Source organism: Cryptomeria japonica, chromosome 3 (assembly GCF_030272615.1).
Source record: "Cryptomeria japonica chromosome 3, Sugi_1.0, whole genome shotgun sequence".
Lineage (NCBI taxonomy): Eukaryota > Viridiplantae > Streptophyta > Pinopsida > Cupressales > Cupressaceae > Cryptomeria > Cryptomeria japonica.
In genome coordinates this window covers 938871949-939016127 of record NC_081407.1, presented here as the reverse complement: position 1 = coordinate 939016127, position 144179 = coordinate 938871949, and positions in this window count along the sequence as shown.

Genomic DNA, 144179 nt, shown 5'->3' with positions numbered 1-144179 from the left:
AGGGTCACTGTCATCTCCCCTTGTGCCAGATGGAAGGTGCACATCTTGCTGTGCCACCGCTCGGCTAACGTTGTGATCAAACCGTGATTTATCCGAGTCACGAGCATGTGCATCACCTCATACAATCCGGTCATGGCAATACAATCAATCTCTGCCTATGTCAATCGATCCTGCAACCCCTGTGTCGCAGGATGTCGCTCGCGTAACTGCAACACACCCAACTCCTCCTGCACATGGACATTCATCAATCATCATCAGTTGTTTTGTTTTCAAACTTTCTTAAGTTTAAACCTAGACTATCAACAGATACTTTGATCAAGTATCTTCGGGTCTCAATAGGTAAACAATCATGGCAACCTAGACTTCAATAGGCATTTATCCTAATGACCTAAGTCTCATCGGGCTGCTATGGTTCAAAACAACTCCCACTCCACATCGCCCTCCATCCATCATTGGCATCGAGAGATTTTCTTCATCCAAACTGGGGCATCTCTTTATCCTAAAACAAAAGCGCTATTATACCAACAAAAGCATTAGTTTCTCAACAATAGCGCTACAACCCTAACAAAAATGCTTAATCAGCTATCCAATAGCGCTCAAACTACAAATGCGCTAAAACCACTACATAGTAGCGCTAATTAAGATCAATAGCACTTCTTTATCAATAGTGCCTAAACTTGCATACAATAGCGCTAAAACATTTCAAAAGTGCTCAAACAATGGAGCAATAGTGCCATTGCTGTACAGTAGCACTAGTTCATGGAGCAAAAGTCCCAAAACCATAGTTCCAACGCTCTTGCTCCGACTCAACTTAGACTCAGTAAAAAGCCTATCAAAAATGCGTAAAAATTCAAATTTCCAATTTATGTATCGCTGGTCCATAGTCGTCTGGCCGCAAGAATTGTCGGACTCGCTCAAGTTTGTGCTTGGTAATCGGTATCAGCATCTTGACTGTTGCTCGCTCCTCCAAAAGGTCACTATCAGAGCTCTGGTTTCACACTGGTCGTGGTCACAAATGATCCTGTTTTCACCCCTTTCACCCCATTTATACCCTTTGCCATCATCGTAACTTCCCCCCGCTCACCGTCGTGGTCCCCATGAACTTCCCGAGCCCCCATTTCTCCATTTAACTCCCATTTTCTTCTATTTTTCACCTGTCTTGTTCACTTCTTCTCTTCTAACACCCTGCCAATTTTCATTCTTTTTCGAGAGATTGCCCGATTTTTTGAAATTTTTTGGTCCATCTCTCGAGGGGGCATACCACCCATTAAATTTACATTTCATGGGGCATTTCTTTACACCGGTTTTTCTTTCTTTGAAACGACGCAATAAACTGCACCGTCTCAAAGAGGGGCAAATGTAGTCACACAACTCTGTCCAGCTTAATTAAATAAATATTCGCTATTTATTTGATTAAAAATCCACTAGCTATTAGTTAATTAAATTAATATTTAATTAATTTATTCCCAAACATTCTTCTATTAATTAAATAAATTATTCAGTTTATTTTAATTAATTCATTAAATCAAATTCACAATCAATTAAATAAATAAAATCTATTTAATTAAAATCCCCTTTTCCTCTTTTAAATAAATTAAATAAAAACATTTATTTAAATCATTATCCCCCCCCCACTTGCATTTTCGTACAAATGCAACTTGCACACATTTATTGAAATAAATGAATTTTTATTTTTAATAAAATCCTATTTTCCCTCACCCACCAAATTCACTTGCAAAATCTAATCCCCTTTAAGATTCTTCTAACCCCTTCCTAATTAGCCTAATCCATCCCCTAATTATTGTCGCATTCCTAAGCAAAATGGAGTCACTTCTCAAAGACTTCAAAAGTCTTTGAAAAGCATTTAATGCTTTGTGTGTTCAACAAATTAACCCCCAAAGTCTTCAAAAACCACTAATGGTTCTTACATGACCATTTATGGCTCTTACATAACCATTTATGGTTATTTCAAACTTGTCCCCCCAAGCATTTATTGCTTTGACCATAGTTATCCTTCTTGCCTTTGCACAAGAGTTTATCCATTGGATAAAAGCTTTATTCTTTGAATAAAGAGTTTATTCATTCAACTAACCTTGACTCTAACTCCCAAAGTCATATCAGGCATTTAATGCTTATTCCCTCTCCTTTCAACCTATCTCACATTGACACTTGTCATCCTGGGATTGGGTTGAAAGCCCTCACATGGATTTGAAATCATTCAATCCTGACCCTTGTTGAGATTACTCAATCTCAACCATCCATTGCTCCATTTTTCCTATAAATAGAGCCCATTTCTTCATAATCCAGATCCTAAAAACTTGTATGCATTTAACCTATAGGCATTTTAGAGAACATTTAGCATAACAAACTAAAATCTTGTTATTTTGGTTAAAATCAATCATTTTAATAGCATCTAGTATTTTAGCTTTTCATTTTACATTTTGAGCAAAATACCCAAATCTCAATCCTCCATAAGCATCCATAGTGCAAAAAGCTGCTAAGAGCTACACTATTTTGGAACTTGGAGATGAGAGGAACAAGGGAGAAGGAGCTAAGAGCATGCTAGGAGGTATTTGGAGATGCCTCATCATATTTACTTCTTTAGTTAAATATGCTTTCGTATTTTTAGTATCTCTCTTGATATGCCTGTTTAGATTAGTTTTTGATTGATTAACACTAACGGTTTCTTGCTTGTGTGTTATTTATCTCAGACTAACCTCAAACCATTTAGCAGAGCATCACAATGTATGAGAAAAGTATAGTACAAAGGAGTGGTGTGGGTTCCCCCCTCTTAAGATGTCAACATAGGTTGATGTTGATATCTTAAGGAAAGTAGAACAAGGATGCCTAGCTTCATCACAAAGAAGATATTCATTATGAGACAATGTCATAAATCAAAGAAATAGAGGGAATACTCTTCAAGCTAGGATAAGATAGTTGAAAAGAGATATATTGGTGTAAGTGTAAAGGAGATCTTTGGAGGAGAAGAGATCTTTGTTCTTTTGGCATTGCATAAAGATTGCATTAATGAAGTATAGTGTTGTCATTGATGTCAATAGTAACCGGTAATGAAGATGTATTACATTCAGTAGTGATGCACTAAAGCAATCGATATTAAAGCAATGAAGGAAACCAGTAGTATTATTGAAGCAAAGAGATCAACTAGTAGGCCTAACTAGTTGATAAGCAAAACCCTAACCGATGGAGCTTGGTGAATCAGTTGTGATGATATATGACTGAATGATGATAAGAGATGAAGATGCCACGTAAGAATGGTGCACGTGATGAGTTTCAAAATGGATTTGGCATGTAGAGATAACCACTTATCTTGGGAATGATCAATTGCATAGCATGAAGTGAAAAACACGTGATGAGATACAAGATCCAATGTGCGGTGATCCAAGAGCGGTTGAAGTTGTCTAGAACAATGTGTAGTTGATTGCTATGTAATCTAACGGTTAATATTGAACCAATATGTTTGTAATCTCTATGAGATTTGTAGGTTTTGTGTTGTGTTACCGACCTAATGTATTTTCTTATAAGGTCAATGATTTGTTTGAATAGTGTGCTGGCAAATTTGGTTAAGTGTGCTTGTTGCCAAACTAGAAGGTGTATCTGCAGAATGTTGTGAAGGCAGATAGGAGCAATAAAAGATCCGATTAAGCAAGGAAGTGCTATTACCAGATCAACAAAGAACTCGTTGTTGTCTAACCATTACAATAGTTAAATCCCTTAACTGGGTAAGCTTTTACATGCTTCTTGTTTAAATCCTCTAACCAGGTGATCTATTAGCTTAGATTTGAAATCCTCCACCGAGGTTACCTCTAAAAGGGTATTACCTTTAATAAGGTATTGTAGTCAATCCCTTAATCGGGCAGTCCTTAACCGGATCTGTTCTTAATAGGACATTATTGTATAAGCTTCTAACAAGACATGGCTCCTAATAGGGCGAACTTCAAAAGAGTTCAGAATACTTAAGGGTATTCATCTCCACTGTGGTTTTTCCCATTTGGGTTTCCACGTGCAAAATCATTATGTCAAGTGGTGAATGATTTTGTGGATGTGTTTTTGATATGGTTGATATGAATGACTGGTAAATCCACTTAGATATGTTTAGATGGCTGCAAATGATCTAAAATGATCTATTACTGATATTAGTGAAGTGGTTTAATGTTTTGGTTAAATGGTATTTGAGTTTAAGATTTGTTGCATTTTATCATTGATGTTTTGGTCAACCGATAAAGTTTGACAGTGCAACTGTAGTTTTTGATATAATGAATAAACCATTTAGTTTAGTGAATGGATTCTGAGTTGAAAGTTTGTTTGGTGAAAGTTTAGTTTATTTTCTATCTACTGATTCACCCCCCCTCTCAATAGTTGACCGGATCCTTATAGTTTCATCATATTATCAATTGGTATCAGAGCATTTTAGGTCCTCTTGTGTTTAAGCCTAACAGCTTGAGGAAAAGATCTAGGAGAACATGATGAAGAAAGAAGGTCTGAAGTTCAATAGGGAAAACTACAAAATCTGGAGTGATAGGATGAAGATCTATATCAAGATCTTAGGAAGTCAATATTGGAAAGATGTTTTTACTAAGTATAACTTGCCTAGTGGGATTCTGACAAATGATCAAAACAAGGAGAAATAGGAGAACAATCAAGCATTGGAGGCCATTATCAGTTCCTTGTCTGATTCAAAATATGTTGATGTTCATGGATTGGAGACTGCATATGAAGTATGGAAGAAATTGGAAGATATCTATAGCGGTGATGAGCATGTTAAGATTGCCAAAGAAGAGAGTCTTAGAGGAAAAATTGATGATATGCGGATGGTTGAAGGAGAAAACATTCAATAGTATGGTCAGAGGATCAAGCAGATAGTCAAAGAAATCAAAAGTGCTAGAGGTACAGTGGAGGATACCACTGTGGTTAGCAAGGTGTTGAGAACCCTTCTACTAGTCTACGCTATCCGAGTTGCAGCCATTCAAGAACTCAAATTAATTGATAAAAAAAAGGTAACTCTTGACTCTATCATTGGTAAATTGACTGTATTTGAATTAAATGGTTTTGATGGAAGTGTTCAGAGATTATAATCTGCATTTAAAGCCTCAGCCTCAACCCCACTAGTAAGGAAAAGTAGAGAAGTGAGTTACAGCCATGAGTCTAGATTCAACACAGAGGTAGATGATGAAGATAGTCTGATTGAGCTTGAAGCATTGTTGGCCAAGCGGTTACCCAGAGGTACCGATAAGTATAGAGGTAAATTACCACTAAAGTATTTTGCATGTAACTGGATTGGACATATTGCTGCTAACTGTCCAAATGGAGATAATGAGGAAAAATGTGAGAAGTATAGGAAGTATAAAGGGAAAGGTAAAATAAATTGTCTCATTGTAGTGGATGGAGGAATTATAGATGAAGAATCTAAGGAAGATACAAATGAGGACATTGTCTTTGTTGCTATCAAAGAAGAGATGTCAGATCAGAAGGCATTGGTCTCTCACATGGATAGTTCAGATGACTGGATTATAGATAGTGGTTGTTCACACGACATAACCGGTGACTGAAGTAAGTTTTTACTTTGAGGGAATTTGATGGAGGTGTTGTCAAATTTGGGAATGACTCTCCCTGCATGGTGAAAGGAAAGGGATCTATCTCCCTAAATGGTAAAAGAAATGCAGATGATCTCTACTGGGTTGAAGGACTGAAACACAACCTTTTGAGTGTTGCTCAACTCAATGACAAAGGTTACCCACTAGAATTCAACAATATAGTGTGCAAGATTTATGGAAGCAAAGGTGAAATGATTACAACCGACAAACAGAGCAGAGGTAACTTGTTTCATTTAAACTCTAAAGTCAACAGTTGTTTAATTGCAAAAGTAGAAGATAGTTGGCTTTGGCATCAGAGATTATGTCATATAAATTTTGATAACATTGTAAGAGCTAGTAAGTCCAAATAAGTAAGAGGTTTGCCATAGTTGGACAAACCGGTGAATGCTTTGTGCAAGGAATGTCAGTTAGGGAAAATGAGATCCTCAACCTTCAAGAGAAAATCTTTCTCAGTTGAACATTTGCTAGATTTCGTTCATATCGATCTTTGTGGACAGATGAGGACTAGGAGTATTCAAGGTGATTGGTACTTCATGATATTTATCGATGATTGATCAAGGATGATGTGGGTCACATTCTTGAAAGACAAGACAAAATCATTTAGCAAGTTTAAGGCATTCAGTGTTAGGAACCGAGAAGGACAACTAAGAGGGGGGGTTGTGAATCAGTTGTGAACGAGTTGTCAATAAATTATAACCCAAATATGAATTATTCCAACATAAAATTAGTGTCGGTAAACCAAACTTAAATGCCGGTAAATAGATTAACAGTTATATGTTAGGATTAATGATAGTCCCAAAGATACTGAGAGGGGGGCAGTATCTAACCAGTGAACAAAATATTTGACCTTATTATGTATTTTGCATTCCAAAATAGTGTACCGGTAAATAAGAATTAATGCAGTAAATAGGAACAATAAAGACCTCATAGAAAACACATCATAACATAAGATGTTTAATGAGGAAACCCGGTGTGGGAAAACCCTCGGTGGGATTTGTGACCCACAATATTCACTCACTGGCCAATGAATGGATATTACTTACAATATGGTGCCTGCACATGCAGGAAGGCCAACTGCCTAGAGCTCACTACTCAATCTACAAAATGGAAGTCTCACTGAATTACAAAATGGATTATGAGAATCCAATATAATGTACTACTATAATTCAACATCTGCTATGCCAGGTTCAGTACTGGTTTAAGCTCATACTATGACCATAAACCTTATACAAAATTTGCCTTAATATTCACTCATCACTTCTACCATCTCCATCATATATCCATATCATAATGATTTACAAGATCTCATACATATATGAGTCTATTACAATATGCCATGTCGAATTTACAAAAGATATTTACAATTAAATATAATAAACTAAAATTTATTCCTGTCGGTTGGAGTGTTGGTATGTATTGTTGCCGCTGCCGGTGAAGTGTCTACCGGTGCCGGTGCCTGCCGGTGGTTTACCAGATGAATGTCGGGTGGGTGCCTGAAGGTTGCCAGTAGGTTGCCGGTAGTTTACCATCAATGACAACACCAACATTTCTCACTAGAGTGTAGAATGCCAACAATCTCCCCCTTTGGCATTGATGACAACACTCATGAGAAAAATCCAAAAATTGTTTCCAAAAATGAAGTCGAAAAAGTTACCAAAAAATATGTGCTCCCCCTGAGCAGATGATCTCCTCTGATTGGCCATTTTTCTCTATCCACTACTCGCCCTTTGACATCAATGAAAAGGGTTGTCAAATTTTGTCAAATGAGTGTAGAATTTCACCTTGAAGTTTGTAACCGGTTGGTTACAATCTGAAATATGTCGACCAAAACCAAGTTTAAACTTTATATGAATCTATTGTTGTCCTTCATGGTTGCCCCAGTTCTTTGGATTGTACCGATGAGATGATGCATATGCTCCTCTGGTGACTTTTTCCCTTGAATTAATGCCTCAAAGATCTATTTCCTTAGAGAGATAAGGTTGTCTAACTTAGGACTGAGTTTGTGCTTAAGCTCTCTGGCATTTGCCTTGATCCTTTCTTTCTCTTTCTCTAATTTGTCCATCTTTTCCTCAATTCTTGCTATCTCTTTCTCAATAATTGATATAGGTTCAGATGAACCAATGATATTATCAGCTATATCATCTATCTCTTTTTGTACTTTTCTTATTTTCTTTTCAATATCCTATGTTAACAGATGTGGCTTGCATGTGTCCCTATACAGTTCCTTGTACTCCAAAGTTGTTTTATTCAGTGCCAGTAAAAGTGTGTCAATGTGTTCCATGCACTTCTTTATTGTTTCCTCAAATAATTTTTCTTTTTTCTTTTCCATTTTCTCTTTGAATGTTTCCTCATTTATTTGATCAACTATTAAAATATTTCCAGCAATGGATTTAGACAATGTGTCTATCTAACTTAAAGAATCTTTTACTTGATCTAAATTGCATTTTGGTGCAATCATCTTAAGAATAGGAATAGTGTCATCAATTGCCTTACAGGCCAATACATTATAATTTGTTATCTTCTTTATTGAGTCCAGAAGTACCTCTATCACATTTGTAGGTCTGAATTCGCTTAGTGAAGTACCAGATGTCTGACCAACTACCTTTACTATCTCAGTGCTTGCAGTACTAGGAACCAATTTTCTTGAATCAACCTCCGATGGATCAGTCTGAGTTTTCATTTCTACTAGAAATGGTTTGGGCTTCTCAGTGATTTCCATTTGTACTATCTCAATGTGTACTTGTGTATCTACCAGTTTCTCTATTGGTTTCTCTATGTTATCCACTGTTGGTATCTCTGTCTCTACACGTTTCTCAATTTGTATTCCAACCTCAATATTTTTTGCCAATTTTTTCAGTGTTGGCAATATTATTTTTCACCTTAGTGCTATCCTTGTCCACTACAATGTTCACTTCCTGAGTATAAATGTTCATGGTGAATAAAATTTCTGACTCAAGGTTAGTGTCCTCATGTGTTGTGTCAACATTTTTCAATAGACGGTATGTCCTCAGTATTTTCCGATGTAGTAACCAAAGGTGGTGGTAGGTTGTTAGTTACTTTTATGTTTGGTAATCCACCAACTTTACCTTTTCCTTTGTCTCTGTCATTTTGATAAACCTTGAGAGTTTTCTTAGGTCTGTTCAACTCTTCCTGTTTTTCCTTCCCTACAAAAAAGATAGCCCACTTGTCTATTATTTCCTCTGCAATTTCATTGAATCTACTAGCCATTAGGCTCACATGCCGATGACCACTTGCAAAAGCTAATCTATTAGCTTCACTAATTAGTTCATCAATCTCCTCTCCAGAGTTAACCAGATGTACTACTATAAGTTTTTCAATCTTGAGTTTCTTATCTAGCTCCATAACTACAATCCTCTTTGCATCTAACCTTTTGTACAATTCATTAGGCAAATCATCTACAACTTCTATTAACAATTTCTTGTAAATGTCAAGATGTAGAATAATGTCTTTCTCAATACTTTCCTTCTCAAAATTAGAGAATGTTTTATACAGTTTGATCACATTTGATAAATTTCCATCATTAGTGATTTCACTCAATAAGTTATCCAAAGGTGGTATAACCTATTTTTGTTTCTTCTTTGGTGTCAACTTCTTTGTCGGTGGTTTTATTGCCTATTGCTTCTGCCTTGTTTTCTTTGGTGAAGGAGAGGGTATTGGTGAAGGTTTTCTCTTCCTATCAACTCTCTTAAACTCAATAGGTATTTCATTTTTAGATGATGTACCAACCGGTGAGATGTGTGCCTTCGGTTTTAATCCTTCTAGGTCACTTTCCTTTATTCCAGTTTTGTTCATGATGTTTTCTTTTATTTCCTTTACTTGCTTTGTTGCACTCCTTATGTACTTTTCTCTTTTCTTTCTTTGTTTCAATGTTTGTACACCAGTTTCAATTGTTTCTACATTACCAAAAACCTTTTATGTGGGTTCTCTAAGTGCTTCTAATAGAGCTTTATCATAAGTCTCAATAATGTTTTCATCTACTTCATACCCCATTTCAGTTACCCATATAGTTCTCGGAAGAACTGCTTCCATCCATATTTCATCATTTTTGAAGGATTTTGCCAAGATCAAGGGCACAATGAAAAGCATAAAAAGAGAGACAATAGAATGATAAGAACAAACTGTATTCTCATCAATATGCAAAATGATCAACTGGATTAACCAATACAATGAATATAGGCCTGCTTATATGGGCAAGGCCATATGGATGTATGAGCACACAAATATGACATGTGGTTCAATGAGAAACAAGGGTAGGTAAGAAATACTAGGGGTAGGTAGGAGAAATAATATAATATTCCACAAGAGGTGGATGACCCACCGAATGTGGAGTGTAACAGCAAAATAAGACCACAAAAGGTGGAATTTCTCCTACAAGCTCTATCCCTATGTGCACACCTCCCTAAGTGTCTCAAATCCAAACTATGAAGAGATGCATTATCCTAAGTTAACTTAAGTAAAGTGTAATAATATCCATAATGAATATTTATTTACACCAACACCCCCCATTAAGTGCAACTTAGGGGAATGAAGACTCAAGTCAACAATGCAAGATGGGTCCTAGCTACTAGGCCAAGATAGGTACCCATGTACAATATGCAAATGCAAGCAAAACCATGCAATGCAATCTCTCACAAACGGAGAAAGGGAGAAAAACCAGTGGGAAAAAAAACTCCCCCTCAAAAGAGAGATGAATGTACAAAAGACTCTCAAAGAAGAAGGACAAAACCTCAAAGAGGAAAAAGTCCCCCCCATAAGAGAGGAAGGAGAAGTCAGCTGACCCCCCCTAATGACACATCCTACACCCCCAAGAGAGCTCGCAACTGCTGGAACTTACTCTCGATGAAAGGTTTGGTGAATATGTCAGCAACCTGTTCTATTGTAGGACAATACTACAAATCAATGACCTGCTCCTAGATGAGCTCTCGAATAGAGTGCATATGAATCTCAATGTGTTTGGTCCGGTGGTGCTAGACCAGGTTCTTCGAGATTGCAATAGCACTCTAATTGTCACAATGTAGAACTGTCAGCCGTGGAGTGGTGAATCCAAACTCTGTGAGAATCTACTGGAGCCAAATGGTCTCAGTCACTGCGTTAACAATTCCTCGATACTCAGCCTCAGTCGAAGAGAGAGCAATAGCATGTTGCTTCTTGCTCTGCCAACAAATGGGGCCCGAACCAAGGTGAAAACTATAACCATAAGTAGACTTACGATCATCAAGATCGCCAGCCCAATCAGAGTCTATGTAACCAACCAAGCAAAGTCCTGTGCCTGCTACATAGTGAATCCCATAGTGATGTGTACCCTGGATGTAATGAAGGATGCATTTGGCAGCTTTCCAATGAAGCTCATGTGGTTCCTGCATGAAGCAGGAAACCATGCCAACTGCAAATGAAATATCAGGGTGTGTATGAGTCAAGTAGATGAGACTACCCACAAGCTAACGATACAAAGTGGCATCAACTGGTGGAGAAGAACACTGAGCCTCAAGCTTGACTCCTGAAAGAAAGGGAGTCGGGGCAGGCTTACAATCAACCATATGAAAGCGTGCAAGTAGATCAAGAGCATACTTGGGCTGTGATAGTGTAATCTTGGAAGGTGACTATGAAATCTCTATTGCGAGAAAGTAGTGTAAAAGACCCAAGTCAGTCATAGCAACTCAGTCATGCAAAGCAGATTTGACCCTGCTAATGATGGATGAAGTACTCCCTGTAATGATCAAGTCATCAACATAGGGCACAAGTATCAAGTGAGAGTCATCCTATTGCAAAAGGTAGACATTCGGATCGGAATGACACCTGGTGAACCCTGTGGAGAGAAGAAAGGAATCCATCTTGGCGTACCAAGCCCTGGGGGCCTTCTTAAGGCCATAGAGAGATTTCCTTAGTCTGCAAACCAAGGAAGTATCCTGGATGAAGCCCTATGGCTACTCCATATAAATCTCCTCATCAAGATCACCATGAAGAAAAGCACTCTTCACATCCATCTGATGTACAACCCAACCATGAGGTACAACAATAGCAAGTGTTAAATGAATGGAGTTCATCTTGGTTATGGGTGCAAAGGTCTCAGTATAGTCAACACCTGCAACCTGCGAGAAACCTTTCGCAACAAGCCGAGCCTTATACTTATCCACACTACCATCTGCTACAAACTTGGTCTAATAGATCCACTACCATCTTTCTCCCCTTAGGGAGATGGACTAAATCCCATGTGTTGTTCCTCATCAAGGAACTATACTCTTCCTCCATAGCTTGGTCCCACTCAGGAACCCTTGATGCTTCCCTAAATGTTTGTGGATCGGAAGCGGTAGCAATGAATGCATGTGGAAGATCCTGATGTTGTGATCGAGTTCTCCGTGTATCTGAAGGATCCCCAACAAGAGAACCCACAGACTCAAGTGTCTGTCGAGCCCAATGAGGTCTAGGTGGAGGTGGAGAATGAGGCTCCTCAATTGCAAGTGGACCCTACGAAGGTGTTACCCTACGAGTCAGAGTTGAAGGAGTCTCATCATCTGAATCACTAACATCACTATCCACAATGGAGGAAGGTGGAGGAGGTAGAGAGACTAAGCTAGGAGAGCTTTCCTCAAAGTGAACACTCCTCTCAATGAACACCTCATGTGTCTCTGGATCCATCAATCTATATGCCTTAACACCCTCAGGATATATAACAAATATGCAAGGCCGACTCTGAGGTTCCAATGCCTTGCATTTTTGTGGAGGTATGCAAGCCCATGTTGGACACCCAAAGACTTTGAAATGTCTCATAATCGGTTTCCTACCAGTCCAAGCCTCAAAAGGAGTAATACCTTGCAAAGCATTGTGAGGAACCTGATTCTGGATGTGTGTGGCACAACTGATAGCCTCTTCCTAAAAGGCGGGATCAAGAGAACTTGCATGTATCATACAGCTAGCCATTTCTTTGAGAGTTCTATTCTTGCGTTCTACGACCCTGTTTTGCTGTGGAGTGTATGCAACAGAATGCTGAAGATCAATCCCCTCAAATGTACAAAAATCCTCAAGTCTTTTGTTCACATATTCCCTTCCATTATCTGTGCGAAGAATCTTGACCACTTTCCCTAATTGCTTCTCCACACGAGTCTTGAAGTCCTGAAATCTATCAAATACTTCACTCTTATGAGTGAGAAAGTAGACCCAAGTGAAGCGGGAGTAGTCATCAATGAAGGCGAGGACATAGCGGGCCTTACTAAATGAAGATGCTAGAAATGGACCTGCTACATTGTTGTGAACAAGTTGAAGAACTTCCAAAGCTCTCCAAGCTTTCCCCTTATCAAAATTCTCTTCGGGATGCTTGCCCATGGAACAACCTGAACATACACCCTCTGAAAAACTAATTTGAGGTAGACCTGTGACCATGTCTTTAGTGCTGAGCTGCTGAAGATAGCAGTAGTTGAGGTGACCAAACCGCTCATGCCATAGCTTACTTTTTGAATTTGAATGAGTAAGAAAGGCCCTAGAAGGTGAAATTGGCACAAAGTGGGAGAATGAATAAAGCCTTGAGTTGTCATTGACTTGTCCCACTACTACCAAGGCATCATCATCAAGTTCCTTTACCACAATTGAATTTGGTGTAAACTCAACCTTTTTCCCATTCCCATAGTGAGTGATTTGGTAGATAGAGAGAAGGTTGGTAGACAAGTTAGGAACATAGAGAACATTTTCAAATGTTCCATCATCCATGTCAGCTCAACCTTTCCCTTCAACCTCTACTTGTGTATCATCACCTATGTAAATGTGAGGTACCTTAGATGGCTCCAATGAAGAAAACTGCTCCTTTGTAGAACCCATGTGATATGAGGCACCCGAGTCAAGTATCCATTGCTGTGAAGAACCTGTTGTAGCCACAAATGCTTGCCCTTTTCCCTTAGAATGAGAGGAAGAGGAAGGAGATGAATCCTTCTTTGTGTAAGCGGATGGCAAGTTGATGTTGTTTTTCTTGAGAAGATTAGTTAACTCATCAACTTGCTTTGTGTGGCATCGATGCTCATCATGACCATACTTCTTGCAATATGCACAAGTTGGTTTATCCTTCTTAGGTGGTGTCCCCTTCTTGGAAGAGGAGGAAAAATCGCCTTGTGATGGAGAGGATGATTGTCCTTTTTCCTGGTGTGGCTTAGACTTAGGGTGCTTCTTCTTCTTGTTGGAATCTTTGCCTTGACTTCCTTTATTCCCTTGATTTGCCACCAAAGCCTTGGACTTTGAAGACATGAGAAGCCCAATGTTCAACAACTTAGATTGTTCCAATATTAACATTTCTGTGAAAGCATCAAATGAAGGCATAACATAGGAACTCCCCACTGTCAAACGATGAGTTTGGAAGCTAGATACAAATGTTGCATATTCTGGTGCAAGCTTGTCCAGCAAGTTGAATATCAACTGAGCATCCTTTTTGTCAATTCCACAATCCTTAAGCTTTGCTCTTAGCTCATTTGCTTTGGTGACATAATCTTGGATTGTATCAAAACTCTTGGGATCCAAGTTGGTGAGCTCATTGTCAATCTGATAGCTTCTGATTTCATCAACTTGACCATACAATTTCTGAAACATATCCCAAGCCTCTTTGATTGTTTTACACTTCTCAATGTGAAAAATGAGGTCATCTGATACATACTTGCACAAATTTCCAAGAGCCATGCAATCATTTGTGAGCCATTCTAATTGAGCATTTGGATCAGCCTTAGGATCAGGTGGTGCTGTTATTGTTCCATCTATGTAATGTGTGAGACCCTTTTCCATTAATTTACTCCACACTTTAATTTTCCATGATGCATAATTATGTGGAGTTAAAGGTGGAAATTTATTAGGACTCATTGCAACAAAAATGGAAACAGCACAAAGAGAGGCACAATCACACAAGACACCCCCCCAAATTCACTCAATCAAAGAACCCCCCCCAAAAGTGATGATTTGGAACTTTATAAGTAGTGCATATACAATGGGCCACTTGCAAAAAATGGCAAAGTGGACTTTTGATTACAATTTTACAACTACCTCAATAAGGCCAAAAGAGTCTCAAACTAATAATGCAAGAGATCTAAACTAAGATCCAAGCACTTTACAAGTACCTAATAGGCCAAATAAGACCAATATATGAAAGTACAATTTCCACTCAAAATCTCTGAAATCTGATCATAGATTATGAAATTAGACGAAAAAACATGCACTTTTAAAAAAACGGCACCTAAAAAGGAGGTCGTATGAGCTCAAACGAGGCCTTTGAAGTTGTAGAATTGAGGATTGGACAGGTACAGCTGAGAGAATTCAAAAATTCCGAAAAACCTATGCACCAAAATCAGAAAATAACCACACCACTGTGAAGCTCATGAAATTTTAGCCCATTTCAAAAAAAATTGCACAAAAAAAGGAGCAAAAATGAGCAAGATATGGCCCTTCAATGTTGGACTGCAAAACTGAAAAGCTCACTGGAGAGGGGTCAAAAAATTTGAAAAAGCTGTTGATGTGGTGCTGACATCAGCAATTAACAAGCTTAAATTTGATGGTCGTATGACCATCATGCAAACTTCACCTCCTTGCTGACTGGGCATCTGTACCGTACGGACTGCTAACTAGGCACTGTGACTGGGCTGTTGAATGGGCGTATGGATAGATGATGTGGCACAGTGACAGAGTGTAGGGTTGTTGATCGTGGGCTAGTGGCCGCTTGCCATGTGGCGGGCATGGGCCCATCAGTTTTGTAGTCGTTGATGGAAGAAAGGCGTTGCCGGAGAGGGATATTCTGGTGGGCCAGTAGCCGAGGTCGCCGGAGGTGGCGGCGGTAGCGTGTGGAGCAAGGCGGCCAAGGAGAGTACACGGCAGCGGGACCTACTCGGGCAGTGATAGGGCGATTGGTTGATGTGTGGTGGGGAGGAGAGGTGCCGTCGGTGGGATGTTGACCGGTGGCAGGGCCCAGCCAGCAGACGGACTGGCGGGAGTACCACAGGGTACACGGCCGGAGCGGGCACAGAGATCGAGAAGTACGGGCGGCGCAGCCTGTAAAAAGATGCAAAACAATGATAGAGTATGGAAAGCCCAGGTTGGGGGTCTGCGGACCCCCAAAAATTTTTTTTGATTTGATCGCTTTTTTCGAAAAAAAAATTTTAAGAAAAAAAAAATTTCGAAATCCATACGATAATAGCCAAAATGGGAAAAAAAAATTTCTCACCAAAATAGGTCGACTTTATAGTCAAAATTCATGGAAACGGCCTCCCAGATTCAACGGTGATGTCCAAATCGCTGTATGACGCCCCCCAAAAATGAAGATCCCCAAATCTGAAAATTGAAGCCTCCAAAATGTCTCCAAAAAACTAATCAATGAAGCCCCAATGGCTCTGATACCATGTAGGATTTTGCCAAGATCAAGGGCACAATGAAAAGCATAAAAAGAGAGACAATAGAATGATAAGAATAAACTGTATTCTCATCAATATGCAAAATGATCAACTAGATTAACCAATACAATGAATATAGGCCTGCTTATATAGGCAAGGCCATATGGATGTATGAGCACACAAATATGACATGTGGCTCAATGAGAAACAAGGGTAGGTAAGAAATACTAGGGGTAGGTAGGAGAAATAATATAATATTCCACAAGAGGTGGATGACCCACCGAATGTGGAGTGTAACAGCAAACTAAGACCACAAAAGGTGGAATTTCTCCTACAAGCTCTATCCCTATGTGCACACTTCCCTAAGTGTCTCAAATCCAAACTACGAAGAGATGCATTATCCTAAGTTAACTTAAGTAAAGTGTAATAATATCCATAATGAATATTTATTTACACCAATAATTTTTAATCACAAAACATATTTCTTTGTTGCACTTGTCTACTACACTCTGTGGTAGTCTTTCCTTGGTTTTCATTTTTGCTTGGAAGGTTTTAAAATACTTAGTTATTTTTTTTTCTTTATTAGTGCCCATGTCAGTGAATATTTATAGCAATTGTTTGCCTACCAGTATATCATATCCAAAATCTTTCTTTCCAATACCAGGAACTTCTTTTGTGAAATATAACATAAGACATACCAAAAGATTTCCAAAATGAAATGTTCCTTCTCCTTTTATCTTTTTCAGGTTGTCTATTAATTCATCCTTTAGCCACTCACACACATCTATTTTTGCATTATTATTCACCATATCATAAGCACTTTTAATGCAAAGACTAGAAACTAAATTGAGTCAGTTTGCATGTGTGGTCTTGTAGCTTAAGATCATGCCTATGAATTTGACATTTACATCCTTGATGTCATTTACTCTCAGTGATCTACTATCATATGTTGCTCCTATTAAGGTCATGACTATGTTATTAGGTACCTTCTTAGTCTTATCTAGCCTGCTACTAGTGGAGGGTAAACCTGTCATTGCCCTAATTGCTTCATTAGGATTTTGCAAACTGAATCTAGCCAAAGAAATTCTCCATGAACCCCGCTAAGGACAATTCTCACTACCTCCTTAGGAAATTTAGGGATGTCCAAGATTTCCACAAAACCTAAAGTTTCAATTACCTTGTGTTTAGGTTTGACATTTCCATTTTCATCATAGATAACAGTTTTAAACATCTTCAACACTTCCTCATAACCTAATTCCTCAATATTGTAGTGAATATAAATTCTAGGGTCTTCAGCATAAGCAGCACCTTTAGGAATTTTTGAAAATGTGCCTATGGAATCATCTTGCTTGGCTATTTTGGGGATAATCTTAAAAACGGGCCTAGGGCGTTTCACAACTTCCACAACAGTAGTGTTTGCAATAAATTCTAGAGTAGAGGAGGAAGCCATTGAAAAATACCTTAAGCTGCTTGATAATGGTTGAGTGCTTGAGAGAAATCACTTCACTTCTTTGCCTTGGATGCCTTCACTCAGATTTCATGCTCTTTGAAAGTTTGAATGCTCAATGAATTGAAAAAGAGGGAAAACTAATGATTTATAATGTCTTTTCTTCCAACAACTGCATTAAATGCTTGCCGGTTAAGTGAAACTTAACGCATCCGCTAGTAGAGAAGAAACCCATCTTCTCACCATTAACCGAGGGTAAACTAGATGATATTCAACTTGTTGCAATACCCCCAAAGGGTTAGTTTTGAGTTGGATAAAGAATCTCCTGCTGGTGGAGTAATACTCTGTTCTACTAGTGAAGGAATAGTCTCATCAACATTCTGATCTATCTTTCTAATCCATTGTCTTGAAAATTCTTGCTCTACCTCATCAACCTTTTCTTTCCCTTTCAAACTGGGTCCTTTATTGTTTGTTGTTGAAGTCTTGCTTCTACAAAATTTTGCAATGTGTCCAATCTTGTTACAAGCATAACAAGTCACATTATTCTTTTGAATAGCCTTTCCATATCCTATGCCAGTTTGTGTTCTGTATTGATTAGATAAGTGCCCAAAACTTCCACAAACATAACATCTTACATTCATTCTGTAGTTTTCTGAATTGTGACCAATTTTGTAGCATTTGGAACATTGACCGGTGGGTGCATTAATGTTATGATTGTTTTTAGATCTACACTGATTTTCTCTATGACCATACTTGTTACAGTTAAAGCATTTCCCATTAAATTTGTAAGCATTAGGCTGTCTTATCGGTTTACTGTGATCATGATTGTTCCCAGTACCGAAACTTTCTCCAACTTCAAATCCAAGTCCATTAGTATCTCCATTAGGTTTCTGACATTTCAACATATCATCAAGTTTTTCTAAACTTTTTTTGAATTTCTCCTTATGTTGATTTGTAGTAGCCAACTCATTTTCCAAAATTTCCTTTTGTTTCATAAGTTCAGTTTTATCATGTTGCATGTGAATCAAATCTGTCTTCAACATATCATTTTCATGACTGAGTCTTATATTTTTATTTCTAGCATCATTGGGTCTCCTAGTCAAGTCATCTTCATTCTTCTTTCTATCTTCAATGTCTTTACAAAATCTCATAGTCATGTCTTGCATTTCATTCCTCATAGTATTGTTTTCTTGCCTCAATTTGTTCACGAGATTGAATTAAGAGTTTCATTTTCATCATCATCATTCTGCATCTTCTCATGAAGTTCTTTTCTCTTATTTCTAGCAATAGTAATATTCTCCTGAAGTCCTTGAATTAATTCTTGTGTAGTCCTCAGATCATCTTCAAGTTTGATATTCTTTAACTTCTCTGAATCATAGTATACAAGAGCTCCTTCCAATTGCTTTCTTAAGTTCTCCATCTATACCCATGTCAGAATCTTCCTCAAGCAGTTAGACTTTTGAAAATAGAGGACTAGGCTCTGATACCAATTGTTAGAATTAATGATAGTCCCAAAGATACTAAGAGGGGGGGTGAATAAGCATCTAACCGGTTAACAAAATATTTGACCTTATTAGGTATTTTGCATTCCAACATAGTGTATCGATAAATAAGAATTAATGCAGTAAATAGGAACAATAAAGACAACATAGAAAACACACCATAACACAAGATGTTTAACGAGGAAACCTGGTGTGGGAAAAACCTCGGTGGGACTTGTGACCCACAATATTCACTCACTGGCCAATGAATGGATATTACTTACAATGTAGTGTCTGCACATGCAGGAAGGCCAACTGCCTAGAGCTCACTCCTCAATCTACAAAATGGAAGTCTCACTGACTTACCAAATGGACTACAAGAATCCAATATAATGTTGTAAAGCGGAAAAATCGAACCCTAGTCATTCTCCCCTCCCCAACTCCGAGGAGAGAGAAGGGAGAGTCACTAGGGTTGATGGTTTTCACTTAGGAGAGACTTTACATTCAAAAGAGGGGTTGAAACCCACAAGATCCAATCCCACGCAATGCAAGATTGGATTCTAAATGAGTTTCAAGGGTTGTGACATCAAGGATACCCTCTTTTGTAAAGAATGTAGATAGAAAGATTGAACTAGGAATGCATGTAAAGTAGGAAAGATTCACTTATAAACAGAGATAGGGATATGGGATGAAGCTACAGACCTGGAATTAGCAGTAAAATGTTGAGACGGTGTTGTTCTGCAAATTTGAGCGAAAGTTGACAGGATGATGGCGCCCGACATGCACACGGTCCTCCGAAAAATCCGCGAAACGAAGGGGGATCTGTTCGTCTCAGCACAAGGATTCCGAATCTTCAATTACAGCCGCGTACCTGCAATCTACACACAGAAAAGAGAGGACAATTGGGGGGGTTAGGGATGAGGAGTTTGCCTTTAGGTCAAACCCCGGTTTTGGAATTAACCAAGAAATGAGAATGCTGTAAATGTAAATGTTTGTAATGTAAACAAGTACTGATACCTTGTTGTAAGAATGTTTGTATTCTTACATGCGAAGGTGTAATGTATGTAGTATGTTGTATGTTGTATGTGATCTCCTCTTCAATGGTTGAATCCTTGTCTTGAATGCAACACTTAGCCTTGAATGGAGACTTAGAATGCTCAATTGCTTGAAGGAATGCTTGAATGCTTGAATGTTTAAATGTCATTTCCACGTCTTGCTCTTGCTTATTTCCTATCTACCAAAATGGGAGAGGAAATGTAGTTTATATACTTGTCAATTAGGGCTGATAGATTGATTTTCCTGACCTTAGGCCGACCAGGAAATATTATTTTTCAATTTGCAAACTTAAAGACCTGAAGCCCCATAAGAGACCGGGCCCAAAATAGGGCCAGGGACCAGGGCGCCATGGTCCTGGGGGACCAGGGCGCTAGGTGCCCTAGTCTTGAAGGACCAGGGCACTGGGCGCCATGGTCCCACCTCCAGGGACAGCAGGGTGCAAGGAGGATCAAACCAAGGTGCTGAAAAATGCAGTTTTTGATGTCATGAACAAGTTTCGGGGTCTCCATTCAGGTTCCGTGTTGCATCGCCATCGTGAAGACCCAAATGCAGTCAAAATTGCAAGTGTCACAATTTTAGGATGCTACATTTAGCCCCCACTTTAGCAGGAGTATAAGCGTACGCCCATACTTCCGGTAAAGTACAAGGAAACAACATTGAAAAACTTTCACCACGTCAAGGAGGCAAGATACACCAAGCCCCCAGTGGACTAAGGATCTTTCAACTTCGATTGACAAAGTAAAAGGGAAGATCACGAGGGAGAACCATGACTGTCAGTAGTAAGGTTCCCTCACTATGAGTCATGCAAGAAAGATATCAAAAATTTTCAAGGCAAAGCTAAATTTGTGAAGAAATTTTTAAGTATCTTGAAAAGATATGAACGGGATGTATGCCCCCCTATGTTAAAGCGATCGTACACGCCTCACCGGGGGTGATTGCTTTAAGGTAGTGATACATATAAGAAATGAGAAAGGAGCACGTTATCACAAGGATTTAGCCCCCAAGTGTGAGATAAGCCCAAGGATAATAGAGACAAAACACAAAGCACAAGGTGACTTTGCTTTCCTCGGGGTCAGTATGCTGTATGATAATTCATGTATATCATATGTATGTATGCATAATTGTTCTTCATTCCCCAATCAAGGAAGGTCACCTAGAAGAAGGGAACACATGTGTCTTTTGAGTCAACATGAGAGAGACCAAAAGAGATCTCAATGTTTTGCATTGTCCTCAAGTAGACAACACTAAGGACAACAAATAGAAGAATGAGAATAACACATAGAAGAAGTAACAAAAGAGAGGAGGAGAGAGTCTGCTATGCTAATGAACTAGTCTAGCACGTCATCTACCCCCTGATCTTGCTTATCAATATTTCAGGAAGGTAGGGAACACGCTAGAGGAGGAACATCCAACACAACAGATGGAGCTATCACAAGATCCAAACAAGGGCTATGTTCATACCCCAAGCCACGGTGTTCTTGTCTAGGAGCTAGGATAAGTGCTTTAGAAAATTTGTTAGATAAATGGTTATCAACATCAACATATTCATATTCACTATCAGAATGAACAGGAGTAACATTTTCATCATGAATAACATTTTCATCTATATCATCATCAAGATTTATAAAAATAGGATCTTTAACTCGCACCGGATCAAGACCATCATGCACCTTATGTTTAGGAGATTTCGGCTCAATTGTCAGCTGAGGAGAAAATGGAATAATGTTGGCTGAAGGTGTTTTTGGGGATTGCAAAGTTTGAGAAGTAGCTGCCTGAGCTCTAAGACGACGCTTTCGTCGGCATTCACATGCAGAACGATTTCATGTAGTCTTAGTATGAAGTTGCGAAGATTGAGGAGGAGGAATGTTCTCATCCTTATCACTTGGGTGTTTAGGTTGTGGTCTCTTAGGTTGAATGATAGGAGAAGAGGAAGGCCTCTTCTCTCCATAAGAGGAAGGAGGAGGAACTGCTCCATACAAAGGAGGAATATTCGGTTTAGGAAGGAGACCAAGTCCGTCATGACGAGGAGGTATAGGTCTACTTTTAGGAAGTTTATTAGATATAGGCATAGTCACATTCATAGGAATGGGTTGGGAATCTTCTTGAGGAAAGACATTAGTTTTATCTTTCAAAGGAAGAACTTCCTTCTCAAGAACGATAGGAATATCAAGTTTGGGTGTTCTAGGTTCACTTAGAGATAGGATCATATCTTTCTTCCACTTTTGATAAGATTTGAAAAGATGATCACTTCGCGGAGGAAGAGATTGGAATTGTTTAGGCCAAAAGTAATCAATAGGAACGCTAGAAGTTCTTTCAGCTGGTTTAAAGAGACTATGATTGACAGTAACAACTTCACCATTGTGGGGAAATTTCAAACACTTATGAATAGGAGAAGCAATAGCTTTCATGGAAGATAGCCAAGGATAGCCTAGCTTCACATGAAATTGTTCGGATGATGGAATAATAGCAAAGTCCACATCAAGGGATTTGTTATGGACATCAATAGGTAATGTAATAGAACAAATTGCAGGAGAAGAAAACGCATCAAATAGTTTCACAACCACATTTGTTTCATCATAGATCACTTGATTCAATTGCAAAGTAAAAAGAAATTCTTCAGTAATGATATTAACCATACAAGAAGGATCAATAAGCACCCCATGACAAGGTGTATTCTTGACTTTTGCAACTATATATAAAGGACCATCAGGTGCCCTGATAGTTTCACTAGAATCAAAGGTGATGGAAGGTTCTTTAGGGATTTTTGGCTGCTCTACAAAGTTAATCACATTCGGAGTCATGGACACAAGATCATTAGGTGAGACAGAGGAATCATTAGTATCAATCGCATTAGAGGTATGAGAAGGTAATGGATCAGTAAAAATATGAAGATTTTGGTTAGGAGGAGCTACATATGTGTTGCCTTTATCATTCACTCTAGAAACATAAATAGTATTATTATCAATCAAATCTTGAATTTTACCCTTTAAAGCAAAACATTTTTCAGTATCATGCCCAGGATGACGATGAAATTGACAAAAAGATTTGTTATCAAAATAGGGTGAGTTAATCTTTGTAGGATCTATTTGCCTTATAGGAGGAAGAGTAAGCACATTTTGTTCCAATAACTTATTCATAATACTATGCAATGATTCATTCAAAGGAGTAAACTTTCTTTCTTTCTTGAAAAACTTAGAAATAGGAGGCACACTTGATGTTGCATTCACATTGTAGTTGATGATGTTTTCATTGAATTTAATGGACTCTCTATTCGGTTTAAACTTCCCAAGTGGTTGTTGACTACTATCACCCTTATCACTCGGAGCCATAGGATTTGCTTGTTCCATTTGACTCACAGTCAGTTGATAATTGTGAAGAGTTGCGCACAACTGTTGGAAAGAAGTAAACTTAGAAAACAGAAGTTTTTCTCTAATATCCTTTTGTAAATTAGAAATAAAGATTCTTTGAATATCATTGTCAGGTACTGGAAAAGAAATTGAGCATACAAATGCTTATATCTACAAATGAAATTAGTCACTTTTTCTTTAAGACCTTGTTTACAATGCATTAAATCAATCAAAGTAACTTTAGGACTTATATTGTTTTGAAATTGTTGAATAAAAGCATTTGCAAGTTGTTCGAAAGAAGTAATAGAATAGGAAGGCAACGAGCAATACCATTGTAGGGCTTTATCTCTTAATGTTCTAGTAAACAGTTTTGCAAGCAACCTTTGGTCATAAGCAAAATCAGTACATATGGTTTGAAAGGTCTTAACATGTGTCAGAGGATCATCCTTACCATTATAAAGCTCCAAATGCGGAATTTCAACATGTTTAGGGGCGATAGCTCGAACAATGTCAAGAGAAAGTGGGCTCGCAACATCAAATGTGGGCACACTAAACTTAGATTGATTCATAGAGGCAATTTGTTGCTGTAAAGAAGAGACAGTTTGTGCAAGATTTTTAATGGTTGCTTCAGTCGAAGAGTTCATATTAGATGTGTTAGATTGTGATGGAGGTGTTATGTTATTGAAAGAAGGTTAATTGAAGAAGAGGGATTGCCCCCATGACTAGTGATCATAGGAGGAATGTCTTGTATTGAAGTAGTCATTATGTTTGAAAAAGTAGGCATACTAGCAATAGGAGTTGTCAAAGGAATAGAATGATTAACTTGAGTAGGAGGTTGTGTGTAACCTAAGGTTTCGACACAACTTTTCATAGGCATCACATTCAAATCCACAATGTGTGCAATACCACGCAAAATATCAATTCCATTCTTATCACTTTGAACCATACGTTTTAGACCCTCAATTAATGAAAGAGCTTCACTATCAGGGTATTCTTGAGACATCCATTGTCGAAAATCATCAAATTGGTTATCCAATTTTGAAAGTTGTTCTATAGAAACCTCATGGAGAGCTTCTTCATCATTAAGAGGATTAGAGGAATTACCCATGTCCTCGTTAAAAAGGCCATTCAAATTAGGTTCCATCTCCTCGGTAATTACACCTTGGAAAGACTTAATTCTAAGGCTTCGTCTAACGGGAATAGTGTAAGTAGGGTTTATTGTTGTAAAACTCATGCACTAAAGAGAGAGAGTTTTTGAATTTTAGAGGTAGCAAATTTCAATAAAACCAGCCAATCTCCTAGATTTAAGCTGTTAAATGCAATCAGGACAATCTCCCGAAATTTCAGAAAAAATGTCCGGGACCGTGGCGAACGGAGTGCACATGGTCCTCACAACTTTTTTCAAAATTTTCAGGGATGAAAGTTATGATGATTTTAAAGCTAATCTGAAAAAATTGAGTGATTTTATGATCTGTAGATAGGCCAAATTAAAGTTGCAATCTCGAAATTGAACCCTACCAAGATTGTTGAAAAATGTAAAATTAGAATTTTGAAAAAGAGAGGGAAACTGAAATTTTGAATTTTATGATTTTAGAAGGAATACTGAAAGCAATGCAGGCTTTGAAATTTAAAAGTTGACTCAATTTCATGCAAAATTCAATTTTGAAAGTGGATATCAAAGTTGTTGCAATTAAACACTTAATTTCAGAAGTCACAAATTGTAAAAATTTGAATAAAACACTGAAATTTCGAATGAATGGTAACACACTTTTCAGATTTAGGACTGTAAGAAACACAATTTTGATACAAATTTCAATTTCAACAATTTTTGAATGATTAGAAGCCTCAATCCAAGCAATCGCTAGATCAACTTTGACTTTAATTTTGAAAGTGTTAAAATTGATAAAATCAGCCAAAATTCTGGATTTTAGCAGAAAAATACAGTAAGATCTAGCTCCCGAAATTTTGAAAAAAATGTCGGGGACGATGGCGGTCGGGGTGCACACGGTCCTCGCAACTTTTTTCCAAATTTTCAGGGATGAAAGATATTGTGATTTTATTGCGGAATCCAAAGTTACAGCCGATTTGGAAGTGTTTTGATTAGTGAAATTATCAGTCAAAGGTTGAATCAAGAAGGTCTTAAAAATTAGGGTTTTGACATTTAACCACTTAATTTTCAGAATTAAAGCACAAATATGAATTGACAATTTGCAATAGAAGGGTAGATCTGAAACAAGCATTAACAATTAAACATTTCACAAGTTTAATTACTAAAAAGAAAACTTTAGGGTTTTTATGCAATCAACCTCTAAAATTTGCAAAAGATCAAACATGGAAATTTAGGAAGGCAAAATTTTCAGATCTAATCATGAATAATCAGAATGAAGATGTTCACGTCGGGTTCACCAAAATGTAAAGCGGAAAAATTGAACCCTAGTCATTCTCCCCTCCCCAACTTCGAGGAGAGAGAAGGGAGAGTCACTAGGGTTGATGGTTTTCACTTAGGAGAGACTTTACATTCAAAAGAGGGGTCGAAACCCACAAGATCCAATCCCACGCAATGCAAGATTGGATTCTAAATGAGTTTCAAGGGTTGTGACATCAAGGATACCCTCTTTTGTAAAGAATGTAGATAGAAAGATTGAACTAGGAATGCATGTAAAGTAGGAAAGATTCGCTTATAAATAGAGATAGGGATATGGGATGAAGCTGCGGACCTGGAATTAGCAGTAAAATGTCGAGACGGTGCTGTTCTGCAAATTTGAGTGAAAGTTGACAGGACGATGGTGCCCGGCATGCACACGGTCCTCCGAAAAATCCGTGAAACAAAGGGGGATCTGTTCATCTCGGCACAAGGATTCCGGATCTTCAATTACAGCCGCGTACCTGCAATCTACACACAGAAAAGAGAGGATGATTGGGGGGTTAGGGATGAGGGGTTTGCCTTTAGGTCAAACCTCGGTTTTGGAATTAACCAAGAAATGAGAATGTTGTAAATGTAAATGTTTGTAATGTAAACAAGTACTGATACCTTGTTGTAAGAATGTTTGTATTCTTACATGCGAAGGTGTAATGTATGTAGTATGTTGTATGTTGTATGTGATATCCTCTTCAATGGTTGAATCCTTGTCTTGAATGCAACACTTAGCCTTGAATGGAGACTTAGAATGCTCAATTGCTTGAAGGAATGCTTGAATGCTTGAATGTTTAAATGTCATTTCCGCGTCTTGCTCTTGCTTATTTCCTATCTACCAAAATGGGAGAGGAAATGTAGTTTATATACTTGTCAATTAGGGCTGATAGACTGATTTTCCCAACCTTAGGCCGACCAGGAAATATTATTTTCCAATTTGCAAACTTAAAGAGCTGAAGCCCCATAAGAGACCGGGCCCAAAATAGGGCCAGGGACAGGGCGCTGGGCACCATGGTCCTGGGGGACCAGGGCACTAGGCACCCTAGTCCTGAAGGACCAGGGCGCTGGGCGCCATGGTCCCACCTCCAGGGATAGCAGGGTGCAAGGAGGATCAGGCCAGGGTGCTGAAAAATGCAGTTTTTGATGTCATGAACAAGTTTTGGGGTCTCCATTCAGGTTCCATGTTGCATCGCCATCGTGAAGACCCAAATGTAGTCAAAATTGCAAGTGTTGCAATTTTAGGACGCTACAAATGTACTACTATAATTCAGCGTCTGCTATGCCAGGTTCGGTACTGGTTTAATCTCATACTATAACCATAAACCTTATACAAAATTTGCCTTAATATTCGCTCGTCACTTCTACCATCTCCATCATATGTCCATATCAAAATGATTTACAAGATCTCATACATATATGAGTCTATTAGAATATGCCATGTCGGCTTTACAAAATATATTTACAATTAAATACAATAAACAAAAGTTTATTCTTGTTGGCTAAAGTGCTGGTATGTATTATTGCCGCAGCCAGTGAAGTGTCCGCTGGTGTTGGTGCCTGTCGGTGGTTTACCAGATGAATGCTGGGTGGCTATCCGAAGGTTGCCACTAGGTTGCCAGTAGGTTGCCATCAATGACAATACCATAATTTCTCACTAGAGTGTAGAATTCCAATGTTATAGCAGTACCGATGTAACTTAATGCATGAAACGGAAGGAGAAACAACATCCACAGCACATGACACAAAGATTTTGACATGGAAACTTGGTAAGGGGAAAAACCACTATGGGAAAACTTACCCACAATCAGATGATATTATTGTAGATAGTGTGTGTATACAAATGGGGTCTGCACATGCAGAAAGGCCAACTGGCTAGAGCTCACTGCTCAATCATAAAATAGGAGTCACACTGACTATATTTGGATGGTTAGATCCAATAACAATGTACTGCTCAAAATAGCATCTGTAATGCTGGATTCACTATCGGTTTAAGCTCTGAACATGAGTGCCAAACACCTTCATAACCTTCGTTCAATCTTCAAATAATGTCTGTGTGATTCGCACAAGGATCTACTTATTTCCACTCTTCAATATTCACACACACTCATACCATATCTTATATCTTGATCTTGAATAAGATCTTACAATCATATATACAAAATCTAAGACCACATGATGAGGTCGGCTCACTAAAGACATTACAATTAAAATCAATTACAAATAAGTCTTGATGCAATATAATATGTCGACTCAATACATTTACATATTATCCAATCAATAAACCATTTCCAAAATGTGCTGTGCTGATCTGGAACGTGATAACCTGTACCAGTCCATAACCTAGACCTACCTGCTGGTAAAGGCAAATCTGTCAACCCGATTAGACTAATAAGCAAAACACCAAATCCAAACTTCCAATCCATGTATTCAACATAAACAAATGATCTCTAGATGATAACAAGTCATCATCACTACTGGTGAATAATATATCCTATTGGTGAACATATACCAGTGATTGTGCATAAGCCAATATCCATGTCGGGACCACAATGTGTCGGTTCAACAATAAACCATATAATCATAGTGCCAAATCAACAATGTAGACCTCCATAAAGATAAGTATTGACATCAATGATAAAACCAATGCAACACATGACAAAGTCATCCATAATACCAACAATCTCCCCCTTTGGCATTGATGAGAACACTAGATGGAAAAACATCTAAGTGCCAAAAACTAATAAACCAACAATCTCCCAAAGATAGATCAATACAAAGTTTGATACAGAACCAAAACCAAAATACATGTCTCCAAAGAATATATCTCTCCCCCAAGGTATAATTCTTTTCCATAGATATCTCTTCCCCTTTGACATCAAATGCCAAAGCAGTTAATAATTAAAATATAACATATAGCTAGCTACTTCCCCTGAGCAGTAGCTCTCCTTCATCAAAGGCGGAAAAAGATTTTTTCTATTAGTCCATGCCAGTTTGATGCCAATCTTCATCATCTAAGTCTTTGTCGGTGGGGAAATTACCCCAAGCTACTCTCTAAGATATTCAAATGTTTCCTTAGGTAAAGGCTTTGTAAAGATATCTGCAATTTGCTCTTTAGTATTGACATAAATCAATCTTACTTCATTTGCTTCAACATTTTCTTTCAGAAAATTGTACTTAATAGAAACATGCTTTGTCTTAGAGTGAAATACTAGATTCTTTGATATATCAATTGTTGTTGAATTATCACAATAAATAATTATTGGTTCTTTGCATTTTACCTTTATATCCTTCAACATTTGCTTGATCCATAATACTTGATTACAATTAGTTGCTAGTGCAACATATTCTGATTCTGTTGTAGATAATTATGTATAGGCCGGCTTCTTACTGATCCATAAAATCAATCTTCTACCAAGAAAGAATACACCACCAGTGGTACTCTTTCTATCATCTACATCTCCTCCCCAATTTGCATTTGTATATGCACATAAATCAAAATTGTCATCCTTAGGATACCATAAACCAAGATTTGGTGTGCCTTGTAGGTACCAGAAAATCCTTTTAACTGTTGATTCATAATTTTATTTAGGATTGCTTTGAAATCTAGATACAATACACATTGCATTCATTATATCAGGTCTAGTTTATGTCAAATACAATAAACCTCCAATCATAGATTGTACCTTGTCAGATTAATAGGAGCTAAATCATCCTTCAATGTCAATTTATCAGTTGTAGTCATAGGAGTACTTACCGGTTTGGAATTTTCCATACCAAATTTCTTCAAAAGTTCCTTCAAGTACTTTGTTTGACATATGAATATACCTTTAATAGTTTCTGAAATCTGCAAACCTAGAATTTTTTTTATCTCTCCAATCATAGACATTTCAAAGATATTTATCCAATCTAGCATACCAAGCTCTGGGAGCTTGCTTCAATCCATATAAAGATTTCCTTAACTTGCAAACCATATCCTTATCTTCTGTTAATGAAAATCCATCGGGTTGTTCAATGTAAACTTCCTCTTCAAGATCTCCATTAAAAATGCACATTTTACATCCATATGATAAACTTTATAGTTCTTATGAGCTGCAAATGCAAGAAAAAGTCTAACTGCCTCAATTTTGGATACCGGTACAAAAGTTTCATTATAATCAATTCCTTCTTTATGTGAATAACCTTTACAAACTAATATTTCTTTGTTTATGATTACTTCGCCATCTTCATTAAGTTTATTTCTAAATACCCATTTAGTTCCAATTACAATTTTGTCTTTAGGCCGGGGAACCAATGTCCAAGTATTATTCTTTTCGTTTTGTTCTAATTCATCTTCCATTGCTTTTATCCAATATTTATCTTCACATGCTTCAATAACAGATGTCGGTTCAACAATAAACCAATATAACCATAGTGCCAAATCAATAATGTAGACCTCAATAAAGATAAGTGTTGACATCAATGACAAAACCAATGCAACACATCACAAAGTCATCCATAATACCAACATTCAGAGCCTTAGTTGAAAATGAAAGTGGAAAGAAGATAAAGTTCTTAAGAACTGATCAAGGTGGTGAATTTACTTTAGAGGAATTCACTAGATACTATGAAAACAATGGAATTAAGAGGCAACTTTCTGTACCTAGAACACCACAACAAAATGGTATTGTAGAAAGGAACAACCGGTCAGTAGTTGAAGTTGCTAAGACTATGTTAATTCAAGGAGGTGTAGCTAAGACATTCTGGAGAGAAGTTGTCAGCACAATTGTTTATACAATGAACTAGATACTGGTTAAAATAGGTAAGGACAAAACACCCTATGCGTACTAGTATGGTAGATCACCAAATGTCAGTTACTTCAAAAATTTTGGTAGCATATATTTTATTAAAAGAGGTGATTATATTGGTAAGTTTGATGCCAAGAGTGATGAACCCATATTTCTTGGCTACTCCACCAAGAGCAAAGCTTACAAGTGTTACAACAACTGGACTAAGAAGATCATTGAAAGTATAAATGTTCGAGTAGATGAGTTTGCTAAAAGTTTAGGTGAAACTAGCAAGGAGAAGGAAGAAGAAGAACCTTACACATTGTTTTTGGAACTGGAACCGATAAAGCTAGAAGTTGGTGAACTGAATAGAGAAGCCCCAGTTCAACTAGAACATGAAGGTCCAATAGAAGACGAAGAAAGTGAAGAAGAAAAAGAACCTAAAAAACCATGATCATGTTATTCCAAGGTATGTTAGACTTAATCATACCCCCGATCAGATTATTGGAGACATGAATGCAGGTGTGTTAACTAGAACAAGGCCAAGAGAGAACTCATGTATTATTTCTTCCGTTGAGCCTAGAACTACAAAAGAAGCATTTGGAGATGAACACTGGATGAAGGCAATGGAAGAAGAACTTGATCCAATAGAAAAGAACAATACTTGGTCATTGGTTCCCAGAGCGGTGAACAAGAATGTAATAGGTACAAAGTGGGTATTCAAAAATAAATTGAATGAAGATGGAGTAGTGGTCAGGAATAAAGCCAGACTGGTATGCAAAGGATATGCACAAGAAGAAGGTGAAGATTATGGTGAGATATTTGCACCAGTTGCAAGATTGGAAGGAGTAAGGACTTTACTTGCATTTGTAGCATACAAAGGATTCAAAGTATATCAGATGGATGTGAAATCAATATTCCTTAATGGAATATTCGAAGAGGAAGTCTACATTGAACAACCAAATGGTTATGCTTTAACTGTAAAAAAGGATATGGTGTGCAAGCTACATAAAACATTATATGGATTGAAGAAAGCACCAAGAGCATGGTATGAAAGACTGCACTCTCACTTAGTGAAGATAGGTTTTCAAAGAACCAGTGAAGACATTAACATATATCTCAAGATAGAAGGAGATAAGATACTGGTAAGTGAGGTATTTGTTGATGATATCATTTTTGGAGGAAATGATGATATGTGTCATGATTTTGCTAATGAAATGAAGAGTGAATTTGAGATATCACTGGTAGGTGAGATAATTTTTTTCATAGGTTTGCAAATCCAACAGATTAAGGAAGGTATTTTTATCACACAGTCCAAATATGTGAAAGAAGTGTTGAAAACTTTTGGAATGGGAGACTGCAAACCAGTTGGAACACCAATGGTTATAGGTTGTAAATCAATTGATGAAAAGGAGTATAGGTCCATGATAGGTAAACTACATTAGGTTGTCCATAGTAGACCGAACATTGCTCATGCAGTAGGATTGGTTGCCAGATTTTAGAAAATCCCAAAGGAGTCGCACATGGTTCCAACCAAAAGAATTTTTAGATACCTGAAAGGCACAATTGATTATGGATTATGGTATCCATATGCAGGTAACTTTGACTTAAAGGTCTATACAGATGCAGATTGGACAAGCAATATTGATGACATGAAGAGTACAACCGAAGGAGCATTTTTTCTTGGAGGTAGACTAGTGTCTTGAAGCAGCAAGAAACAAAGTTGTATCTCTCAACCAATAACATAAGCTAAATATGTTGCAACATATTTGAATTATACCCAGGAAATTTGGATGAAACACATTTTGTAAGGTTTCAAGTTGAAGATATTAGAACCGGTAAGAATTTTTTGTGATAACACAAGTGCTATAAACATTTCTAAAAACCTGATGTTGCATGCTAGGACAAAGCACATTGAGTTGAAGTATCATTTCCTGAGAGAGAAAGTGCAAAGTAAAGATGTGTCTCTGGAGCATGTATCTACTAAAGAACAACTAGCATATATCTATACTAAACTTCTACCTAAGGCTACATTTCAATATCTTAGAGGTAAATTAGGGGTTGTACCCCTACATGAAGTTAATTAAGAAGATGTGGAAGACATAAATCCCAGAGCCTATTGCAAATCTTGAAGAAGGATTGGTGTAGAGTGGAGATACTCTACAGGGGGAGCAACTAGTTGCAAATTGGTGAAGCATGAAACTGTATGGTTTACTTTCACTTTGGCATTACTGTCAAAGGGGGAGAAGAAGTGTATATGTATATGATTGATAGCTAATTACTAGTTGAAGACATGACTGAAGACATAAAGATGTAGTTGAAGGAGAGCATATGGGAAAATTGTAAACCAGGATTCTTATACTTGTGTATATTCTTTACTCTCAATCATCACAATCAATGGGTATTGATATTTGTATTACCATCAATGCCAAAGGGGGAGAATGCTAGCATTGTATGAAGATTGCATTGATGAAGTATAGTGTTGTCATTGATGTCAATAGTAACCGGTAATGAAGATTGATTGCAACTGGTAGTGATGTAGTAAAGCAATCGGTAGTAAAGCAGTGAAGGCAATCAGTAGTATTATTGAAGCAGAGAGATCAATTGGTAACCCTAACCAATTGATAAGAAGAACCCTAACTAATGGAGCTTGGTGAATCAGTTGTGATGATCTATGATTGAATGATGATTGAAGATGAAGATGCCACGTAAACATGGTACACGTGATGAGTTTCAAAATGGATTTGGTGCGTAGAGATAACCGTTTATCTTTGGAATGATCAATTGGATAGCATGAAGTGAAAAATGCGTGATGAGCTATAGGATCCAATGTGCGGTGATCCAGGAGCGGTTGAAGTTGTCTAGAACAATGTGTAGTTGATTGCTATGTAATCTAACGGTCAAGATTGAATTGATATGTTTGTAATCTCTATGAGATTTATAGGTTTTGTTTTGTGTTACCGACCTAATGTATTTTCTTATAAGGTCGATGATTTGTTTCAATAGTGTGTTGGCAAATTTGGTTAAGTGTGATTGTTTCCGAACTAGAAGGTGTATCTGCAGAATGTTGTGAAGGTAGATAGGAGCGATAAAGGATCTGATTAAGCAAGGAAGTGCTATTACCAGTTCAGCAAAGAACCTGTTGTTCTCTAGCCATTACAATAGTTAAATCCCTTAACCGGGTAAGATTTAACATGCTTCTTGTTTAAATCCTATAACCCAGTGATCCATTAGCTTGGATTTGAAATCCTCCACCGAGGTTACCTCTAACAGGGTATTACCTTTAATAGGGTATTATAGTCAATCCCTTAACCTGGTGGTCCTTAACCAGATCTGATCTTGTACGTTAGGAAACAGGAAATCATCACAAACATATCAAAATACTAATCATTAGCCCAATCACAAAACTAACATGCAATGATCTATCCTAAACAACACTCAATAGAGACATGAAATAAAAACATTCAAAAGTAGAAATTAAGCAAACCAAAGGTATGATTTGAATGCTCCTTCATGCGGCTCCATTTTTCTTCTTTCCTCTTCAAATAGTTTGGTTGTGGATCTCACCTACAAGTGCACATACATGATTGAAAGCAAGTAGATAAGAAAATTGTTCAAAAGTACTCGAAGCGTGATTGATTAGAAATTCGATAATGTGATTAGGGGATTAAGAATCAAGGGATTTGATTGAAGAAATTCATCCAATTTATAGAGAAATTGGAGAAAAAGATCAAATTAGCATGAAATTGATTCGAATAGAAATTCAAATCAAGAATAGCAAAATTATGACATGTGTATGACAAATTGCTATGCAAGGATTTATGACAATTTATGACAATTTATGACAAATTGCTATGCAAGGATTTATGACAAGATTTTGGAATAGAAATAGACATTTAGGAATTTAGGAAATTAAGTTGGAAATAATGACTTGGAAATTAGAAAATTGATGAAAATTAGGTAAATTAATTAATAATTTGTCATTTATTAATTAATTTACAAAAATAGGAGGAATTAATTAGCCAATTAAATAAACATTTAATTGTGACAAGAAGACTTAGGATAAATAAATAAATTATTTAACCTAAAGGGAGAAATGACAAACAAGGTTAAATGATTAAATCATAAAACCTTGGAAGATGAATTAGAAATGCAAAGATGACAATTAGGTCTTGACAAAGGATAATTGATATCGATTCGATCATGATTTTGGATTGATAAATGATTTGATTGATAAATGCACCGAGGAACAATGACAAATTGATCCAAATTGACATGATTGAAAAGGACAAGGATCGATGACGAATCGATCACAATATGACAAGATTGACAAGGACAAAGATCGACCAAAATCATGACTGAACATTGTTGTCAACAAGACCAAATTCGAAAGCGAAACAGATGAAGAATGCAGAAGAATGACTCGATGCTTGCAAATGATAAAGACCAAGTGCATGACATAGGAGAAATGTTAATGCGATGCAAAAACCTAAAATGAGGCAATGCGTAAATGTTAAAGTATGATCCCACAAGCGTTGACCATTTTTAGGTGTCTACATTTTGCCCCTCTTTGAGACAATGCGATTTTAAGCATTGTTTCAAAGAACAATAATGAAAATGCCCCAGACAATGACAATGACATATGCATGCCCCCTCGAGGAATTGGCCGGAAACATGCAGAAAATAGGCCAATTGATTGATAAGAATGATAGGAGATGATAGGATCGAACGGACTGCCAAGACTGATGGAAGATATGTTAGTAAGAAGAAATTAGACAGAGGATAGTTAGAGACGAAGAAAAACTTGCTTTCACTAATGCACTTTGTAGGTGAGAACCTTTATTTAATGTAGCAAAATGGATGCGTAGCATCATGGCATTGAAGGCCAGAGCTGAAATGCAACCCTTTTTGCAAAAGACAGACACATCATAAACAAACAACAATCACAACAAAAAAGAAAGAGATCATGAACCATCCCGATCACTCTAAATCACTCAGTGACATCATCGAGCAACATAGGAACATGATTGAAGCCAAAGATAAATCAATAAAAAGATAAGATGCACAAATTCCAACAAATCAAACAAACACCTTGATCTTCATTGTCAAAAGTTGAAAGTGCTGATAGGACGATCATGCTGTCTAGTTTCAGGGAATGCGGTACCCCGTCTAAGACAGGACACAGTCTGGTTTCGAGTATACCACACCCTGTATAAGACCCATGATAGTGTGCCAAGGACAAATAAATTTGTGGTTGATTGACATGACAAGTGTGATCAGTTTGAATGTCTGGTTTGAGTAAAAAGTTCAGCTATTTAAGCGTGATTTCATTAAAGCACGAGTGTTGGATTGTGAGTAGTTGGATGTATGCTCAGTGATTTGTCTTATGCACAAAAGGGGATATTTATTGACAAAATGCTTGTTTTTTTGGATTTTAATGTTTTGAAATGTTTTTGTGTTCATTTTTTCAGGACTTTATATGACTTTTTTTGGATTATTTCAGGACATTTTTCAATTTTTATGAGATTTTGTCAGGACATTTTTCAAATGTTTTTGAGATTTTTTCAGGACATTTTTAAATGTCTTTTTGGTTTTATTATGATTTTGCCCCCAATGTCTAGCAAGGCAAGGAATAGGCTTGCTGAAATGATGGTGGATAGAGGGAAGACAAAGGCCTTTGATTATGGAGACAATGCGGATGCAATTTTCAAGGGCTATTGCGTGATGGGACAAGAGACTGGATATGACAATGTAAAGCAGTGACATGGCATGAGGGACATGTCAAGAGGTTTTTGAAACCATGTTTAAATTTTGCGTCCTTATGTCAGATCAAGGAATAAAATAGAGTGTATGGATAGTGATAAGATATGGATAGGATAAGCAAGACCAAGAATGGATAAGGGACATGGACTAAAGGTCGGGGTAGGATAAGGGATAATGGCAGAAAGTTGCAATAAGACAGGGAATATGGATGAAAGGCTGTAATAAGCAAATGGAGAAATGACCAAAAGCTACGATGGACTAAAAGCTGTAAATAAGATGCATGATGCTCATGAAGATCCTCAACCTTGTCAAGATCAAAGGTGGACAGAGAAAATGGACATGAGGGATGATAGGACAAGGAAGGGTAATAGGACATGAAGGAGTATGACATGGTATGATAGGATAATGAAGGGCAATAGGATATGAAGGAGGAAACCTGCCCCCAAGTGTGGTATGCAAGAAGTTTATAGATTACGCATGACGCCTATTTGCCAAGTTTTCATCATGGTACTTGCCCAAGGCGCCTGTTTGCCAGGTTTTCACCAGTGAATGAATTATTTTTGCTTTACTTTTTTTTTTCTTTTCTTTTTTTTTTTACTTTTTTTTTTTTTGCATTTTTTACTTTTTCAATAGAAGATGGACACATGATAGGGGATGGAAGAAGGACTCAAGCATCTTATTGTTTGGATAGTAGCCTTGAAAAAAAAATGGACCATGACCTTTAAAAGTATGCTCAAAGACATTGGTAGGATAAGGACATGGAAAAAGAGATGAAACTAAGGCGAGGATTTATGCAAAGGATTGGATCAAAGGGATGGAAGGATGGAAAATATGCATTGGATAATAGGTAGGGTATTGGAAGAATTGTGCTTGAGTGGATGGAAATGTTGGCAAGATTGACATTGGCACACACCTTGAGGGGTGATGGACTGATGGAGGAAAAATGTATTTTGGATATTGAGATTTTGACGGAGGAAAGGCTATGGATTTTGGGACATAAGGGCCCAAAATGGATGAAGAAGGTGATGGAGGGACAAATTTGAGAGGTTTGGATGGAGGAATAGCAATTTTGGATGCCAAGTTGGATGTTTCTTTAGGCTTTTGTGCTTCAAGGAGCCGCTTAGGGATCCACATGGTTTTTGATTTTTCATGCTTTTGTGGTTCCTTGGAGTGCATTGCTTGCACAAGGGATTTAGGACCCCATATATATTTTGACTTTGCTTTATTTTTCTCAGTGGGCCTTTGTGGCCTTTTGGATATTTCTTTTTCTCTATAGATCATATTTTGCTTTCTTTCAACATGTCGATTATATTGGACATGTTGATCCTTGAATACATGTGGATTGCTAGACTTATGGCATTTATACTTGGCATCCAAATTGCTTGGAGGGGGAAAGGAATGCATGGATGGGTATGAATGAAATGGAGTTCTTTTGGATGGATGGAATTTACTCAAGGATGTGTGCCTTTGCTGACCTTGCATAGAGGACGAAGGGATATAAGGACCTAAGATGGATGGAAGATATGATGGGGAAGGTGTATGTTTGGATTTTGATGGAGGGATATCAACATCTTGAGAGTGAGTTGTGTACACATGACCCTTAAGATCTTCTTTGATATGGAGGAGTTCTTTCTCATGAATGTCTACTCCTTTGCCTTTATGAATATCTTGACTTGTAGGATACTCTTTTCTTTGGGAAGAAGACGCGAGTCCATTATGAGGTGGATATGATATGAGAGAAATAATGAGATCTTGAAGTGGATTGGATTTCACCAAAGTGGAAGAACCCATTATGCATGTCGAGGGTTCATGAACATCTTGCACTGACATGTTAGAATCATGAAGGGGATTAGGATCATGAGAGGGACTAGGATTGTGTAGTGGACATGGTTCAATGATAGGCTCTTCAAGAGATGGAATGGGAGAAATTATGGGATCATCAAAAGAAATGTGAACTTGGTGTGGATATGCTGGATTAGGACAAGGAGATCGAGGAACAAGTGGATCTTGTGGAGGATTTAAAGGAATAATTTGATCTTGACAAGGAGGAAGATCATTGGAATCCTCTTTAAAGGTGCTTTGCTCTTGACTTTTAATGGGATCATTGGAAAGGATGGAAGGGATATCTTGATCTTTCTCAGGAAGTGGAATGTCAATGGGATTTGAAAGGACATTTTTTTCATGAAATGGAAGGGAATCATTTGGGATTGGATGGACTGGGATATCTTGATCTTGCTCGGGGAATGGAGTGTCAATAGGATCTTGGATAGGATGGACAAGAATAGGGGAATCATCATGAGTGTCTGGGAACATGGGGTCCTGGTCAACAATTGGATGGGATGATAAGGTTTCGGGATCTTGATCTTGATATGTTTTAAGACACGTTTTTCATGCTCTAAATTATCCTCTTGACATGAGGTTGGACTTTGGATATGTATGAGGGATTCTGATAAGGGATCAATGTTTTGGCATGAAGGAAATGCACTTTGAACATTTGTGATGGATTCTGGCAAGGAATCAATGCTTGAACATGAGGAAGAGGGACTTCGAATGGGGACCTCTAAAACAGGTAATGGCAATAAAGTGCATGGTGGCATTGGGTCTTGTATTTCTGAAACATGACAAGGATGTGCATCATGAATTGGATTATCTTGGCAATCAATTATGGATAGCTCTTGGATAATTGCATCCTTGGGTGTATTGTTTGATGAGGACAATATGGAAGGTTCTTGTGAAACTTCTAGAGGTGTAGGGGTAGATGCCACTGGAGAGTCAATTTGCTTGCGAGGGGATGAGGTATTGCTAGACATAAGTGTATTATCTTTATCTTCCTCAAAGAACTCACTTGGTAGTTTCCTTAAGAGCATTGCAATAAAGCCACCTTTCTTTCGAGGTTTTGACATAGTTGTATTTGGAATTTGAACTTGTTTGGCAAGCAGTTGGTTTTGATCTAATGTCATGTTTTGATTTTGAACTAGATGTTGATCAAATTGGTTTGACATGTTCAAAATTTGGCTTGGTGCATGTTGCAAGTTTTGTTTTTGAATTTGTGATTGTGGTTGTTGAAATTGATATTCCACCATTGGTTGAACCATTTGTGGACATTGTATAGTTGTTTGGACATATTGTTGAAATTGGACCATTGGTTATATTGGTTGTATATGTTGAACAATTGGTCGAACCATTGGTTGTATTGGTTGAAAATCTGATTGATAGTAAACACCTTCTTGTTCTTGTTGTGGAGGCACATAATGTTGAAATTGATGTTGTCTCTTTTCTTGAAATTGTTTCATCATCTCTATTTGGGAGAGGAGAGCTGGTATGTCTGATTGTTCAAGAAGAGATCTTACATCAATTGGCTCAACCTTTGGATTTCGACCTAGAAATTTTTGAAACACTTTGGACATTTGTGATCTATTCTTCTCAATGTTTTTCACTCTTTGTTCCAATATCTCTTCTTCTTGAGCTAGTTTCTCCTCTAGTTTTTGTATTTGGAGACTTGTTTCATCATAAAAAGTTTGATCAATATTGCCTTGTTGTTGGGTTGGATAGAATTGTGATTGCATTGTCGGTTGATATGTCAAACTTTGTTGCATCATTGGTGCTTGGAACCTTGTTTCAATAGACACGTCACTATGCAAATGCAATATTTTTGGAATTTTTCAAGGGCAATATATGCTATGCAACTAAATGCAAACTTGAATAGATGAAAATGCAATCTATGTTTTTGGTTGTTTTTCAATATTTTGACAAACTTATGAATGCAAATCTAAAAGAGACCCTTAGGAAATTGAAATGATGTCTAGACCTCAAAGGACAAAAGGACCAAGTGACAAAAGGACAAATGACAAAGTCTCCCCTATATGCTTGGATACTAAGCTAGGTTTGACCAAATGACAATAATGACAAAAAGACAAAAGTTTGATAAGGTCTAGACTTCTTAACAATGACTTAGGGTTTATCAAAGATTTGGATTACTCAAGTATGACAAAACCTAGTTTTGACACTATATGCAAAGGGACAATTAATATGCAAGTGACCCTAATATGATATGATAATGACCCAAGCTTAATGAAGAGACCTAGGGTATGCAATGTATGACAATGGTATGACTTTAATGCAAGAGGACATATGCAAATGGATGACCCTTATTGATATGCAAAGGAGTATGACCTAGGTAAAACCTAACCTTGGTACTTGACAATGAACTTTGCAAAATGCAACCTAGGATGAACCTAAACGTAAGTGACATGAATGTGAAGACAAGATTTTGAACAATGTTTGACAACCATGTTTGAAAGTGTTTTGAACTTTGTTGGATGAAATGTTCTTATGTTTAACCTTGTTTTGAATCAATTTGTCTTGTTCTTGAAATGAGATATAATTCAACTTTTGGCAAGCAAAGAAGACAAGATATTTTAACATAGACTCAAGACAATCATACTCATTCACACATTTCTTATGGTAGGCAAGGACAGTAGGTACTTGAGAGGTAGACTTGTTATGGGATTCAAGGAGAATACATAGATGCTTGACCCCACGGGCTCCCCTCCATGGCACTCACTTCTCAGGGTAGCCAAGCATCAGTCCCCATGGAAATCTCCCCATGGCGAACTTAGTATCTCTTCCAAGTATTCGAACTTGTCCTCCTCAAGCAACTAGAAGGGTTTTTGGCCTCTAAAAACAAGGTGTTTAGTAAGGATTTCTGTTAAGCGTTACTCCTTGATGTCACGCAAGCGTGATTGAGACATTAAGCCCATCAAGATACCAAACAAATGTAGTTGTGCAAGCACAATTTAGACCAAGAGGCCCTACTTAGATGTTGAAATGAGAAAGAGTTCAAGGGTCATCACTTCCCAAGTAACTGCAATTCCCACGTAACACTTCCTTCAAAGCTTTCACTCATCGGGTATTTTTTTATAGTGAGTTAGAATGCCAAGGAATTCTAGCCGTACTCACTTAGGGTCATTCCCTTCTCACGATTATCACTTGCTTGCAAAAGCAAAGTGGTCGGGAAGGCGGGCCCTCTAAAGGTGACAAACAATCAAAGACACGAGCATGGTATCGAAGATCTGGATTTCTGATCACCCTAAGAAGGATGAGAGCATACTCTCCTACTCCAATGTCACACTCAACAATCAAAGCAAAAACATATTCATTCCAACCTATTTAAAAATCACTAGGTGCCTAAAACATTAATGACAAATACCAAGTTTAGTTGTTTCTCCAAGGCAACTTGCAAAACCCAAGTTAGAAGTTTGAGGTGTTTATTCTTTGACTATCAATTCTGCATAACACATGTTAGTAGTTTCATTTGTTGTCTTTGCCATGCGTATGCCAAGATTCTGCACAGATAATTAGTACAAAAAGCCAAAAAATAGAAACCAGAATGCAAAAACCAAACAAATTTTTAAGCAAAACATTGCATTTTTACCTCTGTTCTAGACTTTACACAGGCGCAGAAGTCATGACACAGGCACAGAAGTCATGACACAAGCACAGGATTACACAGGCGCAGGATACCTTACACAAGCGCAGAAGTTATGACACAAGTGCAGAAGTCATGACACAAGCGCAAAAGTCATGACATAGGCGCAAAAGTCTTAACACAAGTGCAGAAGTCATGACACAGGTGCAGAAGTCATGACACAGGCGCAGGTTGCTTGACACAGGCGCAAGTTGTCTTACACAGGCGCAGAATGTCCCAGAAAACCCTACACGACCCTGTTTTTGGGTTTTTGGCCTGCAAATTAACTTGAAAGCACTCAAAAACACCATAAAGAGGTTAGATGGTTAGTGTTCACGTCGGCTTCACCAATTAATGTACATTAGGAAAAAGGAAATCATCACAAACATATCAAAATACTAATCATTAGCCCAATCATAAAACTAACATGCAATGATCTATCCTAAACAACACTCAATAGAGACATGAAATAAAAACATTCAAAAGTAGAAATTATGCAAACCAAAGGTATGATTTGAATGCTCCTTCATGCGGCTCCATTTTTCTTCTTTCCTCTTCAAATAGTTTGGTTGTGGATCTCACCTACAAGTGTACATACATGATTGAAAGCAAGTAGATAAGAAAATTGTTCAAAAGTACTCGAAGCGTGATTGATTAGAAATTCGATAATGTGATTAGGGGATTAAGGATCAAGGGATTTGATTGAAGAAATTCATCCAATTTATAGAGAAATTGGAGAAAAAAATCAAATTAGCATGAAATTGATTCGAATAGAAATTCAAATCAAGAATAGCAAAATTATGACATGTGTATGACAAATTGCTATGCAAGGATTTATGACAATTTATGACAATTTATGACAAATTGCTAAGCAAGGATTTATGACAAGATTTTGGAATAGAAATAGACATTTAGGAGTTTAGGAAATTAAGTTGGAAATAATGACTTGGAAATTAGAAAATTGATGAAAATTAGGTAAATTAATTAATAATTTGTCATTTATTAATTAATTTACAAAAATAGGAGGAATTAATTAGCCAATTAAATAAACATTTAATTGTGACAAGAAGACTTAGGATAAATAAATAAATTATTTAACCTAAAGGGAGAAATGACAAACAAGGTTAAATGATTAAATCATAAAACCTTGGAAGATGAATTAGAAATGCAAAGACGACAATTAGGTCTTGACAAAGGATAATTGATATCGATTCGATCATGATTTTGGATTGATAAATGATTTGATTGATAAATGTGCCGAGGAACAATGACAAATTGATCCAAATTGACATGATTGAAAAGGACAAGGATCGATGACGAATCGATCACAATATGACAAGATTGACAAGGACAAAGATCGACCAAAATCATGACTGAAGATTGTTGTCGACAAGATCAAATTCAAAAGTGAAACAGATGAAGGATGCAGAAGAATGACTCGATGCTCACAAATGATAAAGACCAAGTGCATGACATAGGAGAAATATTAATGTGATGCAAAAACCTAAAATGAGGCAATGCGCAAATGTTAAAGTATGATCCCGCAAGCGTTGACCATTTTTAGGTGTCTATAGATCTTAATAGGACATTATTGTATAAGCTTCTAACAAGGCTTGGCTCCTAACAGGGTGAACTTTGTAAGAGTTCAGAATACTTGTGGGTATTCATCCCCATTGTGGTTTTTCCCATTTGGGTTTCCATGTGAAAAATCATTGTGTTAAGTGGTGAATAATTTTGTGGATGTGTTTTTGATATGATTGATATGAATGACTGGTAAATCCACTTATATATGTTTAGATGACTGGAAATGATTTGAAATGAGCTATTACTGATATTAGTGAAGTGGTTTAATGTTTTGGTTCAATGGTATTTGAGTTTAAGATCTGTTGCATTATATCATTGATGTTTTGGTCAACCGATAAAGTTTGATAGTGCAACTACAATTTGTGATACAATGACTAAACCGGTTAGTTTAGTGATTGGATTCATAGTTGAAAGTTTGTTTGGCGAAATTTTAGTTTATTTTATATCTTTTGATTCAGCCCCCTCTCAGTAGTTGACCGGATCCTTATAGTTTTATCATATTATCATGTTCAAAATACATCTACTCCCCAAGAGGAGTTGTCTTAGACAAACATAACATCTTCTCGAATAAAGCAAAGAAGAGAGCAAGAATTCAATCCTTTCTCCTATTGCTAAGTGAAAGGGATTCTTGATGAAGGATGACACACTTTTAGCTCCCAAGAGGGATGGATGATCTTATTATAGATGTTCATTACCAAGTGTGAAAAAGGTTGTAGTCAAGGACTTACACCTATTGTATGAGAGAGAATCTTTGAGCCAACAACCAACAACTATGCACAAGGAATGAAATAAAGTAATAAAACTCACACCACCCACATAATAGGGAAAAGTGGATCCCTAGAGAAAGAGAAAGAGAAAGAGAAAGAGAAAGAGAGGGATCATTTCCCCCCAAGGTTAGTGACAATTAAAAGAACCTACACAATCTTCTAGAGATATATTAAACATAATCAAATGAACAATGCACTTTCATGAATGCATGGAAGGAAAGACATTAGTAGATGTAAAATACATGTCTCAAGAAGTGGTAATCTTTGAAAGGAAGAGAGAAAAATAATCACATATCCGTAAGGGCGATTAATCATAAAAACATACCATTGTAAGAAATGATAGTCACATATGAAAAATGCAGCCCCTAAAGAAAACAATGAGACATGAGATAAAAAATAAGGAAAGAAGGAGTGAAAATACTTGCCCCCCAAGTGAGGAGGACAAAGAGAAACATTACACATCTTCTAATGGGCAGTATTGGCAAGTGATATGCCTTCCTAGTGGAACAAATCCTCACAAGGAAGGGGTACATACTTCTTAAAGAGATCATTCTGTGTTGAGGGGCATACCATACTTGCTAATAATCAAGACCATAGAAGAGATAATTTTTTCAAGAGAATGAAGGAAAGAGAAGAAGTGCATTACTCATTAATGAAACTACTCTCAAGGAAAATGAAAGAACAATTATATGCTCACATAGGAATGATTCTTATGCAAGAAAAGAGATCTAATAATGAATAATGCACGAAGAAGAGATGAATATATAGAAAGAATGAAGAAAAATGAATTTCATGTTGCTACCCTAAAGTATGTAAAGTTGAAACAACACCACCACAAATGATAAAAAAACCCCCACCTAAGTTGACTATTTATGTGATAAGGGTGAGGAGCAACATGAAGAGAAAAGAAGGGCTAAGGCACTATTTTGATGTCAAGGAAGACAACTAGATTTATTGTAAGATAAATTTGTGCAAGTTCTTATTGCTTTTGAATAAATTTCATAAATGCAGAACATTTCTATAGAGAATGTGAATATACATCATGAAAAATGCAATATTGAATACCCTTCACTAGCTTAAGATTCTTGCAGCTAGTCTTTCAGGATGATAGTTATCATCTTGACATAAAAGAGAAGGATTGTTAGAAGAATAAGGATTATTATCCACAACTCTAATTTTTCCACTGTCTATGCCATTTTGAATAGATTTTTGAAAAGCAAGGCAATCATTGGCATTATGGTCATGGGTTTGATGAAATGAACAAAAAGGATGTTTTGAAGAAGAAGCATTTTTGCGGGCTCTTTTGATTTGTTATCTTTGAAGATAAGTTTAAAAATTTTGGAGCCTAAGAAATTCATCCATAGAAAGAGGAGCATCATTTCCAAAGCTTTTTATAGTAGTTTGTGTAGGAGGGTTTATAGGGACACAAATTCCATGCTCAAATTTTCCAATTCTTTGTCCCTTAAAACCTTGTTTTATTATTATAGTAAAGCCACGACTATAAGAATGTTGCTATTGTCTAGATGGAGGAATAGGATCATGAATTTATTTTAAATCTGATGCGTAAGGGAGAAGAAAGGATTTGTAGATGAAGAAGGAGTATCATGTGAAATGACAATCTCCTTTCCTTTATCAAGCTTATCCTTTTTGGGAGATTGAGGATGAACAAATTCATCATCTAGAAGCTCATTTTTAGTTATTTCTATGCGAGGGGAAAGATCATGAATACAATGCATGACATCATGCTCCCTACATATACTTTGATGTTGAAGATAGGTCTTAGGAGAATAAGGAGGATCTAAAGATTTAAGAATGTTAACATTTTGATTTTGCCCCCCTTGCTCAAAGGTATGGGTAGAAGAAGATGGGTCTTTGTCACTTTCCAATGCTTGCACTTGTTTAAAGAGAGAATTAGGTCTCATCTCATCCACAAAAGATACCCTAGGAGAGGTACAAGGGTTAGGATCTACAAAAGCTTTAAGGTGATTAACATAGGAAATGCATTTTGCTAACAACATCACCACAATGCAACATAAATGATACACAAAAAACTTTGAGATCTAATTGAAAATAGAGTAATTTGGAAATCCTAAATACATAATATGACCAAGTGCTATGAATATAGAGAAGCAACTTGAAATGAAAGAAACCCTTATCCAACACATGATTGTAGTAAATATATGTGAAAAACAATGTTATCATATGTGAAAGAGAAAGTAAATCCAATTTATTAATTACCATTGAAAGTCTCTTAACTAAAATCTTAATTTTTTGGAAAAGAAGATCTAAAATTAGGACCTTTTTAAGAAAATTAATTTAAAAGATGAAAGTAGTGAAATTTGAATTTTCTGTCGACCTTAGGAAGTGGTAGAATTGATAAAGTATGCTAATTTTCTGGATTTAAGCATTAAAATACAGTCAATTTCGTCTCCCAAAATTTTGGGATAAAATCTAGGGACCGTGTTAAAAGTGCACATGGTCTGACCAACTTTTTTCAAAATTTTCAAGGATGATAGATATTATAATTTTAATGCAGAATCCAAAAAAATAGCCGATTTGGAGATGTCTAGATAGGTCAAATGAGCAGTCAAAGGTCAAAAATTGAAGGATCTTAAAAATTAGGGTTTTTCTTTTTAACCACTGAATTTTTAGAATAAAAAGACAGATTTAAATTACAATGTTGAAATAGAAATCAGATCTTAAACGAGAAATTAAAAATTTATAGCTCACAAGCTTAATTTCCTTAAAATTAAATAGTAGGGTTTTGATGTAGTTAACCTCTAAAATCTGCAAATAGATCAAACTTTGAATTGAAATTTTGAAATTCAAATTGCACTTAATCAAATATAATAATGAGAATTCATTATGAATGTGTAAGATGTCAGGTTCACCAAAATGTAAAGCGGAAAATTGGACCCTAGTGACTCCCCACCTAGGAGAGAGAAAGGAAGTCACTAGGATGATTTTCGCTTGAAGGAACTTTACATTCAAAAGAAGGGCTTGAATCCACTAGATCCAAATCCAAGGGAAACAAGGATGTGAATTCCAAGTGGATTGCAAGGGTGTAAGTGTGATTTTCCCTCGTTTGTAAATGAGAAAGTTGACTTGTTGACTATGAAGGAAAGAGAGATAAATTGAGTGAAATGAGGAGCTACGGGTTCTGGATCTCACTGTAACTTCGGATCTGAGATATTTAGACTGATATGGATCTTCCCTACATATTTGGAGAAAATTCATCGGGATTGTGTTGAAAGTGCATACGGTCCTCCGAAAAATCCATGAAACGAAAAAGGTTTTTCTGTCTCTGTAAATGGAGCCCAAATCTGAAAATACAACTGCACACCTGCAACCTACACACAAAAAATAAGGGAAGAAGGGTTGTGGATAGGGGTTTGCCTCATTCAAACCTTGGTTGAGGAATCAACCTTGAAAGAAATTAATTGCAAATGCTTGAATGTAAACAATGGAAATGTATACTTTGTAGATCTACAATTTGTTGATGATGATTGCTTTGCTTCTTGAATGAAATCACAAGTGCTGCATGAAATGATATGTAACATGACAAAACCCTAACACAAATATGCTTGCAAATGAATGTTGTAATGTTTCTCAAAGGGATAAATTAAGAAGACTTGAATGCTTGAATGCTTGTTGATAATAATGAAGACCTTCTACTTGAATGCTTTTATGGTGTTCCCATATCCCCTTGTTGTTTTCGAATGAGGGAATTGAATCTCCTTTTATACATGCCTAGAGGATTAATTTTCATCCATCGAAGGCTGACAAAGAAGAATGCAAACCCCGAAGAACTAATTATGCATAAGGGACCGGGCAGGCCCATCTTAGGGCCACCCTAAAAGGTGGGGAAAGGGGAGCCACACCCCTGTCCTAGGGTGGACAGGGGCACCATGCCCCTGTCCTACCCTATCTTCAAGCTTACATAGGGTCTTTAGACTATCTTAGGGCTCAAATAGGAAGGGTTCATGGGGAAAGATGCAGAGAGAGATCTTAGTTTGGGAAAGAATATGATGTCGCCAAGGTGAGGGCCTCAAATGTTGTTAAAATTGCAGGGGTTGCAATTTATGACACTACAATACCATTATGCTTTTCTTGCATTGTTGTGACTTGTAACATATCCTTAATGTACTCTAATGTCTTCAAATGATCAACCAATTCTCTAGAGACATAAGGTGATATTTTGAATTTACCTACCTAGTGGTGATGATTATTAAATCCTTAATCAATAAATGTGGTTCCAAAAGGAGGGTTTGAGCTAGATTTTGATTGGTTAGATATTTGAGGGAATTTAAACTTAAGAAAGATAAATATTAGCACTATATAAGTCTATTGGTATATTTTTGAATTGCCACAACTTTCACAATATAGAAGAGTGAATGCCAAAATAGGGAAGTGTAGACACCTATTTCTGTCCATCTAATTAAATGAATTTTTTTTTTGGTCAAAGTGGCAAGCCACTAATATATTATATTTATATAAAACATCGATTCAAGAGCTCAAGGATGAAAGAATCAGTAAATAAAACCTCCCTTCTCAGCTCAAATACAAAATACAAGTTTATGTAAAGGGCCTAATCAACTACTTATGATTGCAATTACAACCAACTTCCATATTGCACTTTGTACATTTGATATTAGATAAGATCTCTGAAAGGATTCCTATAGAACTAGAAATTACATATATGTTGATCCATAACCCATTATATTAATTTAGCATAAGAAGCTAAATTAATATATTACAATGTATAGCAACAAAAAATAATATTTTAAGTTTGCTATTTCTCGGAAAGGCATACTTGTCTAAGAAGAATTGTTGATGGTTGACAAAAACCACAAGGAATAGGTGCCCAACAAGACGGAAATTCGAAATGGTGTCTCCACAAAATGTCCCACCTTCCTTGTAGTGCTGATGGTAATTGGGTAGTGACCTCAAATGGACTTGTCAAAGGAGATAGCAAAGGCTGAAGACTTGGAGAGACTTGAGCTCTTTCCCATGTGGATCACAAAAAAACCCCAAAATTCTATTTGTCATACATGTTTACCTTTGATCATGTGAAAACTGCAAAAAAACTCCCCCACAAAACTGTTTTGCCTTCATTCTTCCATTGATCGTGGGATAACTAAGATTTCCCCTTCCTCTAGCATGTTGGAAAATACACCTCCAATTATATTGCACTAGAGTTATTGGTCATCATCTATAGTATGGTCTCCTTCAGCAATCATGGTACCAACCGGGGATTCAATGAAATTGGGGAGGACATTGAGGTCAAGGACTACACTTTGTGAAGAAGCACTTGATATTTGGTGGCTAGTGAGGTAGGTGGTCTCAATATTCTCGAGGAGTAGTAACAGTGCATTAAATTTTCTCCATGATCTATCAATATAATCCGGACCCAAAACCTTGTGATACTTCTCAATTGCAAATTGAAGATAGTGTCGACTTCTTTTCTCTGAAGTTTCTTTGATGTTGTCATACAATGATAGATATGCATGATCATTCAATAACAATTGTCTCACAAACATACCCCCCACTTATGCATGTCCATTCCAAAGATGATAGCTTTGGACAACCCTAAGAAACTTGTTTCCTGGTATGCAGATTTCTTGAAGCACTCTGTGTGAAATTTTCTCTAGAAAATATAGAGATTGCAGTAAATCTAGGGCATTTGATAGGAAGATAGAAATCAGCTGTGAGGAGAAGATGATTATGTTTGATTGGGGAAATAAGACTTCTTCCCAAATTATCCAATTAATGCTTATTCGTACCTTCACATTTGCCACCATGAAGATATGGTCGAGGTTATCGAGATTTATCTTGAAAATGGCTTTTCCCATCTAGCAACCCTGAGGTTGATCCTGTAGTTTCACGACAGATACTACATTTCTCAGAAACGGTGGTCTCTATAGAATCTTTCACAATTCTCTTTGTGAAATACTTGTTAATCATAGAGGATCCGGTTAATAATGAGAGCGGGGGGGGGGGGGGGGGGGGGGTGAATCAGTATTAATAATAAATTCAAATCTGAAACTTGACCTTATAAAACTTTTACCAAATCAAACAATAACCAACAACAAAACCATTTACCAATACCGGTATCTACTGATAATCATTTGCTAATCTGATTTATCAAGTCTACACATTAAGTGTTCATTGACCATGCATTACCTGAAAATAAAACATAACCGCACATAAAAAAATTCACCATATGAACACAATGTTTTTCACATGGAAACCCAAATAGGGAAAAACCACAGTGGGAATTGGTACCCACAAAAATTGTGCACTCTTTCGGAATGTGCCTTATTAGGAGCCTAGCCTGGTTAGGAGCTTACAAAGATGCCTTATTAAGAGCAGATCCTATTAGGAGTCACCTGGTTAAGGGTTTTAGATGATGAGCCCTGTTAGGAGCCTTGACCTATTAGGATCAACCTCACAAGAGGATTTAGGACTCAGATGTTGAGCTACCCTGCTAGGGTATTTACAATGTAAGGTATGTTAGGACCTACTCGGTTAAGGGATTTTGAGTGCTACAACTATTAGGGAACAAAAATGAATGATCTAGGTATAGCACTTAATGATAACTCAATGATGAACGATTAGTACCAAACCGGTATTGAGAGGGGGGGGTGAATCAGTATAGGCAAAATACTATCCAAAACCAGTTTGTCAGCAAATACTCCAAGTGACTGGCAAGCAGTGACATTGGTTGAAACAAAGTGCAACCGGTAAGACCCAGAACAACTAAAACAATCATAAACCGGTTACTCACTAAGCTTTCCTCTTAGCTCAATACTAAAGTACCATTACACCCTCATGCATGAATAGGTAAACTATCATCAAATCTTCACAATAGTTAGTTCAATATGTTTTATAGATAGGCATAAAACATAGAACCATCATATGCTCAACAGGAAATAACAAAGCATCACAAGATAAAAAGCATCACACATGACACACATATTTTTCACATGGAAACCCAACTGGGAAAAACCACGGTGGGGATGAATACCCACAAGCTTCTTTTTGAACTCTTTAGAAGTTCACTCTGTTAGGAGCCTTATCCGGTTAAAGACATTACAATAGGTTCTGCTAGGAACCGATCCTGTTAGGGATCACTCGATTAAGGGATGGCTACAATACCCAGTTAGGGTTACCTTGTTAGAGGATTTCAAGAACTCAATAGCTAAAGGATCTCCAGAGCTCTATAGATTCCCAAAACTCAATAAATTTGAGTTACCCTGTTAAGGGATTTCACAACTATTGAAGTGGTTAAAGATCAATAGGAATTACAATGATCTGGTAACAACACTCAATGCTAATGCAGATCTGTTTTGGCTCCTCTTCACCTTCTGCACATTCACTTTGCAGGTATCTCTTCTCTCCTTTAGTCTGGCAAGAATCACGTATCACTTCCCTTGGATACACACACACAACTTTTTCCAACAACCTTAGAAAGAAACACAACATTGACCTTATAGGAAACAGATAGGTCGATAGCAAAAACCCTAAACCCTAAACCTGTTAGGTTAAGCAATTCAAGTGGTTCAATCCTGACCGTTGAATCATACTACATTAAATGGAGCAATCTTGAATCGATCTCAAGACATTCTCCATTGTCCATTATCCACCGATTTCATGGCGGCTGATAACCCATCATGTGTTATCACCATTTGACAAACTTCACATAGTCTTGAGGTAGATAGGAATAGTCTTCTTCATGCAAGATCCTTCAGGCACACAGGGCTTACGTGGAAACATGATCTATTCTCCATTATACTGCTAACTCATCACACAAAGATCACCGATTGAGTCACACGGGATTGAGGTACTCCAACCAAAAATCCTGAAGTGGAAACTACCTACCAACCGGTAGCCATACAATGCTTCCATGTGCCAACATAACTACATGCCGGTTCACCTTGAGCAAATACACCGCTTCACTTTGGCATATATACTGGTTCACACATATGCCAGTTCTCTCTTCTCACATATCACATATGCTGGTTCACTTCATATCACATAATGACATCAATGACAACATACAATATCGTTATGTCCTTATACCGGTTCACATAATGCCAACAATCTCCCCCTTTGGCATTGATGGCAATATACAAAGATATCTCTCCACTTCACATCTTCTCCTCCATTTTTTGCAGATATCTTTTCTGCTTCACTCCTTCTCCCCCTTTGACAATAATGCCAAAGTGGAGGCACAAGCATCCTTGTTCCATTATGCTACTCCCCTTGAGGAGTAGCATCCTTCAACACATCAGTCAACAAAAAAAATTTGACTATGCAATACCTGACTGATGTGGAACAAATACTTTTAGTTCACCTCTTGAAGGGGCAGCACCCCCAATTCACCTCTTAAATGCACAAATGTAGTCTTTGGGAGAGGCTTGGTGAATATGTTTGCTAACTGCTCCTTACTGGAAACATGTTCCAGTGCAATCTCTTTATTCTAAACCTTTTCCCTCAAGAAATGATACTTAAGCTCAAAATGCTTGGTTCTAGAATGTAAAACCAGATTCTTTGAGATATTGATAGTACTTGTGTTATCACATAATATACTTACCAGTTCAGATACAGGGATTTTGAAGCCATTTAAAACATGCTTCATCTAGATTGTTTGAGTGTAGTTCATGAAAGCTGCAACATACTCCGCTTCCACTGTAGACTGAGAGATACAACTCTGCTTTTTACTCATCCATGAGACTAGTCTACCACCGAGAAAGAATGCACCATTGGTTGTGCTTTTTCGGTCATCCAAATTACCTGCCCAATCAGTGTCTATGAATACTTTCAGAATGAAATCATTGCTATATGGGTACCATAATCCATAGTCAACTGTTCCCTTCAGATACCTAAGAATTCACTTGACTGCCACCAAGTGGGATTCTCTTGGACTTTTCTGGAACCTTGCAGTAATGGCAACTGCATGTGCAATATCCGGTCTGCTATGCACTACATAATGTAACTTACCAATCATTGATCGATATTCCTTCTCATCAACCAGTGCGGAATCATCCTCTTTTGTCAATTTGCAACTGGTCACCATCGGTGTACCAACCGGTTTGCTATCTTCCATGCCAAAGGTCTTCAACGCCTCTTTGACATATTTGGACTGAGTGATAAAGATTCCATCTTTCATCTACTAGATCTACAGTCCAATGAAGAACTTAATCTTCCCTATGAGTGACATCTCAAACTCCTTCTTCATCTCATCAGCAAACTCATGACTCATCTTGTCATCTCCACCAAAGATAATGTCATCAACAAAAACCTCATAGATCAGGATCTGATCTCCTTCAAACTTCAAGTAGATATTGCTATCTTCACTTGTTCTCTCAAATCCAATCTTCACAAGATGGGAATGTAGGCACTCATACCATGCCCTAGGTTCTTTCTTTAGACCATATAAAGGCTTTATGTAGCCTGCACACCATATCACTATCTTCAGATAGGGAAAACCCATGTAGTTGCTCTATATACACCTCCTCTTCAAGTACACCATTTAGGAATGTAAATTTTACATCTATTTGATATACTTTGAACCCTTTAAAAGTTGCATATGCAAGAAGCATACAAACTCCTTCCAATATGGCTACAGGAGCAAAGGTTTCTCCATATTCTTCTCCTTCTTCTTGAGCATATCCTTTGCACACCAATCTGGCTTTATTCCTAATCATTGTGCCATCCTCATTCAGCTTGTTTCTGAACACCCATTTGGTGCCAATGATATTTTTATGCTCTGGTCTGGGTATCAAAGACCATGTACCATTTTTCTCTATCTGGTCAAGTTCCTCCTCCATTGCCTTGATCTAGTCTCCATCTTTATGAGCCTCTTTGAATGATTTAGGCTCAAATTCAGAGATCATACATGAGTTTTCTTTGATCTTTCTTCTTTTAAGGATTCTTGCATCCTTATCTCCTATGATCTACTTAGGATCATGATTTAGCTTGACATACCGAGGAATGGTCTTGACTGGTTCTTCTTGCTCTTCCTCTTCATCCTCATCTTCATTAGTATCAGCATTCACTGGTTTAGGAACACTGTTACTGGTACTTGGTTGACTGACAACCGGTTCCCAGAAGGTTGCAACCATTTCATTTATAGTTTGCTCACTGCCAGTTTCCTCAGTTTTCTCAGAGGATTTATCAACTCTTACATTGACACTTTCCATAATTCTCTAAGTCCTATTGTTGTAACACTTGAGAGCTTTACTCTTGGTAGAATATCCTAGGAATATTCCCTCATCACATTTAGCTTCAAATTTTCCCTGATGTTGACTCCTCTTGATGTAACATTTGCTACCAAATACTCTAAAGTAGCTAACCACAGGTGTCTTACCGGTCCAATACTCATAAGGAGTTTTGTCCTTACCTTTCTTGATGAGTACCCAGTTCATTATGTAGACTACAGTGCTCACAGCTTCTCTCCAAAAGGTGTGAGCTACTTCTGCTGCTTCAACCACAGTCCAGCTATTCCTCTCTGCTAGGCCATTCTGCTATGGAGTCCGGGGGGCAAACAATTGCCTTTTGATGCCAAATTCTTCACAGTACTTGTTGAATTCACCAGAAGTGAATTCCCCTCCTTGATCAATTCTGAGACACTTGATCCTTTTACCACTTTCCTTCTCCACTAATGCTCTGAAAGATTTGAATTTCACAAAAGATTCAGACTTGTCTTCCAAGAATTTCACCCACATCATTCTTGAGCAGTCATCAGTGAGAATCATGAAGTACCTATCACACCTACACACTTCTAGTTTTCATAGGACCACACAAATCAGTATGCACAAGATCAAGCAAGTTGTCAGCAGTGAAAGATTTACCTTTAAAGGTTAAGGAAGACATTTTCCCCAATTGACACTCTCTCCACAAGGTATTATCCGATTTTCTTAGTACTAGAAACCCTCTAACTGCTTTGATCTTACTAGCCTTCAAAATGTTATCAAATTTTACATGGCAGAGTCTCCTATGCCATATCTAGCTATCATCAAGCTTAGCCATAAGACATGTACTTATATTTGCATTCAGATGAACTAGGTTACCTTTGGTCTACATGCCAGTGGCCACCAATTCACCATCTTTTCCTTTGATTCTGCAAACTCCATTCTTGAATTTCAGAGTGAGGCCACTATCATTTAGCTGGGCAACACTCAGAAGGTTATGTTTGAGATCATCAACCCAATACACATTGTCAGCACTACTCTTTCCATTCAGAGAGATGGACCCTCTGCCTTTGACCATGCATGGTGCATCATTTCCAAAGTGAACCACACCACCATCTACTCCTCCAAGGATAGAAACTTGCTCCAGTCACCTATCATATGGTGAGAACAACCACTGTCAATGATCCACTCATTGGAATTATCAAACCAGGAGACAAGAGCCTTCTTGTCTGCCACATCTTCCTTTACAACAACAAACACAATGTCTTCATTCTCTTCATCTTCTGATTCCTCATCTGTGACACCTTCATCAACTGTCACAAAACAGTTTCTTCAGTTTCCTCCTTTGAATTTCCTGAACCTTTCTGGTTTGTCCTTGTTATCGCCATTAGGATAGTTTATAGCAATATGTCCTATCCGGTTACAAGAAAAGCATTTCAAATGTAGCTTACCTTTGTATTTACCGATTCCTTTAGGAAGCTTCCTAGCAAGGAGAGCTTGAAATGCCATCAGAATCTCCTCATCATTCATTTCTCTGCTTTGACTAGGTTCACCACTAGTGCTAGCTTCTTTTCCTTTTTTGGATGGTAAAGCAGAGGCTTTAAATGCTGATTCAGTCTTTTGAACACTACCATCAAAACTATTTAGCTCATAGGCTGTCAGCTTGGCTATGATGGAGTCCAAGGATACCTTAGTCTTGTCTATTGATCTCAGCTCCTGAATAGCAGCAACCCTTATTGTATAGACCGGCAATAGGGATCTCAAGACTTTGCTTACCATAGTAGAATCTTCTATTTTACCACCCGTGCTCTTGATTTCTCCAACAACTATTTTGATTCTTATTCCATACCGTTGAATGGTCTCACCTTCAACCATCCACATATCTTCAAACTTCCCTCTCAGGCTTTCTTCCTTAGCCTGTTTTACATGTTCATCACCACCATAGATATTTTCAAGAGCATCCCATACCTCTTTGGGATTTACCTTGTCCTGAACATCAATAAACTCAATGTTAGATAGACTACTAATGAGGGCTTCCATGACTTGCCCATTTTCCTATATCTCTCTCTTTTGGTCATCGATGAGAGTACTGGTAGGGACAACATAGACATTCTCAACATAACTCTAGTGTTGATCACCCATGCTCCTGATGAATATCTTCATCCTATCTTTCCATATACTAAAATTTTCCCTGTTAAACTTTGGACCTTCCCTCTTCATCATTTGACTGGGATCTTTATCTCATGCGGTTAATCTTACAGCATAGAGGACCTAGAGTGCTCTGATACCAATTTATAACTCAATGATGAACGATTAGTACCAAACCGGTACTGAGAGGGGGGGTGAATCAGTACAGGCAAAATACTATCCAAAACTGGTTTGTCAGCAAATACTCCAAGTGACTGGCAAGCAGTGACATTGGTTGAAACAAAGTGCAACCGATAAGACCCAGAAAAACTAAAACAATCATAAACTAGTTACTCACTAAGCTTTCTTCTTAGCTCAATACTATAGTACCATTACACCCTCATGCATGAATAGGTAAACTATCATCAGATCTTCATAATAGTTAGTTCAATATGTTTTATAGACAGGCATAAAACACAAAACCATCATATGCTCAACAGGAAATAACAAAGAATCACAAGATAAAAGCATCACACATGACACACATATTTTTCACGTGGAAACCCAACTGGGAAAAACCACGGTGGGGATGAATACCCACAAGCTGCTTTTTGAACTCTTTAGAAGTCCATTCTGTTAGGAGCCTTGTCCGGTTAAATACATTACAATAGGTTCTGCTAGGAACCGATCTTGTTAGGGATCACTCAGTTAAGGGTTAAACCTAGTTAGGGTTACCTTGTTAGAGGATTTCAAGAACTCAATAGCTAAAGGATCTCTAGAGCTCTATAGCTTCCTAGAACTCAATAACTTCGAGTTACCCTATTAAGGGATTTGTATCAAGCCGGTTAAAGCTACACTGTTAAGGGATTTGTATCAAGCTGGTTAAAGCTACCCTGTTAAGGGATTTGTATCAAGCTGGTTAAGGCTACCCTATTAAGGGATTTCACAACTGTTGAAGTGGTTAAAGATCAACAAGAATTACAATGATCTGGTAAGAACACTCAATGCTAATGCAGATTCATTTTGGCTCCTCTTCACCTTCTACACATTCACTTTGTAGATATCTCTTCTCTCTTTTGGTGTGGCAAGAATCACGTATCACTTCCCTTGGATACACACACACAAGTTTTGCCAACAACCTTAGAAAGAAACACAACATCAACCTTATAGGAAACAAACAGGTCGGTAGCAAAAACCTTAAACCCTAAACCTGTTAGGTTAAGCAATTCAAGCGGTTCAATCCTAACCATTGAATCATACTGCATTAAATGCAACAATCTTGAATTGATCTCAAGACATTCTCCATCATCCATTATCCACTGATTTCACAGTTGCTGATAACCCATCATGCGTTATCACCATTTGACAAACTTCGCACATTCTTGAGGTAGATAGGAATAGTCTTCTTCATGCAAGATCCTTTAGGTGCACAGGGCTTATGTGGCAACATGACCTATTCTCTGTGATACTGTTAACTCATCACACAAAGATCATCGATTGAGTCACACAGGATTGAGGTACTCCAACTAGAAATCCTGAAGTGGAAACTACCTACCAATCGGTAGCCATATAATGCTTCCATGTGCCAGTTCCCATAACTACATGCTGGTTCACCTTGAGCAAATACACCACTTCACTTTGGCATATATACCGGTTCTCACATATGCCAGTTCTCTCTTCTCACATATTACATATGCCAGTTCACTTCATATCACATATTGACATCAATGACAACATGCAATATCATTATGTCCTTATACCAGTTCACATAATGCCCACACTTAACTGATTTCTTGATCAGATCCAATTCTACTCCAAATCTGCCACACTTTGGCAGATCTCTCACACTCTGGTTCAACTTCACACTCTTCTCAACACCACCAACACAACAAACATCATCTAAACTGACATAAATAACCTTTACAACTAGGTCGGTTACTAAACCCTAGATATATCAAGAATTTACAATATAGATCATATTAGATCATCATACATATTATTACAACATTTTACAAGACAATATCAACCGTTGAGTGATCGTAACTCATCATAGTAACTCGATATGATACAAAGTTGAACCCTTATAACACTCTTCTAAGTGCTTTTTTTTTCCCAAGAAATTCCATCTTCAAACGTGCCTAAATAACAATTTATCCATCTATGCGGGTTGTGCCATGTCACCTCCAACATTTGAACTTGATATAGCTCACCGCCAAACCAAAAATCATTACTAGTTAAGAGAATTATTTACCAGTCCTTAAACCCTTCTTAAACCCTAGAAAAAATACAACATGAATCATAAACATGACTTTCGATAACCAAAAAATGATGCGGTTCCGATCAGATGCATATTACAATGATACAAACTCACATTTCAAACCACAACACTTCTATCATCACCAATCGCCAGATCTAATCAAAACATTTCCTCGTTTACCGGTTAAGGTCCTAATTCCTAGTTTCTTGTTTCTTTACTGGTAATCTCTTTTTGGTAGACCAAAAAAGACTAAGATGACAAAATACAACATAGTAAACATCAGTTGCCATCAATGACAACACACATAACTGATCAAAGTCATTAAGCCAATAATCTCAATCTCTTCATCACTATATCATTACAAATAGTTATTTACTAGTTCAGTCACCATTCTTCATCTATATCAGTTATGCCAATCATTCCAATATTCTCCCCCTTTGGCATTGATGGAAACACCAACATAAACACCAACAAATTCAACTAAAGTCATGTTACTCAGTTTTGGATCTTCTATGTTGCACTTCACTCTTCTGCTGGTTCTTCTCTTCTCCACTTGAAACTAAATCTTTGTTTCTTCTCCCCCTTTCTGTTACACATCTTCTCCTCCTTAGGTTAATATTTTTATTCTCCCCAATCATATTTATTATTCTCCCCCTTTGACAACAATGCCAAAGGTACATATGCATCGTCGATCATCAAATATGTTGTTGCTATCTTCAACATCTCTACAAATCTCATCTAAGTCGCTCCCCCTACGGAGTAGCTATCATTTCATCAATCCATAGTGAAAAGTGTTCAATAAGAATATTGGATTGATGCACTTCCTACATCCTAGTTTTTCTTGTATAGGGGTATGACCCCTAATTTACCTTTGAGGTACTCAAAGGTAGTCTTCGGTAATAGTTTTGTGAAAATGTCTGCTAGCTACTCTTTGCTTGTCACATACTCCATTCTGACTTGTTTTTCCTATACTCTCTCCCTCAGAAAATGATATTTCAATTCTATGTGTTTATTTCTTGTACGTAATACATGATTTTTTGAAATATTAATTGCACTTGTATTGTCACAATAAATAATCACCGGTTTAGACATATCTTGATTAAAACCTTCCAACACATGTCTCATCTAGATTGCCTATGTACAATTCATAGATGCTACAACATATTCTACTTCAGCTGTTGATTGTGATAGACATATTTGCTTCTTACTTGTCAAATCAACCAATCTACCTCCAAGAAGAAAACACTTCCAATTTTTTTTTTTTTATAAGGATACCATAAGCCATAATCCATTGTGCCTTTCAGATATTTGAATATCCTTTTCACTGCTACCAAGTGAGTCTCCTTGGGATCCTTTTGAAATCTAGCAATCAAACCAACAACATGTGCAATATCAGGCCTACTGTGAACAACATAATGGAACTTACCAATCATGGACCTGTATTATTTTTCATCAACAAAGGGTGAATCATCCTATTTAGACAATTTACAACCTATCACCATCAGAGTACCAACCGGTTTACAATCCTCCATGCCAAATGTTTTCAACACTTCCTTTACATACTTACTCTGATAGATAAATATTCCACCATCCAATTGTTGGACTTGCAACCCAATGAAAAATTTAATCTCACCAATAAGAGACATCTCAAATTCTTTCTTCATCTCCTCAGCAAAATCCATACATAAATCATCATCACCTCCAAAAATTATATCATCTACAAATACTTCAGCTATCAACACTCTGTCTCCATTAGTCTTAAGATATATAGTACTATCCTCACTGGTATGCTAAAATCCTATCTTGATCAAGTGTGCATACAATCTTTCATGTTAGGACCTAGAGGCAACTGAGAGGGGGGGTGAATCAATTGACTATTAATATCAACCCAAATATAACTTAATCAAACTTGATGCATAATACCGGTAAACCAAACTTAATGCTGGTTGACATTTTAACAATTAATAACAACACTGGCGAAGCTTAATGCATGAAACAAAAAGACAAATAACATCCACAACACATAACACAGATATTTGTATGTGGAAACCCTGTAAGGGGAAAAACAACGGTGGGAAACTTTACCCACAATCAGATGATACTACTACAGATAGTATGTGTGTACAAATGGGGTCTGTACATGCAGAAATGCCAATTGCCTAGAGCTCATTGCTCAATCACAAAATGAGAGTCACACTGACTACAATTGGATGGTTAAATCCAATGATAATGTAGTGCTCAAAGTAGCATCTTCATATGCTAGATTCAGTACCGGTTAGGCTCAGATTATCTCCTTCATACCTTCCTTGAATCTTCAAATGATGTTTGCATGAGAAGCTCTTCTTATATTCACATATACCTTATTACATTCCTCTTCCACTCTCATGTTAATCTCACAAATGAGATCTTATATATATACCAAAACCTAAGAACAAATATGTAGGTCGACACACTAAGATTATTAAAATTAAATCAATTACAAATGAATCAATATGTGATGCATCATGTTGGCTCAATGCATTTACAATAATAACCAATAAATAAATCATCTCCATAATGTGTCGTGCTGATCTAGAATAGATAACGCATGCCGGTCCATAACCTAGACCAATTTGCCAGTAACAACAAATATGCCAACTTGATTAGACCAATAACCAAATCACCAAAACCAAGTGTCCAAACAATGTCTTCGACATAACCAAGTAATCTCTAGATGATAACAAGTCATCCTCTATGTCGGTGAACTATATAGCCTTTCGGTGAACCAAATACCAATGACTGTGCATAAGTCACACAAGTTGGTGAACATAGCCAATGATCTCCAAAAGGATAGGTGCTGATAAGTGTTGACAAGTGTTGAAATCAATGACAAAACCAATGCAACACATCCAAAATACCAACAATCTCCCCCTTTGGCATTGATGGCAACACAAGATGGAAAATCCATCTAAGTGCCAAAGCAGAAATGCCAATAAACCAAAAACCAACAATCTCTCAAAGAGATCAATTACCAGAAATTAAAATACATAATATCTCTCCCCCAATGAATAATCTCTTCCCAAAAGATAATGTGTTTTTCCATAGATATCTCTCCCCCTTTGACATCAAATGCCAAAGAAATACAAAAAAAACAAATAGAACTAGTTCATAGAACTAATTACAAATACCAATTTTTATAACCAACTACTCCCCCTAAGAAATAGCTCTCCTTCATCAAAGCCGGAAAAAGGTTTCTCTGTAAATTCTATCAGTTTGATACCATTCTCCAACTATCTAAGTCTCTACCAGTGAGGGTATTACCCCAAGCTACTCTATGAGGTATTCAAAAGTTTCCTTAGGCAAAGGCTTAGCAAAGATATCTGCAATTTGCTCTTTAGTATTCACATAAACCAATTTTACTTCTTTTGCTTTAAAATTCTCTTTTAGAAAATTGAATTTGATAGAAACATGTTTAGTTTTGGAGTGAAATACTAGATTCTTAGATATATCAATTGCTGCCATATTATCATAGTAAATAATTATAAGTTCTTTACATTTTACCTTTATATCCTTCAACATTTTTTTAATCCATAATACCTGAGTACAATTAGTTGCTACTGCAACATATTCTGATTCTGTTGTTGATAATGATTTACAACTCTATTTCTTGCTCAACCATGAAATCAATCTGTTACCAAGAAAGAATGCTTTGCCGATGGTCCTCTTTCTATCATCTACATCTCCTACCCAATTTTCATATATGTATACATATAAATCAAAATTTTCATCTTTAGGATACCATAAACCAAGATTTGTTGTGCCTTGTAGATATCGGAAAATCCCTCTGGAATCTTGAAACAATACATACTACATTCATAATATCAGGTCTTGTTTGTGTCAAATACAGTAAACCTCCAATCATAGATTTATATCTTGTCGAATTAACAGGTGCTGAATCATCCTTCAATGATAGTTTGTCAGTTGTAGTCATAGGAGTACTTACCGGTTTAGAGTTTTACATACCTAATTTATTTAGTAGTTCCTTCAAGTACTTTGATTGACATATGGATATACCTTTATCAGTCTGTGAAATCTGCAATCCTAAAAAGAATTTTATCTCCCCAATCATAGACATTTCAAATTCTCCCTGCATCTTATTAGAAAAGTCTACACAATCCATCTTCTCCTCCAAAAATTATACCATCAACAAAAACTTCAATAACCAAGATGTCATCATTAGTCACTTTTAAATATAAGTTGCTGTGAGCTTTACCTTTAGTGTAACCAAGCTTCAAAAGATATTTGTCCAATCTAGTATACCAAGCTCTAGGAGCTTGCTTCAATCCATATAAAGCTTTCCTTAACCTGCAAACCATATCTTTCTCATTTGTGAAAGAAAATCCATCAGGTTGTTCAATGTAAACTTCCTCTTCAAGATCACCATTCAAAAATGCTCATTTAACATCCATTTGATATACTTTATAGTTCTTGTGTACTGCAAATGCTAGGAATAGTCTGACTGCCTCAATTCTAGCTATTGGTGTAAGGGTTTCATTGTAATCAATTCCCTCTTTCTATGAATATCCCTTACACACTAGCCTTGCTTTGTTTTGATTACCTTACCATCTTCATTAAGTTTTTTTTTTTGAATACCCATGTAGTTCCAATTACATTTTTTTTTTATGCTGAGGAACCAATGTCCATGTGTTATTCTTTTCAATTTGTTCCAATTCATCTTCGATAGCCTTAATCCAATGTTTATTTTCACATGCCTCATTACCTGATGCTGGTTCAATTTGATAAATTAGACATACCTCTTCATTTTCCAGTCTTCCTCTTGTCATTACTCCTTGATACTTATTCCCAATTATCTGACTTTCAGAGTGATTCAATCTTACATACCTGTGTGTATTCACTTGTTGTTGTTCTTCGGTCACTGTGGAATTCTCTGACAATGTTGGTGTGATTGGACCAACATTCTATACCGGTGCATTCTATATAGGTTCATTTGTGATTATCTCGACTTTTGGTTTAGAGTCCAAAGACCTTGAATCTCTTCTAAAGTGTTCATCAATCTTCACATTTGCACTCTCAATGATTTTTTGCACTTTTATTAAAACATCTATATGCCTTTCTCTTAGATGAATAACCAAGAAATATTCATTCATCACTTCTAGGATCAAATTTACCAATATACTCATCTCTCCTAATATAACATTTGCTTCCAAATATTCTGAAATATTTAAGAGTAGGAGTATTACCAAACCATAGTTCATGAGGGGTCTTACTGGTTTCACCTTTGATGTGAACTTTGTTGAATGTGTAAACCGTTGTATTGAATGCTTCTCTCCAATACACACGAGGCAGGTTTACTTCTGATATGATGCTTCTAGCTACATCCAGAATAGTTTTGTTATTCCTTTCCACAACTCCATTCTTCTGGGGTGTCTAAGGTGCTGATAGCTATCTTTTGATTCCATTCACTTCACAGAATGTATTAAATTCCTTAGATGTGAATTCGCCTCCTTGATCTGATCTTAAACATTTGATTTTCTTACCGGTTTCATTCTCTACCATGGCCTTGAATAGTTTGAATTTCCCAAAAGCTTATGATTTCTCCTTGAGAAAAGTAACCAAACACATTCTAGAATAATCATTAATGATTAGCATAAAACATCTATCTCCTTGTAGACTTCTAGTTCTTGTCGGACCACATAAATTAGTATGAATTAAATCAAGAACATTATTGGATTTTTCTGGAATACTCTTGAAAGTTGTTATAACTTTCTTTCCAAGTTGACATTCCTTACATACCGAATTGTGAGGTTTTATAATCTTAGGTAAATCCCTTACTGCCTTTATTGTACTGATCTTTACAATGCAATCAAAATTTACATGACAAAGTCTCTTATGCCATAACCAACTTTCATCAATATGTGCAATCAAGTACGTCTTCTCATTGTTATTCAAGTGAAAGATATTACCTCTAGTCTGATTATCGGTTGCAATTTCCAAACCAGTTCTATTCATGATTTTGCATTTACTATTATTGAATTGTAACTGAAATCCTTTTTCAACTAATTGACCAACACTCAAAAGATTATGCTTCAAACCTTCAACATAATAAATGTTGTTAGTATAGTGCTTACCATCAAAAGATATAGTGCCTTTTCCTTTGATCAAACAAGCTTTATCATCCCCAAATCTTACTAGACCTCTATTATATTCCTGAAAAGTTAAGAATTTACTTTTATCACCAGTCATATGATGTGAACATCCAGAATCAATGATCCATTCACCCTTTTCTTCAATTTTAGCTGCCAGTGCCTGCTCTACCAGTTGTATAGTAGGTGTCGGTTGATCTTTTGTTATTGCAACAAAAACCCATCCATTGTCTATCGGTTCCTCATCAGAATCATCAGTAACTCCATCAACATAGTAACATGATTTGTCTCTATTCTTCTTAAATCTATACCTCTGATATTCAGGGTTAGGCTTATATGTTCTTTTAACTTCTTTTCTCAATCTTGCATGTCTATCAGGACATCTAGATGCCATATGACCAATTTTATTGTAGTTAAAACATTTAAAAGGTGCTTTACTTTCATACTTACTTCCAACTGGACCTTTAGGCATTTTCCTTGCAAACAGTGCTTCAAGCTCTTCCAATTCTTCATTCTCTCTTCTGATGTCTTCAAGTTCTCTTGCATAAAGTGCTTTCCAATCAGATTTCTCAGATGATGATGATGATGGTTTGAAAGCTAAATATATCTTAATTTTAGCAACATGACCAAATTCCTCAAGCTCAAAAGATGAAAGTTTTCCAACTAAGTATCTCTAGATACTGATGTATTAGGCATTGTTCTCAATTCATTAATAGTAGTTACTTTCATTTTGTATGCTAGTGGCAATGCTCTTAAAACTTTAGAAACAATCTCATGTTCACTTAAAGATCCTCCACCACATTGTATACCTGAAACAAATTCATTAACTCTTTCGATAAAAGAGAAATTCTTTCATCTTCTTCCATTTTTAGATTTTCATACCTGACCCAGAAGCATTCCAGTTTTGCAATTTTGATAGTGGTATCACCTTCATTCAATGTCTCCAATTTATCCCAAATAGATTTAGTAGTAGATTGGTCTGACAATCCCATGATTTGCTAATCTGACAATGCACTCAAAAGTGCTTCTCTTGCTTTGCAATCATTCTCCTGATCTTTAGCCAAGTTAGGTGGATTAGGTTGACTCTGTGTAGGACCAACATAACCATTCTTTGTAACATCTCATACGTCTCTTCCAATTCAATTTAGATGTGTCTCCATTCTGATCTTCCATATACAATAGTTAGTTCCATCAAGTTTCAAACCGTCCTTCCTGAAATAGTTAGTTGTCATAGAATCTCCTCAAGCTATTAAACTTTTCCAATAAGAGAAACTAGCTCTGATACTGATTGTTAGGGCCCAGAGGCAACTGAGAGGGGGGGTGAATCAATTGACTATTAATATCAACCCAAATATAACTTAATCAAACTTGATGCATAATACTGATAAACCAAACTTAATGTCGGTTGATAGTTTAACAGTTAATAACAATATTGGTGAAGCTTAATGCATGAAATAGAAAAACAAACAACATCCACAACACATAACACATATATTTGTACGCGGAAACCCTATAAGGGGAAAAACCACGAAGGGAAACCTTACCCACAATCAGATGATACTACTATAGATAGTATGTGTGTATAAATGGGGTCTACACATGCAGAAAGACCAAATGCCTAGAGCTCATTGCTCAATCACAAAGTGAGAGTCACATTGACTACAATTGGATGGTTAAATCCACTGATAATGTAGTGCTCAAAGTAGCATCTTCATATGTTGGATTGATTACCGGTTAGGCTCAGATTATCTCCTTCATACCTTCCTTGAATCTTCAAATGATGTCTGCATGAGTAGCTCTGCTTATATTCACATATACCTTATTACATTCCTCTTCCACTCTCATGTTAATCTCACAAATGAGATCTTACATATATACCAAAACCTAAGACCAAATGTGTAGGTCGGCTTACTAAGAATATTAAAATTAAATCAATTACAAATGAATCAATATACGAAGCATCATGTCGACTCAATGCATTTACAATAATAACCAATCAATAAATCATCTCCATAACATGTCGTGCTGATCTGGAATAGATAACGCATGTTGGTCCATAACATAGACCAATTTGTCGGTAACAACAAATATGCCAACTCGATTAAACCAATAACCAAGTGACCAAAAGCAAGTGTCCAAACAATTTCTTCGACATAACCAAGTAATCTCCAGATGATAACAAGTCATCCTCTATGCCGGTGAACAATATAACCTGCCGGTGAACCAGATACTGGTGACTGTGCATAAGTCACTAAACATGCTGGTGAACATAACCAAAGATCTCCAGAAGGATAGGTCCTGATAAGTGTTGACAAGTGTTGAAATCAATGGCAGAACCAATGCAACACATCCATAATACCAACAATTCATACGATGCTCTCGGTGCCTGCTTCAATCCATACAATGCCTTATGTAACTTGCAAACCATATCTTTATCCTTAGACAAATAAAATCCATCTGGTTGTTCTATGTACAATTCTTCCTCAAGGATGCCATTAAGAAAAATAGATTTAACATCCATCTAGTAGACCTTAAAGCCTTTAAATGCAACATAAGAAAGTAACATGTCATGCCCAACTTTTGGGCACGAGCGGAAATTTTTTTTTTTTTTTTTTTAAAATACTTAACTATTTAACGACCTACTTAACTATTATAATCAACTAAGTGCGATTAACTTAAATAAAATAATGCAATTTGGGTTGAGTCTAAACTATAATTGTATAAAATGGGTAATTAAACTCAATTGGGGAACATGGTTTACCAAGTTATCAACGAGCTAAAATCTCTCCCAAATGGTTTAACACTAATCTTCGTTAATAAATATTTAGAATCTCAAGTATAACGATAACTCTCTCGAATTTAAACTTTCTTTATAAAATTTGGTTATCATTCTTAACCTTCTAGGATTTATCTATATTCGCAATTTAAAACACCTTATTTAAATGAAACCCCCATAATTTAAAATTACCTTATAATCTTATACTTAATTGGGCCCTCTTGGCCCTACAAGGAGCTTAGTGTTTACGCCCCTTTATTTTGTCTAATCCACCAAGTGTTAAATTCCTTTTTATGAAATTTCTTCTACATTAGTCCAATATTTATCTTTAAAATGTAAAACTAAATTCATCGACTAATAGTTTTGCAAACCCATTTAAATACTGAAATTATTCTATTAACTAAATTCAATCGACTAATAGTTTTGAAAACCAATTAAATACTGAAATTAATCTATTATATATATCTATATCTGCATCTAATTACTCACTTATAAACTTTATACATTAATTTATAATTATATTCTAAGAAGGGGGAGGGAAAGCCTTTTAAATTTGTTATATTAAGTTTCCCGAGATTATTTTCCCCACTTATCTACTCTTCTCTTTTTTTTTAAAAGTAAATTAAACATGTATGCCCTACCCGAAAATAGGGTTAGGGCTTGTATGAGAAAACATCCTTCTTTTTTTTATTCCTTCTAGAGCGGTGCGAGCGACGGTTATGTTATTTTATGTGCTGTGTGGGTGTCGCGTGCAGGGTGCGTGGAGGGGAGTCGGCGACCGAGCAAACAACGTGCAGGTGTGGGAAGGAAGAGGGGGCGGAGAAGGGGCAGAGAAGGGTCGAAACACGGGTGAAGCGGAGGTTGAAAGCGGCGAAACACGTTCAAACAACGGGCGGAGCACAGGTTAACAGCGGCGGAGCAACCGGTGGGCGGGGGTTTCCCCCCCGGGCGCCACTGTGGCTACCCACAGCGCGGCCGGGCGCCGCTCACTGTGGGTAACCACAGTGGTGGCCGGGCGCCTCCCGTGCCACCGCCGACCACTGTGTTTCATAGTGGTGCGGCTCCAAGCTAATACCCTGCTGCAGTTTGTTTAAAAAAAAACATTAACGCGAATTAAAACGTTTATATTTCGTTTGATATTTAAATGCAAATGTATGTATATATATATACAGGGTAAAAATGGATATAGTTGCAATGTCTCAGTTTTGGCAGGTCCTTTATTAAACACAATATATATATATATATGTATGAATGTATATATATATAAATATATACATGTATTTATATATGTATGTGTATATATATGTTTTTAAATGACCTGCTTATCAGATCTCCTTTTCTGTAAATTAATATTATCAGAGCTGTGAGTATTATTTTTTTTTTGTAATATTAAATCTGTAAAAAAACATCACTGTATTCTTTTGTTTAACTGATTTTGAAGGACAATAAATAAATAAAAATATATATATGTATATATATATATATATATATATTGTGTATTACCATTTTAACTACTTTGGAAACCTTTTTAAATGCATAAAGAACCATTCATATATTCATTGCAGATTTATTAATGAGAAAAGAGCATATATATATATTTTTTGCAAATATACTAAGACTAAATGCAAATCTCTTAGAAAATAAATAGACTACAACTATTAGGATTTCATCTTCTGCAATTAATGGAAAATAAATTACTGTTTTTAACTAAATATTCAGCAGCATATTCAACTTAAAGAAAAATGGAGTAACATCTAATCTTTAAATTTCAGTTTACTCAAAAGTGCATACATTTCTCCTTTTTTTTTTTTAATGCAAAACATTAAAAATCTAGATGCAAACTAACATTTTCATTTTCTTTTGCAAAACTACCAAGTAGGGAAAAACATGTGTATTCATTGACAAATGTAAATACAAAATAGATATGGATACAAAATAGACACGAATACAAATGGGATGAAATCCCAACAATGCTTTTTCTCTACATAGTAACTTGGATATAATACAACACTTTCCCTTTCTTGAGAGTAAATACTACACATGCTCACTTTTCTCCTTTTATACAAACTACTACATTGTATCTATCTTTTTTTGAAACCATTTTCTGCAACACAAAACAGCAACATAATCCTTTAATCCTTCTTTTCCCATTCCCATGCAACCTACAATAAAACATATTTTTGACCATGGGAAGCTCACCTCCCAGCCTAGGGTTACTAGAAGCCACCCCCGAGCTTGGAGAACCAAGCACTAGACGGGTTACAAACAAGCAACTCCACAACAAACATAGGAAGACACTTACATTCAAATTTTCCCTTCCCCAAGCTACACATTCACCACTTTCATGGTGACTCTTCCATGGGTGGAAGTGGACCAAGTACCAATGGGGAGAATGCATGCCAAAAACAATACAACATAAGCCACCTCATGGCAATACAAATGCAACCAAATACTTCCACAATCCTTATGCCCCCCAAAAAGGCTCAAGGCCATATTTACTCCCCTTATGACCCCCATATGCATACACAAGGCTATGCATCAAGGGTCACCAAGGACACCCTTGAGAACACTCTCCATAAGGAGAGCCTCTCACCCATGGCTGTCATACTCCTTCCACCCCAAGATCTTCCTACCCTCCCAAGAGTAGGAGATCTTGGACACTCCCAAAACAACAAGAACACAAAACAAACTACATAGAAAAGAAAACTACACATTCTTAACTTCAACAAAGAAAACTTCATAAAACACATTCTTTACAAGCAACTCTTTTCTTTTACAAACAACATAAACTAACACTTACAACATAACAAGAGGAGGTAAGAAGTAACCAACCTTATTCTGCCAATAGGTTTGCTAAAATTAGTTGGGGATGAGCTGCCCAATTCCACACTAACTTTCTCCAAATTCCCACCAAAAGTGCTAAATTTCCTACTAACTTTTTCAAAACAAGCAAAATCTTCAAGAATGTAGAGTCGGTGATTACTCACTAAGTTTCCAAATTCTTGCCTAAGAAGGCCTCTCACACACTTCCCAACCCCTTGGGTGAGGTGTGAGTTCCCATTGGTTGCCCTTCCCAAACTCTTGCACATTACTCAAATTGGAAAGGGAAAAGGTGGAAGAAGATGGGGAAGAGAGTTTGACATCTAAAAGGAAGGTTCTCTATCCTAGGAAGAACTTTCTAAGTTGAATTTTCGTTCATCTTGGAAACACCACTTTTTGAAGTGACTAAATAGTCACATGGGAGAAGCCACATGTTGCAAAATACCCCTAACCCATAGGTACACCCTTTGGACCTTTGGAAAAGCCCCAAAACTGACCTTAGGAGTCCATTAAACCCTTTGGAAACCCAACTGAAGTTTACCTACGGGTCAAACTTGAGTTGACCACTCCCAAGACTCCCTACCCAAGGCAAGTTTGGGACCACACTCATGTTTTTTGAATGGCTTTGGTAGAAACAAAACTCCCTCCAAGAGACAAGTCAAAATCAATGACACTTAATCAGCACATGTGTCAAGTGACACAATAAAAATACAATATAAAAATCACACATGGAATTTGTCTCTTGTAGGATTACACATATACATACAAATTAATTTTACACTCAAGCATTATACACTTCACAAATAAAATACATTACAAAGGGGTGTTGTCTCTCCAAATAGACAACTCCCGGCTTAACAAACGCACACTGGTCTAGGCTTGGTTCTCCATATAAATTCCATGGTCACATGGATAATTTTCCTGCGCATCTCAATTAACACATTAGTACTTCCAAATAATCACATTTATACATAATCAATTACATGGATTCCATTGCACGTCAAACACTCATACATTAGGCAACAATAATTCAATATCTCATTTGTTTCAAATTCAATTTCACATAAGCAATTAACATAATTTCCCAAAATTGAACCATTCATAAATATGCATCATTTTTCTATCATCAAAATAAAATCCTGCAAATTTCCAATAATGACATTCACCATCGTAATGTAATTCTATTCTAGTAACATATCTAAAGTTTCATAATCATCATGCATGAAATAAAGCATCAACATATGTCAGTGTGATCCAAATCATGGAATCATATAAGTTCTAAGTCCATAAAGCATAAAATAAAGCATCCATAATAGTCTCAATATGCAAATAACTGAAAATGTCAAACTGAATCGGGGTAGGGCCTCACATAACATTCTTACTCCTTCCAATATTTTCAGTAGTGCAAAGGCTGCTCCATAATCTTCTCCTTCTTCTTGTGCATAGCCTTTGTATACCAACCTTTCTTTATTCCTCACAACCTTTCCTTCTTCATTCAACTTGTTTCTAAAGACCCATTTAGTGCCAATCACATTCTTGTCTTTCGATATGGGAACAAGTGTCCATGTTGTGTTCTTCTCTATCTAATCCAATTCCTCATTCATAGCACTAATCCAATCATCATCCTTCAATTCCTCTCTTACTATTTTAGATTCAATAGTAGAAATCAGACAAAAGTTTTCTCTGATTTTCCTTCTTGTTTGTACACCAACATTTTTATCTCCTATAATTTGTTCTTTTGAATGATTTAATCTAACATACCTTGATATTATTGGTTCTGGTGTTGTGCCTTCTGCTTCATGTTCTTCATGTTCTTCATCACTTTCTTCATTTACCTATTGAGCTCCTATTTTTGCATTTTCCTGCTCATCATTCTTTTGTACTTCCGGTTCAATAAACACAAATTTTTCTTCATCTTTCTCAGGTTTAGATCTGCTGGTCTCATCAAATTTCACAGATTTCATCTACCTTCATATTTGCATTCTCAATGATCCTTTTTGTTCTCTTGTTATAAAATTTGAAAGCCTTACTCTTTGTAGAGTAACCAAGAAAAATACCTTCATCACACTTTGCATCAAACTTTTCAATGAAATCATCATGTTTAATGAAACATTTACTCCCAATTTTTTTAAAGTAACTTACATTAGGAGTCTTTCCATGCCATAATTCATAAGGTGTTTTGTTGTTACCTCTCTTGACAAGTACATGGTTCAAAGTGTAAACAACAGTGCTAATTGTTCTCTCCAAAACATTTTCGGTACTTCACCTTAAATCAACATGGTTCTAGTAGCTTCAACAATTGTTCTATTCATTCTCTCTGCTATCCCATTATGTTGTGGAGTTCTACGAGATGACATTTTCCTCTTGATTCCCTATTCATCAGAAGTAAATTCTTCTCCCCAGTCAGATCTCAAACATTTCAAATTCTTCCAAGTTTCTTTCTCAACTAAATCTTTGAATGCTTTGAATTTACTGAATGCCTCTGACTTTTCTCTTAGAAAAGTTACCCACATCATCTTGGAAAAATCATCAATGAAAATCATGAAATATCTATCACCATAGTAGCTCTTAGTCCTCATAAGACCACAAAGATCAATATGAAAGAAATCTAGAATATTTTGTAAAGAGAAAGACTTACTCTTAAAAGATACAGAAGTCATCTTACCCATACGACAATCCTTACATAACACATTATCCAGTTTAACAAGCTGGGGCAAACCTCTCACAATACTTGATTTACTAAACTTTATCCAATTGTTAAAATTCACATGAAAAAAAATCTTGTGTCATAACCATCTGTCTTCAATCTTTGCCACCAAACAACTATTCACATTAGTATTCAGATGAAAAAGATTACCTCTTGTCTGCTTTCTAGTAGCAATCAATTCTCCATTACTTCCAAGAATCCTGCACACTGCACTTTTAAATTCTAGAAGATATCCCTTATCATTTAATTGACCAACACTCAAAAGGTTATGTTTTAATCCATCAACCCAAAAGACATCATTTGCATTACTTTTTCCATTCAATGAAATAGTTCCTTCACCTTTAACCATGCAGGTTGATTTATTACCAAACCTTACCACACCGCCATAAAATAATTCAAGAGATAAGAACTTATTTCTATCATCGGTCATGTGGTGTGAGAAACCACTATCTATTATCCATTCATCACTGCTATCCATGTGAGACACCAATGCCTTTCCATCAGTCAGATCTGATGGACTTGAAAAGCATCGAGAAGGGGGGGTGAATTAGTGACACCAAAAATAAAACTACTTCAAACACTAACCGGTAGATGAACTTAACAAAACTTTTAAACACAATGCATGCAATCCAAAATGATATAACAACATCCACAATAAGTAAAACATCCACCATAACACAAGTGTTTGTACGTGGAAAAACCAAATAGGTAAAAACCACGGTGAGATGGAACTCACAAGTTAACTATCTTCAGTAATAGATAACTGACCGGTTAGGGTCTACAAAGTGCTCTGCTAGGAGCGAATCTTGTTAGAGATCTCAAAGCTTGATTAAAAGCTTATACCCTGTGAAAGGTAGTACCCTATTAGGAGTAACCTCGGTGGAGGATTTTTGAATCCAAACTAATGGATCACCCTGTTAGAGGATTTGAACACTGAAGCTTGTTAGAGCTTACCTAGTTAGAGGATTTGAATTCTGCTGTAATTGTTAGAAAACAATAGGATTGGTTTTATCTGTCTAAGTAGCACAATACTTGCTTGATCAGATCCTTCTTAACATATTCAACATTTCTCTTTTGCATACTCTACAATTTAACTCTTTTGTCTTTCACACACAACATATTGTTGGGAAATGGTGTTGTACACCTTGCATAATAATGGTTTATTATTGCATTATTTTATTATTGTGTGAGGTGGACAAAGAATTAAATTGTAATATCATTGTATTGTTGCACCTAGGAGCACCTAGATGGACGTGCAACATGTAGAGATCCTTTTGGATATTCTTGTAACCACTTGATAAGTTGTATTGACACATTGGTATTGTTATTTTATATTGGGGAATGTAATTGTGATAAAGTACCCAATATTAAATGTGGGTCATGGGTAGTTAAGGAAAACATTAAAAGGTTGGTAAGGAAAATATTATTTTATTGTCACATGGTTTTGGGCACATGGTTTTGATGTAATACCACTTAGTGGTTTTGTGGTTGCTTGTTTCTATAAAAGCACCACAAGGGTAGTTGTTTGGTATATGAAGCCAGGTTAGCATTTGTGAAGGAGGAAGCATGGCATGGGATGTGTGGATTCATGCTTGATCACATGGAGTGCTTGGTTATGGCTTGGGTTTTGAAGGCTTTCCATAGTTGTATTGTAATGGACGCATTGCTGATAATACATGGTGGACGATGCTTTTGGAGGCTGGGTTTTTCCCTCATGAGGGTTTTCCCAGGGTATATCTTGTGTCACATTTTGTGAGTATGTTGTCTATTCTTTGCATGTGGATCTTATGTGTTGATTTGGTTAAAATCTGAATTTGGGTTATGTGGAAATTGTCATAAAGTTGGCTGCGAATTTCCTTTCAAGTGGTATCAGAGCTATATGGTTTTAATGGTGTTTATAACCCTATGTGGAATCCATGAATGCATGAAGGAATGAAAAGACAAGACAAGATGTATGATTTTGCAGGTTGTTATTGCAGATCTATGTTGTTTGGATTTGCTGTTGTGATGGGTTGTTTGCAGATTTAGGGTTGGAAGATTTTTGGTCAATCCAGGGCATCATTGAAAAATGCTTCGAATGAGGGTTTTGGGGGTGAGATTTCATAGAAGACCCCGTGGCACAAAATGGACCTCATGGATGGATTCAGGTTGGCCGAGAGACGAATTTTGATATATAACTTGCCCTATTTCGGTGAAGTTGGCCCAGGTTCAAAAATTTTTTAGACGGTACGGCCGTACCCCCTGTGCATCGGATCGAAAATAATTTTTTATTAAAAATACCTGCATATATGTCGATTGCCTTTTTTTTGAAAATTAAAAATTAAAAAAAAAAAAGTGAAAAGGCGAAATTGAAATTGAATGAAAAAAAAAAAAAAAAAAATTTTAATTTAAGTGGTGGGGGGTCCGCAGACTCCCCCTCCCACTGTCTGCCGCACTGGCAGTGGTACCAGTGATGGTACCACTGTCGGTACCGCTGTCGGTGCCGGCAGTGGTACCGGCCACTGTACCTGCCGGTACCGTGGGGCCCCTGCGGGTAACCCCCGTGGGGTTATAAACCCACGTTAAACAATTTTTTAAAGTTTTTTTAAAAAAAACCTTTTCAATAAACAATGAAAAATTAATTCCGCCAAATGTTTTCGGGTTTTTGTAAAGTTTAAAAACTTTGGAAATATTTTTAATATATTTGCCATGTAATTTATTTTATATGCCATGTAATTACTTTATGTGCCATGTATTATTTTGGAGGGGTTAGGCCAAGGGCCGACCCGGAGGAGTTTTTGAAATGGATTTTTGGCGCATTGGGAAAAATGATGAAATTATTTTTATGGCATATTGGGCATTTTTAAAACTTTTGGAGTCCAGGCTTGCTTGTATAGCCGAATTGGCTGTTTTTCTTCAACTGAGCATAACTCGGGCATATGATGTCAGTTTTTGGACTTCTTACAGTCATTGGAAAGATGGTTGAATGAACTTCATGTTTTTATCATTAGTTTTTCCAGATTTTGCTGTTTGGACAGTGAAATGTCAGCTGGAAGTGACAGGTACCTTTATGGCTTTGAGAGGTCATAACTTGAGCATACGGAGTCATATTTTGGACTTCGAATAGTCGATGGAAAGCTCTTGGAGAGCACTACAGTTTGACTCAGGTTTGGGGCAGATTTGGAATGATTTATATGCTGATATTTTGACTTGAGTTGATTATGGGTTCTTTTGACTATGGTGACATGATGAGTTTATGACATGCTACATAATGGAGATTTGGATTTGATGTCATTGCATACTCGATGTTGTATCTTGATTACTCTTATGATGACATGGATATCAATTTTGGTTTGAGTATGTATGTTGCATTGATTGGTCTACAAGTTGTGCAGTTTTGTGAGCTGTCTTTACTTACAGGATTTCACCTATGACTTGGATATGGGTTGTCTATGCCCATAGATCCTTCATTGTTTATGCATATTCAGATTTGGTGGCTTGTTTTAGTCATTGGTTTGTTGATTTGTTATCATGTTGAGGAGGAGAGATGTTGTTACCAGGTACAGTCATGATGGGGGACCTACATGGTTGACTATGTGATGCTGACAGGTTGGACACATTGAGAGTTAGATGCTTGTTTTCATGGAGATGATCATGATGCCATGGTTGTTCCTTGTGTTTAGGGACATTGGCATGACATGGTTGAATTTGCAGGTGCTTTAATTGATGATCTTTTGATTTGGATTCCTGATTGATATGACAGTTTATCTTCTTGTTTGAGGATCACGGTTTATTTGGCTTTTAGGGAGCTCATGATGTGCACTTTGAGTTCTTTGATTGTTAGTTGTTCTTGGTTGATTCTCATGGTTAGAGGATGGTTTAATCATATTGTCATGGATAGCTTGATTACACTTTTAGTGGGAGCTTTTGACAGTGGTGATGTGGCGGTGTAGGATTTGATTCTGATTGTTTGTTGGTGGTTTTGTATCTTCTTGAGATGGAGTTCATGGTTTACTTGATATTATTGACTTTTCAGTTGTATGTGTGTAGACCTGGATGATCTTCATTTAGGAGATGGTTATCACGATGCTTTGGAGAGCTTGATACCACAGTTTAGTGGGAGCTTGTGGCAGTGATGTGTATTCACCATTGGATGGTGGATGATCTTCTTAGTGTGCAGATGTTTGGAAGATGCCTTAGATCCTGTTGCTGCAGAAGGGTCTTTCACATTTACTGGTTCACTAGTAGGAGATGGTGATCTTCATGATATTTGAGGATGTTTGCATCTTGAGGGCTCAAGGAGTCCTTGGTTGAGATGTGGTTTTATGCTTTCATTTGACATGTTGTCCTTTCTTGATTGGATGGTTGATATTATGTCATGGTACATTCTTGATTCTAGATTAGAGTTTTGGCATGATATGGTTATTTTTGATATGTTCATATGGAGCATGTTATCTCTTTGGTTGAGATGGATTAGATCATGTTGTCATGTTATGTTCCCGATTCTGCGGTTGGAGCTTTGACATTGATCTTGATAGTTCTCTTTGTATTGGGTACATGATCATTTGCTTGATTACTTCATGGTGATGCTATGTTGCATTTGGAGTTTGGCATGGATTGATTGGATATAGGTACTCATGGATACTTGGAGGATGTTGGTGATGCTAGTAGTCTTTTGTGATTAGAGACATATGTTGGAATGGTTTATGGTTTCAGCAGGAAGTCCAAGGAGCATTCACCTGGTTTATGGACTTGAGAGGAGAGTGTTCCTATTATGAGTCATGATGACTTGGTGAGCATTCTCATTCCCCACTCTTGGTCTACTTGGCAGTTTACTACTTGAGAGGTATAGCTCATTGTTCCTTTCAGGTACATTATGTTTATGCTATCTTTCATAGATATGGATCTTGAGCTATGGATTAATGGTTAGTTTTGGAGGATTCATTTGAGAGATGTATGGCATTGGTTATCTCCTTGTGCATTTGAGTTATTATTATGATGGTGGCAGTCATTGATATTAGTTTGGAGATGGTTTATTGGGCATATTCCTATGGTTTGGGAATGGATATTTAGTTTGATCTTCTTGGTTATGGGAGGCTTACATCCATGTTGTTTACATGATATATATGTTTGTTTGATCCAAGGGATTGAATGGTGCTTTGGGTGTTGTTATGCTTCTCATTTGGGGTTCTATGGAGGAGATCATACTTGACTTATTTAGAGGTGTTTGTAGAAGGACATACTACAGAATTTGGTTTGCAGTGTTTCTCTCTTTGTTTCGATTATCTTCCTGGATGTTTGTATTCACATTACATTGGTTGGAGGTTGTTTGGAGCTATGTGCTTATTAGTATTTGTATTCATGATATGCCATGTGGGAGATGACATGGTGGTTCCTTTATCTCTTTCTTTGTTGGTGTGGAGAACATGGGAGAATGTTGGAGACATGGTGTGAGAGTGGTACTTGCAGTTTTGATGTTCATATGATGTGGATGTTCTTGATACTACATGGTTACACTTCTATGATGTGTTTTTAGTGGATTCATTTCTGATATTGACATTACCTATGCAGTGGGAGTTCTTTGGTGTACATACGTGGTAGGTATTGCACTTGGGATTTGTGGTTGCATGTTACAGGTTGCATATGTTGATGAAATGTTATTCACTTTATTGTATGCCTAGGAGGCATGTATAGTTGATGTGTTAGCACTTGATATGGGTGTTGTTTCAGCTATGTAAAAGAGCTACTCTTGCATTGGATACCTTTGGATTAGTGTTTGTGTTCAGATATTAGTTGGTGCAAGACTTATCATTTGTTGCGACAGGTTGTGTGGCTTTCTCTTTGGATGGCCTTTTCATGTCCAGTGGCAGTGGCATGATGGAGGGTGGGAGCATTCATGTATGAGATGGTGGTCACTTTGTTCTTGTTGCAGGTATCTTGGTTGAGCACATGGAGCACTTGGATTCCATGATGGTATATGTGCGTGGAGAGATCAATCTCTTGTTCATGTGGCAGATTACTTCTTGGCCCTTATGCAATGTATACAACAAGTGGGAGAATGTTGGGAAATGGTGTTGTACACCTTGCATAATAATGGTTTATTATTGCATTATTTTATTATTGTGTGAGGTGGACAAAGAATTAAATTGTAATATCATTGTATTGTTGCACCTAGGAGCACCTAGATGGACGTGCAACATGTAGAGATCCTTTTGGATATTCTTGTAACCACTTGATGAGTTGTATTGACACATTGGTATTGTTATTTTATATTGGGGAATGTAATTGTGATAAAGTACCCAATATTAAATGTGGGTCATGGGTAGTTAAGGAAAACATTAAAAGGTTGGTAAGGAAAATATTATTTTATTGTCACATGGTTTTGGGCACATGGTTTTGATGTAATACCACTTAGTGGTTTTGTGGTTGCTTGTTTCTATAAAAGCACCACAAGGGTAGTTGTTTGGTATATGAAGCCAGGTTAGCATTTGTGAAGGAGGAAGCATGGCATGGGATGTGTGGATTCATGCTTGATCACATGGAGTGCTTGGTTATGGCTTGGGTTTTGAAGGCTTTCCATAGTTGTATTGTAATGGACGCATTGCTGATAATACATGGTGGACGATGCTTTTGGAGGCTGGGTTTTTCCCTCATGAGGGTTTTCCCAGGGTATATCTTGTGTCACATTTTGTGAGTATGTTGTCTATTCTTTGCATGTGGATCTTATGTGTTGATTTGGTTAAAATCTGAATTTGGGTTATGTGGAAATTGTCATAAAGTTGGCTGCGAATTTCCTTTCACATATCACTTTCACTCATATGAAATAATTCATTGTGATGTCAATGTATAGACATTTAGATTTCATGTCGGCCTCAATAAATCATAACACAATTACCTAGGTGTAGTGTATCTGGTCAAGTGATCATAACTCATCACAAAAATACCATCAAAACTTATCGGTGGGATAACTCATCACGATTTTTGATAACTCATCACACAATCAACGAATACCGGTTGGAACAATCAATATTGGTTGGGGTTAAATATATGAACCATTATCCTTGAATCTCCTAATATAATCTCTGCTTGATCTTCATGTTGATGCCGATTAATGTGTATCCACTAGTTGTCTTATATGTGTTGTGCTTTGTGAAGTGTACCTGTACCTATACCTACAACCATAATGCACTCAATAAATCATTACAAGCATTGTTAGAAGATTTAAATCAAAGAAAGACAAAACCATAGCTAATCGACTTATTGCCTCCTAGTAAATGCGAGTATGAAAAATGCTCTCAGATCTGATTATGCATATTCCAGTGACTTGACTACACCTAGATGGAGGATTTGAAAGATGAAAATGCATGATCTTAGCAAGAATAGCATGATTAAGCTACATAAATGATTGATCTAACATGATTAAGCTAATATTTAAGCTAAAATTGAGCTTGATAACATTGCTAAAACTGATAAACTATAAGCTAGATGCCTATAACAATGCATAAGATGAAATGAGATGGGATGCAATTATGATATGAAATTGGGACCTGAAATTGGGACCAATATTTCTCCAAAATGAGGTCTATTTATAGGATTTTCCAAGGCTAGGGGTGATGTGGCAAGAATCAATGATCAAGATTGATCTGAAGATATTAATGGTTAAATTGAAGGAGGATGGCAAAGGGGGTTGGATTAAAGGGAACATCTATCATCTCTATGGTGGCAAGTGTCAAGAGGCTTCTAGAAGGAGTTAGATGAAAGGTAACACTTAGTGACAAGTGTCACAAGGTTCTAGAAGATGTTGGATGAAAGGGGACATGGTGGTAGGTAGAATGGGTTAGGTTTAGGAGTGGTAGAAGTTAGGAGAATTTGAATTTAAAAATTCAAATAATATGAAAAGGATAATTAATCTCAACAATTCATGGTTGATTTGTTTTAATTAATTAGGGGATTTAGAAGAAATGAATTTGGATGGAGGGAATTAATTAATTTGAATTAATTAATGGGATGAAATGAAATGAACCTATTTAATAAATCCTTAGATTTATTAATAAGTAGATGAAAGGGGAAATTTAATCAAATTGCTTAGTGAATTTAATTAAATTGGGGAGGATTAATTAAATAATTGCTTATTTAATTAATTATCTTCAGACCATTTTTAGGTGTATACATTTTGCCCCTCTTTGAAGTGAGGTGTGATGACGCATTGATTCAAAGAATAATCTCATTTTGATGATGATATTAATTTGATAGGATGCCCCGGCTCTTGATTGCTAAATTTTGGTACGGTGATGCCCCCTTGGGAGATCAATTGAGATAATTGATCTTTGGAGTTTTTGTGGGATTGATATCCCGATAGATTTGATTTGATTTTTGCCACTGTGTTTTTATGAAAATGAGAGTTCTTCAATTAGCTTGATTTCTTAGATGGGTAAGATTGAAAAATCTTGATTGATTAGATTCAGTCTGGTTTCAGGAAGGATTCATCCTGTATAAGACAACGATGATCAAAGTGTCTGGTTTTAGGAAGGATTCATCCTATATAAGACATGATTAGAACATCTGGTTTTAGGAAGGATACATCCTGTATAAGACATGAATCAGAATCAGATCGTCTAGTTTTAGGAAGGATTCATCTTGTATAAGACATGATAGAATTGATTAGGTTTGATTGATTGTTTTGATTTGATAAGGTTGATAGATAAAGAGTTGACAATTTGTTGATAACAAGTTGCAGAAATATTTGGATATGCTAATTGTTGATTCTATTTGAGAGAGATAGCATAAGATTTGAGCTAGGTCGATAATATCATGAGAGAAATGAGTCATTAGTCTGATTGCATATACACTTGTGATGATACTTTGATGATTCCCGTGATAGATTTAACCTTGGATAAAAGGAGCTTGTAGGATCTTATGCAAGAATGAAATGCAAGCTAAAATGCAAATGAAATGCAAAGGAATGACCAGACCAGTCACTGGATTATTTTGCATTTTTGTCATCATTGAGCTTTTGAAATATGGGAAGTGAGTGCAAACATCGATGGTATAATTAAACCTTGATGACCTGAGCACTTCTTTCCTGTATTTTGATATAACAAATTAACACAAGCATCGAGGTATAATTGAACCGAGATGACCTGAGTGTTGCTTGCGTAAAACAGGTAGTATTAATAATTTCAATACACAAATTGAAAATGTCTTCAATGATACTTCGATGATCATGTCCTGAGACAAATTTGCACATATTAATGACTAATTTTTCAAATAGCAGACAAGAAAAGTATCATGTTTCTTCCTTGTTCCTCTAGTCAATGACATCCTGGAGTCACTTAGAAATCATGATAGCGAAAAGCAATATAGAAAAGTTTTAACAATCATGTTACAATCATTATTGAAAAAGATATTATACACTGAAAAGTGTGTGATGTGCTTTGATTGATTTCATGATAGCTTGATAGTTGATAGTTTGATCTCGTGTTCAATGTTGGATGTGTCTCAATTTTCGCTTGATAAGACTTGTCTAACTGTTTGTTCTACCTATTTGATTAAGCTCAAAATTGATCAAAAGTTTTTGCCCCTAGCTAAGTGTAGGATTTTGCCCCAAGTCTAGAAACAAAGTCGTTATGATATATCCAATGATCCAAACCATGGTAAGAAGCCACTTGGGATGCTTGCGTATGTCCAAATACTTATGATTGTCAATGCTGATGGAAAATGAATGAATGCAAGCAGAAAAATGCATGAACTAATAGACAGAAGAGCTAACGCACAGATAGCACCTATTTGCCAGGTTTTCACCATCTACTTTTATTGCACTTTTTTTGATATTTGATTTTTTTTTTCTTTTTTTTCTTTTTCACTTTTTTTTAATTTTTCTACTTTTTTCACTATTTTTTATTTTTTCTGATTTTTCATTGTTTTTGATTTTTCTTATTTTTCATTGTTTTTGATTTTTTTTTCTGGTTTTCTAGACATAGAATTTCTTTAGATGCATGCTATTGATGGGTTCCTCAAGCTGATCTTTGTCCTATGTTGATAGTTGATATGCTCCTGATCCAAATACTACTGTGATCATAAATGGACCTAACCAGTTTGGTTCAAACTTTCCTTTCTTCTCTCGATCTGCTTGATTGCGTGGATTTTACTTTAGCACTAGTTCTCTCACTTGAAAGATTTGTGGTTTGACCTTATGATTATAGCTTCAGCACATTCTTTGTTGATATACCTTTAGATGAACAAAGGCATTATGCCCGCGTTCCTGGATCAGTTCTAACTCTTGCAGTCTAGATACTCGTTGTTCTTCATCTGGGATGAGACCTTTTAGTGATACATGTAGAGAAGGTATCTCTATTTCGATTGGTAATATGGCTTTTGATCCATATACAAGAGAGAAAGGTGTGGCACCTATCAGTGTGTGGATACTGGTGCAGTAGGCCCATAGAGTAGGGTTTAGTTGAATATGCCAATCTTTCCTAGCATCATTCACTGTCTTTTTGAGGATTTTCAGAATAGTTTTGTTAGATGCTTTTGCCTGCCCATTTCCCTATGGATAATATGGTGTGGAGAATCTGTGCTAGATTTTGAACTTCTCACATAGCTCTTGTACATCCTAATTCTTAAATGGTCACCCATTATCAGTGATAATGGTCATTGGTATTCCATAGCGACAGATGATATAATTCAAGATAAATGCAACAATTTGTTTTCCTATGATGTTTATGAGTGGTACTGCTTCAATCCATTTTCTAAAATATTCTGTAGCTACAAGAATGAATTTGTGTCCATTAGATGAGGAAGGATTTATCTTTCCTACTAGATCAAGTCCCCATTGAAAAAAAGTCCAAGATGTTGCTAAAGCATGTAGTTCTTGTGTTGGTGCATGGATCAAGTTCCCATGGATTTGACATTGTTTGCATGTTCTTTCTATCTTAAAAGAATCTCGTTCCATAGTCGGCCAATAATAGCCCAAGCGTATGAGTTTTTTCGAAAGGGTAAGACCACTTGAATGAGTTCCACAAATGCCGTTATGGACTTCATGTAAGACCTTCTCAGATTCTTCTTGTTCAAGACATCTTAAGAGAGTACTGCCTAGACCTCGTTTGTATAGGGTATCCGCGATGAGAGTAAAATGAGAGGATTGATGGATAAAGTTTCTCTTTTGGTTTTTTGATAAATTAGGAGGTAGGATATTGTCTTTCAGGTATGTGTAAGTTTGGCCATAGCGGGAGGAATCATGTCCAATAAGTTGACAGATGGTTTGGGAATCAGGACAATTATAGGCGAGATGAAACAACTCTTCAACCAGGAATTCATAACGCTGTTGATTTTCCTATGTCTGCAATATAGAAGCAAGTGTAGCCATTGAATCTGCTACTTTGTTGTCATTTCTTGTAATCTATTCAAAAGTTATTTCTACAAAGTACTTCTTGATATCATCCACTATCTTTTTGTAAGGCATGAGTTTGTCATCTTTTGTTTGATAGTCATCATTGATTTGATTAATGACAAGCTGAGAGTCTCCAAAGACCTGAAGTTGTGTTATGTTCCATTCTACAACCATTTTAATACATGTTACCAATGCTTCATACTCTACTATATTTTTTGTACATGGAAAGCTTAATTTGTATGATTTTGGGATTGTATGCCCTTGTGGTGTGATAAGTAGAATTCTTGTTCCTGATCCATGTTGTGTTCCTTTATTGATGTCTACTCCTAGACTGATATTCGGGTGATGTATTATAAGATATGGATTGAACCTTGGAACATCTATATATGACTAGGTAAAATTGACTTGCCATCTTTTGAATGGTTTCAAGTATTTTTGCCTTGCTAATTCTGATAGAGAAGTTGCTAGATGTAGATCAATTGTGCCAATGATAGTTGCCTTTGCTGGTGCTATTATGATAGATAACTTCTCTTGATAACATTCGGGTAAAGTGTCAAATCTCCCATCTTCTGGCGCCTCAAGGAGGTTTTTACCATTAGATGCGTCCTTTATTTTTACTTTTTCCCGATCTAATGTTGCCAAATAATGGTTTTCAGCATTAGACCTGATATTGTTTTCTTTATTTTCAATTTTGCGACTAGGAGATTTGACATCCATTTGACTCAAAGATACATTAGCGGAGTCCCTGGTGAAATTTGTTGCGGGTTTGATTTCATCGAGATATAAGGATATGACATGGTCATTAGGTAGGGTATCAATGTCAATATGTCCTTCATTTTCCCAATCCATAGGTTCAGGATAGCTTAAGGATAAAGGATCCTCATGTTGAATAGTTTCAAATATATTAGGGGTCAAGATAGAGATATCAGAGATTTCAGTATGTATTTCGATGTCTAGAACGATACTCTCATCAGAATGACCTCGTATAAGAAAATCTTGATCGTCCTCAGTTAAGTCCATGTCAGTTGAATGTGATTCTAATTCAAGTAGGCTAGTTCCTAACATTTGTTCTGCATACGTGTGAACTACATCAACTACTATATCTGCTTCTTCATCCCTCTCAATTTGAAGTTGCTCTTGTTTGTTTTTCCATGATATCTTTTAGCTGCATTTGTTCTTCCATGTTTGACAAAATTGATGCAAATGATTGTTCCTTAGATTGTGTGCTTGAAGCTACTACCTCTCTGTTATGTGAAACCATGACCTCTTGAGCTTATTTCAGATTATTACAACACTGCAATGGATTTGAGTTTGTTGATATTATGATTTCCTGTCCTTCATAGGGAAATTTGACACATTGATGATAGGTTGATGGTATAGCTTGCATATCCTGTATCCATGGTCTCCCCAAGAGTATATTATATGGTAGGTCCAAGTCTAAAACTTGGCATGCTGTATCTTTTTGTAAAGCTCCCACCCTGATAGGTAATATCACCATTCCTTTAGAGTAATGTTCTTCTTCACCAGATGTTTTGATTTTTAACCTTCTCTAGGGATCAACTGCATCTTCTGAATATCCTAGAGAACAGACAAGACTCAAAGAGAAAATGTTCAAGCTAGCTCCCCCATCTATTAGGACACGTTTAACAAGCATTGTATGAATGAGGACTTCAATTTGCAAGGAAGCGTTATGGGGATTTTTCAATGAATCAATTCTTGGAGGTGAGCTTTGAATAGGATCCTTTGAAATGGGCTTGATGGTCATTATGGATATCGCTTGGGGAACTTTAGCTTTGGATGTATTATTTGGCAAGGATGCTATGGAATGTTCTTGCAAGCTTTCAAGAGGTTTAGGAATATATTCCTTTGGAGCATCAATTTGCTTATGGATGGACGGATCATTGTTAGACATAGGTGTATGATTTTGATCTTCTTTAGCCAAATCCTTTAGGGATCTCTTTAAGAGGTGCACAAAAGAACCACCTTTCTTTTGAGATGTATTTGAATCCTTGTGATGTTTTAACATAGTTGGATTTTGATTTTGAACTTGTTTGATTTCTCTGATATGTTGGTTTGTTCTGTTTTCTTCTTGTGTTTTTCTTTGGTATGTCATGTTGATATGATTTTCAGCTATTTCAAATGTTTTTGTTTCTATTTCAGGGGTTTGATTGTCTAAAAGTTGTTTTGATAAGTGATCAATAGTCAATTTCAAGGCAATAGAGTGATATGACACTAAAAGAGGATTCAAGTGTTTAAAGGTTTGCAAGTTTTTCGATCTTCGGTTTAAGAGTGCAATGATGATGATTGATAAGAACCAGTTCCAATAGGAACAATATATCCTATGATGTGGGACAAGGTTATCCTAACCAAATGTTTTAGTTTCATGATAAAGGATGATTGATCCTAATGAGAAACCATGTTTGAGTGATCATTTTACCAAAGAGGGTGATAATGCACTTTGAGATGTTTAGATCTTGAACTTGTTGGGGGTGAGCACTTTGAAAATCTTGAGGTGTATATTTTCTAGAGTATGATTTTGATGGATGATAACTTGACCAAGCAAATCAAGAAGACAATCTAAGCACAGATTGACAGATAACAAGTGTTTATGTTTACTGCAAATTGATCAGGCATACATGATAAATTTGAAACAGGCATGTACGACACAGTTATGGACTGACATATATAGAGTTTCGTATGACATAAGATTCAGTTTAGGATGACACAAGATACAAAATAGAATGACAAGCTAGTGACTTCATGTGAAAAGCAGTGTTTCGTACGACATAGAACCTTGACTCGTATGACAAAAGATCAAGAAATACAACAGAGACTTTTGACTCGTGCTGCAGAGAATTAAAGCTCATACGATAGGTTGCAGAGAATGGTAAAAAGTGTTTGTTTTGTTGATTTTGATCTTTGAATTCTAATGATTTTTTGTTGATGTTTTCTAGTTTTTAGGTGTCTGATTTTCTCATTTAGGGATGAATACACAGCAAACACATGATGTGATACATGACTCTCAATCAAGATAAACCCTAAGGAAGTTGGTTGAGAATGAGAACCTTTTCTTGCTATCTTAGGCACACACCCAATAGCTAATCAGAATACAGCCGCTGAGTCGCACGCAATGGATTCTCAATGCCATATTATCTGACTCCAAACGCTAATAGGGGCATGATATGGCAAGTGTCATGGGAGAGTTACTATCTCTCTTGCACAAAGATTAATACCCTTTTGGAGGTGAATTGGGTAGCTTCTATTTTAACTAGCACTAGTAAGGGATCCGTTCAACGCATTGGGGTATAAACTCAATTAAGAGGTCTCCCAACCTTGAAAACCAAGGTTTGATATACCCAAAGGTATGGAGGAGAGCTATTCCCGAGCACTGCCGTTGCTTTGATTTTAATCAAAAACACATTTATTTTATAGTGGGTTGGATTAATTGGCATTAGCCGTTCCCACTTAGGTCATTCCCCTCTCACCGGCCTTAAGGGCTAAGAGTTAATAACTCTTCAAGAGGGCAAGCTTGCTAAAGAGATGCACTAATGAAAGAAAAAGATGAGTCTATCTTTCTGATCACCTAAGAAAGGTGAGAGCATACTTGCCTATCATCAAAGACACATAAGACACGATAGTTCATTTCTTTAAGCCCAAATTGAAATGTGCCTAAAAATCTTACAGAATACACAAAGTTTTTTTGTTGAATCCTTAGGCAACCTGCAAAATAGATCCATTAGTAGTCATGATTGTGTTTTGAATTTGTCTTTGACAAGAATCCTACAAAAAAGAGTTAGGCTGCAAACATCTCATAGACATAACAAGATTAGCATTAGTGATCCAAACTACGAAATTTTCAGAAAAAACTAAATGAAATTTTAGCCTAACTTCAAATAGGCATAACTTTCTGCTCGGGACTCAAAATTATGAATTGTTTAACTCGTTGGAAAGGTCTCCAAGAGTTGTAGATGAGATTTTGAAAGAGACTACACTAGCTAGGCGCTTTTAAGGGCTAAAAATGACCAGAAGGCCTTCAAAAATGCAAATTATCAATGCATAGAAAAACTTGAAAATTCTAATTTGCAGTTTTTCAAAAATCACAGAACCACAAACTCGTACGACATGCTTTATCAGTTAGTATGACAGAACTTTAGATTTCACACTGTAATACAAATAGACTCATACGACATAAGATTTTGAAGCTAGAAATTCATATGAAATAGAATTAGCTCTAGTACAACAGTGAAAATCAACTCGTATGACACAGGAATGAGCTAGAACGAATAAAGAAGTTTTAATGTAAAAGCTCATACGAATCAGCATTATACCTAGTACGAGTTAGGATGAAGTGTCATCCTAGGCTAAAAGGTAGTTCGTACAAGTTGGAAAATCAACTGGTATGACATTCTGATTTTGATCTGACAGAGATGAAGTTTGCTGAAGCTTGAGAGGCCAAAAATGATGATTTCTGGCCCATGGTGGGCACCAAAATGTCATGCTCTGTAAAGTGTACTTGTACCTGCAACCACAATGCACTCAATAAATCATTACAAGCATGGTTAGAAGATTTAAATCAAAGAAAGACAAAACCATAGCTAATCGACTTATTGCCTCCTAGTAAATGCAAGTATGAAAAATGCTCTCAGATCTGATTATGCATATTCCAGTGACTTGACTACACCTAGATGGAGGATTTGAAAGATGAAAATGTATGATCTTAGCAAGAATAGCATGATTAAGCTACATGAATGATTGACCTAGCATGATTAAGCTAAGATTTAAGCTAAAATTGAGCATGATAACATTGCTAAAACTGATAAACTATAAGCTAGATGCCTATAACGATGGATAAGATGAAAATGAGATGGGATGCAATCATGATATGAAATTGGGACCTGAAATTGGGACCAATATTGCTCCAAAATGAGGTCTATTTATAGGATTTTCCAAGGCTAGGGGTGATGTGGTAAGAATCAATGATCAAGATTGATCTGAAGATATCAATGGTTAAATTGGAGGAGGATGGAAAAGGGGGTTGGATTAAAGGGAACATCTGTCATCTCTATGGTGGCAAGTGTCAAGAGGCTTCTAGAAGGAGTTAGATGAAAGGGAACACTTAGTGACAAGTGTCACAAGGTTCTAGAAGATGTTGGATGAAAGGGGACATGGTGGTAGGTAGAATGGGTTAGGTTTAGGAGTGGTAGAAGTTAGGAGAATTTGAATTTAAAAATTCAAATAATATGAAAAGCATAATTAATCTCAATAGTTCATGGTTGATTTGTTTTAATTAATTAGGGGATTTAGAAGAAATGAATTTTGATGGAGGGAATTAATTAATTTGAATTAATTAATTAAAGGGATGAAATGAAATGAACCTATTTAATAAATCCTTAGATTTATTAATAAGTAGATGAAAGGGGAAATTTAATCAAATTGCTTAGTGAATTTAATTAAATTGGGAAGGAGGATTAATTAAATAATTGCTTATTTAATTAATTATCTTCAAGCCATTTTTAGGTGTATACACTATGCATTTATCGGTTATCACAAAGTAGCGGTTAGAGATAAACCTCTTAGTATAACCTCTAGCATACCGGTTGTAGTATAAACAACTTGAAGTTATACTGGTAGACAATATAAACATATGCGTGTATATGTGTTTCATCAATGACAACATATGATGAATTCATTACAATCATCATCAAGCCAACAATCTCCCCCTTTGGCATTGATGGCAACATTTAGAAAACTTTACAGTAATACCACTAAGTGTGCATACAAAATAAATTTACACATATACACACGCTCCCCCTTAATGCATACATTATAAAAAAAAATTGAAAACACACATACATATTTCTACTCCCCCTTTGATAACAATGCCAAATTGAAAAAGTAAAATATATATATATAGAAAATTTGTATCAAAGTGTACAACATATACAACAACAACTGAAAAATTGAATCGAGATTCATTCATAAGCTAGTTTCATGAAAATAACATGAAATTTCTCTTTCAACTATCATATGGAATTTGTCCATTTCTCTAGCACGTTCTCAGTGTACTCTAGTGTAGACATAAGCTATGAATGGAACTCTTCCATCGAATCCAGTGTACAGGTTTCTAGAGTTGCTAAGATAGTTTTTGCATTTGAGTAGGCTCTCTGTAGTATGTCCACTTATGATGTGAGTAGACTCTTGAGTTCCTTTAGAGACCAGAGTCTCTTTTCCTTCTCATGATCATAGATATCCAACCTGATGTGCATACCATCTATAGATTTGCTAAAAGAAAATATAGAGTCCTGAATTGGGACATATGCATTGCATATCCTTTCTAGCTCTTGCTCAGTTTCTGTATGAATTTTTATAATATTAGAATAAAAGAATGAAACATTAGAGGTAGAAGAAAGATACTTCCCTCCTTTTTCAATAGCTTTTCTCAACAAATCTTTATTATGTGTCAGAGCCATTTTGCTAGTATCAATGTCCTTTGCAAGTTTCTCCCCATACTTCTTCCTATGACTTTTCTCAGCATAGGTTTGTGTTGGTTCTTCAAGTGAGTTGATTTGATTAGATGCATCAGAAACCAACTAACCAAGTTTTCTAATAGGGGATGTCAGATATGTTGTAGAAGTTTCCGGTAGTAGACTAGATAGAATATCTACTGCATTCTATATTTTTTCAAATTCAACCCTTTTCTCTTTAAGTCTCTTCTTATGCACTCTAGGTTGCATAACACTTGCAATCTTCATCATTTCAGATGCGCTCATGTTGTCAACATTGATAGGCCCTAAAATTCCTAATGAATCATCATCATCCTCATCAGTCGACAGAGTGACTAATGGCTTTGCTGGTTCAGAGGATGTAACCTTAATGATTGCTTCCTCTATATTTTTCTATGTTTCCTTTTCAAAAGTCTGTGTGACAACATTTTTCTGAGATTCCTTCTATGTAACTTGTAAGACCGGCTAGGATTAGGGTTTCTCAGGTTGTCCTTTTTCTGGTGGAATATCCACTCCTTGTTGAGTTTTCGGTTCCTCAACTGTAGTAACCTATAAGATAGTGATTTCAGGTGGCTTCATATCTGGTGCAATAATGTCTCAAGATAGATCAATTGTATCTTGAACATCATCAACAACATGAATAATGGTGTCATCCTTCTTCTTGATAGGATAGACCTCACCAGCTTGTATAATCTCTTCTTCATTCATTTCAAGTTGATTAGTAGTATCTTCCTCATCTTTAGAGGATTGTATGAGCTCTTCCATTTGTTTGATTTTAGAGGCTATTTGATGAGTCTCAGTCTCAAAAATTACCCCCTTTCCACTAAGTAGCTTCAATCTTCTAATTTTGAAAGCAAATTGAATTTCGTACTGATCAACTAAATAACTTATTTCATCCTTAGACAAATTAGGAAAGTATTGCACAAATATCTCATCAATAATTTCTTTTTCCAATTTTATAGCTTCCTTCCATTTATCCAAAAGAACATTGTTTTGAGATATCCTTTTCAAGATCATGTAGGAATCTAGTGTAATGACACAAATGATTGATTACCTATTGAATGATTTGCTTCTTCTCATCTTCAGTGAAGGAATCAAAATGCTCTTTGACATTGTCAAATCTGTTCCTCCCTAATGTCTTCACCGTTCTTTCAAAATGGGTATCAGGCTTGAAAGTTGAGATATCAATAGGCATAGTTTCCTTTGGCACATTTTTCACTGACTTTGCTACTCTACCGATATCTTTCATCTTCTTAGGTTCTTCTTCAGTGTCAGTACTCTTAGATTCTTCTTGAAGAATTAACTTCTGACCTCTTTTATTTGTCTCCTTTTTCATATACACCTTAGGTTTTGGTTCCATTTTGTATTGGATACTCCAAGTCACCCTTTTATTCTTCATCACTGGAGGTGCTTCATCAGTTTTCTTTTTCTTTCCTTTCCCACTTGTGGGAAGGAGCAATATTGGTTTTGGCTTGTGCATCCTGGACTACCACAATATCCATTTTTGCCTTCTTTTTATCTTTAGGAGATGCTAATAGGTTATTAGCATAACCAACCAGTAAGTCATAGTTCACCTCATAACTCATATCTTAGATTTCTTCTTTTCTCAGCTCAATTGCTTGCATCAAACAAAAATTAGTGGTAACTGTGAAAACAATATCTTTTGCAAAATGTCTTACCACATTTTTAGGCAATCTCATTATCATGCTTATCTTCTTCTGAAACTCATTGAAATACTTATTCATAGCAGCAGGAAAAGTATTCTTTATAGCCTTGATGTTGTTCTTGATTTGTGTGGATACCGGTAGGTCCTTTGACCATCCAATATCACCTATTCCCGGTAGCAAATTTTCAAAATAAAAGAATGACCAATAGCTATCCATACTTGAACTTTAGACTATTGTCCTTCTTGATATATTGCAGATTTAGAAACAATTGTCTCCTAATAGCCTCACAAAGATCATAATTTGCATTTTCAGCTATCATCCTATAAGTTGTGTGTACTACTGCTGATGGAACACTATTTAGTCTACTAGAGTAAAATACTCGGTAGCCTATAACCATAGCTACTAGTTTCACCGTTGGGTCCCTGATATTGTTAACAGAAAAATAACATTTATCAGATGTTGAACTGGTTAGAGAGTATACCGTCTCTTTTGAAATTTGCCTCAGCTTAGGTACTTCACTAGTTGAATAATAACCAGTTAAAAATTGAATGGCTTCCTTTGTTGTTGTATGAGTTCTCTCTAAGTACATGTTCTCACCATGAACCTGACTCAAAATAATTCTAATATGCTCTTCCTCAAAATCTCCTAGAAAATAAGCGGCGTTTTGAAAACCTTTCTCGAAAACCCTAGCATACTATGTTTGAATGTTTCCATTCTCATCACAGAGGGATTTTATCTAAGTGTAAATATATAGTGATCCTAGATCCTCAATGTTACAATCAATATAGCCCGACAAATCTCCTTTTACTAAAACTCCACTAGGAACTTGTGATAATGCATTATATGACACAATTTTTTTTGCCTCTACAATTTCCATTGGCTCAGATGTAATCATTAATCTTTCTACAGACTTTGAAGATGATGCCATTTCAGATGAACAAGATTCGAAGCAAGATTTTCAAAGAAATACCTTATTTCACGCACGTTGCCTTGTTTACTGGTTGAATGCCCAAGTGCACACCAGTTCAAATTATTGCAACCTTCAAATCAACTTGATTACAAATCACAATGCAACTTTGACAATTATAAACCAACAATCTTTCTTAGCTCAACAAGCGCTCCAAATTTCTTTCTCGAATGCATTAGGGTAAAAATAACAAAGTAAAAAATTGCTTTTATCCTTTTTACCTACTGCATTAAATGCTCACCTGTTAGGGTTACAAACCCTAATTTCACTGCTGAAGGAGAAAATCGGTTGATAACATATTGACAAAAAGTTATCAAAATTTCATGCTTCAAAATTCTCATACCACTCATTTATCTCAAGGGGTCCGGAGGTGGATTTACCATTAAGCTCCCCTTAGCCATATGAAAAGGTTTTATTCATCGATGGAGGGTTCTCTTCACTAGGTGAAGGAACAATTTCTTCTCCTAGTGAATCATCACTCTTCTTCTTCGAAGTTCGATTCATTTCCTCTCTAGTTTCTTCAACATTAACTTTCTGCTTTCCTTTTTGATCCTTATAAGAATTGACTAGTTTGTTATTTCTGGATCTACAAAATTTTGATAAGTGCCTTGGTTTGTTACAGTGATAGCATGCCATACCATATGATTTCCAAGGTCCTGCATTTCCTCTTCCTCTTCTTCTTCTACAGTTCATAGCCACATGACCAAAGTTATTACAGATGGTGCAAATGACATTTGTTACCTTTTCTATTTCAAATGGACTAAACTGGTTGCCGTAGGGTCTTTGCTAGTTCATGTTGACTCGATTGTCAAAATTCCTCATCTGGTTACCATTTGGTCTTGGATGCATATACGGTACAGGATTATTTGCTCCATATTTGCACTAAAGAAATCTATGTCCATACATTCCACATGTGAAGCAATGACCTTCAAATTTCTTGGACACATACCTAACATTAGTATTGTGGCTTGCATTTTTGTTAGGTTTATCTCTATAAACATTTGCAGTGTGACCATGTTTATGGCAAAACATAACAAACAAGTTTAAAGACATTCTTACCGATATGTTTCTTGACCTTAGAAGTAGATTTGTTCTTAAGAGTGTTGCTCATTGTACCAGAGGATTCACCTTTTTCAGATGTGTGAAAACCAAGTCCAGAGATATCACCCTTCATCCTTTGTGATTGAATTTGTTCTTCCAATATGGTAGAACTTTTGTTGAACTTCTCCAATTTCTCATTGACTTCGGTAAGCTGTCTGGTGAGATCTTCATTATGTTTTGATAGGTTTTCTCTTAGAGATGATTCTAGTTCAAGATCTAGCTGTAAATTCCCTTTTTCTTCTCTTTCTCCAACCAAATGCTCATACATAGTGACATTTTCATGCTTGATGTTGGCAATCTCTTGATCTCTTTCCTTGACAAGATCTTTAGTTGTTCTTCTGGCTTCCAATTCCTGACTCATATAGATAGTGAGACCTTCCATCTCTCTCCTTAGATTTAGTTTCTCACCGTTTAACTTTTCAACTTCCTCGGCTAAGGCATCAATATTGGCCTCATCTGAAGAACTGTTATCAGATATTTCCAACAGTTGTTGAGTTAGCCCTCTCCTTTTGACTTGTGAAGCTTTCAGTTTGATCCTAAGGGTTTAAAGCTCATTTCTACTAGCTTCAAGCTCTCTAGCCATATCATAGTAGCTCATGTCCCCCATGGTGATTTCAAGGCTCCCTTATAGGCGTCTAGGCTTCAAAGATGTTAGGCTCTGATACCAATTGATGGACTTGAAAAGCACTGAGATGAGGGGTGAATCAATGACACCAAAATTAAAACTAGTTCAAACACTAACCAGTAGATGAACTTAACAAACCTTTTAAACACAATGCATGCATTCCAAAATGATATAACAATGTCCACAATAAGTAAAACATCCACCATAACACAAGTGTTTGTATGTGGTAAACCCAAATAGGTAAAAACCACAGTGAGATGGAACTCACAAGTTAACTATCTGTAGTAATGGATAACTGACCGATTAGGGTCTACAAAGTGCTCTACTAGGAGTGAATCTTATTAGAGATCCCAAAGCTTGATTAAAAGCTTATACCCTATTAGGAGTAACCTCGGTGGAGGATTTCTGAGTCCAAACTAATGGATCACCCCGTTAGAGGATTTCAACATTGAAGCTTGTTAGAGCTTACCCAATTAGGGGATTTGAATTATGTTGTAATTGTTAGAAAACAATAGGAATGGTTTGATCTATTTGAGTAGCACAATACTTTCTTGATCAGATCCTTCTAAACATATTCAACACTTCTCTTTTGCATACTCTACAACTTAACTCTTTTGTCTTTTTCACACACCATATCACTTTCACTCATATTAAATAATTCATTGTGATGTCAATATATAGACATTTAGATTTCATGTTGGCCTCAAGAGATCATATCACAATTACCTAGGTGTAGTGTATCTGGTCAAGTGATCATAACTCATCACAAAAATACCACCAAAAATTGTCGGTGGGATAAATCATCACGATTTTTGATAACTCATCACACAATCAACGAATACTAGTTGGAGTTGATTATATGAACCATTATCCTTGAATCTCCTGATATAATATCCACTTGATCTTCATGTTGATAATGATTAATGTGTATCCATTGGTTGTCTTCTATGCATATATCAGTTATCACAAAGTACTGGTTAGAGATATACCTGTTAGTATAACCTCTAGCATACTGGTTATAGTATAAACAACTTTAAGTTATACCGGTAGACAATATAAACATGTGTGTATGTGTTTCATCAATGACAACATATGATGAATTCATTACAATCATCATCAAGACAACAAGATCTTCCTTCACAACAACAAGCAATATCTCCTCATTGTCATCTTCTTATGATTCTTCATCAGTTACTCCTTCACTAACCACAACATAGCAATTGATGTTTTTGTCCTTTTCCTTTAAATTTTTTTAACTTTTCCTTTTTTATCACCATTAGGACAATTTGCAACAATGTGTCCAATCTTATTATAGGAAAAATACTTTAGAGGAAGTTTACCTTTGTACTTACCGGTGACTCTAGGAAATATTTTAGCCAGTAGTGCCTCAAGTTCCATCAGATGATCTTCATCATCACCATCACCTCTGCTACCGCCATGACTAGACTTAAAAGTCATGATTATGAAAAATATCCTTTCCTTTCTTTATAGATGTACTAGTTACAGAAGCTTTAAAAGAAGATCAGACAGTTTTGAAATACTATTATCAAAGGTGTTTAACTCAAATGCAGTCAACTTTCCAATAAGAGAATCAACGGTGACTTTATCTTTAGAAATAGATCTCAGTTCTTGAATTGCAGAAACTCTAATAGCATATTGTGGTAAGAGAGTTCTAAGAATCTTAATAACAATAGTATCTTCTTAAGCTTTACCTCCAACACTCTTAATACCAGCTACAACTTCCTTAATCCTTTGTCCATATTATTCTATATTCTCACCATCAACCATTCTCATATCATCAAATTTACCTCTAAGACTTTCTTCCTTAGCTCTTTGTACATGTTCATCACCTTCATAAATCAAATCTAATTTCTCCCATATGTCAAATGCAGTTTATAATCCATGAACATCTATATACTCAGAATCAGATAACGTACTTACAATTGCTTTCAAGGCTTGAATGTTCTTGTTGTTCTTTAAACTCATCCGGTGTCAAGGGGCTGGTAGTAGGAGAAATATACTTGTTTACCACATGATTCCAATACTAAGCACCCAATCCTTTGATGTATATCTTCATTTGGTCTTTCCATATATGGTAGTTGTCCTTGGTAAACTTGGGACCCTCCTTCATCATCTTTCTTAGGATCTTTTCCTTAAGTTGTTAAGCTTTTGCAGACAGAGGACCTAAAGCTCTAATACCAATTGTTAATCTTAGAGGATTTGGTTCATACTGAGAGGGGGGAGGGTGAATCAGTATTAACAACAAATCCAAATCTTAAACTTGACCTTATAAAATTTTTACCAAATCAAACAATAACCAACAACAAAACCATTTACCAGTACCGGTATCTGCTGATAATCATCTACTAATCTGATTTATCAAGTCTGAACATTAAGTGTTCATTAACTATGCATTAACTAAAAATAAAACATAACAACACATAAAAACATTCACCATATGAACACCATGTTTTTCAAGTGGAAACCCAAATACGGAAAAACCACGGTGGGAATTGGTACCCACAAAAATTATGCACTCTTTTAGAATGCGCCCTGTTAGGAGCCTAGCCCAGTTAGGAGCTTACAAAGATGCCCTATTAGGAGTCACCTGGTTAAGGGATTTAAATGATGAGCCCCGTTAGGAGCTTTGACCTATTAGGATCAACCTCACAAGAGGATTTAGAACTCAGATGTTGAGCTACCCTATTAGGGGATTTACAATGTAAGGCTTGTTAGGACCTACCCGGTTAAGAGATTTTGACTGCTGCAACTATTAGGGAACAATAGTGAATAATTTGGGTATATCACTTAACTTCTTGCTTGATCAAATCCAATTCTTCTCCAAATCTGCTACACTCTGGCAGATCTCTCATACTCTGGTTTGGCTTCACATTCTTCTCAAAACCACCGACACAACAAACATCAACTAAACCAACATAAATAACCTTTACAACTAGGTTGGTTACTAAACCCTAGATACATCAAGAATTTATAATACAGATCATCTTAGATCATATCAGATCATCATACAGATTATTAATTTTATTTTACAAGACAATATCAACCGTTGAGTGATTGTAACTCATCACAGTAACTCGATTTGATACAAATTCAAACCCTTAGAACACCCTTCTAAGCTCTTTGTTGTTTGTCAAGAAATTCTATCTTCAAACACGCCAAAACAATAATTCATCTATCTATGTGGGTTGTGCCACGTCACCTCAAATATTTGAACTTGATGTAAATCACCGCCAAACAAAAAATCAGTACCGGTTAAGAGAATTCTTTACCAGTCCTTACACCCTTCTTAAACCCTAGCAAAAAATACAACATAAATCATAAACATGACTTATGATAACCAAAAGATGATGCAGTTCTAGTCAAATACATATTATAATGATACAAACTCACTTTCCAAACTGCAACATTTCAATCATCACCAATTCCTAGATCTAATCAAAACATTTCCTTGTTTACTGGTTAAGGTTCTAATTCCTAGTTTTCTATTTATTTACCGGCAAGCTCTTTCTGGTAGACCAAAAAAGACTAAGATGACAAAATACAACATAGTAAAAATCAGTTTCCATCAATGACAACACATAAAATTGATCAAAGTCATTAAGCCAATAATCTGAATCTCATCATCACTATATCATTACAAATAGTCCTTTACCAGTTCAGACATCATTCTTCATCTGCATTAGTTATGCCAATCATGCCAACAATACCAGGTTGAACTAGAATTGTGAATTGAAGCAAGTTTGGATATTAAAAGAGGAATGTACAGGCTAAGGACAGATGCCACCTATTTAGTAACAATGATTAGAACCTACCTCTGATTGTAAAGTTATGATTTAAACACAAGTCTCCTTAGGGCATAATATAACGAAGGATAATTAGCCATGAATGTATATTGAGGTCCATGCAAACTCGTATGCTTCTTCCTATCTTTAAATGAGTTAAATGCTCTATTTTGTTTGTCGCATGAGTCACCATGAATGACAAGGTATAATGGCAGAGTGTATAAGCTGATTATAATTAGATTATCATCATTTCCAAGTACAGACTCAATCTGTAGTAATTAAGTATTAGATGATTTGTCTAATCTAGATTGTCTCTAAGAAGGCAATATTTTCCATTATGTGTAATTGAAATTGAATTTACTTGCCTCATCAATTATCTAATGTATCCACTATCTTTATCTTATAACATGTCAACATTTATGTGAGAGTCATGTTTTCCTAGCTTCAACATGTTTTAATTGATGAGAGAATTGCGTGTCGAGAGTTCTTTTGCTCTGAGTCAATTCTGGCTCATCTACCAGATTTTTTCATTGTTTATTTGCCAATGTTTGATATTAGTATTCCCTTTAATTGACTCTACCTCATTATGATCACAACCCATGTTTGCTAGCCCATCCACCAATTTATTGCCTTCTCTAAGTGTGTGTGAAATGATATATGATTCAAAGGAGTTCAGAATGTCCCAAATTTGTTGGAGAACATAACTAATATACCAATTCAAGGATCTCCTTGATTTGCATGCATTAATGATTAAGGAGGAGTCACCTTCAATGTGTATTTTGTGTATCCTCATTTTCTTTACTAGTGAAACCCCCAATAGGAGAGCTTAGGGTTCTACTAGATTGTTTGTTCCATGCTGTAGTGAAGAGGATTTTGATGAATAATGATGAATAGTAAGTACTCAACAAATAATGAGAGGGGGGGTGAATCAATATAGACAAAAACTACCTTAAACCATTTTGACTGCAAAGATTGAACTAAATGGTAAACAATATCACCGATCTAAAATAGGGTACTACCAATAAACCACAGTATGACTGTGAAAGACATAAACCAGTAACACTTAGATCATCACCACACCTAATATCTCTTCTCCACTTCACCCATATGCATAAACAAGTAATACATCAGAAATATAAAGACCACTAGATCAACATGCATTACCGCTTAACATAAAATACTAATCATCACATGAAAAGGCATCACACATGACACACTGATTTTTCACATGGAAACCCCACTAGGAAAAACCATGGTGGGGATGAATACCCACAAGTTGTACTTTGAACTCTTTTGAAGTCCGCTCTGTTAGGAGCCTAGTCCGGTTAAGAACTTTACAATAGGTTCTACTAGGAACCGATCCTACTAGGGATCACCCGATTAAGGGATGGCTAAATACTTGGTTAAAGGTTATAACCTTGTTAAAGGTTACCTCGCAAGAGGATTTGAAGAATTCATTGATTTGAGTCACCCTGTTAAAGGATTTACACAAAGCCCATTAAAGCTACCCAGTTAAGGGATTTTCCAACTGCTAAAATGGTTAGAAGTCAACAAGTAATACACTGATCTGGTAACAACACTCAATGCCAATGTAGATCCACTTTAGTACCTTTGCATCTATAGTCACACTCTACGGGTATCAACACACTTCTCCAGTCTGGCAAGAATCAAGTATCTCTTCATTTGGATATACACATAACATTTGCCAAAAACTTCATAATACAAATCATCATCGACCTTATAGGAAACAGATAGGTTGGTAGCATAAACCCTAAACCCAAAACATTTAGGTTATCAATACAATTGGTCCAATCCTTACCATACAATCACATTGCATTGAATAAAACAGTCTTGAACAAATCTCAAAATGTTCTCCATCATTCATTCTTTGTCCCTTCTGGAAACTAATAACCCATCACGCATTCTCCACCGTTTATTGAGACTTCGCACATTCCTGAGGTAGTTAGGATCAATCTTCTTCATGTAAGATCCTCAAGGAAATTCTTCACGTGCATAAGGTTGATGTGGAAACATGATCTGATCTCCATTTCAATGCTAACCCATCACAGAATGTCATTTGTCGAATCACATAGACTTGAAACGCATGAATCGGAAACCCTGAAGCTGAGACTACAAACCGATAGTCATACCAAATGAGACCCCGATTCAAAAATTTCCATATACCGGTTCACATTCCAACATACTAGTTCACTTTAAATAGACATACCACTTCACTTTTTCACATATACCGGTTCACATCATCATATCGATTCTCTTGCCAGTTTGCTTACTTCAATATACCGGTTCATACTTCAACATATTGACATCAATGACAACATACAATATCATCATGTCATCATACTCTGCACATATACCAACAATATCCCCCTTTGGCATTGACGGAAATATACAAAGATATCTCTCCGCTTCACATCTTCTCCCCCTTTGACAATAATGCCAAAGTGGAGGCATAGACAACTATGTTCCACTATGTTGCTCCCCCTAAGGAGTAGCATCCTTCAACACAGCAATCCTGAAAAGATTTGATAATGCAATACCTGACTAATGTGAAGCACTTACCTTTAGTTCACCTCTTGAAGAGGCAGCACCCCTAATTCACCTCTTAAATAGGTAAATGTAGCCTCTGGTAGAGGCTTGGTGAATATATCTACTAACTGGTCCAATATGTTCCAATACTTCTTTGTTTAGAACCTTCTCCCTCAAGAAATGATACTTGAGCTCAAAGTGCTTGGTTCTAGCATGCAAAATTGGATTCTTGGAAATATTAATTGCACTTGTGTTATCACAAAAGATACTCACCGGTTCAGATACATGGACTTTGAAACCACTTAATACATGCTTCATCCAAATTGTCTGAGTGTAGTTCATAAATGCTGCTAAATATTCTGCTTCTATTGTAGATTGAGAGATACAACCCTGCTTCTTACTCATCCACGATACTAGTCTACCACCAAGAAAGAATGCACCACCGGTTGTGCTCTTCTGGTCATCCACATTACCAACCCAATCGACATTTGTAAACACTTTGAGATTGAAATCATTATTGTATGGATACCACAATCCATAGTCAATAGTTCCCTTTAGATATCTAAGAATCCGCTTGACTGTTACCAAGTGGGATTCTCTTGCACTTTTCTGGAAATGTGTAGTAATGCCCATTGCATGTGCAATGTCTGGTCTGTTGTGTACTACATAGTGCAACTTACCAATCATTAATCAATATTCCTTCTCATTCACCAATGTTGAGTAATCTTCTTTTGACTACTTACAACCGATCACCATTGGTGTACCAACAGGTTTGTTGTCTTCCAGGTCAAAGGTCTTCAACACCTCTTTGACATACTTGGATTGAGTGATAAAGATACCATCTTTCATTTGTTGAATCTGTAGTCCAATGAAGAACTTAATCTCCCCGATAAGTGACATCTCAAATTCTTTCTTCATCTCATCTGCAAAATCATGACTCATCTTGTCATCTCCACCAAAAACTATGTCATCAACAGACACTTCATAGATCAAGATCTGATCTCCTTCCGACTTTACATAGATATTGCTATCTTCACTTGTTCTTTCAAATCCAATCTTCACAAGATGGGAGTGTAAATGTTCATACCATGCTCTAGGTGCTTGCTTTAATCCATACAAGGCTTTATGTAGCCTACACACCATATCACCATATTCTGATAAGGAAAACCCATCTGGTTGCTCTATATACACTTCCTCTTCAAGTATTCCATTCAAGAATGCAGATTTTACATCCATCTGATACACTTTGAATCCCTTGAAGGCTGCATATGCAAGAAGCATTCAAACTCCTTCCAATCTAGCTACTGGAGCAAAGGTTTCTCCATAGTTTTCTCCTTCTTCTTGAGCATATCCCTTACACACCAGTTTGGATTTGTTTCTTACCACTGTGCCATCTTCATTTAGCTTATTTCTGAAAACCCATTTGGTGCCAATAACATATTTATGCTCAGGTCTAGGTAACAAAGACTGTGTATGGTGCTGGAGCACCTAGTTGAGTCAAAACTCCATTTTTGAGTATTTTATGCTCCTATATTTGTAAAGTCTTATGATAGGTTGTTTTGAGTCATTTTTAGTGGTTTTGATCTCATTTTGGGCTTGAGAGATCAAATCTTGCATTTCAGGCCTTGAGTTGACAATTTTTGGCCAAAATGTGAAAAATGGCCAAAAAGGTCTCCTAATGGTTTCAAGAGCATTGAAACATGTTTGTTTAGTGTTTTTAAGTATGTCTAAGTTGTTTAGGAAAGTTGATGAGGTTAGATTGTGAAAAATGCATCTTGGAGCAAGAAAAGTTGTCATTTGGCTTAAGAAAGTTGTCAAAAATGTCATTTTCATGAAAAATGTAATTATTGAAGCCTTTTGTCTACACAAGGGCATGGAAACCAATTGGAGAAAATATATAAGGCCTCCCTTTGCCTTGGAAAGGGTTGGTGATTGGATTTGCAAGTGTAACTCAATATAAAACAAGTTTTTTTGGCTTTTATGACTATTTTTCATTCCTTTTGAAGGGCAGTCCATACTGTAGCAATTGTATCTGTACCGTACCTTCTAGAAAGTGTTTATATTGGTCATTCAATGATTTCCAAGTGATTGTTGTACTGTTTTACTTTGGAAATTGGTTTGTGTAAAATTATTTCATAACTGGGAATCTACTGCCTTGCCAAGGGTTTGGAGTTGTAAAATGTGTCAACTTGGTTGATCCAGGTCTAGGATCCCTCCAATGGATTCTTCCAAGTTTATCTTTGTATATATAATGTACATTCCTTTCTTTTTGTGCCAGAAGAATGGTTTGTCATTTGGCTAGTAGCTTGATTAAAACTCAAAGTTTGTGCCCAAAAGTAATTTGAGTGAGCAATGATTGTAACAAGGGTCTGGACATGTGACCAAGGATTTGAAGCACCATCTTGATGTATTAGAATAGCTTACACCTTGTAATCATTCTCATTTTGTAGACAAAACAGTGAGTTCATTATTTTTGGGAAATTTGTTGTCATTTTGCTAAATGGAATGCTTCAATGCATTATCCACGCCTTGGAACACTAAGGGAAATGTAATAGGAGTTCTTCTAATGCTTCTCAAACCTCTTTGAGGTATTCTCTCTATACAAATACTCTCTTGTGTAGGTTTTAAAGAGGAGACAATAGTTGACTGCCAAAAGATAGTAACAGTGACTGTTTTCCTTCTTGTTTGCCAAGTGTTCGACATAATACCAGTCCAACTAAGTCAAGGGAAGCTTCAATATGGTGTGGCAAAGGTAACTAAGTAGCCAGGGAGTTTGAAACAAGTTTGAAGGAGTGTAACTATGGTGGAAGCACTCAAAACCCTACAAAACCCTACAAAACCCTCAATTTATGCCATAAAAAGTGGACAGTCTGAAAAACTACACTAATAGTGTAGTAAACCTCAAAAATCCTTGAGTATTCAACCCTAAAACATCATCCCAAACTTTCTTTGTGGTTAAAATGGCTATCATTGACCAGTGGGAGCAAAAAAAGGACCAATTAGGCCTCCACGGGTTAGTAGGCCTGCTGCATAACACACAAATTTGGCAGTTTTTGCAAAATTACAATAAACCGGTTGGAAAATGAAACTTGGGCTTATAAAACATAATGAAAGCATTCCTAGAAATCCACCAAGTGTAGTTTGAGACTCCAAGACAGTGTGTAGCCTCATTTGGGGTAGTTGAGTCTTGTTAGTGATTTTGAGCAAGTTAAAGGTCATAGTCCTCAAACAAGGTTATGAGCATCCAAAGGTGTAAAAGACCTTACTGCCCCTGAATTTCCATGTGAAGACCCCTAGTACACATTGAAACTGAAAGTTGAAGGCCCCAAGAGCCAAGCATGAGCAAGTATGGTTGGAAGGGTGAGTATGTTGAGTAGTTTTGTGCATGGGCAAGAGTCATCACCAGTAAGGGAGTTTGCTAGGAAAGAAAACCTTGGAGTACTTGGCATCATGAAAATCAAACAGATTGAGTAAACATACACAATAGAATCCATAAGTCTTTGGTAACAAGTTGATCCTTTTTGAGCTAATTAGCCTTGTGAGCACTTCCCTATCAAGCTCCCTATCATAGTGGTATCAGAGCCAACAAAAGATTCAAGAGGAAAGACACATTAGGCAAACATGGTGAGCAATGCAGACTTGGCTAAGAAGGTAGAGGACCAAGAAAAGGAAAATAGGGCACTCAGAGAAAGACTAGACCAACTAGCAATGAAACTAGCTGAAGTAGTAGTGAAAACTGAAGAAGTCCAGGATAAGGTTGGAGATCAGGGAAAAATGATGGCAATAGAGGATGAAGTCCCCATGTCCGACCCTGTCATTGAGCAAGAACCATTCTTGAAATCCTTGAGAGCTATGAGTGGTAAGACCTTAGAAGGAGTGGCTCTTTTCAGTGGGAAGATGGATCCAGATGCTCTAATAGAGTGGATCGAAGTGTTAGAAAACCATTTTGAGTGTGATGGAGTGACTGAAGCACAAAAGGTCAAGGTGGCAAAATCAAGGCTGAGAGGGGCAGCCTTAACATGGTGGAAGTTCATCCAAGAGGAAAGGGTGAAAGTAGGCAAGCAACCACTAGCCACCTGGAAGGAAATGGTAGCCAAAATCAAAGAGACCTACCTTCCTGAAGTCTATGAGATACAACTTCACAAGAAAAGACAAAACTTGAGACAGAAAGACCTAGATGTCAGTAGCTACACTGAAGAGTTTTAGAAGTTGTGCATGAGATCCAGAGTAGTGGAGGATGAAAGTATCAAAGTGGCAAGGTACTTGAATGGGTTAAGGTGGAACATCCAGGAAGAGATGAGCTTGTTGTGCCCACAAACCATACACAAGTTCTATCAATTGGCACTTAAGGTAGAAGAGAAAGGTAGAAAAAAGAAAGAACAAAACAATAGAGGCCGAGGTAGGGGAAGAGATAGTAGAGGCCATAGAGGCAGTTTTGGGGGAAGAAGCATAGATCAATGATCCCAGGGAGAGTCTAAGCTTATTGAGCAAAGTGGGGATTCTCAAAGCAAACCTAGCTAAAGGGGTAGGGGATCAAGCAACCCGAGTAGAGGTAGATCTAGTGGACCAAGGACAGGGTCCTACTTCTCAACCATGAAATGCTATAATTGTCAAAACTGGGCCACCCTGCCTATAGATGTCCAGAGAAGCCTAGTTCATCCTATGGAGGTGAAAAGAGAGTAAACTATGTTCAAGAAGAAGGAGGTAATACCAGAACTTCAGCATTGAACCACCTAGCTTGAGAATATGGTGAGAGTTTGATGATCAAGAGAGTGTTAATGAAGAAGCCACATAGTGCAGAGGCCTCACAGAGAAGTGCATTGTTTAGGATTAAGTGTAAAATCATGGGAAAGGTGTGTAAGGTGATCATAGATTCAGGGTCCACAGATAACATCATATCAGAAGAAGCACTAAGCAAATTGAAACTACCTAGGATACAACATAAGGAGCCATACAAAGTCACCTGGTTGAATAAGGGACAACATGTGTTGGTAAATGAGCAAGCTTGGGTAGATTTCCACATTGGGAGATATGTAGATAGGATCCTATGTGACATCCTTCCTATGTATTCTTGCCACCTTCTATTGGGTAGACCATGGTAATTTGACCGAAAAGCATAGCATTATGGGGAAAAAAACTCCTATTCATTTTAGAAATATGGAGTAGCATATCAGATCCAATCCCTCATTGAAGAAGGATAGAGCAGCAATAAGGTACCTAACATCTTGTTAGTGAATGAGAAAGAGTTCATAAAAACACTAGAAGAGGGTGAAGGAGTAGGATTTTCACTCATAGTGAAGCCTAAGGAAGAAAAGGTAGAAAAGAAAGTTGAGATACCATATGAAGTGCAACAAATCCTTGATAAATTCAAATAAATAATCAGTGATGGTACACCTACAACCTTACCACCTCCTAGAGCCATTAGCCATCAAATTGACTTCATTCATGGAGCCTCTTTTCCTAATAAGGCAGCCTACAAGATGAACCCTGACCAAAACAAAGAGGTAGCAAGACAAATACAAGAATTCTTGGACCAAGGGCTGATTAGGAAAAGCATTAGTCCTTGTGTAGTACCTACAGTGTTGGCACCTAAGAAGGGTGGAACATGGAGACTTTGTATAGATTCTAGAGCCATAATACTTTGTACCTCTACTCCAGTTGCTTGATCCCCTACCCCTATAGTTGGGTTTGCTTTGTAGCACAAGACTTTATGAACATAGGAGCATAAAATACCCAAAAATGGAGTTTTGACTCAACTAGGTGCTCTTGCACCATACTCCCCCAAAAACAAAGAAGTCATGTGACTCCTTGAGGTAGAAAAGAAGAAGGAATTCCAACTTTTAGAAAGTCAAATTCAGGTATCCAAGTGGCCTTTAAGAGAGGTTGATCCTTCCATTTGATGTGATGCTCCATGTAGGTGTGATTCCTTATCTTTTTGAGAACTCTGGAGTCTAGAACCTATTCAGCATGGGGAAAAGAAAGAGAAGGGAGAGATAGATCAGAAAGGGAGTTGCAAACATCTGAAACTCATTGAACCTCCTTAGGTGGCTGCCCTTTGAAAGCAATCAACTTTATAAGCATTAGACCCATACTTAGCCAAGATCTTGCAAGGGCCTATCCTCCTCATCTGAAGCTTGCTTGGAACTCCCTTTTGTAGCCTTGCCTTATTCAAATGAACCATCACATAGTCACCTATGGCAAACTGAACATCTCTCTTTGTAGCATCCACTCTCGCCTTAACTTTTTGAGAGGTGTCTTGGAGAGCTTGTCTCACTTGCTCATGAACCTCCTTCATGGAGGGAGGCATGTCATCTGTTGTCCCACTCTTATGCTGCAAGTTAGTGATATCCCTCAACTCCATTATACCCCTTGGATGCATACCATAAACAACTTCAAATGGACTTTTACCTGTAGAACAGTTAACACTGTCATTATAGGCATATTATGCTTGATGAATGAGTTGATCCCAACTCTGCCCATAGTCCTTTGCCAAGCACCTAAGCATGTTTCCAAGAGACTTGTTCACAACTTCAGTTTGGCCATCCATTTGTGGATGATAAGCTGAACCAAAAGAGAGATTAGTACCCAATCTCTTCCACAAAGTTTTCCAGAAATGACCAAGAAACTTCACATCCCTATCTGAAACAATGCTAGTAGGCAAACCATGAATTCTAACAACTTCTTTGAAAAACAAATAGGCAATATGACTTGCATCATGTGTTGTTTTGCAAGGAATAAAGTGAGCCATCTTACTGAATTGATCAACTACTATAAAGATGCTATCAAATCCTACTTGAGTTCTAGGTAGTCCTACTACAAAATCCATGCTAATGCAATCCCAAGGCCTATGTGGAATGGGAAGAGGCTGATAGAAACCAGCATTAGAGGAGTTACCTTTTGCTTTCTTTCATACCAAGCACTATTCAACATACCTCCTGATGTCTCTCTTCATCTTAGGCCAATAATAGAACCTTTGAACCAGCTCTAAGGTCTTATTGAGACTGAAATGTCCACTTAAGCACCCATTGTGCTTCTCTTGAATGAGGTTCTCTCTCATAGAACCTTGTGGAACACACAACTGTCCACCCCCGAATAACAAACCATCCTACAAAGTGAAATCAATATAGGCACCATGGAAGTTATTCTCAAAATCTTTACAAACTTTATAAGCTTCTGCAAAATCATTATCAGTAGAATACATATCCCTGAAACTATCAATACCAATACTCTGAACTTGAATCTCATGAATAGTTAACAATCTTCTACTCAAAGCATCCGCTACTTTATTCAACTGACCCTTCTTATGCTTAAGAGTAAAAGTGTAAGCTTGTAGATATTCTACCAATTTAACATGCCTATGATTCAGTTTATCTTGTGAGTTCAAGAAACTGAGTGCCTGATTATCTGTGTATACAACAAACTCCTTAGGAACAAGATAGTGTCTCCATTTCCTAAGTGCTTGTACCAATGCATAAAGTTCTAAATCATAGGATGAGTACTTTTTCTTTGCATCATTTAACTTTTCACTAAATAATGCTACTGGTCTATTTTCTTGACTTAAAACAGCTCCTACAGCAATATTACTAGCATCACATTCAATAGTAAAAAGCTTATCAAAACTAGGAAAAATGAGCATTGGTTGAGTAGCTACTTTAGTTTTTAGTAATTCAAACCCCTTATTTGCTGCATTTGTCCATTGAAACTTTACCTTTACACCCCCTTTGATGGTGTCCAGCATTGGAGCATGAATCTCACTGAATCCCCTGATAAATTTTCCGTAAAAATGAGCCAAACCATGGAAGCTTCTAACATCATTGGCTGTCTTAGGAGTTGGCCAAGTGGTTATTGCTACAACCTTTGAGTGATCCATTTTCAGATTGCCTCTTGATACAATAAAGACAAGATAGACTAATTCTTGCTGCATGAAATCACATTTTTCTAGATTTATGGTTAGCTGTTCATCAGATAACTGTTTCAAAACAATCGCTAAATGTTGTAAGTGTTCTTCCTTAGTCTTGCTGAAAATAAGAATATCATCTAAATAAACTACAACAAATTTGCCAATGAAATCATGTAAAACTTCATTCATGAGACTCATGAATGTGTTGGGAGCATTAGAGAGTCCAAAAGGCATGACTAGCCATTCATAGAGACCCTCATTCATTTTGAAAGTTGTCTTCCACTCATCACCCTCTTTGATCCTTATTTGATGGTAACCACTCTTCAAATCAATCTTACTGAAATACTGTGCACCCCTCAAACAATCCATCAAATCCTCTATCCTAGGTATGGGAAATCTATATCTGATGGTGATTTTGTTTATGGCTCTGGAATCTGTACAAAGTCTCCATGTTCCACCCTTCTTAGGTGCCAACACTGTAGGTACTGTACAAGGACTAATTCTTTTCCTAATCAACCCTTGGCCCAAGAGTTCTTGTATTTGTCTTGCTACCTCTCTTTTTTGGTCAGGGGTCAGCTTGTAGGCTTCCTTATTGGGCAAAGAGGCTCCAGGAATGAAGTCAATTTGATGGCTAATGGCTCTAGGAGGTGGTAAGGCTGCAGGTGTACCATCACTGATTATTTGTTTGAAGTTATTAAGGATTTACTGCAATTCATATGGTATCTCAACTTTCTTTTCTACCTTTTCTTCCTTAGGCTTCACTATGAGTGCAAATCCTACTCCTTCACCCTCTTCTAGGGCTTTTATGAACTCTTTCTCATTCACTAACAAGATGTTCTCTCCTTCTTCAATGAGGGATTGGATCTGATATGCTACTCCATCTTTCTGAAATGAATAGGAGTTTCTTTCCCCATCATGCTATGCTTTTTGGTCAAATTGCCATGGTCTACCCAATAGCAGGTGGCAAACATCCATAGGAAGGATGTCACATAGGATCCTATCTACATATCCCCCAATGTGGAAATCTACCCAAGCTTGCTCATTTACTCCATTTTTGGGTATTTTATGCTCCTATGTTTGTAAAGTCTTGTGATATGTTGTTTTGAGTCATTTGTAGTGGTTTTGATCTTATTTTGGGCTTGAGAGATCAAATCTTGCATTTTAGGCTTTGAGTTGACAATTTTTGGCCAAAAAGGTCTCCTATGGTTTCAAGAGTATCGAAACATGTTTTTTTAGTGTTTTTAAGCATGTTTAAGTTGTTTAAGCATGTCTAAGTTGTTTAGGCAATTTGATGAGGTTAGATTGTGAAAAATGCATCTTGGAGCAAGAAACGTTGTCATTTGGCTTAAGAAAGTTGTCAAAAATGTCATTTTCTCTAAAAATGTAATTATTGAAGCCTTTTGTCTATACAAGGGCATTGAAACCAACTGGAGAAACTATATAAGGCCTCCCTTATCCTTGGAAAGGGTTTGTGATTGGATTTGCAAGAGTAACTCAATAGAAAACAAGTTTTTTTGGCTTTTATGACTATTTTTTGTTCCTTTTGAAGGGCAGTCCGTACTGTAGCAATTGTATCCATACTGTACCTTCTGGAAAGTGTTTATATTGGTCATTCAATTATTTCCAAGTGATTTTTGTACTGTTTTACTTTGGAAATAGGTTTGTGTAAAATTATTTCATAACTAGGAATCTACTACCCTACCAAGGGTTTGGAGTTGTAAAATGTGTCAACTTGGTTGATCCAGGTCTGGGATCCCTCCAATGGATTCTTCCAAGTTGATATTTGTATATAATTTAAATTCCTTTCTTTTTGTGCTAGAAGAATGGTTTGAAGATGAAATTGAGTGAATACTAGGAAAGTGTTTGTCATTTGGCTAGTAGCTTGATTAAAACTCAAAGTTTGCACCAAAAAATAATTTGAGTGAGGAAATGATTGTAACAAGGGTCTGGGCATGTGACCAAGGATTTGAAGCACCATCTCGATGTATTAGAATAGCTTACACCTTGTAATCATTCTCATTTTGTAGACAAAACAATGAGTTCACTATTTTTGGGAAATTTATTGTCATTTTGCTAAATGGAATGCTTCAAAGCATTATCCACGCCTTGGAACACTAAGGGAAATGTAACAGTAGTTATTATAATGCTTCTCATACCTCTTTGAGGTATTCTCTCTATACAAATACTCCCTTGTGTAGGTTTTAAAGAGGAGACAATAGTTGACTGCCAAAAGATAGTGAAAAGATAGTTACAATGATTGTTTTCCTTCTTGTTTACCAAGTGTTTGGCATAATACCAGTCTAGCTAAGTTAGGGAAAGCTTCAATATGGTGTGGTAGAGGTAACCAAGCAGCTAGGGAGTTTGAAACAAGTTTGAAGGAGTGTAACTATGGTGGAAGCACTCAAAACCCTACAAAACCCTCAATTTATGCCATAAAAAGTGGACAATCTGAAAACTACACTAACAGTGAGCTAAACCTCAAAAATCCTTGAGAATTCAACCCTAAAACATCATCCCAAAATTTATTTGTGGTTAAAATGGCCATCATTGACCAGTGGGAGCAAAAAAAGGGCCAATTAGGCCTCCATGGGCTAGTAGCCCTGCTGCATAACACACAAATTTGGCAGTTTTTGCAAAATTGCATGAAACTAGTTGGAAAATGAAACTTGGGCTTATAAAACATAATGAAATCATTCCTATAAATCCACCAAGTGTAGTTTGAGACTCCAAGATAGTGTGCAACCTCATTTGGGGTAGTTGAGCCTTGTTAGTGATTTTGAGCAAGTTAAGGGTCATAGTCCTCAAACAAGGTTATGAGCATCCAAAGGTGTACAAGACCTTACTACCCCTAAATTTCCATGTGGAAGACCCCTAGTACACATTAAAACTGAAATTTGAAGGCCCCAATAGCCAAGCATGAGCAAGTGCGGATGGAAGGGTGAGTATGTTGAGTAGTCTTGTGCATGGGCAAGAGTCATCACCAGTAAGGGAGTTTGCTAGGAAAGAAAACCTTGGAGTACTTGGCATCATGACAATCAGATAGATTGAGTAAACATACACAATAGAATCCATAAGTCTTTGGTAACAAATTGATCCTTTTTGAGATAATTAGCCTTGTGAGCACTTCCCTATCAAGCTCCCTATCAATGTACCATTATTTTCTATCTGGTCAAGTTCCTCTTCCATTGCCTTGATGTAGTCTTCATCTTTGTGTGCCTCTTTAAATGTTTTAGGCTCAAATTCAGAGATCATGCAAGATTTTTCTCTGACCTTTCTTCTTGTAAGAATTCCTACATCTTTATCTCCTACGATCTTCTTTGGATCATGGTTCAGCTTTACATACCTAGGAATGATCTTAACAGATTCCTCTAGCTTTTCCTCTTCATCCTCATCTTCATTAGCATCAACATCTACCCATGTAGGAGTACTATTACTAGTACTTGGTTGTTTTACAACCAGTTCCGAGAAGGTTACAACCGGTTCATCTACCACTTGATCACTGTCAGTTACCTCAGGTTTCTCAGAGGTTTCATCAATTCTGACATTGATACTTTCAACAATTCTCTGAGTCCTATTGTTGAAACACTTGAGAGCTTTGCTCTTGGTGGAATATCCTAGGAATATTCCCTCATCACATTTTGCATCAAACTTGCTCTAGTGTTCACTCCTCTTGATATAATACTTGCTACCAAACACTCTAAAGTAGCTTACTACAGGAGTCTTACCAGTCCAATACTCATAAGGTGTTTTATCCTTACCTTTCTTGATGAGTATTTGGTTCATAGTGTACGATGTAGTGCTCACTGCTTCTCTCCAAAAAGTGTTTGCAACCTTTCCTTGGATCAACATTGTTCTGGTTGCTTCAACTATAGTCCGGTTGTTCCTTTCTGCTAGGCCATTCTGCTATGGAGTCCGGGGGGCAGACAGTTGCCTCTTGATGCCATTCTCTTCATAGTACTTATTGAATTCTCCAGAGGTGAACTAACCTTCTTGATCGGTTCTAAGGCATTTGATTCTCTTACCACTTTCCTTTTCAACTAGTGCTCTGAAGGCTTTGAACTTTCCAAAAGCTTTAGACTTGTCTTTCAAGAATGTGACCCACATCATTCTTGAGCAATCATAAGTAAGAATCATAAATTACCTATCTCCTTGAACACTCCTAGTCTTCATAGGACCACACAAATCAATATGCACAAGATCAAGTAAATTTTCTGCTGTGAAAGATTTACCTTTGAAGGTTGAGGAAGACATTTTCCCTAGTTGACATTCTCTACACAAAGGATTTTCTGGTATGTTTAGTACAGGCAATCCCCTTACTACCTTGATCTTACTGGCCTTCACCATGTTATCAAAATTTACATGGCAGAGTCTCCTGTACCATATCTAACTGCCATTGTACTTAGCCATTAGACATTGACTGATATTTGCATTTAACTAAAATAGGTTACCTTTGGTCTACATACCAATGGCCATCGGTTCACAACTCTTTCCTTTTATTTTACACACTCCATATTTGAATTCCAGAGTGAGTCCATTATCATTCAATTGGGAAACACTCAGAAGGTTATGCGTAAGACCTTCTACCCAATACACATTGTCAGCATTGCTTTTTCCATTTAGAGAGATGGACCCTTTTCCTTTGACCATACATGGTGCATCATTACCAAATCGGACTACACCTCCATCATACTCTTCCAAAGACAAAAACTTTATTTGGTCACCATTCATGTGGTGAGAACAACCACTGTCAATAATCCATTCATTAGAATATCAAAGTGGGAGACAAGAGCCTTCTTGTCTGACACATCTTCCTTGATAGCTACAAATACTATGTCTTCACTTTCTTCATCTTATGATTCATCATTAGTGACACCTTCATCAACTGGAACAAGACATTTTCTCCTATTTCCTCCTTTGAGCTTTTTGAACCTCTCCGGTTTGTCCTTATTATCACCATTAGGACAGTTAACAACAATGTGTCCAATCCTATTGCAAGAAAAGTATTTCAAAGGGAGCTTGCCTCTATATTTACCCATTCCCTTAGGAAGTCTCTTGGCCAGAAGAGCTTCAAATTCCATCAGGATTTCTTCATCATCCATATCTCTTCTTTTTCTAGGTTCACAACTGGTACTAACTTCTTTACCCTTTCTATATAGTGCAACAAATGCTTTAAAGGCTAAATCATTCTTTTGAACACTGCCATCATAATTGTTTAGCTCATAAGCTATCAATTTAGCAATGATAGAATCAAGGGACACCTTTGTCTTGTCAATTGATCTCAATTCCTGAATAGTGGCAACCCTTATTGCATAGACCAGTAATAAGGTTCTCAAAACTTTACTAACAATGGTGGAATCATCCATTGTACCTCCTACACTCTTGATGTCTCCAACAACAGTTTTGATCCTTATCCCATATTGTTGAATGGTCTCTCCTTCAACCATCCTCATATCTTCAAACTTTCCTCTAAGGCTTTCTTCCTTAGCCTACTTCACATGCTTATCACTGCCATAGATAGACTCCAGAGTATCCCATACATCTTTGGGATTTTCTTTTTCTTGAACATTAATAAACTCAACATTAGAAAGGCTGCTGATAAGAGCTTCCATGACTTGTCCATTCTCCTGAATTTCTCTTCTTTGATCATTTGTGAGAGTATCGGTAGAGACAACAAAAGTATTCTCAACATAGCTCCAATGTTAAGCACCCATGCTTTTAATGTATATCTTCATTCTATCCTTCCATATCTTAAATTTGTCTCTATTGAACTTAGGACCTTCCCTCTTCATCCTTAGAATAGGATCTTTTCCTTAAGTGGTTAAGCTTACAACATAGAGGACCTAGAGTCATATCTAATACCAATTGATGAATAATGATGAATAGTAAGTGCTTAACAAATACTGAGAGGGGGGGTGAATTAGTATAGACAAAAACTACCTTAACCCACTTTGACTGCAAAGACTGAACTAACTGGTAAAAAGTATCACCGATCTAAAACAGGGTACTATCGATAAAACATAGTATGACTGTGAAAGACATAAACCGGTAACACTTAGATCATAACCAAACCTAATATCTCTTCTCCACTTCACCCATATGCATAAACAAGCAATACATCAGAAATATAAAGACCACTGGATCAACATGCATTACTGCTTAACATAAAATACTAATAATCACATGAAAAGGCATCACACATGACACATTGATTTTTCATGTGGAAACCCAACTAGGAAAAACCACGGTGGGGATGAATACCCACAAGTTGTACTTTGAGCTCTTCTAAAGTTTGCTCTGTTAGGAGCCTAGTCCGGTTAAGGACTTTACAATAAGTTCTGCTAGGAATTGATCCTGCTAAGGATCACCCAGTTAAGGGATGGCTAAATACCCGGTTAAATTTTAGAACCCTGTTAAAGGTTACCTCGCAAGAGGATTTGAAGAACTCATTGATTTGAGTCACCCTGTTAAAGGATTTACACAAAGCCTGTTAAAGCTACCCGGTTAAGGGATTTTCCAACTACTGAAATGGTTAGAAGTCAATAGGTAATACATTGATCTGATAATAGCACTCAATGCCAATGCAAATCCACTTTAGTACCTTTGCATCTGCAGTCACACTCTACAGGTATCAACACACTTCTCCAGTCTGGCAAGAATCAAGTATCTCTTCACTTGGATACACACATAATATTTGCCAACAACTTCACAATACAAATCATCATCGACCTTATAGGAAATAGATATGTCGGTAGCATAAACCCTAAACCCTAAACATTTAGGTTATCAATACAGTTGGTCCAATCTTGACCATACAATCACATTGCATTGAATAAAACAATCTTGAACAGATCTCAAAATTTTCTCCATTGTTCGTTCTTTGCCACTTCTGGAAATTGATAACCCATCATGCGTTCTCCATTATTTACTGAGACTTCGCACATTCCTGAGGTAGATAGGATCAACCTTCTTCATGCAAGATCCTCAAGGAAATTCTTCATGCGCACAAGGCTAACGTGGCAACATGATCTCATCTCCATTTTAATGCTAACCCATCACAAAATGTTGTCTGTCAAATCACACAGACTTGAAATGCATCAACTGGAAACCCTGAAGTTGAGACTATGAATCGGTAGTCATACCAAATGAGATCCCGATTCAAAACTTTCCACATACCAGTTCACATTCTAGCATACCATTTCACTTTGAACAGACATACCACTTCATTTTTTCACATATACCGGTTCACATCATCATACCGGTTCTCTTGCCAGTTTGCTTACTTCAATATACCAGTTCATACTTCAGCATATTGACATCAATGACAACATGCAATATCATCATGTCATCATACTCTACACATATGCCAACATATTTGAAGGCTAGTAGCTCCCCTAAATTATTCCTAATGCTAATTCCTTCTCTCGAATCTCTCGGATTACCCCTCGAGGCTCCATCAAAGTTAAGCTTTACAAAATCAGTTTGAGGGGGTTGCCAAACTGTATGTAATCTATAAATCCTTGAGTCACCAAATGAGAGATGATTACCCTTGACTAGTAGGCATAAACCCTTCCCTTTTTTCATTAATTCCCCATCCCATGAAGTGAATAATGCATCACTTTTTTGGTGTTTCTGAATATACGTGTTTACTAGTTCAGTGACATATTTTTCCATTTAATGAAAAAATTTCTCTATTGCTGAGGTATGCTAACTAAAAATCCTCTTGTTGCGTTCCCACCATATTGACCATAAGATTGTAGCTTGTATAACTATCTATATTTATATTTATTTAATTACCATTTATCCGACTATTAATTAAATTAAGATTTAATTAATATATCATTTCTTCCATCTAGTTGTTAATTAAATAAATTATTCAATTTATTTGATTCAATTCACCTAACCAAATTCTTATGTTAATCTAATAAATCATATTTATTTAATTAAATCATCTTTCCCACATTTAATTAAATTTGCATTTGATTAAATCCATCTTCTTATATAAATAAGTCAATATTTATTTATAAATCCCCAACCCACTTGTATTTTCCTACAAATGCAAGTTGCTCCATTTAATTGAAATAAATCATTTTATTTTAATTGAAAAGTCCCAAAACCCTCCCACTTGCATGCTAATCATTCTTCTAGAACCTCTAAAATCCCTCTTAATTAACCAAATTCTATCCTAATCATTGCCACATTCCTAAATAAGAGGAAGCCACTTCTCAAAATAGGAGAAAGTCTTCCAAAATCATTTAAAGGACTTATTTCTCCAACAAGTTAGCTAGCAAAGTCCTCCACACTTGTAAGGCTCTTACATAAACCTTGAAGTTTTTCTCACTTCAAGAAAGTTCACCATCAAAGTCTCCAAAAAACATTTAATTCTCTTACAAGAATTCCCTTCTTCAACACACTAACCCACATGGCTTGTTTCCTTGACCATGGTTAAACTTTGCATAAGAGTTTTCCCATTGGTCAATAACTTTTGTCATTGGATAATAGCTTTATCCAATAATCCAACCACATGAGGGAAATAATCATGCCTTCTCAAGCAGTTAATACATATTTCACCTCCTCTCAAGCCTTCTCATGTTGACACTTGTCAACATGGGATTGGGTTGAAACAACACCATATGACTCCTTAGAACTCCATATGATCCCTTAGGACATCATATTGTCCTAGGCATCATATGGTGTTCTAAAGGGTCATATGGTTTCCTAAGGGGTCATATTGTGTCTTTAGTGGTCATACAGGGTTCTAAGGGGCCACACATGTGTTGGAACACCACATGACCCCTTAGGACACCATGTGGTCCTAAGGGTTCATATGATGTACTTACACATGTGTGGCCCCTTCGGACCCCAAACAACCCCTAATGACACCATATGACCCCTTAGGACACCATATGACCCCTTAAGATGTCAAATGATGTCCTAAGGGGTCATGTCATGTACTAGGATGTTAAAAGGGGTGATATGGTGTCATTAGGGGTGATATGGTGTCATTAGGGGTGATATGGTGTTGTTAGGGGTCATATAAAGTCCTAATGGGAGATATGGTGTCCTGAGGGGTCATGTAGTGTCCTAAGGGGTCATATGGTGTCTTTAGGGATTATATGGTATCCTAAGGGGTCATATGGTGTCAATAGTAGTCATATGGGGTCCTAAGGGTCCACACATGTTTTAGAACACCATATGACCCCTCAAGACATCATATTGTCATAAGGGGTCATATGGTGTCGTAAGGGGTCATGTCGTGTACTCAGATGTTAAAAGGGCTCATATGGTGTCCTAAGGGGTCATATAGTGTCCTAAGGGGTCATATGGTGTCTTTAGGGGTCATATAGTGTCCTAAGGTGTCATATGGTGTCTTAAGGGTTCATATGGTGTCTTAAGGGGTCATTTTGTGTACTAGGACATTGAAATAGGTCATATGGTGTCGTTAGGGGTCATATGGAGTCTTAAGGGGAAACACATGCGTTACAATACCATATGACCCTTAGAACACCATATGACCCCTTGGGATGTCATATGGTATCCTTAGGGATCGTATGGTGTCCTAAGGGGTCATGTCGTACATATCAAGATGTTAAAAAGGGTCATATAGTGCCCTGAGGGGTCATATATGGTCCTAAGGGGCCACACATGTGTTAGAACAACATATGACCTCTTAAGACACCATATGACCCCTTAGGACATCATATTGTCCTAAGGGGTCATATGGTGTCCTACCAGGATATTACTGTTGGAATCCAAGAACACTAAGAGGGGGGGTTAATTAGTGTTCTCCTAGAATGATCAATTTTAACCTTATTAAAACATGCATACACCAACTGGTATATCGGTACATATAGAATTGAAAGAAGTAAAGCAACCAATAAGATAATCACACAAATGAATACCATAACACACATAATTATACATGGAAACCCTCAAAAAGGAAAAACCATGGTGGAATTTGTGACCCACAATATCAATCCATTGGCCCTATGAAGAGATATTACAAAATATAGGGGCATGCACTTGCAGGAAGGCTTACAACCTAGAGCACACTGCTCAATCACAAAAGGAGCCTCACTAACTACATACAAATCCAAACTAAAATCCAAAGAAATGATTGAACTGCAAAGATAGCATCTTCTATGCCTGAGTACAGTTCTGGTTAACCTCTGTCTGTTCTGGTCTGAAAATCTAAACCTTTACTGGAAAAACCCCTTAGATAAACTTCACATTACAAAACATTATCATATTATCCTATCTTCCATATTACAAAATGATCTAATCAATTGACTAATACACCCCTTTACAATCTATCATGTCTTATGTCGACTTACAAGGCTAATTACAATATGAATATACATGTCAGCTCAATAACATAAATACATGAACATCAAAACAATTGCTGATGCTGAATCTCCCAAGTGATGTCAGCCTCCAATACTAATAACCTGAATGTAAACCATGTTGGCCTACATTGCCGGTAACCAAAGAAATCTATCCAACCTGCCAATGAAGTGTCTGTGTCGTACCTGCTAGTACACAACTAAACCAAAATATGAAGCTGAAACATGTTGCCATGCTACCATCAATGAAAATATATTGAAACCAACTAGTTGAGTGTCAAGTGCCAACAATATCCCCCTTTGGCATTGATGACAACACTCATGTGAAAAATGATCATGGTTTCCATCTGTCGGTTTCATCATGAGCCTACTCTCCCCGAGCTGAATATCCATTTGAACAAAATACTCCATATCTCTCGATGCCAAGAATATATTTTTCACCTATACCCCCCCTTTGACATCAATGCCATCAAAAACACCAAAAATTCAAAAACTGGGACGAAGAATGAAAGATTGTACAATGAGTATGTCCCAAAATACCTTACCAGAGCTGAATACACTTGAAATTTTTTGGATAAGCCTTCTCCAACAGCTCTAGATAAGTATCCCAACCAGATTTGAAAGTGCTAGAAATAGATACAAGTCCATTTAGCATATCGGCAAATGATTCTTTCTCATTTAGCTTTGCTAGTGTGGGCTTACCAACCATATCTATACACTCCTTCTTACGTACACATAATGAATCCAACCGAGGACTCACCAATCCTCTAAGACTTCTCGTTCTCCTTATGATTTTATCTTTTTCCCTCTCAAGAGAAAAAAATTGGGCTTCCAAAACCAAAATCTAACCATCAATAGATGTAGTCAATGAATTCAATCCATCAACAAAATTGACTATACCTACAATCCCCTCCTGAATATCCTTAATCTTTTTATCTGTCTCAGCTATGAGTAAACCTATGTTACAACATACTATAAATATTAGTACACTGCCTCAAAGAGTTATCATACTCTATAAATATTAATCTCCTTCCTCTCCAATTGAATGATTTGATCAAATGTATCTCTCTTTGCTTGTGTGAATCTCTCTAGTGCTTGTTGGTTTGATATCTGCTGTAAAGACTAAAAAATCCTTTGAAATGTGTTTTGTGATTATGTTAAGCTTACTGGATGGGCTCACTTCATTGTCAAATTTGTACTCTGGGACAAGTCTATGCAAAATAGTGATAGACTGATCAATAAAACCTTTATCTATAGATCCTTCCTCCATCATTTTCTATGCAACCATCATCATGAGTTCAGTAGAACTCATCTTGGTTAAGCTTTTCTTTTCAACCTGCAAGGTGTCAATTGACAACAATGATGGACTCACTACCAATTCCCTATCAAATTCCCCTTTCTCTTCCTTTGATGCTTTAAATTTTATAGATTCCTCGCATGCATCTATGGCTTCACCACTTGGTACAGTCTCAGTAATTGTCGGTTCCTCCCTAGGAACCGTAACCTCATCCTATACAATCTGATTTGTAGGACTATTGTCCTCAACATTAGTAACTTGTATTCTTGCAACCTTTACACTTTCTATATCTACCGATATATCAACATTTTCCTATACATTTGTATCTATCGAGGGTTCAATATCCACTATCTTAATGTTTTTCAAAATTGAGGGTGAAGTACTCATAATACCTTTACCTTTCCCTTCAATCAGGATGTCTGTAGTATCTTTCTTAGGTTCTGGTGAAGTGTAAAAACCATGATTATATTCAATGAACTTAGCCCATACCTTGTGTGTCTCCTTGACTATCTCATTGACCCTACCTAACATAAGTGATTATTCTATGCTTGCTATTAAAGGTTTTCTTATCTGCAACTTCAAGTATCTTGTCCATCTCCTCTAGAGTAATAGAAACACAAACAGATAACAATTCCTGAAACTTTAAATTCCTTTCCTCTTCCATTGCTAATAATATTCTAGCATCTAGTATGTCATATAACCGTGTCGGTATTTGGTTTTCAATTTATAACAAGGCTTTCTTATATATATCCAAATACAACAAAACTGCTTCCTCTACTTCTCTTTGTTCATCATTATCCAAATGATCATAATAAAATTGTACATTCTTTAACATACCATCTTTAGTAATTTCATCAACTAATTCTGCACAAGTCTTTGGTGGAATAATAGTTACATTACCAGATTCAAGTGCAAGATCAATGTCATTCTTCTTCTTCCTCCTTCCAGTACCGGATGGGGCTACAGGTGTTTCTTTTGGTGCTCACTTCTATGTCAGTACCCTAATAGTAACTTTCCTAACCGGTTGCTTCTTAGCTTCTACTTTAGTCTCTTCAGTTTTCTTCCTCAATACCCTTTTGAATGCTAAGGGTGTGTCATCATCAGATCTAGATTTTGCTGCAATAGGCTCAATGAATATTTTTGGCTCTTTCCTTTTCCCACCTTTCTCCAGAACAACATCAATTAATTTTTTAATTTCTTGTGAAACCTTTTCAACCAATTTACTTGCCTTGCCTTCCTACTTCTCTCTCTTCTTCTAGTTGAACTCAACCTCTTGCTTCTTCTGCTTAGTAGTAGTACCAAAGGTTTTTACAATTTCATCAATAGGTGCCTCAATTAGCATCTATGCATAAGCATAAAGAATGTAAGCATCAACTTCATAACCCATTTCCTCAATCCAAATCTTCTGGGGCCTTACAACTTCCATTGAAGTTTCATTTTTCTTGACCATGAAGCATATCTTGGTTGATTACTTCTCAACAATGTGCTTTGGAACTCTCACCCTAGAATTCATAGCCTTCTGAAATGCTTTAAAGTAACCTCACACTTTGTCATCTCTCTAACTACCTAATATAGCAGTTGATTATTTTAGTTGCGTCCCTACCAGGATATCGAATGCCCATTTTCTCTTCCCAAAACTAGGAGTCTCATTGATGAAAAACAACATTAAACAGACAATTAGGTTTCCATACTGGAATGATCCTGTAGACACCTAAAAATGGTCAACGCTTGCGAGGTCATACTTTAACATTGACGCATTGCCTCATTTTAGGTTTTTGCGTCGCATTAACATTTCTCCTATGTTACGCACTTGGTCTTTATCATTTGCGAACATCGAGTCATTCTTCTACATTCCTCATTTTTCTCGCTTTCGAATTAGGTCTTGTCGATAGCAATTTTCAATCATGATTCATCATCAATCCTTGTCTTTTTTGTCAATCTTGTTATTTAACGATCAATTTGTCATCGATCATCGTCCTTCTCAATCGTGTCAATTTGGATCAATTTGTCATTGTTCCTCATCAATTGGTGCATTTTCTCAATCAAATCATTTATCACACTGGTCATTTATCAATCCAAAATCATGATCGATATCAATTATCTTCATCAAGACCTAATTGTCATTCTCGCATTTCGAATTCATCTTCTAGGGTTTCATGATTTAATCATCTAACCTTGTTTGTCATTTCTTCCTCTAGGATTAATAATTTATTTATTTATCCTAAGTCTTCTTGTCACAATTAAATATTCATTTAATTGGCTAATTATTCCTCTTTTGTGAATTAATTAATAAATGACAAATTATTAATTAATTTACTTAATTTCTAATTTTCATCAATTTCTTAATTTCCTAATTTCTTAATTCCTCTTTTTCTAAATTTTCTAATTTCTTAATTCCTCTTTTTCTAAATTTTCTAATTTCTTAATTCTTAATTTCAATTTCCTCCTATTTCTCTCCTAAATTTATGGAAATGACATAGAAATTTGTCATAGAATTTGTCATAAATTGTCATAAATTCTTGACATAGAAATTTGTCATAGAATTTGTCATAAATTGTCATAAATTCTTGACATAGAAATTTGTCATGAATTTTCATAAGCCTTGCATAGCAATTTGTCATAGATATGTCATAATTTTGCTATTCTTGATTTGAATTTCCATTCGAATCACTATCATGCTAATTTGTTCATTTCTCCAATTTCTCTATAAATTGGATGAATTTCTTCAATCCTGAATCCGAATCCTTAATCAAACTACCGAACTTATGCTTCTAGTACTCTTGAGTTTTTCATCAATCTTGCTTTCAATTGTATGTGCACTTGTAGGTGAGATCCACAAATCCATTTGAAGAGGAAAGACCAACAATGGAGCCGCATGGAAGGAGCATTCAATTCTGCATTTGGTTTGCATAATCTTTCATTTTGATTGCTTTGTTTTCATATCTCTATTGAGTGTGCTTAGGATTAGGTTCATTTGCAATGAGTGCTCTCATGATTGAGTTATCATGTCTTGTGTTTTGATTGATCTACTTATCTTGTGATGATTCCTAATTTCTACGCTATAGATCCCTTCTTTTCTCCTTTGATCTTTCCAAGGTTAATACAAAATTCATCTAACATCCAATCCCATAGATCTAACTTCTCATTCTCCCTCATCATTTATGAGCTGCATAAATGCATGAGCTAGGAATAAAATTCAGTCAGTTTGATTGAGTTACCTTATAACCAATGACAATGCTTCTGAATCAGATATCTGTGTTGGTGATAGTACTAATCCTCATTGATTTCTTGTTTGATGTTGTGCCAATGATCTTGTTACCCTGATCATTAGAAACCTTCTTCTTGGGATGTTGTCCGACATGCGGTAAACCAGTGATTGCCATGATGGCCTCCTTTGAAATCTCATACAGTCTATCCAACCAAATAAACTCTCCATGCACTCTACTCAAAACATACCTAACAAATTCATCTTCAAATTCTAGAATATCTGGAATGCTGATAAACCCTAGATCCTCAATATGTTAGTATTCGGGCTTAATCTTTCCAGAATCTCCCATTGGCTCACTCATGTACATGTTCTTAATATCACTCAATTCCCAAATCCTAAATATGACAGTGAATGCAAGCTCTTACATCTTCAACATACACGACTCCTTCTGGGACACAGGAAAAAGCGCCAACCGAATCATCTAGGGTAGCAACATGCAGATATCGCTTGAGAATCGACCTGGGATGGTCCTTGACCTCAACAACAGTAGGATTTGCAATAAAAATAGGTACAAATGATGATCCTACTTCCATGATGAAAGATAAATATCTATGAATAGCTGTCGGTGAAAGACCCTAAGAACTCTTCCAATCACTGGTGAAATCGCTGAAGATGATATCAATTGCACTGAATTGTCTTAGACTTCCTTTGAATCACTTTGAATGTAAATTGATCAGAAATGAAGTGAATTTGACCTTTTAACTTCTAAGAAACCCTAATCTGTCATTGATATTAATGACTTCTGGTGGAAGATACCGGATCTTGATCAAACATCTGCATGTTGGATGAGAATATCCAATGTCTTGAACATCTTCCAGAACCTCTTCTTGGGGTATATGAAATATCTTCATGAATTTTTCCTACCCCTAAGGCATCTGCCTTAGTTACCAGATGAGCTTCCTGTTGGTGCAGGAGCAACCTCCTATGTCGGTTGAGTAACCGGTGCATTTCCATTTGCTGATTGTTCTTTTGTCTTCCTGACCCATCTCTGGGCATGATCTTGTCATATTTCATTAACCTTATCTTTTCCTTTCTCATTTGATCCATCATTACCAACCGATGGATTTCTGCTTCTACAGAACTTAGCAATATGACCAACCTCATTAAATGTATAGCATGTAACATTGTTCTTTTGAATTGCTTTGCTAAAACCAGTGTAATTTCTTGACCTGCAATGATTAGCCATATGTCCAAATTTTCCACATGCATAACATTTAACATTCATTCTACAATCTTCTGTCTTATGACCATACTTATTACATTTAGAACATTGACCGGGAGCAGAATCAGGGTTATGATTTGCTCTATTTCTACATTACCTAGCCATGTGATCAAATTTATTACAAACAAAGCATCTACCATTAAATTTATAAGAATTAAATTGCCTTACCGGTGCCTTACGATTTTGATCTTTATTTGTAGTACCGGAACTCTGTCCTTGTTCAAATCCAAGTCCATTGGAATCTCCATTCTATCTTTGTCTCTTCAATAACTCATCTAGCTATGCTGAAGTAATCTTGAATTTTTCTTTATACTCACTTGCAATAGTCAAATCATCTCTCAAAATTATCATTTGTCTCTCAAGCTCTTGTTCATTACTCTGGAATTGCACTAAATCGGTTCTCAACATATCATTCTCATGAACCAACCTACCACATTCTTCAAACTTGTTTTTCAAAGATACAACAAGATTTTCTTCATTTTTCTTCTGGTCTTCAATCTCTTTAGACATCCTCATAGTTATAACTTGCATTTCATTCCTCATGACCATGTTCTCCTGACTCAGCTTTGGACATCTTTCATTAAGTGCATCTTTCTCATCATTATCCTTATTTTGCAAAAGTTCCTTCCTCCTAGCCTGAACAAATGACAACCTCTCCTGTAGGACAAGAATGAATTCCTAAGCAGAATTCAATTTATCTTGTAGCTTCAAGTTCTTCATCCTTTCAACATCATAATCTTCAAGTGCCACCTCAAGTTGCTTCTCCAAATTCATATCCATGGATTTTGGATTTAGGATCTTCCTCAAGCTATTAAACTTCCTTTGAGGCACAAGGCTCTGATACCAATTGTTGGAATCCAAGAACACTAAGAGGGGAGGGGGGGTGAATCAATTTTCTGCCAAAAATGATCAATTTTAATCGTATTAAAACATGCATACACCCATCGATATACCAGTACATATATAATTGAAAGAAGTAAAGCAACCAATAAGCCAGTCACAGAAATGAATACTATAACACATATAATTATATGTGGAAAACATCAAAGAGGAAAAACCACGGTGGGATTTTTGACCCACAATATCAATCCACTAGCCATATGAAGAGATATTAAAAAGTATAGGGGTCTACACTTGCAGGAAGGCTTACATCCTAGAGCACACCACTCAATCACAAAAGGAGGCTCACTAACTACATACAAATCTAGACTAGAATCCAAAGAATTGATTGAACTGCAAAGATAGCATCTTCTATGCTTGAATATAGTTATGGTTAAGCTCTATCCGTTCCGATCTTAAACCCTAAACCTTTACTGAAATAACCCCTTACATAAACTATGCATTACAAAACATTATCACATTATCCTATCAAAACAATTGCCAATGTTGGATCTCTCAAGTGATGTCAGCCTCTAATAGTGATAACCTGAATGTAAACCATGTCGGCCCGCATTGCCGATAACCAAAGAAATCTATCCAACCTGTCGGTGCTGGTGTTGGTGAAGTGTTTGTGAAGTGCCTGTCGGTACACAACTAAACAAAAATATGAAGTTGGAACATGTTGCCATGTTTCCATCAATGACAACATATTGAAATTGATCAATTGATTGTCAATTGCCAATAGTTAAAAAGGGTCAGGTTGTTTGGAGGGGTCGTATGAGGTCCTAAGAGGCTAGACATGTGTTAGAACACCATATGACCCCTTAATACACCATATTGTCTTAAGGTGTCATATGGTGTCCTATGGGGTCATGTTGTGTACTAGGATGTTAAAATGGGTCATATGGTGTCTTGAGGGGTCATATAGGGTCCTAAGGGGTCATGTGGGATCCTAAGGAGTCATATGCTATCCTGTGGGTCATATGGTGTTGTTAGAGGTCATATGGTGTCCTAGGGGGTTATATGGTGTCATTAGGGGTTGTTTGGGGTTCTAAGGGGCCACACATGTGTTAGATCACCATATGATCCCTTAGGACACCATATGATCCCTTAGGACCATATGATGTCTGAAGGGGTCATATGGGGTCCTAGGGGTCATATGGTGTCCTGGGGGTCATATATTGTCCTAAGGGGTCATATGGTTCTGTTAGAGGTCAGGTGGTGTTGTTAGGGGTCATTTGCAATCCTAAGGGGCAACACATGTCTTAAAACAATATATAACACCTTAGGACACCATATGACCCCTTAGGACATCATATTATCCTAAGGGGTTATATGGTGTCCTAAGGGGCCACATCATGTACTGGGATGTTTAAAGGGGTCATATGGTGTCCTTAGGGGTCATATGAGGTCCGAAGGGGCCACACATGTGTTAGAACACCATATGACCCCTTAGGACACCATATGAACCCTTAGGACATCACGTGGTCCTAAGGGTTTATATGGTGTCCTCAGGGGTCATATGGTGTCCTAAGTGATCATGTCATGTACTAGGATGTTAAAATGGATCATATGGTGTCCTAAGGGGTCATATGGTGTCCTAATGAGTCATATGGTGTCCTGAGGGGTCATTTGAGGTCTTAAGGGGTCATATGGGGTCGTAAGAGGTCATATGGTGTCCTAAGGATTATGTAGTGTCCTAAGGGGTGATATGGTGTCATTAGAGCTCATATGGAGTCCTAAGGGGTCACATGGTGTCGTTAGGGGTCATTTGGGGTCCAAAGGGGCCACACATGTGTTAGAATGCCATATGACCCCTTAGGACATCATAAGATCCTAAGGGGTCATATTGTGTTGTTAGAGGTGATATGGGGTCCTAAGGGGCCACACATGTGTTAGAACACTATATGACCCCTTAGGACAATATATGACCCATTAGGAAATCATATGGTCCTAAGGGGTCATATGGTGTTGTTAGGGGTCATATGTGTCCCTAAGGGGCCATAAATCTATTAGAACACCATATGACTCCTTAGGACACCATATGAACCATTAGGACATAATTTGGTCATAAGGGGTCATATATGTCCTAAGGAATCATATCATGTACTAGGATGTCTAAAGGGGTCATATGGTGTCTCGAGGGGTCATATGGTGTCGTAAAGGGAAATATGGGGTCCTAATGGTTTATATGGTGTCGTTAGGGGTCATATGGGGTCCTAAGGGGTCACACATGTGTTAGAACTGTTAATCCTATGAGGATTCGGTTAATACTGAGAGGGGGGGTGAATTAGTATTAAGACCAATTGAAACTTTAACTCAAAATTAAACTTATATCAGATCTGAAACCATTTAATAAATGTCTCAACTTCTTTAATTAGATCTAACAACCTCTTTATCATATTTTCTTAACACATTAATCAAATCATTTACCACAACTATAAATACTTTCACCACTAAAAAAATAATATAAACTTGATCATTTACCAACTTATTAACCTTATCAACCAGATCAAAAAATTTCTCAAACAACTCCTTATCAGTACCAGTAACCTCTGATAAACTTCTAATAAAACATCATAACCAGTGTCTCAAAAATAATGCATGAAATGAAACATAAACAATAAAATCTCATGAAAAACATTCCACACACGAACACCATAAGTTTTTGATGTGGAAACCCAAATAGGGAAATACCACGATGGGAGTTGACACCCACAAATATTTGTACTATTTTGAAGTACGCCCTGTTAGGAGCTTACAATATGCCTGGTTAAGGGATTTGCCTAGCAGCCCAGTTAGGAGCTTGATGATCTATTAGGATCAACCTCATGAGAGGATTTAACACTCTTTTGAGAGCTTCCCATTTAGGGGACTTAAATGCTTAAGGCCTCTTAGGACCTACCGAGTTAAGGGATTTAACCTATTGCAACTGTTAGGGAACAATAGTAAGAAAATGATCTCTTCAATTGCTTGATTAGATCTAGTTATACATAACACTCTACAACTCTTAGGGAGATCTCACACTTCACTGGATGACTTAACATATTCTCTAAGACCACCGACACAATAAACATCAACTGTGTCATCCTAAATAGCCATCTCAACTAGGTCAGCCACAAAACCCTAATTACATCATGAATTTACAATTCAAATCATAAGAGATCATCACATATTGTTATATAGATCATTACAAAAAATTACAATGCAATATCAACCATTGGTTGATCATAACCCATCATGAAAAATCCGATTTGTACCAAAGTCAAACCCTCAAAACACTCTACTAAGCGTTTCACTGATTCCCAAGAAATTATTCCTTGAATCATGCCAAAACAACAATTAAATCTTTCACGTGGGTTGTGTCATGTTACCAACTTCATGTAGACTCACTGTCGATCACCTCCATAACAGAAATCATTATGGGTTTGATGATTTATTCATTGGTCTTAAATGCTACTAAAGTCTTAGCAAAACTTCAACAGAAATTTGAAACACGCCTTTTGGTAATCTTCACAAGTTCTAGTTTTGTTTAGATACACATTTCCATGATACAAGTTCACCATCCAAACCACAAATCACCAATCATTGTCAATCATCGGATCCAATGAAAACAACTCAGCTTTACCGGTTAAAGTCCTATTTCATAGAATTTATCTCTCTGTCGATAGACCCTATCTTTTGGTAAACCAAATCACTTAGATGACAAAACAAAAACATTAGGAACATCAGTTGTCATCAGTTGCCATCAATGACAACGCAAATAACTGATCATGTCATTGTTGGCATTATGTGAACCGGTATGAGGACATGATGACATTTTATGTTGTCATTGATGTCAATATGCTAAAGAAGAGAGAACCGATATGTTACCAAGAACCGATATATGTGCCAAAGTGAAGTGGTGTGTTTGTTCAAGGTGAATCAGCATGTGGTTATGGGAACTGGTACATGGAAGCTTTGTATGACTACCGGTTGGTAGTCTCAACTTCAGGGTTTTCGGTTGAAGTGCTTCAGGCCTGTGTGACTCAACCGGTGACTTTGTGTGATGAGTTAGCATTGTAACAAAGAATAGATCATGTTGCCACGTCACCCTTGTGCATGTGAAAGATCTTGCATGCAGGAGAGTGTTCCTATCTACCTTGGGAATGTGCAAAGTCTTTAAATGGTGAAAACGCGTGATGGGTTATCAACCGCCATGAAAGCGGTAGAAAATGAATGATGGAGAACATCTTGAGATCGGTTCAAGACTATTGCATTTAATGCAATGTGCTCAACGGTTAGTATTGGACTGTTTAAATTTCTTAACCTAACAGGTTTAGGGTTTAGGGTTTATGCTACCGACCTATCTGTTTCCTATAAGGTCAATGTTGTGCTTCTTTCTAAGGTTGTTGGAAAAAGTTGTGTGTGTGTATCCAAGTGAAGAGATGCATGATTCTTGCCAGACCAAAGGAGAGAAGTGATACATGCAGAGTGTAAGTGCAGAAGGTAAAGAGGAGCTAAAGTGGATCTGCATTGGCATTGAGTGCTGTTACCAGATCATTGTAATACCTATTGATCTCTAACCACTTCAACAGTTGGGAAATCCCTTAACAGGGTAGCTTTCACTGGCTTACTATAAATCCTTTAACAGGGTGACTCAAAACCATTGATTTCTTGAAATCCTTTAAGAAGGTAACCTTTAATAGGGTTTAACCCTTAACCGGGTATTCTAGCCATCCCTTAACCGGGTGATCCCTAACAGGATCGGTTCCTAACAGAACCTATTGTATCAGTCTTTAACCAGATAAAGCTCCTAATAGAGTGAACTTCTAAAGAGTTCAAAAATAGCTTGTGGGTATTCATCCCCACCATGGTTTTTCCCAGTTGTGTTTCTACATGAAAAATCTGTGTGTCATGTGTGGTGTTATTCATGTGATGGTTTAAGTGATTTGTGTCTGAAGGTAAATCATGTTGATCTAGCTATTTATATTTTTGATGATAGATTACTTGTTCATGCACTAGGGTGAAATAGAAATAAAGTATTAGATTGTATGAAAAGATAAGTGTCAACCAATTTACGCTTGTCTTAGTTATTCTGAGTTTTGCCGGTTGTACTCTGTTTAAGATCGGTGTTACTATTTGTCTGCCAAAGCACAATGTCTACTGACAAACTAGTTTTATGAATGTGTTTTTATCTGTACTAATTCATCCCCCCCTGTCAATATCAGTTTGGTACTATCCATTCATCATTGAGTTATCAATTAGTATCAGAGCGTCCTCTGGGTCCTCTATGTTATAAGCTTAACCGCTTGAGGAAAAGATCCCAGTCTAATGATGAAGAGGGAAGGTCCAAAGTTCAACAAAGATAATTTCAATATATGGAAGGATAGAATGAAGATATACATCAAAAGCATGGGTGCTCAATACTGGAGCTATGTTGAGAATGCTTATGTTGCCCCTACTAGTACTCTCACCAATGACCAAAAGAGAGAGATGCAGGAGAATGGACAACTCATGGAAGCCCTAATTAGTAGTTTATCTGACATTGAGTTTATTGATGTCTAAGATAAAGTAAATCCCAAAGAAGTATGGGACACTCTTGAAAATATCTATGGCGGTGATGAGCATGTAAAACAAGCTAAGGAAGAAAGCCTTAGAGGGAAGTTTGAAGACATGCAGATGATTGAAGGTGAGACCATTCAACAGTATGGAATAAGAATCAAAACTGTTGTTGAAGATATCAAGAGTGCAGGTGGTAAAATGGAAGATTCCACTGTGGCAAGCAAAGTTCTGAGATCCTTATTACCGGTCTATGCAATAAGGGTTGCTTCTATTTAGAAGTTGAGATCAATAGACAAGACTAAGGTATCCCTAGACTCCATCATTGCAAAGTTGACAGCCTATGAGCTAAATAGTTTTGATGGTAGTGTTCAGAAGACTGAATCAACTTTTAAAGCTTCTACTGTACCATCCAGAAAAGGAAAAGAAGCAAGCACCAATGGTGAACCAAGATAGAGTAGAGAAATGGATGATGAGGAGATTCTGATGGAATTTGAATCTCTTCTTGCCAGAAAAATTCCTAAAGGAACCAGTAAATATAGAGGTAAGCTCCCTTTGAAATGCTTTTCTTGTAACCAGATAGGACATATTGCTATAAACTATCCTAATGGTGACAACAAGGACAAATTGGAAAGGTTCAAGAAATTCAAAGGAGGAAACCGGAGAAACTATTTTGTGGCAGTTGATGAAGGTGTCATAGATGAGGAATCAGAAGATGAAGAAAATGAAGATATTGTGTTTGTTGCTATCAAGGAAGATGTGTCAGACAAGAAGGCTCTTGTCTCTCGCTTTGATAATTCCAATGAGTGGATTATTGATAGTGGTTGTTCTCACCATATGACTGTTGACCAGAGCAAGTTTCTATCCTTGGAAGAGTGTGATGGTGGTGTGGTTCATTTTGGTAATGATGCACCATGTATGGTCAAAGGCAGAAGGTCCATCTCTCTGAATGGAAAGAGTAGTGCTAACAATGTGTACTGGGTTGATGGTCTCAGACACAACCTTCTAAGTGTTGCCTAGTTGAATGATAGTGGTCTCACTCTAGAATTCAAGAATGGAATATGTAGAATCAAAGGAAAGAATGGTGAATTGGTGGCCACCGGCATGTAGACCAAAGGTAACCTATTTCAGCTGAATGCAAATATCAGTACATATCTTATGGCCAAGTTCAATGATAGCTGGATATGGCATAAGAGACTCTACCATGTAAACTTTGATAATATTGTGAAGGCCAGTAAGATCAAGGTAGTTAGAGGGTTGCTGGTGCTGAGAAAAATGGAAAATACCTTGTGTAGAGAGTGTCAACTGGGGAAAATGTCTTCCTCAACCTTTAAAGGTAAACCTTTCACTACTGACAATTTACTTGATCTTGTGCATACTGATTTGTGTGGTCCTATGAAAACTAGGAGTGTGTAGGGTGATAGGTACTTCATGATTCCCACTGATGACTACTCAAGAATGATGTGGGTCACATTATTGAAAGATAAGTCTGAAGCTTTTGGAAAGTTCAAAGCTTTCAGAGCATTAGTGGAGAAGGAAAGCAGTAAAAGGATCAAGTGCCTTAGAATTGATCAAAGAGGGGAATTCACTTCCGGTGAATTCAACAAGTACTATGAAGAACATGGCATCAAGAGGCAACTATCTACCCCCCAGACTCCACAATAGAATGGCCTAGAAGAGAGGAATAATTGGACTATGGTTGCAGCAGCAAGAACAATGCTAATTCAAGGAAAGGTTTATCACACCTTTTGGAGAGAAGTGGTGAGCACTGCAGTCTACACAATGAACCAGGTACTCATCAAGAAAGGTAAGGATAAAACTCCTTATGAGTATTGGAATGGTAAGACACCTTTGGTTAGCTACTTTAGAGTGTTTGGTAGCAAATGTTACATTAAGAGGAGTGAACACCAGAGCAAATTTGATGTGAAATGTGATGAGGGAATATTCCTAGGGTATTCCACCAAGAGCAAAGCTCTCAAGTGTTTCAATAATAGGACTCAGAGAATTATGGAAAACATCAATGTGAGAGTTGATGAAACCTTTGAGAAAACTAAGGAAACTGGTAGTGATCAAGTGATAAATGAACTGGTTGTCAGTCAACCAAGTACCAGTAACAGTGTTCCTACACTAGTAGATGTAGATGCTGATACTGATGGAGATGAGGATGAAGAAGAAAAGCAAGAGGAATCTGTTAAGACCATTCCTTGGTATGTCAAGCTGAATCATGATCCTAAGCAGATCATAGGAGATAAGGATGTAGGAATCCTTACAAGAAGAAAGGTCAGAGAAAACTCATGTATGATCTTTGAATTTGAGCCTAAATCATTCAAAGAGGCACATAAAGATGAAGACTGGATCAAGGCAATGGAAGAGGAACTTGACCAGATAGAGAGAAATGATACATGGTCTTTGGTACCTAGACTGGAGCATAAAAATGTCATCGGTACCAAATTGGTTTTTAGAAATAAGCTGAATGAGGATGGCAAAGTGATTACAAACAAAGCCAAATTGGTGTGTAAAGGATATGCCCAAGAAGAAGGAGAAGACTATGGAGAAACCTTTTCTCCTATAGCCAGGTTGGAAGGAGTTCGTATGCTTCTTGCATATGCAGCTTTTAAAGGATTCAAAGTATATCAAATGGATGTAAAATTTGCATTCCTAAATGGTGTACTTGAAGAGGAGGTGTATATAGAGAAACCATATGGGTTTGCCCTATCTGAAGACAATGACATGGTATGTAGGCTACATAAATCCTTGTATGGTCTAAAGCAGGCACTTAGAGCTTGGTATGAACACCTGCACTCCCATCTTGTGAAGATTGGATTTGAGAGAATAAGTGAAGATAGCAATATCTACTTGAAATCTAAAGGAGATTAGATCCTGATCTATGAGGTATTTGTTGATGACATTATCTTTGGTGGAGATGACAAGATGAGTCATGAGTTTGCAGATGAGATGAAGAAAGAGTTTGAGATGTTACTCATAGGGGAGATTAAGTTCTTTATTGGACTGTAGATTTAGTAGATGAAAGATGGAATCTTTATCACTCAGTCCAAGTATGTCAAAGAGGTGTTGAAGACCTTTGGCATGGAAGATAGCAAACTAGTTGGTACACCGATGGTGACCGGTTGTAAACTATTCAAAGAGGATGACAACGTATTGGTTAATGAGAAGGAATACCGATCAATGATTGGTAAGTTGCATTATGTAGTGCATAGCAGACTAGACATTGCACATGTATTTGGCATTACTGCAAGGTTTCAGAAAAGTCCAAGAGGATCCCACTTGGTTGCAGTCAAGCAGATTCTTAGGTATCTGAAGGGAACTATTGATTATGGATTGTGGTATCCATATAGCAAGGATTTCAACTTGAAAGTATTCACAGATGCTGATTGGGTAGGTAATGTGGATGACTGGAAGAGCACAACCGATAGTGTATTCTTTCTCAATGGTAGACTGGTCTCATGGATGAGTAAGAAGCAGAGTTGTATCTCTCAGTCTACATCGAAAGCAGAGTATGTTGCAGCTTTCATGAAGTGCACTCAGACAATTTGGATGAAGCATGTATTAAATGGCTTCAAAATTCCTATATCTGAACCAGTAAGTATATTTTATGATAATAATAGTGCAATTAACATCTCCAAGAATCCAGTTTTACATTTTGGAACCAAGAACTTTGAGCTGAAGTATCATTTCTTAAGGGAAAAGGTTTAGAACAAAGAGATTGCACTGGAAAATGTTTTGAGTAAGGAGTAGTTAGCAGACATATTCACCAAGCCTCTCCCAAAGGCTACATTTATGTACTTAAGAGGTGAATTAGGGGTGTTGCCCCTTCAGGAGGTGAACTAAAGGTATATGCTCCACATCAGTCAGGTATTGCATAGTCAAATTTTTTTTCAGGATTTATGTGTTGAAGGATGCTACTCCCTAGGGGGAGCAACATAATGGAACAACAAAGCTTGTGCCTCCTGGCATTGTTGTCAATGGGGGAGAAGAAGTGAAGTGAAGAAGATATCTACAGAAATTGGGGGAGAAGATGTGAAGCGGAGGGATATCTTTGTATATTGCCATCAATGCCAAAGGGGGAGATTGTTGGCATTATGTGAACCGGTATGAGGACATGATGACATTGTATGTTGTCATTGATGTCAATATGTTGAAGAAGAGAGAACTGGTATGTTACCAAGAACCAGTACATGTGCCAAAGTGAAGAGATGTGTTTGTTCAAGGTGAACCGGCATGTGGTTATGGGAACCGGTACATGGAAGCTTTGTATGACTACCGATTGGTAGTTTCAACTTTAGGGTTTTTGGTTGAAGTGCTTCAAGCTTGTGTGACTCACCTGGTGACTTTGTGTGATGAGTTAGCATTATAATGAAGAACAGATCATGTTTCCATGTCAGCCTTGTGTGCATGAAGGATCTTGCATGAAGGAGAGTGTTTCTATCTACCTTGAGAATGTGCGAAGTCTATAAATGGTGAAAATGCGTGATGGGTTATCAGCTAGCATGAAAGCAGTGGAAAACGAACGATGGAGAACATCTTGAGATCAGTTCAAGACTATTGCATTTAATGCAATGTGCTCAATGGTCAGGATTGAACCATTTTAATTCCTTAACCTAACAGGTTTAGGGTTTAGGGTTTATGCTACTGACCTTTCTATTTCCTATAAGGTCAATGTTGTGTTTCTTTCTGAGGTTGTTGGAAAAAGTTGTGTGTGTGTATCCAAGTGAAGAAATACGCGATTCTTTCCAGACTAGAGGAGAGAAGTGATACCTACAGTGTGTAAGTGCAGAAGGTAAAGAGGAGCTAAAGCGGATCTGCATTAGCATTGAGTGCTCTTACTAGATCATTGTAATACCTGTTGATCTCTAACCACTTCAACAGTTGGGAAATCCCTTAACAGGGTAACTTTAACTGGCTTACTTTAAATCCTTTAACAGGGTAACTCAAAACCATTGAGTTCTTGAAATCCTTTAACAAGGTAACCTTTAACAGGGTTTAACCCTTAACCGGGTATTCTAGACATCCCTTAATCGGGTGATCCCTAACAGGATCAGCTCCGAACAGAACCTATTGTATCAGTCTTTAACCGGACAAGGCTCCTAACAAAGCGGACTTCTAAAGAGTTCAAAAATAGCTTGTGGGTATTCATCCCCACTGTGGTTTTTCCCAGTTGGGTTTCCACGTGAAAAATCTATGTGTCATGTGTGGTGTTACTCATGTGATGGTTTAAGTGATTTATGTCTGAAGGTAAATCATGTTGATCTAGCTATTTATATTTTTGATGATAGATTACCTATTCATGCACTAGGGTGAAATAGAAATAAAGTATTAGATTGTATGAAAAGATAAGTGTCAATTGGTTTATGCTTGTCTCAGTTATTCTGAGTTTTGACGGTTGTACTCTGTTTAAGACTGGTGTTACTGTTTGTGTACCAAAGCACAATGTTTGCTAACAAACTAGTTTTATGAATGTGTTTTTGTCTGTACTGATTCACCCCCCCTCTCAGTACCAATTTGGTACTATCAGTTCATCATTGAGTTATCAGTCATCTATTAATAGAATCTCATTCTCTTCATCACAAATAGACTTCTATCCTTTACCGGTGCAGTCATCAGTCTTAAATTGCATCACCTCCATCTACATCGGTTATGCCAAATGCCAACAATCTCCCAGTTTGGCATTGATAACAACACTAATCAGATATATAATCAGAGTAACATCATCATCTACAACTTGCTTGCTGATATTACATCATCTGTCGGTTCTCCTCTTTTTGTCATTTCCCCCTTAAACCAATGCTTCTCTCAATCTGATCTTTTCTCTTCTCCCATATCGGATTTCTTTTCTTTTCATGTCCCCCTTTAACAATAATTCTAAAGATGTAAAAGCATCACTTATCTTCAATTTTTCTGCTGCCTCTACCATCATCTCTACTACTCAAATTATAAATATTATAACATAGCATTAAATCATAACTTTACATCAAACTTGCTCCCCCAAAGGAGTAGCCTGCACCTTCATCAATCTTTAGTGAAAAATAAACATGAAATCCATAGGATTGATGGATCTTTATCATTCTAGTTCTTCCAGTGTAGGGGTCTAACCCCTAGTTTACCTCTAAGAAACTCAAAGGTAGCCTTCGGTAAGAGCTTAGTAAAGATATCGACTAACTGATCTTTACTCTTCACATATTCCATCTTCACCTCCTTTTCTTGAACTTTGTCCCTTAGGAAGTGATATTTCAATTCAATGTGCTTGGTTTTGGAATGAAGTACATGATTCTTAGAAATATTTATTGCACTTGTATTATCACAATAGATAGTCGCCAGTTTAGATATATCTATCTTGAATCCTTATAACACATGTCTCATCCATATTGCCTACGTGCAATTCATGGATGCAGCTACATACTCTGCTTCAGCTGTATATTGAGAAACACAAGTTTGTTTCTTTCTCATCCACGCCACTAATATTCCTCCAAGTAGAAAAGCTCCACTGATTCTATTTTTCCTATCATGCACATTACCTGACCAATCAACATCAGTAAAGACATATAAAGTAAAATCTCCTTTATAGGGATACCATAAACCATATTCTACTATGCCTTTGAGATATCAAAAAATTCTCTTCATAGCCACCATGTGACTCTCTTTAGGCTCTTTTTGAAATCTAGCCACTAATTCGACAACATGAGCAATGTTCGGTTTGCTATGGAAAACATAGTGTAGCTTGCCAATCATAGATCTATACTCTTTTTTACTAACAATAGGGGAATCATCTTCCTTTGACAACTTGCAAATTGTCACCATTGGTGTTCCTACCAATTTGCAGTCTTCCATGCTGAAAGTATTCAACACCTCTTTGATATACTTGGTCTGATGAATAAAGATAACACCATCCAATTGTTGGACCTATAAGCCAATAAAGAGCTTAATTTCATTGATTAGAGACATTTCAAATGCCTTTTTCATTATATCAGCAAATTCCATACAGATATCATCATTTCCACTAAAAATTATGTCCTCAAGAAACACTTTTGCTATCAGCATCTTGTCTCCATCAGTCTTCAAATAAATATTGTTGTCCTCACTAGTACGTTGGAATACAATTTTGATCAAATGTACATGTAATGTCTCATACCATGCCTTCGGTGCCTATTTTAGACCATATAGTTCTTTGTGCAATTTACACACCAAGTCCTTATCAACGATCAAGGAAAATCCATCCGGTTGTTCAAAGTATACTTCTACTTCTAGAATCCCATTTAAAAAGGCAACCTTGACATCCATTTGGTAAACTTTGAATCCCTTATATGCAGAAAATGCCAAAAACATTCTTACTCCTAATTTGGCAACATGTGCAAATATTTCACCATAATCCTCACCTTCCTCTTGAGCATACCCTTTGCAAACTAACCTTGCCTTGTTTCCTACAATCTTTCCTTCTTCATCCATTTTATTCCTAAAAACCCATTTTGTTCCAATTACATTCTTATCCTCTAGTCTAGGAACAAGTGACCATGTCTAATTATTCTCAATTTGATCTCATTCTTGTTAGGGTTTCAAGTTGATCCAAAGCAAATATGAACTAACAATTCCCGGGGCCCAGCCTGGCCCCAGACCCCAGCAAGGATATGTGCTGAGTGTACAGTACTTTGCTGATCAGTCACCACATTTCAACAATCTCCCACTTGGAGACTGATCAGGCTCCACACCGAACAATCTCCCACTTGGAGACTGGATACTACACGACACCACTGTACATGCAGCATCTACTGGATAAAACACTAGGACTCGATTGGTATAAATTCCACAATTATCAATCAAGAAGACCAATAGAAACTGATGAAGAAATCTGCTTCTCCTATGGAACTGCCTTCGTGAACATATCGACAGGATTCTCACTTGTATGAATCTTCTCAAGCCATAACTTACCCTCCTCCAAAATAGTCCGGATGAAGTGGTACCTGAGCTGAATGTGCTTTGTCCTTGAATGAAAAGCAGAGTTCTTCGCAAGATGAATGGCACTCTAGCTATTAGTATACAATGGGCTACCCTCTTGTGTCTGACCCAATTCCTCCAGAAAACATTATAACCAAATCATCTCCTTGTTGGCTTCTGTAGTAGCAACATACTCAGCTTCAGTGGTTGAAAGTGCAACAACCTTTTGCAGCCTAGAAATCCAACTGACTGCAGTTCCCCCTATAGTAAAAAAAATACCTTGTAGTACTCCTCCGTGAATCAATATCACTTACCAGATCAGAGTCAACAAATCCACTCAGAGCAACATTAAATCCTTTAAAAAGTAATGCCTTCATAGTAGTTCCTTTCAAATACTGAAGAATTTATTTCACAGCATTCCAATGTTCCATACCCAAATTACTCATAAACCTGCTCACAACTCCCACTGCATGTGCAATATCTGGCCTTGTGCATACCATTGCATACATCAAATTGCCAATAGTTGATGAATACGGGATGTTAGACATTTTATTCACCTCTTCCTGTGCCTTTGGGCACATCTCCTTAGTCAATTTGAAATGACTAGCCAAAGGTGTACTAACTGCTTTTGCATCCTGCATGTTAAATCTTTTCAACACCTTCTTTATATACTCACTTTGGGACAAATTCAAGGTTCTATTTTTCCTATCCCATGTAATCCTCATACCAAGAATTTTCTTAGCTGCACCCAAATCCTTCATAGCAAATGACCTGGCTAATTTCTGTTTAAGATCATTTATATGTTGCATGTTAGACCCAGCAACAAGCATGTCATTAACATAAAGCAATAGGATAATATAACTGCCATTATCAAATCTATTAAAATATACACAATGATCAGAATGACATCTATGATAACCATGTTCAGCCATGAAACTATCAAATTTTAAATACCATTATCGGGGTGCTTGCTTTAGGCCATACAGACTTTTCTTCAACCTGCACACCAAGTTCTCCTTACCTTTGACCTCATATCCCTGTGGTTGCAACATGTAAATTTCCTCCTCCAAATCTCCATGGAGAAAAGCTATTTTGACATCTAATTGTTCAAGATGTAAATCATGTGCAGCCACAAGACTAAGTACAATTCTAATTGAAGTCATTTTTACAACTAGAGAAAATATTTCATCATAATCTATACCCTTTTTCTGTGCAAAACCTTTTACCACAAGTCTGGCCTTATATATTTTCTGATCTCCTTCCTCCTCTTTTAGTCGATAAACCCATTTTTTAGGCAAGGCTTTTTTTTTCTGCAGGTAAAGGGACTAAGTCCCAAGTCTTATTTTTCATCAAGGAGTCCATCTCCTCTTTCATGCCTAGCTCCCACTGTTGTTTGGCATCTACCTGCATTGCTTCTTCATATTCTTCTAGTTCACTAGAATCCATTAATAAAATAGAATACAAAGAAGGAGAAAATCTTTCAAGGGGTCTACTTGTCCTCGTAGAATGTCTAACACTTACAGGAGTTTGTGGGACAATCTATTGTTGCTGAGCATTAGGTACTGGTGGCATTTCATTTTTAGGAATCTCATCCAACACCACATATTCTTGTTTGTCCTGTTCATGCTTCTTTTCCTGCATCTGTTCTTTATACATAACCTTCTCATTGAATATAACATCTCTACTTCTAATTATTTTCTTATTTTCAAAATCCCATAACCGATAGCCATATTCATCTATCCCATATCCAATGAAGGTACATTTATGAGATTTAGCATCAATCTTGGTTCTATTTTCTTTATCAACATGGACAAAAGCTTTGCAACCAAATTTAAAAAAAAAAGAATAATTTACCTTTTTACCAGTCCATGCCTCCTCTAGAATACCACCATCCAAAGGGGTTGAAGGTCCTTTATTTATCAAATAAACAACAGTATTTGCAATATCTGCCCAAAAATGTAAGGGCAATCCAACATGCAATCTCATGCTCCTCGCGCATTCCATGATAGTCCTATTTATTCTCTTTGACACACCATTTTCCTGTGGAGTTCCAGGAACTATTTTCTGCTTTAGAATCCCATTTAATGAGCAGTAATCTTCAAATGCCTTGCTGCAATACTCACCTCCATTATCTGATCTGAGACACTTCAACTTTTTTCCTGTCTCATTCTCAACCAAAGCTTTCCATTTCTTAAAAGTTTCAAAAACATCTGATTTTTGTTTTAGGAAATATACCCATGTTTGTCTAGTTGAGTCATCAATAAAAATAACATAATAACGAGAGCCACCAAGAGATGATACCCGAGCCAGTCCCCATACATCTAAATGTACAAGCTCTAACTTCTCACTCTTCTTCTCTTTCCCAACCTTGAGAAATCTGACTCTTTTCTGTTTACCATAAACACAGTTTTCACAGAACTCTAAATCAATCTTCTTTAGTCCTAGCAATAGATTTTTGGAGTGAAGGTTTACATCCCTTTCTCACTCTTGTGCCCAAGCCTATGGTGCCACATTATCAAATTTGTTCTTGCAACATTTATTGTTGTTGTCCCTAAAGTAACTTTATCTATAGCAGCTAGGGTAGAGTAAGTGTTACCTGTACACAGATATAATGTGCCTACCTTCACACCTTTAGCTATTACTAATGATCCTTTAGCGACCTTCCACATACTATCTGAGAGGGTAACTATGCAACTTTCATTACCTAGTTGCCCTACAGAAATTAAATTTTTTCTTAAATTAGGAACATGTCTTACCTTCTGCAGAAACCAGTCATTTCCATTCTACAACTTGATCTTTATCTTTCCTTTTCCAACAATTTGACAGGGCTCATCATCACCCAAATATACCTGTCCAAAATCACCTTGAACATAATCTAGAAAATATTTTCTATGGGATGTAGCATGAAATGAAGCCCCAGAATCTATTTCCTAGGAATCATTAACATTATCCAAACATAAGATTAAAGCATCTTGTAAAGTATTACTTGCAATATTAGCTTCCTTACTATCATTTTTATTTTTGTCTCCTTCTTTGTTTTTTCAAGACCAACAGTCTTTCTTTAGATGACTAGGCTTTCCGTAGTACTAGCAATCTTTCTTTCCTCTAGATTGAGAGCATCCTTTGTTTGACTTCCCTCATGACTTCTCATTCCCAGGGCCTTTTCCTCTTTCCTTTGATCTTCCTCTGTTCTCCACATTCAAAACACTACCCGATGATGTTGGAGTCTCACCTGTGCTTTTCCTTCGCATTTACTCGCTTAGGATAACACCTACAATATCATCAAATACCAAAGTATTTTTACCAAAGACAGAGTTACTTACAACCATAACCAAGCTATTCCAGCTTTCTGGCAAAGAACATAAAATCAAGAGAGCTCTAACCTCTTCTGCAAAAGTAATTTTTATCAAAGATAATTGACTGATAATTGTATTAAATTCATTTAAGTGCTCCGCTACAGATCCTCCCTCACTCATTTTCAAATTAAACATACGCTTCATAAGAAATACCTTACTCGAAGCTGAGGGTTTCTCATACAACTTTGCCAATGTTGCCATCAAATCTACAGTTATTTTTGCTTCTATTATATTGAATGCTATAGACGGTGCAAGGCACAATCGAATGGATCCTAGTACCTTTCTATCTAAAATATCCCACTCTTCATCTGACATTATGGTCAGTTTCTTTGCTTTTCCTTCCAATGGCCGCCACAAATCCTTTTGATACAGGTAATCCTCCATCTGCATTTTCCATAACTAATAATCCTGGTCGTTAAACTTTTTGACCTTGAATTTGGAATCCTCCATTGCTCCCACTCAAATCTAAAAGTCCTGCCAATTTATAGAAAACCTCACTTTGATACCAATTGTTAGGGTTTCAAGCAGATCCAAAGCAAATATGAACTAACAATTATATGCAAATTTAAATACAAAAGATAAAGAAATAAAATAGGACATAGATAACACAAAGATTTAACATGGTTCACCTAAAATGGGTTACGTCCACCATACACAACCGTCCAATATTTCTTATTATCCAGCAAATATAGTACATCAACATTACGATGCCTTAAGCATCCCAGCCGCTTATAACATGCATTTTTAGGGCA